This window comes from Erinaceus europaeus, chromosome 11 (genome assembly GCF_950295315.1).
Source record: "Erinaceus europaeus chromosome 11, mEriEur2.1, whole genome shotgun sequence".
NCBI lineage: Eukaryota > Metazoa > Chordata > Mammalia > Eulipotyphla > Erinaceidae > Erinaceus > Erinaceus europaeus.
In genome coordinates this window covers 45,829,043-45,971,651 of record NC_080172.1, presented here as the reverse complement: position 1 = coordinate 45,971,651, position 142,609 = coordinate 45,829,043, and the positions used below count along the sequence as shown (strand labels likewise).

General features: G+C 38.5%; 1 protein-coding gene and 1 pseudogene across 2 annotated transcripts; both read right to left on the bottom strand.

The window, feature by feature from the left end:
- Window positions 1-23,996: 23,996 nt before the first annotated feature.
- Window positions 23,997-39,545, bottom strand: LOC132541451 (Fc receptor-like protein 2; annotated as a pseudogene).
- A 2,552-nt stretch (window positions 39,546-42,097) lies between these two features.
- Window positions 42,098-115,077, bottom strand: LOC103128140 (Fc receptor-like protein 1). Of its 2 annotated transcripts, XR_009552504.1 has the most exons (13): window positions 114,971-115,077; window positions 110,007-110,027; window positions 107,750-108,007; window positions 105,819-106,106; window positions 105,395-105,673; window positions 104,889-105,002; window positions 63,763-63,790; window positions 62,311-62,393; window positions 62,068-62,139; window positions 61,089-61,117; window positions 57,169-58,357; window positions 48,404-48,511; window positions 42,098-42,972 (listed from the first exon to the last, which is right to left on the bottom strand). XR_009552504.1 is itself a non-coding variant. In XM_060201436.1 (11 exons), the coding sequence occupies exons 1-11, from the start codon at window positions 114,999-115,001 to the stop codon at window positions 58,286-58,288; spliced, it is 1,275 nt and encodes a 424-aa protein (XP_060057419.1). In that variant the 5' UTR covers window positions 115,002-115,077; the 3' UTR covers window positions 56,829-58,285. The 2 variants fall into 2 exon arrangements, 1 of the variants encoding a protein (XP_060057419.1); XM_060201436.1 differs by lacking the exons at window positions 42,098-42,972; window positions 48,404-48,511 and having other exon boundaries at window positions 56,829-58,357.
- Between the last annotated feature and the right edge of the window lie 27,532 nt (window positions 115,078-142,609).

Below are 142,609 nucleotides of genomic sequence, written 5' to 3'. Positions count from 1 at the left end.
CAGTCCCCATCAAGATACAACATAATTTTTTAGGAGAATAGAACAAAGTCTACAAATTGTTATCTAGAACCAGAAAAGACCTAAGAATTGCCAAAACAATCTTAACAAGAAATAATAGAACTGGGGTAGGGTAGATAGCATAATGCTTATTCAAACAGATTCTCAAGTCTGAGCCTCAGAAGTCCCATGTTCAATCTCCCGCACCACAATAAGCCAGAGCTGATCAGTGCTCTGGTGAAAAAAAAGAAAAAGAACAGAACAGCCCCAGATCTCAAATCATACTATAGGGCCATAGGACCATTGTAATCAAAACTTCTTGGTATTGGAACATAAATAGATACGCTAACCAGTGGAAGAGACTTCATAGCTCAGAAATAAGACCCCACATCTATAGATATCTAATCTTTGACAAAGGAGCTCAGATTATTAAATGGGGAAAGGACTCTCTTCAACAAATGGTTTTAGAAAAAAATGGATTGAAATGTGCAGAAGGATGAAATTGAACTACTCTATTTCACCAAACACAAAACTTATTACTAAGTGGGTCAAGGATATGAATATTAAGCCAGAAACTATCAAATAATTAGCTGAAAATATTGGTAGAACTCTTTTCCATATATATTTTAAAGGCATCTTCAATGATATGAATCAAATTACAAAGAAGACTAAAACAAATATAAACCAACAAGACCACACCAAATTAAAAATCTCTAAAAATCAAAAGAAACCACCACTCAATCACAGAAAACTTCCACAGAATGGAAGATCTTTACATGCCCTATATCAGAAAAGAGGCTAATAACCAAAATATATAACGAGCTCACCAAACTCAACAAGAAAACAAATTACCTCATATAAAAATGTGGAGAGGATATGAACAGAATATTCATCATAGAGATCCAAAGAGATCCAAAGAGATCCAAATGGCCAACAAATGCTCCAAGTCATTGATGGTCAGAAAAATGCAAATAAAGACAACAATGAGATAGCACTTCGCTGCTGTGAGAATGGCATACATCAGAAAAGGTAGAATCAACAAATGCTGGAGTGATTGTGCAAAGGAACCCTCCTGCACTGCTGTTTGGGATGTAAATTGGTCCAAGCCCTGTAGAGAACAGTCTGAAGAACTTGCAGAAGTCTAAAAGTGGACTTTCCCTGTGGACCTGAAATTCCTATCCTGGGGCTATATCCTAAGGAACCAAACATACCCATTCAAAAAAAATTGTGTATACCTATGATCATAGCCACACAATTTATAATACATAAAACCTGGAATCAATGCTGGTATCTAACAACAGATGAGTGGCTGATTTAAGTTGTGGTATATATACATAGTGGAATACTACTCAGCTGTTAAAAATAGTTATTTTACCTTTTTTCGGCCCATCTTGGATAAAGCTTGAAGGAGTCATGTTAAGTGAGGTAAGTCAGAATCAGAAGGATGGATATGGGATGATTTCACTCATAGAAAGAAACTGAAAAACAAAATCAGAAAAGAAAACACTAAGCAGAACCTGGACTGGAGTTGGTGTATTGTACCAAAGTAAAAGGCTGGGATGGGTTGGTTCAGATCCTGAAATAGGATGTCAGAGAACCTAGTGGGGGTTGTATTGTTATAAGGAAAATTGGCTAATTTTATGCATGTATAAAATATTGTATTTATTGTCAACTATAAAACTTTAATCTCCTAATAAAAAAATAGATAAATAAATGTACTGTCAAATGCACATAATCTTACATGTTACTACCATAAGTATATTTGGAGTATCTCAAGCCAATTTGTCTAGGAAGAAAACAGGTATAGATTTGGATAAACATACATAGAAAAGGGAGTTAGGCGGTAGTGCAGCAGGATAAACACACTTAGCATAAAGTGCAAGGACCCACCTAAGGATCCTGGTTTGAGACCCTGGCTCCCCACCTGCAGGGGTACCCCTTCTGAAGCAGGTCTGCAGGTGTCTATCTTTCCCCTTCTCTGTCTTCCCTCTACATTTCTCTCTGTCCTATCCAACAGTGATGACATCAATAACAACAACAATAATAAATACAATAACAAGGGTAACATATTGGAAAATAAGTAAGTAAAACTTTAAAAAATACATAGAAAAATGATTCATTATATTTGCATAAGATGATTCTCTATTTTAATATATATATTCAATCAAATAGTAAAAGCTGTAAAACAAAAGCCTTCTTGTTTGCATTTTTAATTTATTTTCTCTTTTGTTGCCATTGTTTTTTTAATTGTTGTTGTAGTTATTATTATTGTTGTTATTGATATCATCATTGTTAGATATGACAGAGAGAAATGGAGAGAGGAAAGGAAGACAGAGAGGGGGAGAGATAGTCACCTGCAGACCTGCTTCACTGCCCATGAAGTGACTCCTGCTGGTGGGGAGCCCCGGGCTTTAATCGGGATCATTAAGCCAGTCCTTGAGCTTCTCTCTTAACCTGCTGCACTATCACCCGACTCCCCTTATTTGCATTTTAGTCTCAGCCCTATTCCCCAGAAGTAACCTCTATTATTAGTTTATTTTATAAACTTCACGAACAAATTTGTGGATATAAACAAATATGTAATTTTTAGTTTTTAAATAAATGGTACTACTATTTATACTGCTCAAGGACCCAGGTTCAATTCCCTAACCCTACCTGGCAAGGCAAGCTTTGAAAATAGCAAAGCAGTGCTTCAGGTGTATCAGTCTCCTTTTTATTTCCTATCTTCTCCCTCCCTTATTGATTTCTCTCTATCTTTATCCAATAAATAGTTAAATTTGCTATTAAAAACATTCAATAGATAGAACTGTACCTTTATATTTTGCTTGATTTGTCACAGATAGATAAGGAAAATTACAATTCTCTATGAGTGAAAAATTCTTTTATTTTTTAATTTATATTATTTTTATTTTTTTATGTATGAAAAGGAAGCATTGAGAAGGCCATAGGATAAAAGGGGTACAACTCCACACAATTCCCACCACCAGATCTCCGTATCCCATCCACTCCCCTGATAGCTTTCCTATTGTTTAACCCTCTGGAAATATGGTCCCAGAGTCATTGTGGGATGCAGAAGGTGGAAGGTCTGCCTTCTGTAATTGCTTCCCCACTGAACATGGAATTTGACAGGTCTATCCATACTCCCAGCCCGAGAGTGAAAAGTTCTAAACAATACTAACTGATTCAGAGACTCACAGGACATAGCTCCATGATCTTCTCACAAGAAAGCAGCTGAGATGGCAACAGCTGCCACTGTAGAAGCAAACAGAAGCAAACTAAAGGGCAGGTTTAAGGTTGCCTCTTTAAGGGCACTGATGTAGAAGACTGAGGGTCATGCTCCATAATGTTAACCACCATCATTCCAGTCTTCTCATCCTTCCATCTCCAACATGATTCCCAAGGGCTCATTTATTAATTGAGACTGAAACTTGGGGGTTCAGGAAGTTTGACCACCTCATTATCTTTTCTTCTCTTTCTTCCTTCTTCCTCAGTCCTAAATTACCTTCCAACGGGAACACTCACCATTCACATACACTGGCTGCAGTTCTTCAACATCTGAGTGAGGACTGGATTGTGTGGTCTCTTGCAGGTTTGAGTTGAAACCCCCTCTGTCAGACAGGAAGTTGGAGATAGAGTGAGTGAAAGCCAGGCAATCATAGTAGTCTTGTGAGGGTGATTTTACTGCCCCTGAGTGCCAGGAGCCATTTCTCTGCTTCATAGATGATAAGCTTTGAGACAACGGAACCCCTCAAGACAAGTGTTAATTCCCCCCTGGGCAGGCCATTTCCCCTTAGGTAAACCATTTATCAGTTATCAAGTGAGTCAACACACAGTTTGGTTCCTGCCATTTGTTGCAAGGAACATTCCGCTTTGAAGTTTGTTCCCCCTTCCCCCTCCTCCAGCATTCCCTCTCCTTCCCCCAAAGCCTTATAATGCCTGTGTTCTCAATAAAAATTTACAGCTTGATCAGAAATTTGACTTGCTGTCATTCTTCATGTCTCATGTTCCTTAATTTCAGGTCTCATTGGGTTCCTAGCCCCTGTTCACCGCCCTGCTGGTCAGGGCATTCTGGCGCCCGGAACGTGGGGCGAAGAAGCCTTCTGGACCTAGAAACTCCGCTGATCGAGAGGGTAGGCCTACCCGAATTCACTGAGTCACCGCGGCCCGAGGGGGGTAACGCAAAGACTCGCATAGATCGCCACGGAGATACCCGACCATGAGTCGCATCTGAAGGAGAGTGTCACAGCGGCTGAGGTAAGCAATACCATGGGACATGAATTCAGCAAACTATTTATTCATTAAAGAACTCAAGGAGTCACTCAAGACACAAGGAACTAGGGTTAAAAAGAAAGAATTAAAGACGTTTTTAGATTATATTGGAAATATTTGCCCCTGGTTCCCCCAGGAAGGCACTATAGATGAGAAGCGTTGGAGGAGAATTGGTGACTGTCTTAACGATCACTATCAGTCTTTTGGTCCTGAACGTGTACCTGTTTCTGCCTTTTGTTACTGGAATTTAATTAATGATATCTTAAAAATTTATAATAACCACCCTGATATTAAAAACCTTATTACAGAGGGTGAAAAGATCCTCCGGCAACTTTCTAGTCCGCCGTCCAGGACAAAGTCCCCATCCCCATGCCCTTCTGTGATTATTGATCTTGATCCCCCAGTACCCAGTCAAAATAAAAGCCTCCCAGCACCTGATGAAAGTAAAAGCCCTGTTCCCCTCCCTACAGGTCCCACTGCACTTACTAAAGTTCCCTCCATTGACTCTCCTATTGCTAATTCACATGAGAATGAAACCCAGCATTCTTTCCCCCGCCTCTATCCAGTTTTACAAAACCCTCCCTCTCCTGAAGCACTTACCGTGGAGAATGAGGCTTTGCTAGAAAAAGAGGCTGCCAGATACTACAATCCTGATTGGTGTCCTCCTCCCTTTAATTCCCCTCCCTATATCCATGCCCCTGCTCTCCAGCCTGACCCTCTCCTTGACAATCCTTCTGTCAGGTGGGCACGCTCAGGAGCCCTTACAGGAATTTCCACTCTCCGCAAGGTCCTTGCTGACCGGAGAGAGCAGCTTCAATTAATGAAAGAAATAGCTGCAGTTATAGAAGAGCTTACATTTTTAGCCTCACCAAAAAACCCAATCCCTAAAACTAAAACTAAGACTAAACCATTCAAATCAAACCCAGTTTTGGCTTTCCCTGTTACTCGGAGCCAGGCTCAAACTGGCTAGCCCTAACCCTTACGCTCTTCCTTGTCCATACTGCCTCCCTACACCACCACCCCTCCATTTTGTGCTCCGCTCCTTGACTTGGCCAATAATACTGATTAGACCACTTTCTTTAAAACTGTAAAATGTACCTTAGCCCAGAAAAAAAATTTTCAAAGATTTTTCTCTGTGCGGTGGTGCAGCGGTAAACTAAGCCCACCTGTTCTGCCCTCACAGCCAATCACGGCACAGAGATACTGCTCCACAGATTGGCAAAGACTGCAGTCAATCATTCCCTAGCCACTAACGCCCCTCCTGGGTAGATAGGCTGTGAGGAATCCAAAAACCAAAGCGGTTTTTCAAAGGGAAAATTTTTGTCTTCACCAAGAATGTATGTTTTAAGTCTGTGCTAACCTTGTTTTCATTAATGTGTGTTAACCCCTAAGTAACTAAAGTTTAAGTTTTAAATAAGATTTAGTTAAGCTAAATGTGGTTTTAAAGATCTCGACTCATAAGAGTTGGCACACATTTACCAGAGTAAAATATAGGACAGTTTCGTCCTTCTGATAGCTAATATCAGCATCAATTCATTAGTTAAAAAGATTTTCTGAGATATCTAGGCATGGTAAAATGCCTCTACAGTCTCTCTCACTCTTGTAAAAATTGTAAATCTTACCAGCACTTCAATGTCAACTGCCACTGTTTGTTAATTTGTTAATTCCATCCTTGAACTGACTTTCTAATAACCCAGTCAGTGTAGAGCAGTGGCCTTGCCAGGAAAAAAAAGGGTTAAACGTGCTATTCCTGGCCTGATAAAAAAATTTTCATTCAACAGATGTGATTCAACAAAATTATTTAGTGTAAAATGTTAACAGTAAAAATTTATTTTAACATTTCAGCTATAAGGTTTATCTTAGCTTTTTAAGTTACCTATCCAAATCAAAGTGAAAGATCAATTAAGTTGTGTACCCACCCTTGTTCATAGCTGCCCTAAGGGTGTGATAGCTTTGTGATAAACAAAGGTCCTAGCAAACAAAGTTTAACATTTTACTTAAAATTGTTTTTAAGACTGGCTTGGGTTAGTAAAAGATAACACAATAGTTATGTTAATTATTTACATGCCAGAGGCTCTTGCGCTAGTTTTTCTCTTTATATCTTTCTGCTTTTAAAAATTATCTGGTTTGTTTTAAGACACTGCCAGAGGTTTATTCTTGATAAATTAAGGTAATAATTGTGTTTTTGGTCTGATAGAAGATTTTTTTTGGCAAATCCTGATTTAACAAAATTAATATTTTGAACATTTAAACTATGAGGTTTTATTTTAGCCTTTTAAGTTGCCATATTAGAGTTCTAAAGAGTATCTATTTATATCTATGCTTACTCATGATAGCCTTGTGATGAGTAAAGATCTTAATAAACTAAAGGTATAATAGTGTGCTTAAACTGTCTAATCAGTTTAAAATAATGCCAAAAAAAAAAGGTAAACATTTCATCATGTCAACACATTAGGTATTGACTTTCTATAACATATTGGTATATTCTAATAAAGAGCCTTCTAAAATCATAGAAAAAAACCTCAAGTCAATTCTAACCATTAGATCATCAATTAACTTGGTACAAGTTCTCTCCCTAAGTAAATAATTATAGGTACATCTGCACATGAAGAACTGACTGCTCATATGGTAAGATTTAAAACTAAACATTTTTAATTATTTATGGGTGTGTGATGACTCCTAAAGTCACTCATATCCTAAAATTTTTCTCATTTTTTTTACAAGCCTCTTAAAATTTTAACACTTGACCTGCTATAGTGAGAGCACTTTACTGGCTCCTGCATTATTTAATTAAGATCTTGCTATTCAGACTTTTAAGATTAATCTCCATTGATAAAAGCCAATGCTCTCTGACAGATTGATGTAATTCACCTGCCCATGTTTAGTAAACAAAAACTTTTTTTCTCTCAGTTGATATTTTTTCTAAATTTATGTGGGCTAAAGCTCAAACAAGAAAAACTAAAACCCTTAAGCTTAATTAATAAAAAAAAAAAAGGAGAATGCACCCCCCAGTATTCAGTTTTCAGTTGGCTAAAGTGTCAATGAAGTAACATACTAAATCTTTTTAATATTTACAAAAATTCAAATTGTCCATTTATTATATCTCATTGACAAAGCCACCCACTTTTCCAGTCACAGAGACATATCCTTTTTCTCTTTTTTCAACACTGGATGTCCATGTTTGTTTTCCTTTTATTATGGTGGATGACATTGCTCTTGCAAAATCCACAGAGTCCCTGTTGGTAAGTCCTTACCACAAAGGACGCCATGGCAGTATATAGTCCAGCTAACCTCACCAGCTTATCCAAGTCTTTTCTTTCTGACTTCATCTTTGCATGTTTATTGACTGCTCACTTTTCTCAAAATATTCCTCGATTTCAAGGAACCTCACCTTGACTTCTAATGTGTATGTACCTCCTCTGTGTTTTGGTACAACACCATCCTATATTTTCATGTCAATTTTTCTCTACCTGGTCCTTGCCTCCTAGTTTTGCTTGTTCCACAGCTGACCCTCTATGAAGAAGAAAAATTTCATCAGTTGGCGCTGACCAGACCAGACGTGCTGTTTCTTCCCCTGGACATCACATCCACTGACTGCTTCCCTTAGACTTGCTGGTGGCACGCTAGGACACTCTATATATTCCTCCCATAAATTTTTTGACAGATTACAACAGGTTATAGACTCCACCACAAATAGTATTGAGTCACTACAGAGCCCCTTATGAGACCATTATTAGTCTTTTGTTAATGATTACCTTAAGACCCTTTATTTTTAATAAGATTACTGATTTTATAAAATGGCAGATTGACTCCTTGGCATCAAAACCTTTGCAAATACATTATCACAGACTTGATTTGGCTGACAGAGGCCTGGCTGAACCTGAGGATGACAGACCCCCTTTTCGGATGGCATAAAACTAAGAATTATGCATTGAGACATCCAACCGTGGCAGGGCAAGGACACCAGTAAGGGGTGCAAGGCAAAGCACTGCAGGGGGAGGACCCTATCATCCGCCTCTGAGTCCCCCGTGAAGCAAACCTGATTTGCATGGAGGTTGCTGTCAGCAACAAAAATTGTTTTCCTAGAAACTGTGGCTCTGCCTCCCCTCCCCAAAAAGACACCAAGAGCCTTATAAGATGCGGGAAGGTTGGTTTTGCACCCACCCTGTGGGAGGAATCAGGTCAATACTTCCCTCCTCTGGTTATGCCCACCAAACCTGCTGTTAGGGTCTCTGCTCCTCACCCCCATTGCCAGCCTCAATTTTAAATTATAACAAAGGGAGGATATGCCAGGATCCATTTTTCTGCTTCATAGATGATAAGCTTTGAGACAACGGAACCCCTCAAGACAAGTGTTAATTCCCCCCTGGGCAGGCCATTTCCCCTTAGGTAAACCATTTATCAGTAATCAAGTGAGTCAGCACAAGTGAGTCAACACACAGTTTGGTTCCTGCCATTTGTTGCAAGGAACATTCCGCTTTGAAGTTTGCTCCCCCTTCCCCCTCCTCCAGCATTCCCTCTCCTTCCCCAAAGCCTTATAATGCCTGTGTTCTCAATAAAAATTTACAGCTTGATCAGAAACTTGACTTACTGTCATTCTTCATGTCTCATGTTCCCTTATTTCAGGTCTCATTGGGTTCCTAGCCCCTGTTCACCACCCTGCTGGTCGGGGCACCTGAGCTATCTGGATGTGATCCTTCAGCTTGTTACTACAGGTGGGCAGCCTGTCACAGACCATACAGCCCAAAAGTGTTTCCTTCATAGGGTAGCACTCTTATTTGGCAAGAATGTTCTTTTCATCAGTTCTGCCTTTTCTAGAAGGAATAGGAAGGAAATAACTTTATTCTATTTTAAATGTTTTTTTTTCTCTTATAAACTCTAGTTTTACTTCACATTATCTTACATTTTTCATATGTTCTGTGCATGTCTTACAATTCTTTAAGATAATATTACCCTTGAGGAAATAAAAATTCCACATATATTTCACATCTATAAATACTTAACAAAAATTTACTCATGTGTTATAGATACTCAATAAGAAATCAGGAAAGCATGAATTAGCATATCCATAAACTGACATTGAGTCATGTAAATCACCCCAACGCAGCATTTAATAGTGTAAATTTAGTGCAGTGGAGACAAGAATGTTATAAAAAGACAGCATGCAATCAAATAGCCCTGGTTCCCATGACAAACAGAGTAGTAGTAAGTTTTTAAAACTGTTAGAAGAGTCGGGTGGTAGCAGCAGCAGGCTAAGCACACATGTGGCGAGAAGTGCAAGGACCAACATAAGGATCCCTGTTTGAGGCCCCTGCTCACCACTTGCAGGGGAGTCTCTTCACAAGCATTGAAGCAAGTCTGCAAGTGTCTATCTTTCTCTCCCCGCTCTGTCTTCCCCTCCTCTCTCCACTTCTCTGTTCTATCCAACACGACAACATCAACAACAACAACAGTAACTACAACAATAAAAAGGGCAACAAAAGGGAATAAATATTTTTAAAAAACAGTCAACAATATTTATACCCCTTTCCAATATTTGGGAGCTACTCTCTATCCTGATCCAGCTTTCTGGTCCTTTTTCCAGCCATGACATCATCACCCCAGACAATAACTTGGATCCACTGGCATATCAGATTTCAGACTCAGGGGCAAAAAGAAAAAGGAAAAAAAAAACACACAAAAACTAGTATCCACAGGCCCTCTGGAATTTGACTTAAATATGCTTACTAGATATCTACAAAATGGAAGACCCCCCCACCTCAAATCTTCATCTGCATTATTCCATCCCTTAGGTACATGACTGGTCAACAATTTGTTTGGCTTTGTATAACTCTGTTGTCAACCACCGGGTTCCAGATGCTAGCATGATGACAACCAGACTTCCCTGGACAGACAACCCCACCAATATGTCCTAGAGCTCCGATTCCCCAGAACCCTTCCCTTCTTTTAAGGAAAGAGAGAGACATGCTGCAAAGATAGATCGACTTGTCAATGCCCATGTTCAGTGGGGACACAATTACAGAAGCCAGACCTTCAACCTTCTGCATACCACAATGACCTTGGGTCCATACTCCCAGAGGGTTAAAGAAAAAGCTATCAGGGGACGGGATTGGATACGGAGTTCTGGTGGTGGGAGTTGTGTGGAGTTGTAACCCTCTTATACCTAGGGTTTCATCAATGTTTCTTTTTTAATATTTATTTATTTATTTATTCCCTTTTGTTGCCCTTGTTGTTTTATTGTAGTCGTTGTTGGATAGGACAGAGAGACATGGAGAAAGGAAGGGAAGACAGAGAGGAGAGAACTGGGAAGGCAGCTAGAATTTCAATATTGGGTAAAAGGAATTCTCACCTGACTGTATTATTGACAGAATGTCCTCCTGAAAACAGAATTAAAAATATTGATTCCATGGGAAAGAGTTTTCTCTCTTTAAGACTTCATAGAATTCAACCATAAGAATAAATTACATTCTGCCTACACCAATAGTTGAATTTTGATACTAATTTGAAATATAGTTCAAATGTCAAGTCTTGCATTCATTGATCATATGCCTATCCATGCAATTATGTTCATGCAACACTGCGTTATTTCACTGTCCTCTTGGTTATATTTATAGATCAGTTTTCACATTTTTTTTTCAGAGCACTGGTTTATTGTGGCACAGGGGATTGAACCTGGGACCCTGGGAGTCTCATGCATGAGAATCTGTCTCTATAACCATTATGCTCTTGCCCTGCCATAATTTTTTTTTTCAAACACAAACTCTTCAGCAGTATTCTAGAGGCTTGGTAGATAGTCATCTGTAAAACCCAAATGTTTTTTTTTTTCACCAATTAGCTTTACAGAGTAAGACATAAGAAACACTGCATGTCAGCATGTCATTATTCTTTATCATAGTTAAGATGCTTCCTAGTATCACAACTATGAGCTCAGGAAAGCATGGTTAGTGCAAGGATAGAATGACGATCTTGGTAAAGGGAATGCTCATTTTCAAGAAACAGAAAAAATAGTGTTCTGCTTCCCACCAATAGCTCACATACTTGATCAGACTGACCAGTTTACATGTAGCCTACAAAATGTAAAGAATATTCATCCTGGAACTATTCCAATTGTATCAGGTTTCCCATAAAACTTTATTAGATCAATCTATGTTTAGTTTGCTAAAGAAAATGACAAATGTTAGTCTTTGTAATCTTCAAGGAAGACAAAAATCAAATCAGTATTTTCTACTAAGTCAAACTGTCATTCAAGTGTGATTTTCTACTAAGTCAAACTGTCATTCAAGCTGCAGGGGTTCAGCCCAAGAGCAGCTCCTGAAATGCACCCCCGTGCTGCCCCTTTCCACTGCAGTGCCTCTTCGCTTGACGCCTTCTGTGGAAGGCGGGGGCCACTCCCGCTCCCCCAGGGTGGGAGACCTAAGCGGGCTGTCAGGTGTCACCAAGGAGGCCCATGATGGACCAGTAGCCCCCAAGGAAATATAAAGTACAAGGAAATATAAAGTATAAAGGGATACACATTTTCAAACATCATGTATGTGATTCTATCAATCATTTCTTAATTCAGTTATTTTAAAATACTTAGGTCTTAATTTATAAGCACTGTGGAACAAGATAAACATAGCATTTTACCTATAAAAGATATCTCAAAAATACTATTAAAATTGAATAATAAGTGAGTAGTATTTTCTAATCATAGTACAATTGGTAGTTTATAATAAAACTATAAAAATATAGAAATACCTGTAAGTTATAAACTTATGAAAACTGAATATAAAACAATTAAATACAATAAAATATATTATAAAAGAAAACTAGAAAATTCTCAATGTATGGAAAAAAGCATGAGGTTAACAAAAATAGAAGGCATAAATTAACAGATAAAGGCATAAATTCTAGAATTAGAAAGTAAAACTGACCAGAAGATTGAAGACACTGGAATACTCCCTGCAAGCTTCTATGAAGCCAACATCACCCTGATACCAAAAGCAGACAGGGACACAACCAAAAAAGAAAACTACAGACCAATATCTCTGATGAACATAGATGCGAAAATATTGAACAAAATTCTAGCCAACCGGATACAGCAGTATATCAAAAAGATTGTTCATCATGACCAAGTGGGGTTTATCCCAGGCATGCAAGGTTGGTTTAATATACGTAAATCAATCAATGTGATCCACCACATCAACAAAAGTAAGACCAAAAACCACATGGTCATATCAATAGATGCAGAGAAAGCCTTTGACAAAATACAACATCCCATTATGATCAAAACACTACAAAAAATAGGAATAGATGGAAAATTCCTGAAGATAGTGGAGTCTATATATAGCAAACCTACAGCCAACATCATACTCAATGGTGAAAAACTGGAAGCATTTCCCCTCAGATCAGGTACTAGACAGGGCTGCCCACTATCACCATTACTATTCAACATAGTGTTGGAAGTTCTTGCCATAGCAATCAGGCAGGAGCAAGGAATTAAAGGAATACAGATTGGAAGAGAAGAAGTCAAACTCTCCTTATTTGCAGATGACATGATAGTATACATGGAAAAACCTAAGGAATCTAGCAAGAAGCTTTTGGAAATCATCAGGCAATACAGTAATGTGTCAGGCTATAAAATTAACATTCAAAAGTCAGTGGCATTCCTCTATGCAAACACTAAGTTAGAAGAAATTGAAATCCAGAAATCAGTTCCTTTTTCTATAGCAACAAAAACAATAAAATATCTAGGAATAAACCTAACCAAAGAAGTGAAAGACTTGTATACTGAAAATTATGAGTCACTACTCAAAGAAATTGAAAAAGACACAAAGAAGTGGAAAGATATTCCATGCTCATGGGTTGGAGGAATTAACATCATCAAAATGAATATTTTGATGATCTACAAATTTAATGCTATCATCTACAAATTTAATGCTATCCCCATCAAGATCCCAAGCACATTTTTTAGGAGAATAGAACAAATGCTACAAATGTTTATCTGGAACCAGAAAAGACCTAGAATTGCCAAAACAATCTTGAGAAAAAAGAACAGAACCGGAGGCATCACACTGCCAGATCTCAAACTGTATTATAGGGCCATTGTCATCAAAACTGCTTGGTACTGGAACATGAACAGACACACTGACCAGTGGAATAAAATTGAGAGCCCAGAAATGAGGCCCCACACCTATGGACATCTAATCTTTGACAAAGGGGCCCAGACTATTACATGGGGAAAGCAGAGTCTCTTCAACAAATGGTGTTGGAAACAATGGGTTGAAACATGCAGAAGAATGAAGCTGAATCACTGTATTTCACCAAATACAAAAGTAAATTCCAAGTGGATCAAGGACTTGGATGTTAGACCAGAAACTATCAGATACTTAGAGGAAAATATTGGAAGAACTTTTTTCCGCATAAATTTTAAAGACATTTTCAATGAAACGAATCCAATTACAAGGAAGACTAAGGCAAGTATAAACCTATGGGACTACATCAAATTAAAAAGCTTCTTCACAGCAAAAGAAACCACTACTCAAATCAAGAGACCCCTCACAGAATGGGAGATCTTTACATGCCATACATCAGATAAGAGTTTAATAACTAACATATATAAGGAGCTTACCAGACTCAACAACAAGACAACAAATAACCCCATCCAAAAATGGGGGGAGGAATTGGACAGAATATTCACCACAGAAGAGATCCAAAAGGCCGAGAAACACATGAAAAAATGCTCCAAGTCTCTGATTGTCAGAGAAATGCAAATCAAGACAACAATGAGATATCACTTCACTCCTGTGAGAATGTCACACATCAGAAAAGGTAACAGCAGCAAATGCTGGAGAGGATGTGGGGTTAAAGGAACCCTCCTGCACTGCTGGTGGGAATGTCAGTTGGTCCAACCTCTGTGGAGAACAGTCTGGAGAACTCTCAGAAGGCTAGAAATGGACCTACCCTATGACCCTGCAATTCCCCTCCTGGGGATATATCCTAAGGAACCCAACACATCCATCCAAAAAGATCTGTGTACACATATGTTCTTGGCAGCACAATTTGTAATAGCCAAAACCTGGAAGCAACCCAGGTGTCCAACAACAGATGAGTGGCTGACCAAGTTGTGGTATATATACACAATGGAATACTACTCAGCTGTAAAAAATGGTGACTTCACCGTTTTCAGCCAATCTTGGATGGACCTTGAAAAAATCATGTTGAGTGAAATAAGTCAGAAACAGAAGGATGAATATGGGATGATCTCACTCTCAGGCCGAAGTTGAAAAACAAGATTAGAAAAGAAAACACAAGTCGAACCTGAAATGGAATTGGAGTATTACACCAAAGTAAAAGACTCTGGGGTGGGTGGGTGGGTGGGGAGAATACAGGTCCATGAAAAATGATGAATTAAATAGTGGGGGTTGTATTGCTAAATGGGAATCTGGGGAATGTTATGCATGTAAAAAAAAAAAAAAAAGAAGTAGAAACGCAAAGCAGAAATTGACTGAGTTTGGAGTATGGCACCAAAGTAAGAAAGCAGAAGTATACTAGAGTTTGCAGTGAGTACCTCCCTAATACTACCTTTCCACTTTTCCAAGCTTTGGGTCCATGATTGCTCAACAATTTGTTTGGCTTTGTATGTTAACTCTCTTTTCAGTCACCAGGTTCCAGGTGTCATCAGGATGCCGGCCAGACTTCCCTGGATTGAAGACACCACCAATGTGTCCTGGAGCTCAGCTTCCCCAGAGACCCATCCTACTAGGGAAAGAGAGAGGCAGACTGGGAGTATGGACCGACCAGTCAACGCCCATGTTCAGCGAGGAAGCAATTACAGAAGCCAGACCTTCTACCTTCTGCAACCCTCAATGACCCTGGGTCCATGCTCCAAGAGGGATAGAGAATGGGAAAGCTGTCGGGGGAGGGGGTGGGATATGGAGATTGGGCGGTGGGAAAATAAATAAATAAATAAATAAATAAATAAATAAATAAATAAATAAATAAAATAAAATAAATAAAAATATTAAAAAAAGAAAGTAAAACTGATAAATATAATAAACTTCAATAACTTTGTTTTAGTAAAAAATGGATAAATCATTTTATTTACTTTTTCAATAATTAAGTAGGGGAAAGTACACAGGGGAAATGAGAAAGTTTTATGCTCGATTTTAAGTGTTTGGTAGTCTTAGATAAAACACACATGTTCTAAGAAATATAAGGAGATAAATAACTTACAATAATCAGTATATTGTGCTGCATTTATATCAATAAAATAAGCTCTCAAATCATCATGTTTAAAAATCAAAGATTTGAGGTTGTATAGTAGAATGCAGATGTGGTGTCAGGCATGGTGGAGGAATGCTGCAGGTGTGTTTCTCTCTCTCTCTTTCACCTTCTATAAGAAAAGGCTACTAGGAACAGTGGTGTAAGCATTAAGCTCAGTGATAACCCTAGTGGTATGTACACACACACACACACACACGATTTACTTCACAAGAATAAAGGTTAATTATTTATCCGTTATATGACTCTGTACACTTTTCAGGAACCTGCACCACCCTAAAATATCATCAATCTTATATGCATTTCCTTGATAAAGACAAGAGAAGAGGGAATGAAAAATTGATGTGTCAATCTACAGTAGTGCCACCAAGAAATGATGCACACAACTTTTTTTTTAACATTTATTATTCCCTTTTGTTGCCCTTGTTGTTTTATTGTTGTTGTTATTAATGTTGTTGTTTTTGAACAGGGCAGAGAGAAATGGAGAGAGGAGGGGAAGACAGAGATGGGGAGAGAAAGACAGACACCTGCAGACCTGCTTCACCGCCTGTGAAGCGACTTCCCTGCAGGTGGGGACACAACTTCTATGAACATTTTTCAGACCGAATCAAATTTCAAAGAACCAAAGAAATGAAAATCCTGTGCTCCCAGAAGTTAATAACTGATTATTGGCAAACATTAGCAATGTTGCTCACAAATGTAAGTACAAGAGTAAAAACAGCAAGTTGTCAAAGAACTGTCCTTCCAAATACACAGGCACAGTTAGTTTCATACACAGAGTAATCCCTTGAAATTTTTAAAAAGAAAAAATAAGCAAGCTACCTAAAACTTTTAAAAATAAAGAAAATGTTGAATTTTCTTTTGTAAAGAGAATAGTGTTGAGTATAAACTTATTTTATTATATATTTATTTTTTTTTTAAATTTTTTATTTAAGAAAGGATTAGTGAACAAAGGCATAAGGTAGGAGGGGTACAACTCCACACAATTCCCACCACCCAATCCCCATAACCCACCCTCTCCCATGATAGCCTTCCCATTCTCTAGCCCTCTGGGAGCATGGACCCAGGGTCGTTGAGGGTTGCAGAAGGTAGAGGGTCTGGCTTCTGTAATTGCTTCCCCGCTGAACATGGGCGTTGACTGGTCGGTCCATACTCCCAGTCTGCCTCTCTCTTTCCCTAGTAAGGTGTGTCTCTGGGGAATCTGAGCTCCAGGACACATTGGTGGGGTCTTCAATCCAGGGAAGCCTAGCCAGCATCCTGGTGGCATCTGGAACCTGGTGATTGAAAAGAGAGTTAACATACAAAGCCAAACAATTTGTTGAGCAATCATGGATCCCAAGTTTGGAATAGTGGAGAGGAAGTGTTAGGGAGGTACTCACTGCAAACTCTAGTGTAATCCTGCTTTCAGGTATATATTTTGCAGTAGTTTATGGATACGTGTGAACATAAGCTCTCTCTCACAGAAACTGTTGTATGTCTAGGTTATGGGACTTTGTTAGAAAGTGAACTACCTGAGATGAAATTAGAGTGTACTATTAAAGGAAAGGTCTCACCCAAGTAATGAAGCTGAAGGGTTGTCATTCCACACGTGAAGTCTCTGGATACATTCTGAGGTGAAGCATGTTGAGATGGCAATCGTTGCTTTGGTTAGGTTGTGATCGGCGGATGCAATATTATTTGGTATGGATTGGGAGATGCATACGGGAAAGTGAGCCCTATCCAAGGGTGCCAGGACTGGGGGAAGTAGGGGCTCTATAGTGAAGATGTGAGGTTCCTGCTGTCTTAGGGTTCAAAAAGACAATCAATAGTTAATATTATCATCACATTATTTGTTAATTGGGCTAACTTTGAAAAGTCCCTTTGTTATGGTTTGCTGTACAGTACCCAGTATCTTGTATATAGCTGTGCTATTGGAACCTTCTAATCTACTTGGTCTAGGCTTTTGAGAGAGTCCACATATCAAATACGTAGCCTATCTATTAAAAAGATTCAGTTTGTCTTTTGAGAACCTTTGAGACATACAATTGATTTCCCCCTCTCATATTAATTAACTACTGATTTATATGTCTACATTTTGCTAGGAGTGTACATAAACACCATTCCCATCACCAAAGGACCGTGACCCATCCCTCCCACCCACTCCCACCCCCCACTGGCCCAGGAAGCTACATGTCTACCCCTCACCACAGGGTTTTTACTTTGGTGCCCTACTTACAATTTGATCAGGTCCTGCTTTTAGTTTCCCTTTCAGATCTTCTAAGTCAGCTTCTGTTGATGAGTGGGATCATCCCATACTCATCTTTAACTTTCTGACTTAGTTCACTTAACATAATTCCTTCTAGCTCTGTCCAAGATGGGTCAGAGAAGGTGGGTTCATTGTTCTTGATAGCTGCATAGTATTCCATTGTGTATATATACCACAGCTTTCTCAGCCATTCATCTGTTGTTGGGCACCTGGGTTGCTTCCAGGTTTTTGCTATTATGAATTGTGCTGCTATGAACATAGGAGTACACACCTCTTTTTGGTTGGGTGTTATGGAGTCCTTGGGGTATAACCCCAGGAGAGGAATTATTGGGTCATATGGAAGGTCCATGTCTAGCCTTCTGAGAGTTTTCCAGACTGCTCTCCACAGAGGCTGTACCAATTTACATTCCCACCAGCAATGTAAAAGGGTTCCTCTGTCCCCACATCCTCTCCAGCATTTGTTGCTGCTGTCCTTTTTGATGTATGCCATTCTTGCAGGAGTGAGGTGGTATCTTAGTGTTGTCTTAATTTGCATTTCTCTGACAATCAGTGACCTAGAGCAGTTTTTCATATGTTTGTTAGCCTTTTGGATCTCCTCTGTGGTGAATGTTTTGTTCATTTCCTCTGCCTATTTTTGGATGGGGTCATTTGCTTTTTTGCGGCTAAGTTTGCTGAGCTCTTTATATATTTTGGTGATTAGTTTCTTGTCTGATGTATGGCATGTGAAGATCTTCTCCCATTCTGTGAGGGGTCTCTCTGTTTGTTTAATAGTTTCTTTGGATGTGCAGAAGCTTTTCAATTTGATGTAGTCCCATTGGTTTGTTTCTGCTTTGGTCTTCCTTGCAATTGGGTTTGATTCATCAAAGATGTCCTTGAGGTGTAGATGGGAAAGTGTTTTACCAATGTTTTCCTCTAAGTATTTGATTGTTTCTGGTCTGACATCTAGGTCTTTGATCCATTTGGAGTTGATTTTTGTTTCTGGTGAGATAAAGTGGTTCAATTTCATTCTTCTGCATGTTTCAACCCAGTTTTCACAGCACCATTTATTGAAGAGAGCCTCCTTCTTCCATTTAATCCTTTGGGCCCCCTTATCAAAGATTAGATGTCCATAGGTGTTGGGATTTACTTCTGGGCTTTCAATTCTGTTCCACTGGTCTGTGTGCCTATTTTTGTTCCAGTACCATGCTGTTTTGATGCTGATGGCTTTATAATATAGTTTAAGGTCTGGGAGTGTGATGCCTCCATTTCTGTTTCTTTTCCTTAGGATGTTTTTGGCAATTCTAGGTGTTTTCAGGTTCCAGATAAATGATTGTAGTGTTTGTTCTATTCTCTTAAAGAAGCTTGGTGGAACTTTGATGGGTATTGCATTAAATTTGTATATGGCTCTGGGGAGAATGTTCATTTTGATGATATTTATTCTTCCAATCCATGAGCATGGGATATCTTTCCATTTCTTGGTATCAGTTTCTATCTCCTTGAGTAGCGACTCATAGTTTTCAGCATACAAGTCTTTCACTTCTTTGGTCAACTTTATTCCTAGGTATTTGATTGATTTTGCTGAAACAGTAAATGGGAGTGATTTCTGGATGTCTTCTTCTTCAGATTTAGTGTTTGCATAAAGAAATGCCACTGATTTTTGTACATTGATTTTGTAGCCTGATACCTTGCTATATTGCCTAACAACTTCCAGTAATTTTCTACTGGATTCTTTAGGTCTTTCTATGTATACTATCATATCATCTGCAAATAGTGAGAGCTTGACTTCTTCCCTTCCAATCTGTATCCCTTTGATTTCTTTCTCTTGCCTGATTGCTATGGCAAGAACTTCCAATACTATGTTGAAGAGTAACGGTGACAGTGGGCAGCCCTGTCTAGTCCCTGATCTGAGGGGGAATGCTTTCAGCTTCTCTCCATTGAGTATGATGTTGGCTGTAGGTTTGCTATATATAGACTCCACTATCTTGAGGAATTTCCCATCTATTCCCATTTTTTGTAGAGTTTTGAGCATGAATGGGTGTTGGATTTTGTGAAAGGCTTTCTCTGCATCTATTGAGATAATCATGTGGTTTTTGGCTTTGCTTTTATTGATGTGATGAATGACATTGATTGATTTACGGATGTTGAACCAGCCTTGCATTCCTGGGATGAATCCCACTTGGTCATGATGAACAATCTTTTTGATGTGTTGCTGTATCCGGTTAGCCAAGATCTTGTTTAATATTTTGGCATCTATGTTCATCAGAGATATTGGTCTGTAGTTTTCCTTTTTTGTTCTGTCCCTATCAGCTTTTGGTATCAGGGTGATGTTGGCTTCATAAAAGGTGGAAGGGAGTATTCCTGTTTCTTCAATCTTATGAAATAGCTTAAGAAGTATGTGTATTAACTGTTTCCTGAAAGTTTTGTAGAATTCGTTTGTGAAGCCATCTGGTCCAGGACTTTTGTTGTTGGGGAGATTCTTAATAACGGTTTCAATTTCTTTGTCTGTGATTGGTGCATTTAGATTTTGTAGTTCTTCTTGGTTCAGTTTTGGAAGTGCATAGGTTTCTAGGAATTGTTCCATTTCTTCCAGATTCTCTAGCTTGGTGGCAAATAGTTCTTTATAGAAGTTTCGCAGAATTCTCTGGATTTCTGTGGTGTCAGTTGTGATATCTCCTGTATCGTTTACAATTCTATTAATTTGAGTCTTCTCTCTTTTTTGTTTGGTGAGTCTGGCTAGGGGTTTGTCAATTTTGTTTAATCTTTCAAAGAACCAACATTTGGCTTCATTGATCTTTTGTATGGTTCTTTTATTTTCGATGTTGTTTATTTCTGCTCTAACTTTAGTGATTTCTGTCCTTCTGGTTGCTTTAGGGTTCCTTTGTTCCTCTTCCTCTAAGTCCTTGAGGTGTGTAGTAAGTTCGTTCATTTGGGCTTCTTCTTGGTGTTTAATATGTGATTGTATAGCTATAAGTTTCCCTCTCAGTACTGCTTTAGCTGTGTCCCAAATATTTTGATAGGTTGTGTCTTCATTTTCATTAGTTTCCAGGAACATTTGAATTTCCTGTTTGAGTGAGTGTCTGACCCAGTGGTTCTTAAGGAGCATGTTGTTTAGTTTCCAAATTCTATGTCTTTTAATAATTTTCCGTTTGTTGTTAAAAGTTAGTTTTACTCCACTGTGGTCTGAGAAGATACTTGGGATGATTTCAATGCTCTTGAATTTATTGATGCTGTCTTTGTGGCCTAACATGTGGTCTATCCTTGAGTATGTGCTGTGTGGATTTGAAAAGAAGGTGTATTCCAGTTTTTTGGGGTGGAGGAGTCTGAAAATGTCCAAGAGGTCTAGTCTGTCAATCTCTTCATTCAATTCTCTTGTATCTTTATTGGTTCTCTGCTTTGTTGATCTGTCTAAGTGTGAGAGTGGGGTATTGAAGTCTCCCAGTATTATTGTATTACTATTGATGTATTTTTGAAATTCTTTCAATAGGTGTTTAATGTATTTAGATGGTCCCTCGTTGGGTGCATAGATGTTAATAATTGTTAAGTCTTCTTGGCTGATTGATCCTCTAATCATTATGTAATGTCCTTGCCTATCTTTTATTACTTTATTTAATTTAAAATCTATCGTGTCTGAGATGAGAATGGCTGTTCCTGCCCTTTTTTGTGGACCGTTAGCCTGTATGATAGTTTTCCATCCTTTCACTTTAAGTCTGTGTTTATCTTGTTGTGACAGATGGGATTCTTGCAAGCAGCATATGGTTGGGTTATGTTTTCTGATCCATCCCCCCACCCTGTGCCTTTTGATGGGTGAGTTTAAGCCATTGACATTTATTGATATTATGGATTTAATGTATTGTAGTGCCATTGTTCTAAAAAACAATTTGTTTACTCTGATATATTACAAGTATTATAGTGATGTTCTTGTTTATAAGAGGTCTTTTAGTACCTCTTTCAGGGCCGGCTTGGTGATAGTTGCCTCCTTTAACTGTTGTTTGTCTAAGAAGGTTTTGATCCCTCCATCTAGCTTGAATGAAAGTCTAGCAGGATATATAATCCTTGGTTGAAACCCTTTTTCACTCAGGGCTCGATAGATATCTTGTCACTCCCTTATGGCTTTTAGAGTTTGAGTGGAGAAATCTGCAGAAAGTCTTATGGGTTTTCCCCTGTATGTGACTTTTTGTTTCTCTCTTGCAGCCTTTAGGATCCTTTCTTTATCCTTACTTCTTCTCATTGTGACTATGATGTGTCTTGGTGTTTTCAGGTCTGGGTTGATTCTGTTTGGTACTCTCTGGGCCTCTTGCACCTTGATATCCTTTCTGTTATTCAGGTCTGGGAAATTTTCTTGTATTATTTCCTCTAGAATGTTTGCTTCCCCTTCCTCTCTTTCTTCCTCTGGCAGGCCAATTATACGAATGTTACTTCTTTTGAGATCATCCCATATGTCTCTGTTGTTGTTTTAAGTGTCTCTCAATCTCTTTTTAAGCTCTTTCACCTCTTTCTTAGTTTTCTCTAACTCATCCTCTGTCTGACTAATTCTGTTTTCTGCTTCTGTTAGTCTGCTTTCCCTTGCCTCAGCTTCTTTCTTCATTACAGCTATTTCAGCTTTCAGTTCTCTGTCTCAAGATAATCAGTATTTTCCTTGGGGGTCTCAACTGTTGTTTCCCTAATACTGCCATTTCTTTCCTCCAATGTTGTTTTCATTTCTGTGATTAATAAGTTTATTATTGCTTGCATACTTTTCTTATCTATGGTTACTTCTGACTGATTTGTGGTTTCTTCTGGGCTCTTGTCTTCATTCATTGGGGTAGCAGTTTTATTTGTTTTTAATCTACCCATTTTTTTTTATTTATGTGTTTCTCTCTCTTTTTTTTTTTAATGCTCTGTTGTTCCTCAGTTGTTGTGTTTTGAGCACAAGTAACACTGTACTAAATACCTTTATGACAATTGCACTCACCAACCTCCGGAATAACAGTAGCAACTGAAGTAAGTATTGAAGGAGTTTAATCGTTACCAGTTAGCCAAACAATTTCTCCAGTCCGTGAAAAAATAGTAACCAAATCCCAGTGAAGAAAGAGAAAAGGAAGAGAGGATAGCAAGAATAGACAGTTATGCAAATCTACTATCCAGTGTATATTCTAGGGGTAACAAGAGTGTAAAGGGAACTAGAGCAGAGATAGACACATAGAGAGTCCACTCTGGGTCAGATTTCTTCCCCAAAGTAATTCACAAATTCAGAAAGGCAAAGAAGAAAGAAGTGTATGACAAGATTAAAAAAAAAAAAAGAGAGAGAGAGAGATAGAGAGAGATAAGAGAAAGAAAAGGGAGAAGATAAGAAGAAGAGTTGTAATTAAAGAGCAGTGTGAGGAACTTCCCAAATGTGTATCAGTGAATAAAAAAAAAACAAAAAAAAAAACCCTGTTTGGTGGTATGGGGTATCCTGCTAGTAGCTGGTCCCAGGCACTGCTTACGGGGGGGTGGGGGGGCGGCGGGAAGGATGTATGCTTGAAAATTAAAAGGAAGAAAAAAGAATTTTTTCCCCTACTCTAATTCTTAACCCAAATTAAGTTATAGACACATCCTTGGTATGACCGTTGTGGCCCCTTATTGGCTGGCCTGCTAGAGGCAGAAAATCCTATTGTTTACACGAGTTGTGTCCAGAGCTCAAAGGCTAGCCGCTTCTCAATCGCCATCTTCCGGGAAACCCTGCCCTCCAGACTTTTTTAAAGGATTTCTCAAAAATGAAATCTAGCTCCAAGTCCTTTGATCCAATGAGAGCTATACTCAAGAAGTCTTTGGATCCACCCTCAGGGTCGCGGTGGACCCTGGCGACTCCCAAGAGAAAGCCCCCGAGCTAAAGTGCTCTCTCCAGGTCCTCTGCCCGCCACGCTCTGCAACCGTCGGAGGAGCCGCCTTCCCGGGCGGGCGGAGGACAATGCCCGGCGCACTCGCCTTGCCTGGCGCCGCCTGGGAATTCTGGCGCCCCGCTAGTCCGTGTCACCTTTGTTCTAATTGTTAACCCAAATTGAACTGTAATCACTTCTTTGGTGCCCCCCCCTTATTGACTGGCCTGCTAAAGGCAGAAAATCCTACCGTTGCCGACGATGCTATCAGAGCACTCGCTGTTAGCGATTTCTCAGGGCGCCATCTTCCCCAGGACCCTTTTATTATATATTTTTATTTAAGAAAGGAGACATTAACAAAACCGTAGGATAGGAGGGATACAACTCCACACAATTCCCACCACCCAATCTCCATATCCCATCCCCTCCCCTGATAGCTTTCCCATTCTCTATCCCTATCTGGGAGTATGGACCCAGGGTTGTTGTGGGTTGCAGAAGGTGGAAGGTCTGGCTTCTGTAATTGCTTCCCCACTGAACATGGGCGTTCACTGGCCAATCCATACTCCCAGTCTGCCTCTCTCTTTCCCTAGTAAGGTGCGTCTCTGAGGAAGCAAAGCTCTAGGACACATTGGTGGGGTCTTCAGTCCAGGGAAGTCTGGTCGGCATCATGCTGGCATCTGGAACCTGGTGGCTGAAAAGAGAGTTAACATACAAAGCCAAACAAATTGTTGAACAATCATGAACCTAAAGGCTGGAATAGTGCAGATTAAGTGTTGGGGGGTACTCTCTGCAGACTCTTGTGTACTTCTGCTTTCAGGTATATATTTTCCCTGGTTTATGGACATGTGTGAACATATCCTCTATCTCAGGGGACCTGGTCTATATCTAGGTTTGGGGACTTTATTGGGAGTGGAACACCTGGAATGGAATTAGAGAATACTATGAAAGGAAAGGTCTCACCCGAGTGATGAAGCTGAAGGGTTGTCATTCCACTCCTGAAGTCTGAAGTGAAGCATGCTGGGGTGGCACTCATTGCATTGATTAGGTTGTGATCCTCGGATGCAATATTATTTGGTATGAATTGGGAGAAGCATGCAGGAAAGTGGGCTCCACCCTAAGGTTCCAGGACTGGGGGAAATATAGGCTATAGTGGAAATTTGAGGCTCCTGCTGTCTTAGGGTTCAGGAAGACAATGGATAGTTATTGTTATTATCACATTATTTGGTAATTGGGTTAACTTTGAAAAGTCCCTTTGTTAGGGTTTACTGTATAATATCCAGCATCTTGTATATAGCGGTGCCACCAGTTACTTCTGTTATCCCTCATCTAGGCTTTTGAGAGAGTCAACATATCAAAGATTCAGCCTATGTATTAAAAAGACTCAGTCTGTGTTTTAAAGAGTTTTAGACATATGATCAATTTTTCCCCTCTCATATTAATTTAATAGCAGTTTATATGACTACACGTTAATAGGAAAGCACATAAACACCATTCCCACCACCAAAAGACTGTGTCCCATCCCACCCACCCCCCTCTCTGGCCGCCCCAGGAAGCTGAATGTCTTTAAAAGCATATTAACAAATCCTGTATATGTCACACATAAATGCCAATGAAAACTTCTTCATTAGTGTGCTATTGTACATTAACAATAATATATAACTAGATTTTATCAGGATTGGAAATATTTGTTAATATTACATATGCTGATAATATATTTTCAAAGCATTCTATTACTACCTCCACAGGTGTTAACAAGACACTAGCAAAAAGCAAAAGTTGTTCCTGAAAAAATAATCTTACTAAAATTAGAGATTCTGAAACTTCACTGAAAGGACTTAAATAAATCATATAGTAATGACACACTAGAAAAATTTCCCTTAAAAATAGGAACTAGATACTGTAACCACAATTATTTAGCAATGAACCAGTGGTCCTTGAACTAAATGTAAAAAATAATAATACTCTGGGACCAGTTGGTGGCATCTGGTCGAGTGCACATGTTACAGTATGCAAGAACCTAGGTTGAGCCTCCTGTCCCCACTCACATGGAGAAAGCTTCATGAGTGTTGAAGTAGGGCTGCAGGTATCTCTCTTTCTCTCTTCCTATCTCCCCCTTTCCTCTCAATTTCTGAATGTTTCTAACCAATAAATACAGATAGTAAATAATCTTTAAAAATTATAAAATTAATCTTCTTAAAAAGTGGAAATGAGAAAGAAAATATTCATTTAAAAAATTATTTATTTAGTCCTTTTTGTTGCCCTTCTTGTTCTATTGTTGTAGTTAATGATGTTGTCGTTGTTACATAGGACAGAGAGAAATGGAGGGAGGAGGGGAAGACAGAGAGGGGGAGAGAAAGACACTTGCAGACCTACTTCACCACCTGTGAAGCGACTCTCTTGCAGGTGGGAAGCTGAAGGCTGCAACCAGGATCCCTATGCAGTCCTTACACTTTGCGCCACCTGCATTTAACCCGCTGTGCTACTACTCGACTCCCAAGAAAGAAAATATTCTATTGTCCTATAGATTGCCTTCCTATACTCAAAATATTATCAGAATATATATTACTTCAAAAACTGAAAAAGTCATCAAAGAGAATGAACTGGAAGTTACTTTATACATATACATAACATAACTCTACATACATACACACATTATATACATATATACATAACTTTACATATATATGCACATGATATATATACAATTACAAGTTGTCTTGAGAATTTTGTCATGAAAATGACAGGATATGAGTCTAGCATCATTCTTCCTCTCTCAGCTACAACCACAAAAATATTTACAAATCAAATACAGTATCTCTAGTTATCATGTCAGGATGACAAGAATAGCCATGTATCTGTGCATCTAAGATGAGTGGATAGGGGTTTATGGTGGTAGTGGAACCAGGACAGGGAGATGTGGATATATTTCTACAAACCATGTGACAGAAGGGGAAGTACAGTGTGGACAAATCACTCTAGTCCCTGGTTAATCCACAGAATATTTTATTCTACTTGAGACTGAGAAAAGTTGCCTAGTAGAAGTGCAGGATAACTATAGCACCATTACCCTACCCTCCTTTCATAATGAAGTCTATAATCTGAAAAAAAATAGTAGCCTATTACACAGACCTACCTGAGATGAGGATTAATAAATTTTGTTATTAATCTCATTCTTTTTAATAACTTTTGTTATTAATCCCATTTGGCACTACGTACAGAATGAGATACAAGGGCCAAACCATAAACAAAACAAACCATAAATATAGTTACAACTATAGTTAAAACAAACCATAAATATAGTTACAACTTCACAACACAGACAATAATTATATAAAACAACAAAAAATAGGGAATAGCACCAGCTGTATTTTGCTCTCCCAATATCATAATGTTTATGCAAAACCTTTTGTGTCTGAAGCTTGGAAGTCTCAGTTTATTACCAAGCACCACCATAAACCAGGGTTTAGCAGTGCATTGGTGTCTACACCCACCCCTCTGCTTTTCTCTCATTATAATAAATAACATATTTTTAAAAAACATAGTAAAACAGTAATTAGTGAACTATCCCTTTTCCATAAAACGACTATGTAAGAAAGACTATACCACAAAATTCACTGGACCACATCTGAGTTTAGAAAGTACACCAGCTACAAAAGGTGAATGCACACATGAATAGAAGATAGTGGAGGGGAGATATATCAGAACTAGTGTTGTAATGCTTTTCAATCACCATAGCTACAGTGTTGAGCAGCTCAAGGACAAATTAGAACTTGTAGGAAACTATTTAAAGAGATCAAGTAGGGGAGTCATTTTGGGGGCAAAGGAGAAAGTCATCTATAAAGTAGCCTCATTCCTGAGGCTTCAATGGCCCAGATTCCCAGATTCAGTGCCCTGCACCACCAGAAGCCAGGATTGAGCAGTGTTCTAGTAACATAATAACTTTATAAAAAGTAGCAACCAAGGCCAGTGGAGTCAGTCTGAAAAAAGCCCACCTCCAAAAATGGAGAACAATTTGGGTAAAAATAATTACAGACAGAAACTGAGAATGTACTATTGAGTATACAGGGAAGATAACTGTGATCCATTAGCTGCATTGGTGATCTGTGAGAAAGATAATACAATCTACAGCTAAGTTGTCCACCTCACAGACCTCTTCACCACACCTTAAACCACTAATTCTCCAAATAATAATTATAAAAGGCAATCTCATCACTGTAGCCACAGTACCACCTGCTGGTGATAACAGAAGCTGTGCTAGTTTGCAAACAAAGTCAATAGGAATAACTAGGGAAATGCCATCAGACTTTTATCCCTGACATTACTATTTCAATCATAAGCACTGCAAATACCAGAGTGGTGTCTTCTCCCCTCTTTCCCTCATAGCTACATCTCTAGATGCATCTTTAGAGTGAAATACTCTCTATTTTATTTTTTTATTTTAATTTTTATTTTTCCTCCAGGGTCCTTGCTGGGGCTTGGTGCCTGCACTATGAATCCACTGCTCCTGCAGCCAACTTTTTTTTTTGATAGGACAGAGAGAAATTGAGAGAGGAGGGGAAGCTAGAGAGGGAGAAAGAAACCTACAGACCTGCTTCATATATCAGACAATGGGAAAGTAAATAGAAGAGTGTAGGAACTCCGAGAAAGAGAAAAATAGAGGAAGAAGCAGAAAACCATTTCCAAGGAAATAATAGCTGAGATTTTTTGGAAACTTTCAAATCTGTATGATGTTCAAAGTAGACATAACACCCAAGCTCCAGAATCCAAACAATAAGACGCATCATCATACCATTATCAAAAGTCAAGAACAAATTTAAAAAATGCAAATTTCTAGAAAAAAAGAATAAATTGACATATAGATGCAACTGGAGGCTCTCAACAAATTTATCAACAGAAATTCTACAGGCTAGGAGAGAGTGGAATATATTCAAAGTGGTAAAAAATAATGAATGTGATCCATGAATATTTACCATATGAAATTGTCATTAATATATGAAAGTAAAATAAAGGCCTTCTCAGACGTACAGTAATTAACTAAATATGTACTATAGCAAATGTTAAAATAAGCTCCAAAAGAAAAGAACAAAGTAACACATGAACAAGAAAAAAGAACAGAAAGGAAAAAATAATTGTATGTGATAACAGCAAAATTTATGAAGAGGAGAAGTACTGTATAGATGCAATGCAATCAGAAGAAATGTTGAGACAAATATAAAAAAGATTATTATTTTTTTTACAGATAGAGAAAGTGAAAGAGGCCACAACACTGAAGCTTCCCTGAGTAGAGTGGGAATTCAAACTTGGGTTACATAAATAGCAAAGAAGTACACTACCCAAGTGAAATATCTCCTATGCCCAAAAATATTTTTTTAGCTGTAGGAAGCTCAATACAGTTTCAGGGTAAACACAAAATAAAATATGAATCATAGTCATATTTAAAATGTCAGTTTATGTCTTTGTGGTAAATAAAGTCTGACTTTGTTGTTATCTTATTGTATGTATTTCTTTACAACATGACTTTGTCATTCCTTCATAAGACTGTCAGCTTAAGGGTCAGGTGGACTTGGTTAAGCACACATAGTACTAAACTCAAGGACCCACACAAGGAATTGGGTTTGAACCCCTGCCTTCCCAACTGCAAGAGGGGGTGCTTTATAAGCTGTGAAACAAGTCTGCAGGTGTCTATCTTTCTCTCTTTGTCTTTCTCCCAGCTCTTTCAATTTCTCTATGTCTCTATCCAATAAACTGAAAAAAAAATTTGCCACCAGAAGCAGTATATTAAAAATGGCAGCACTGAGCCCCAGAGGTAACCCTGGGCCTGGACACAAAGAAAGAAAGAAGAAAGACAAGGGGGGGGGGGGCAGAGGGTGGGAGAGAGAGAGAAAGAGGAGAAGGAAAAAAAAGAAGAAAGGGAGGAAGGAAGTTTGAAACAAGTATCAATTTAAACAAAGAAAGAAAGAACACCATTTCATGAGTAAAAGGAAGGAGCTTTTCTGCACAGCAAAAAAGAATCATCACCAAAACAGAGAGACTCTCCACAGTGTAGGAACTGTATCATAAACCATTATTCCCTCAATAACATGTGGGCAAGGGTGGGGGAGAAGATTGGAGATGGATTTGACAGAATTAGCACAAGAACCTTGGCTATTTTTCCTCAACCACAATCTTGGTCAGAGATGTATTTACATGTTACATGCCTTGTCTATGAGAGCAGATGTTAACATTCTAATGAGATAACACAGGAATGTCTTCTGATGGGTACCTGTTATCTTACATACTATTGCTTAGGATAGAAGGTCCATTCTGGGTTATAGGAAATAGACCTGGTATATTTAGGGGAAGGAACTCTGGGTTCCACATCTTCTGGTTGAGGGAGATGGCTGAAATCCAGTTAGGGAAAGTAGGTTATGTTTGGTAAAAATAAAAGAAATGTTCTATTCCTCAAGCTAATCCCATACTTTTGCATATCATCATCATCCTTTAACCAATATTATCTCACAAGAGGAAAAGACTATTTATCTACCACTTTAATGGAACAGAGAAGAATGAAAAAATATTAGGAAGAAAGATTTTAATTTGCATCTCTACATTTTAAGGAAAAAGAAGGTATCAGGGAAAAGATTATAACTGAACTATCTATAATACAGGAAATCAGACATTCACAAAACCAATTTAAACCAATCTCTGCATCTGCATATTGAAAATGTAGGCTGAATGATATAGAAAACATCTGGATTGTCACATCTTGGCTTGACAGGGCAAGCCTGACCACATGGCTGGATGCATGGATCAGTACAATGGAGAGAGAAAGATCAGAAAGGCTGGATTTGGGCAGGGCCTCATCTTCACCAGGTGCCATAATGTTCTTTGGTTTTACATTTTTCTTTATTACTAAATTTCTCTTTTTTTTTAAAAGATTTTCTTTTTTAAATATTTTATTTTATTTATTTATTCCCTTTTGTTGCCCTTGTTGTTTTATTGTTGTAGTTATTATTGTTGTTGTCATTGTTGTTGGATAGGACAGAGAGAAACGGAGAGAGGAGGGGAATATAGGGGGAGAGAAAGATAGACACCTGCAGACCTGCTTCACCGCCTGTGAAGCGACTCCCCTGCAGGTGGGGAGCCGGGGTTCGAACCGGGATCCTTATGCCGGTCCTTGTGCTTTGCGCCACCTGCGCTTAACCCGCTGCGCTACAGCCCGACTCCCCAAATTTCTCTTTCTTAACACTGATACTGAGAATTAGTTTGTGATTGATTGTAGCCTGATGAACTAAGATACATGTAAAGGATTTTATATTTTCTAGTTGCAATTTCATCACTCACATCTGGGCAAAGCCATATTATTTACTTTAATGAATAGGAAAATAACAAAAATACCTAAATCAAGGTATTAAAAGTCATGTTCACATGAGATTTACTTTCCTTTGGACTCTTTGTGGTAAAATAAAAATTTAAAAAACTACTCTTTTGGAACTATAGATAAACCATGAGAAATGGCTGAGGTACCCTTATTTTCTTATTTTGTGAATAAGAAAACAGAGAATAACTGGACACTCATGTAGGATGTTCTAGAGAACCATTTGCACTCTCAACAAAGCAAATCAGTGATGAGACAAGAGATTCTAGATAGAAATGAAGTATAAGAAAAGTTGCCATGGGAATAGAATAAAAAATGAATGCAGCTGGAAGAAAAGGGGGGCAATTATGTAAAAGATGTAGAGATGATGTCTGCAACCTTACGAGAACTGCAGTGGTTTGCAATGGAGGGATTTGGGATTAAGAACTTGTGGTGGGGATGGTGTTGAATTATACTCCTGTTGACATGTAATTTTGTAAATCAAGATTGAAGTACTAATAAAAATAATAAAAAACATGAACATATAAACATATTATAATAAGTTATTTTTATTCCTTTAAATCTAGCTTATCACACTTCATTCTACTGCAAATGAATTATGCCTATTAAAATTATTAATTATGATATTTAATAATTTAAATTTTTTAATTAAAATAAATCCACGTAGGAATGTTTTTATGGTTTTATTTTCAACTTAATTTCAAATGACTACCCAAGGGAAAATGACTTACTGTGAAATTAATAACTTGCCAACATTGCTATCAGTGGTGACAAGTATGGAATCTTGTAGAATCATGACACTAAAATCTGTTGAAGTTTGCAAATCTAATTTATATCAGTAGTATATGAGGGCATACTAGTAAATGGTAAAGAAAACCAACAGAAAAATACCAACATGGTAACTTGTGGGACCAGCAATAAAACGACAGAGCAACAGCAATGCAACCAAAGACACCAGACATTCCCCCAAGCATTCTGTGTTGATGTCTCCTTTATAGGCACCAGTTCCTAAGGGAATACACCAGTTCTCCAGAGCACAAAGGTTTGACACTAGAATCCCTATCAATACTGTGCAGGAATATCAAATACAAACTCATAATAGTTATTTAAATACTGTGTGTACTTTTCAGGATATTGTGAAAAAGGCAGAAGAAGCCTGGCACTGAAATCACCATCTTCAAGCTCCTTCATATAGCACATGTCCCCTAGAAAACCACAATATTCTGAAAGCCCAATAAGGCACAAGTAAAGTCAGATATTTCAGAGTCATTGATTCTAACATGACTTGCATCCAAGAATCATTCACTCACCCGAGATACAGAGTGGAACAACCTCACTGCGCTGAACCTCCAGGCCATTGTCAGTTTCCCAGAAGTAGTTTCCAGAATGTTCTGCAGTCAGAGAGATGTTGAAGGACACTCCTTCTCCAGAGGGGGCTGAGCTGCTCCTGAGAGTGACATCCTCATGATGAAACCATTACTAGATGGGAGGAGAGCCTCTCTGGGACTCATAATGAAGCTCCACCACACCTTCCACCACAGTCTAGACCCCAGGACCCCTGAGGGTGGGGACAGGTGGGGACACTGGAAGTGACATGAAAGGGAGCTATTAGCATCTATGCTATAGTAGACTCATATACTTCCATACTAGAACCTCAGCAAAGACCAAATATTTTTCTATGTCTTCCAGTCTCATACTTCCAAAAGAACAATGAAAGGGGATTTTTCTCAACAATGTCTTTAGGAATTTGGGTAAATAATAATTCTGGTGTGCTGACTGGAGATGTATTTCTTTGCCACTTTCATCTTAATATTTTTTTCTAATATCAATCTAACCCTCTTCTTATTTCTTTCCATTACAAACAGCAATAACAAAGATGACATCAAGTCTAACTTGAAAGGCTAAACCTTCCTGAAGCTGCAGTTGTTTTTTCACACCACTGAACTTCCTGGACTTTCTTCATAAAAAATGGTAGGTGCTATTCTTTTGATTCTGGGGATTCTGTCTGATATGAATGAGAGTGTAACTCACTTTGCACAGAAATATTCAACACTATGCTCTGAGTGGGGTCATGGCCATTGTCTGCTCTGCAATAGTATTCACTGGTATCAGATTGCTTCACAGAGAGAATCTCTAGCTCAGCTAACAGGGAATGCTAGGTCTTATCTCCTAGATTGGTTCCAGTGGCCTTTCTGTGCCAGGAAAATGTGATGTTTCCTGTGCCCTCAGACACTGAGCAGAGCAAGACCATATTTTCTCCTTCAATCACTTGTAAACCAAGGCCTTGAATCTGTAAATTTACATTAGAGACAGGGACACCTGGATGGAAAGAAGATAAATATATAAGAACTTTAACTCTGAGAAGCTATGGGACCAGTGGTCAACCTGGATTCATGCAAATGCACGCTGTGAAAATTCAGAGGTTGCATATATAACCCATAATAAATATACAAAAGTAAGGAACCCATTGAATAACCCTGGAAGAACATGGATACATACAGATGCCTTAATCCTAATCCTGATTAATTGTGGGAATAGAACAGTGACCATTAAAGAATTTATGATGGGTTGCACATTCCATGAGTGAGGAAACAACTGGAGAACAGTAGTCATTATGTAAACAGATAGCTTTTGCACAGAATGAATAGGGTCAGTGATAATAAAATTACCTCCAACATTATCTCTTTTTTATTGCATAGACATAGAGAAATTTAGATGTGAGGGGAAGATAGGGAGTGAAAGATACAGAGAGAGACACCTACAGCTCTGCTTACCACTTGTGAAGCTTTCTTCTTGCAAGTGAGGACAAGGGGCTTAAACTTGTATTTTTGTGCATTATAATGTATGCACTTAAGTGAGTGCACTACTACCTGCCCACCTCTAATATTCTCAGTTTTAAAAAATGAACAAAATATATTGACCCTTCCTTTGACCACTCTAGCTAACTTTGATTTCTGGTTTTTCTGTTGCTTAATTTAGTGCTGTGTGCTACAGAACCATGCTGCCTTCTTTAAAAGCAACTATTTGTTAAGTAGAGAGAGGGAACAAGCATCATTATGGCACATATGGTACCAAGAAATAGCTCTTTTGCAATCCAGTATGCACAGCGATTTGGAGAACTACTAGAAAACAGATATACTGCCTTTTAAGTGTCTATTCTATCGGCCCCAGAAGTGACATAGTGAATTAAGATCTGAACTCTCAAGCACAAGGTCTAGAGTTCAATTCCTCACATTACATGTGCCAGAGATTCTCTCTGTGTGTCTATCATAAATGAATAAATCTTAAAATATATGTTAATGTGGCCAGTCTACTGCTAATTGCCAAAGTACATAATAATCACTCATTTGATAGATGAACATTAATAAGGGGATTACAATGAGGCTAGTCCAGTTACTTACTTTTTGCCAAGAGCAATCTGTACTTTCTCTAGATCAATTCCTACTTTCCACAAGGATAAAAGCTGCCACACACACACACACACACACACACACACACACACACATATACACACGTAACGCAAGCTAATATTATAGCATTTCTTTTTTTTTTTTTTTTCTTTTACCATGCTCAGTCACATCAACACTTACTTTGGACATGAATCTGTAAGTGAAGGCTCTGCTTTCTGACACTGTGAGTTGCTGTCTGTGCCTGACACCACTAAGACCCAGAGTCTTGCCTTCACAATGTGGGAATCTGAAACTCTGGGGAGCTGAGCCAGCCTGACTCCAGGACGCTACTGTCTCTGAAGAAGCAGAACTAGAGCTGGACATGTGACTTCTGTGAAGACAGCCAAGTCTCACAAGATCACTGGTTCCCCTCAATGGGATGAGAGGGGTTGACTGTCAACAGTGGACATGGAAACAGCTCTACGGAAAAGATCACAATGGTGAGATTAGAGTGACTGCTGAAAAAAAAAAAAAAAACCTGGTGAAAAGCAAACAGCAAATAGTACATTCAGAACCAGACATCTACCCCTATTCCCTTGCATAAACAGACCACAAGCACCCCAGTTCTTAGCTGCTGTGAGGAAAGTTCTACTCCCAGTCTCCCGTCCAGTCCTGTTTACCAGAGTGAAAGTTTTACCTTGGATTTCCAGTTTTAGTGTGGCTGAAGTTTCTTTCTTTGAAACCAAGCCTTTATATCAGCCAGACAGTAATACTGGCCACTGTCACTGAGAGTTGCACTTTGGATTAGGAAGACTGAAACTTCATTTGAAGAAAGTAGCATTTTGCCATCCTTGTAATAATTCATCATCTTTATGTTCTGGCCCTTTCTTTTCTGGCATGTCAGATATACACTGTCACCTTCATGGGGATGGGAGAAGGATCCAGGAGTGTCAGCTTTCCTGAGAAAGAGAAAGAATTCATGGGATGGGGAGAAACTGGATTTGCTGCCTTTGAACTCAGATATCTAGCCTGTTCCCTTGAGACAGTAATATGGTATAGGTGTAGCCTCACCTTCCATCATAGATGAATATTGGATTCCATGAGAATTCAGTCATGAGACATACAACCAAGTAAATTTTAAAGCCATTTTATAGTTCCCATGCTAAAACTAGAAAAATTCCCAGGTGAAATGTTATCAGGAGTAGGAAGGAAGTATCTGAAGTCATGACTACAGATGCTATTGAATTGGGAATTGAAGAGCAAACTCACAGACATGAAGTCAATCTTAGGGCTTTAGTCAATCTCAGGGCTTATTTGTGGGATGGGGTGAAAGTTAGAGGTGGGTCATACTCCTGGCCAGGCCCAGGCCCAGGCCCAGGCCTCCTATTTTGATTTTGATTGCTGTCCCACTAATAAAGCTACTCTGTTTCCACAGTACACCTACTCAGAGTCCAAAAAACATCCTTCCCTTGATGGGTAGGTGCTTGACTCTCTCTCTCTGCAGTGTATTTTACATGACACTGCATCTCTTCCATTTCTTTATATTTTATCTTGGTTCATGTGGAGATTATGTATAGAATTTTTAAAATTTTCCTTATTAAATTTTTCATTTCCTTTCTTTTATCATATATTTTTAGAGCCATTTCTGGGGATAACAATCAAAAGAACACACCACCTGTTGACCTGGTAACTGGCCTGGGCAATTAGAAGCTCCTCAATATCTCTGAACCCATAATTTTCCAATCCCAGAAACTGTCCAACAACATATCTCATATTAGAAAAGTCATGATGTATTTTTGCATAGAAATACATAAGAAAAATGCACCATGAATTTTCCAACAACCCAATAAAATGTGCTATAAAGATTATTCTAAACAGTACATGTCACTAAGCTTATATAAAATCTATATAAATCTTTAATATTTGAGGACAAGGAAGGCTAAATCACTTGTCTTGCAGTTATCAAGAAAATAATTCTCTGTGAAAATTCCCTTGATTATTAAAATTGCTACCTCCCATTGAAGAGTGGTCTGCTCTGTCTTTTCTTTTAGTCCCTTACTATTTTTATGGGTCACTTTCAAATTATGCCCATGTTGTTGACCCAGTATCCAGAAGAGCAATTCTCTCCAGATGGACTATCTTTCTTTGTCTGCAGCTCTTTCTGCACCTGAAGTTTATACAAGGACCCAATGATTGAGGCTTGAGAAGTCTGATCACACTGAGTACTAGAAGCAATCTGTGTAATCTCAGAACATTTAAGATAGTGTTATTCAGATATCTCTGCAATTTTTCTGCATGTATTGAATATATCTCTGATCTCCTAGTAGCCAGAGATCAAGAACAATAAAAACAAAAATGGGGATTAGCTCACCTGATAATTCATCAAAAGCATCAAGATCAGAGATTAGCTGAGAATATTTGTCCTCACAATGTAGAAATAGATGTTACTCTGCTAGGCTGCTCAAAATCATCTTTCTTCCATTCTCTTCTTCCTATGCCTTATTTCCTTATCACCAACAGTTCAAATGTCAACTATCCCTTATTCACTGTACAGTCATAATTCAAACTGCTAATGTCAGGAGCAAGTTCTAAGAGTATCCAATCTCTAGCTATTCTCACCTTCATTTCTTTATCTGATCTCCCTTCCCAACTGCCCTTACACCCATGTTTTTCATTCAGTGTATTCCTGGCTATATGGTAACATCTCAAGTCACAAAGAATACATCAGAAATTACACTCAGTGAGAGAACTAAGAGCTGATTCCACCTGAACTGGTTCTTCTGTTCATATTTTATTTTAATGCTACAATAAATGCAAACACTGATTTATTATCTGCTGGATATGGAGAAAGAAAACTGTTTCTCAACAATCCTTTATCTCCTTAAAAGTCCATGATTAAATGCAGGAACATTGTCAAGGGCCTCAGTGTCTCTTCTGAACCCATCTTATAGATAACTGCATAAATAATGTACACAGAGAAATACTGAGAAGCACCATTGTGAAAAAAATATTAATGAGAATATATAGTTCCATGAGATCTAAATTATCAAAACAGAAGTTTATGATCAGCAAATAATGAAGTGACCTTCCTTGAACATTAAAATTCAAGATGCACTGAGTTTGATTTTCTAGGTGCACAGTTATTCATCTGTCTTTGAAAGATGCTAAAAGATGACATTTCAATAAGATAAAGTATTATTACCTGAAATCTGATTAACATTAAGACCTTTCAGTAGCTGAGGACCTTTTCTAGCCTCCACCGCAGTTATAACTTAAATTACTGAACTCACCAAAGATGATCAGCAAAGACCACAACAACATGAGGAGCAAGTTTAGTTATTTGAAAACAAGATGTTTCCTCAGTTACCAGATGTGAACTGTGAGCAAAGAATAGAAACTTATTTTCAAAATCTGTTTTGTAACGCTACCAGAAAAGGAAGTAGAACACATCTCCATTGCTTGGACACTCTCTTTTCTGTAAATATTAAACAAATCAAAGATATCCAAAGATGACTAAGAGTGTAGTTTAGTGTAGTTTAGTGTTCTTTCTCAACTTCTGTTTATGAGTGGGATCATCCCATACTCATCTTTGTCTTTGTGACTTATCTCAATGTAATTCCTTCTAGCTCCATTCAAGATGGGTCAGAGAAGGTGCATTACTCTTAACAGCTGTGTAGTAATATATATATATATATATATATATATATATATATATATATATATATATATATATATATATGTAGTAATATATATATACCTGTAAACAACCCATGTGTCCAATAACAGATGAGTGACTCAGAAAGTTGTTACAACTTTCTGAGTATAACAACTTTCTGAGTATAACAACTTTCTGAGTCACTCATCTGTTATTGGACACATGGGTTGTTTACAGGTTTTGGCTATTACAAGTTGTGCTGCTATGAATATAGGTGTACACATATCTTTTAGGATGGGTGTGATACCTATCAAGGTCTCACCAATTTTCTTTAAGAAAATAGAACAAACGTTTATCTAGAATCAGAAAACATCTAGAATTGACAAAATAATCTTGAGAAAAATAAATATAACTGGAAGCAACATGGTCCCAGGTCTGAAGCTATATTATAAGGCCACTATAATCAAAACTGCCTGCTACTGGAACAAAAATAGATACAAAAATAGATCAGTGGAGCAGAATTTAAAACAAATAAATAAACCCCCCACATCTATGGACATCTCATTTTGATAAAAGGGGCCAAACTATTAAATGGAAAATAGAGGGTTTCTTAAATAAATGGTGCTGGGAAAATTAGATTGAAACATGCAGAGGAATGAAACTGAACACCACATATCACCAAAAACAAAAGTAAATTCCAAATTGATCAAGGATGTAGACGGTATATCAGAAACTATCAAATACTTAGAGGAAAATATTGGTGGATCACTTTCCCATATAAATTACATGAGCATCTTTGATGATACAGACTCAGTTGCAAGAAAGACTAAACAAAAATAAACCAATGGGACTATATCAAACTGTCCACTCTTTTAAAGACTTATTTATACATTACTTTGACAAGAATGCAATAGAAAGAAAATAACAGCACCACTCTGATATGGGGTCAGGTATCAAACTCAGGACCTCACACGTGAAAGTCCTATATTGTATCACTGAGCATCTCCAGGACTCACTTTTAAGTTATTATTATTTATTCCAATGTGACTTCAGTGATAATATAAAGTTAATTGTTTTTAGTTGAGAATGAATACTTCGTAAGGCATTACCATGTGATATGGGACAAAACTTGTTTCTGTGAAAGTGAATGTTGCAGGTGAAGCAGCAAAATAATTAGTTGTTACACACAAATGTAGTGAGGTGGGAGGGAAGGCTGCACTGAATTGCTATATTCCATCTGGGTTCTGCTCTGCATTTGACAGTTGATAACTCATTTACATGTGGACAGGCATGGTCTAGAAACCTACTTCTACTGGGAAACAAAACTGAGGAACACAGAGATTTAGAGACTAAAGCATTCAGGTATGTGAGGGTAGACAATCTAAGTGAGGTTATAGCAGCAGAAGTGAAGTTGGAAGGAAGGGATGGCAAAGTCCCTGTGTAAGAATATTTAGTCACTAGGAAGATGGAGTCTCAGTTACCAGAGAACAGCAAAGTTGTACAATGATAAAGAAGTCTTAGGGTGTTCAATGATAAAGAAGTCTGGAGTGTCCATTGCTGGTAGCATATAGAAGAACACTATGTCAGATGCAAAACAGCAGATGTCTCTGTGAAGGCCAAGATAGTATCTGCCAGGTTTTTGTCTTTTTTTTTTTGTCTCCAGGAGCTTGGTGCCTACACTAAAAATCCACTGTTCCTGGTAGCCATTTTTTTCCATTTTATTGATTAGGACAGAGAGAAATCGAGAGGGGAGGGGGGAAATAGGGAGAAAGAAAGACACCTGAGGACCTGCTTTGCTGCTTGTGACCTACAGATGAGGAGTGGGGGCTTAATTCAGATCCTTTTGCTTTTTACTATGTGAGCTTAACCAAGTGCAGCAGGTTTTAGTCTTAAGCAAAAAGAATCTTCATGAAATAATATTCAGAACAAAATTAATTATGTCTTACTTAGAGAAACTTAATCACAAGGGCATTTAAATTAGAAAAACAAAGCTAAGAACACAAAACTCTATAGGTCTTTAGATTTATTTGACTCAACTTGGGATCCCGAGGATCTTATGAGGGGATTGTTAATATATATATATACATATATATATATATAATATATCTTATCATAGTATCACTGCTACTCACAAAACAAATGTATATATATATCTTATCATAGTATCACTGCTACTCACAAAACAAATGTATATATATATATATATCTTATCATAGTATCACTGCTACTCACAAAACATGAGAAGTTATCATCACAGTCAGCACCACTGTGTGATAGTATTTGTAGCAGTTTTTTAATTGCTACCATAATTGTCTTAAACAAAATGATACATCCTTGTTAAATAAAGGTTGATTGAAAATGTTATGTCCAGGGTAATAAATGCATTGTTTCAGAGGTCATAATATTTGGTGGAGACATTCTAGAACGAATGGGTTCGTGAAAATCTACATTTCGTCTTCAGATACCTCCTAGGTATTATTTAGGCAGACTCAAGCCCTCCTTCCCAGGAGATTCTCTACAATATAATTAATTAATTTCAAAACTTTATACAAGGCCTTAAATAACCAAAGATAACTAGTTCTGATTGAGTAAAATTGACTAGCAGCTATTGTCTACTACCTCCATGTCAGCTATGGAGATGAAGATGCTCCAAAAACTTAGCTTCTAAAAGAATTACTTATACATTTTCTCCAAGCAGAGGACAAGTAGCAAAAAGTTTTATTTTTACACTAAAATTTCTAGTTTCTGAAGTAAAATTGAGCTTTGAGCTTTTTCTGTTTTATAGAGCTTGGATATTTTTTACAAGGAGTTCTTATTTCTTAGTATCAGTAGAAGTTACTATAAAGACTTCTAAAGAACATATTGCTATTCCTATAGTGAGTGTGGAGGGGAAAGTCAGGCTTGGTGTTTGACAGAGGCACAGAAAGACTTAGTGAGACTTTAAGTGGTCAGAAGTCCTCTATGCATGTGTGAACATATCTCTGGTGCTTGGGCTCCCTAGGGATGGTTGATGAAGATGGGTCCAGCAGTTAAAGACAATTCAATCTGAATATTTCTATTTCCTTTTCAAATTGTATGTGTCTGAATTTTTCAGAAGGCATATAGATTATGACTTTCCAAATAAGAAGGTCAAATACCAAATTAAACAGTGGGTTATGGGACAGTGATCATACCAACACTTAGAGTCACTCATAGTCATTTCCTGTGGACACCTTCCTTGCAGCTGAAGATTATTTGTTAGTGGCAGAAGAAAAATCAATGACCAAAGATAGATTGTATTTCTGGCTTTCAATTTTCATTTCCATTCAAGGGTGTTTTCTCACCATTATGTCATATTCAACTAGCAAATACTCTCCAGTTCACAAAGGTATGGTCTCTGGTCAGAGGGAACACTCATTCTATTATCCATTCTATCAGAGACAAATATTAGATAATGTTTTAAATGAATAACCAAACAGGTAAAAAAAGGAAAGGAAATACCCCTATGACAGTTTTAAGGAAGTGAAAACAAAGTCAAATATGTAAATTGGCATCACTGCTGCCCTGGGGAGCAGTAGGGATGGAAATATTGCACTATGTAATTTTTACTAGCTTTGCATTGAACATTTATGTGAATTAAGAGGCAAACTCTAGGATATGCAAAAGACAGAAACTTGAAACTAAAGTGTCTGCTTAAAATATGGAGTATGAGGGCTGGTGAAATAGCTTACTTGGATAGTACACTGTTTTGCCATGTACATGACCAGGTTTGAGTCCAGCCACTACTGCACTGATGGAAGTTTCAGTGCTGTGGTCTCTTTCTTCCTCCTTCTGCCTTTCTGTGTCTATCTAAATAGTATATTTGGTATATGGAAACCAGAAGTTTAGTTTAAGGGAAAAGTTGCTCGCCAGTACATGGGGACACAGAACTTTGGTGGTGAGTGTGGTGTGAAACTACACACTGTAATCTTACAATCTTGTAGCCTACTATTGGTCACATTTTTTTAATCACCAACCAGCATAGAGAGATAATTGATACACTTATTTTTATGTGTGATTTGGGGAAATAGAAAATGCCCCCTGAACTAACAAAACCTTAATGTATATTAATTATTATTAATATTCTTTATTTATTTAAGAAAGGAGACATTAACAAAACCGTAGGATAGGAGGGGTACAACTCCACACAATTCCCACCACCCAATCTCCATATCCCATCCCCTCCCCTGATAGCTTTCCCATTATCTATCTCTCTGGGAGTATGGACCCAGGGTCATTGTGGGTTTCAGAAGGTGGAAGGTCTGGCTTCTGTAATTGCTTCCTCACTGAACATGGATGTTGACTGGTCAGTCCATACTCCCAGTCTGCTTCTCTCTTTCCCTAGTAGGGTGGATCTCTGGGGAAGCGGAGCTCCAGGACACATTGATAGGGACTTCAGTCCAGGGAAGTCTGGTCGGCATCATGCTGGCATCCGGGACCTGGTGGCTGAAAAGAAAGAAACCACTACCCAAACCAAGAGACCCCTCACATAATGGGAGAAGATCTTTACATTCCATACATCAGAAAAGAGTTTGGTCAGTGTTTCCTTTTTATAAATAAAATTTCCTTTTTATAAATAAAATTGAAGAAAAGAAAAGAATATGGCTACCAGGTGCTGTAGATTAGTAGTGTAACAAAGGATGGAAAACTATTCTTCTTCTAGCGTTTGCCCTTCTTCCGTAGCCAGTCAACAGCATCAGGTTGAGCCTGATGTAAAGTTTCGAGACCTCCGTTGAATCTGGAGAGGTGGCAGTTGTTGACTATGTGGGTCATAGTCTGTCTGTAGCTGCAGGGGCAGTTCGGGTCGTCTCTGGCTCCCCAGCGATGGAACATTGCGGCGCACTGGCCATGGCCTGTTCGATAGCGATTGAGGAGGGCCCAATCATAACGTGCTAGGTCAAAGCCGGGTGGATGCTTGCAGGGGTCTGTGATGAGGTGCTTGTTCATACATACTATCATACAGGCTAATGGACCACAAAAAAAAGCAGGAACAGAAATTCTCATCACAGACATAATAGATTTTAAATTAAATAAAGTAATAAAAGATAGGCAAGGTTATTACATAATGATTAGAGGATCAATCAGTCAAGAAGACTTAACAATTATTAACATCTATGAGGGACAATCTAAATACATCAAGCACCTACTGAAAGAACTTCAAAAATACATCAATAGTAATACAATAATAATGGGAGACTTTAACACCCCACTCTCACGCTTAGACAAATCAACAAAACAGAGAATCAACAAAGATACAAGAGAATTAAATGAAGAGATTGACAGACTAGACCTCTTGGACATTTTCAGAGTCCTTCACCCCCAAAACTGGAATACACCTTCTTTTCAAATCCACATAACACATACTCAACGATAGACCACAAAGACAGCATCATAAATTCAAGAACATTGAAATCATCCCAAGTATCTTCTCAGACCACAGTGGAGTAAAACTAACATTTAACAGCAAACAGAAAATTATTAAAAGTCACAGAATTTGGAAACTAAACAACATACTCCTTAATAACCACTGTTTTAGAGAGTCACTCAAGCAAGAAATTCAAATGTTCCTGGAAACAAATGAAAATGAAGACACAACCTATCAAAATATTTGGGACACAGCTAAAACAGTATTGAGAGGGAAACGTATAGCCATACAATCACATATTAAACAACAAGAAGAAGCTCAAATAAAAGACCTTATTGCACACCTCAAGGACTTAGAGGAAGAGGAACAAAGGAACCCTAAAGCAACCAGAAGGACAGAAATCAATAAAATTAGAGCAGAAATAAACAACATCGAAAATAAGAGAACCATACAGAAGATCAATGAAGCCAAATGTTGGTTCTATGAAAGATTAAACAAAATTGACAAAACCCTAGTCAGACTCACCAAACAAAAAAAGAGAGAAGACTCAAATTAATAGAATTGTAAATGATGGAGGAGTTATCACAACTGACACCACAGAAATCCAGAAAATCATGTGAAACTTCTATGAAGAACTATATGCCACCAAGCTAGAGAATCTGGTAGAAATGGAAGAATCCCTAGAAACACATGCCCTTACAAAAATCAACCAAGAATAACTAAAAAATCTAAAGGCACCAGTCACAGACAAAGAAATTGAAACCATTATTAAGTATCTCCCCAACAACAAAAGTTCTGAACCAGATGGCTTCACAAAAGAATTCTACAAAACCTTCAGGAAACTAGTACCCATACTTCTTAAGCTTCTCCATAAGATTGAAGAAACAGGAACATACCCTTCCACCTTTTATGAAGCCAACATCACCAGGATACCAAAAGCAGATAGGGACATGAGAAAAAAGGAAAACTACAGACCAATATCTCTGATGAACACAGATGACAAAATATTAAACAAGATCTTGGCCAACCAGATACAGCAGCACATCAAAAATATTGTTCATCACGACCAAATGGAATTCATCCCAGGAATGCAAGGCTGGTTAATATCCATAAGAAAATCAATGTCATTAACCACATCAATAAAAGCAAAGCCAAAAACCACATGATTATCTCAATTAATGCCGAGAAAGCCATTAACAAAATTCAACAACCATTCATGCTCAAACCTTACAAAAAATGGGAATAGATGGGAAATTCCTCAAGATAAGGGAATCCATATATAGCAAAACTACAGCCAACATCATACTCAATGGACAGAAGTTGAAAGCATTCCCCCTCAGATGACTAGACAGGGCTGTCCACTATCACCATTACTTTTCAACATAGTATTGGAATTTCTTGCCATAGCAATCAGAAAAGAGAAAGAAATCAAAGGATTACAGATTGGAAGGGAAGAAGTCAAACTCTCACTATCTGCTCTAGGTCACTGATTGTCAGAGAAATGCAAATTAAGACAACACTAAGATACCACCTCACTCCTGTAAAAATGGCATACATCAAAAAGGACAGCAGCAACAAATGCTAGAGAGGTTGTCGGGACAGAGGAACCCTTTTACATTGCTGGTGGGAATGTAAATTGGTCCAGCCTCTGTGAAGAGCAGTCTGGAAAACTCTCAGAAGGCTAGACATGGACCTTCCATATGATCCAGTAATTCCTCTCCTGGGGTTATACCCCAAGGACTCCATAACACCCAACCAAAAAGAGGTGGGCACTCCTATGTTCATAGCAGCACAATTCATAATAGCTAAAACCTGGAAGCAACCCAGGTGCCCAACAGCATATGAGTGGCTGAGAAAGCTGTGGTATATATACACAATGGAATACTATGTAGCTATCAAGAACAATGAACACACCTTCTCTGACCCATCTTGGACAGAGCTAGAAGGAATTATGTTAAGTGAGCTAAGTCAGAAAGATAAAGATGAGTATGGGATGATCCCACTCATCAACAGAAGTTGAGGAAGAAGATCTGAAAGGGAAACTAAAAGCAGGACCTGACTAAATTGTAAGTAGGGCACCAAAGTAAAAACCCTGTGGTGAGGGGTAGACATGCAGCTTCCTGGTCCAGTGGGGGGTGCGAGTGGGTGGGAGGGATGGGTCACAGTCTTTTGGTGGTGGGAATGGTGTTTATGTACACTCCTAGTAAAATGTAGTCATATAAATCACTAGTTAATTATGAGAGGGGGAAATTAATTGTATGTCTCGAAGTTTTTTAAAATGCAGACTGAATCTTTTTAATATATAGGCTGTGTATTTGATATGCGGACTCTCTCAAAAGCCTAGACAAAGTAGATCAGAAGCAACCAATAGCACAGCTACATACAAGATACTGGGTACTGTACAGCAAACCCTAACAAAAGGACTTTTCAAAGTTAACCCAATTACCAAATAATGTGATGATAACATTAACTATCTGTTGTCTTTTGGAACCCTAATACAGCAGGAACCTCACATCTCCACTAAAGAGCCTCTACTTCCCCCAGTCCTGGAACCCTTGGATAGGGCCCACTTTCCCGTATGCCTCTCCCAATCCATATCAGATAATATTGCATCTGCTGATCACAACCTAACGAATGCAAAGATTGCCACCTCAACATGCTTCACTTCAGACTGTGTCCAGAGACTTCACATGTGGAATGACAACCCTTCAGCTTCATTACTCCGGTGAGACCTTTCCTTTCATAGTATACTCTAATTCCATCTCAGGTGGTTCACTTTCTAACAAAGTCCCAAAACCTAGATATACACCAGTTTCTGTGAGAGAGAGCATATGTTCATACGTATCCATAAACTACTGCAAAATATATACCTGAAAGCAGAAGTACACTAGAGTTTGCAGTGAGTATCCCCCTAACACTTCCTCTCCACTATTCCAAGCTTTGGGTCCATGATTGCTCAACAATTTGTTTGGCTTTGTATGTTAACTCTCTTTTCAGTCACCAGGTTCCAGATGTCATCAGGATGCAGGCCAGGCTTCCCTGGTTGAAGACCCCACCAATGTGTCCTGGAGCTCTGCTTCCCCAGAGACCCACCCTACTAGGGAAAGAGAGAAGCAGACTGGGAGTATGGACTGACCAGTCAATGCCCATGTTCAGTGGGGAATCAATTACAGAAGCCAGACCTTCCACCTTCTACAACCCACAATGACCTTGGGTCCATGCTCCCAGAGGGATAGAGAGTAGGAAAGCTATCAGGGGAGGGGGTGGGATATGGAGATTGCGTGGTGGGAATTGTGTGGAATTGTACCCCTCCTACCCTATGATTTTGTTAATTTATCCTTTCTTAAATAAAAAAAATTAATAAAAATAAAATAAAACCACACACAGGCTGGACAGTGGCAGTGGTTAAGTGCACAAATTACAATATGGAAGGACCAAGGTTCGAGTTCCTGCTCCCACCTGCATAGAGGTCCTTGAGGAGCAGTGAAGCAGGTCTTCTGGTGTCTCTCTTTCTCTCTCCCTCTCTGTCCCCCCATATTGTTGTAGCGGGCCGCGGAGAAGAGATTGAGGGGGTCCGGAGCGAAGAGGAAACACAAATCTTTATTTGCACTGGCACCTCAGAGTTGGGTGCTAGAGAGGCAGGTTGGGCCACGTGGAGGTAGCGAAAATGGCCGCCTCAGGCAGTAACCTTTCCTGTGTCTGAACACTGGAGTGAAGCGCTGGCAAGAGAACGATGTGAGGAAGAATAAGGGCTTTTATAGGAGTAGCTTTCAGGAGAATGGGAAGGGGGAGGAGTAACCATAGCACTCCAGGATAGGATAATAACTCCCGTGAGAATGGGAGGGGGAAGGAGTAACCAAAGCACTCCAGATATCGCGGGGATATAGACAATGCCCTGAGGGCACAACATGGCTGAACAGGCACTCCAAGAATGTCCCAACTCTCTCGGGAACTAGCAGTAGCCTGAGGGGACAACATGGCAGATGTGACTTCATCGGCACAATTTCCCAGCACCCCCAGTGAGAGACAGCATTGACAACAGAGAGTGCTTTCCTTTTTGAACACAAATTAGTGCCAGGTACAGTTCTTCTAAGTATGTTAACGTATTTAGCATAATTAATAAAACATTATATATTCAAAATAAATGTAACTCTAATTTTAACCATAAATAAACACATGAAAGTTTATCAATTTTATATTAAAACTGCTGAGATGATAGAAAAATTCTTTTGTACTATAAAGTTAATTGGTGGTTACCAGAAAGGCCAAGGAGTTCAGGGTGGTATAAACCAAAAGGTGGGGGTGGCACATGTTGATTTCCAATAAGGCAAACTTGAAACTCACATAATGCTACAATACAATGGCCCTTCAAGAAAACTGTTAAAAGCAAAACTGTGTTCTTAAACTCTGCATTTAGATTTTTTTTTTTTTTTGGACAACTGGACTAACAAACCCTAGCAAGAAGAAATACAAAGTTGTAATTAATGAGGAAATTGGATCAGAGTGGTATCAGTTTAGACACACAGCTGAAACTACCCATTTCCTTAATAGCAAAAAGCTTTTGTGGAAGCTCAGGAATATAGAAATTACAACACACTGTTTAGAATGGTGGTGGTAGGAGTGGATTCAGATACAGGAAACAAGGAAAAGAATTTCACAGCTTATTGTGAAACCAAAGTCAAGCAGAAACCTAATGAAAAAATTGTAGAAAAAATATTACAGATGATTTAGATGCAAACAACAGAAAGTCAAAATTAATGTATTGATAAGATACGATCAAACAGTATTACTACCTGTGATATAAGGCTACTTAGGTTAATAATATGCAAATCAATAAATGCAGCATATACAAATCAATATACTTCCATTTTTCAGCATATGAAAATTGGAAAGTAATAACTAAAACAATCTGTAGGTGAAAGGATCTTATATAAGGAAAATCCAACAGAACTCTTAGAAACAAGCAAATTCAGTTAAGTTTCAGAACATAAAATAAACATACAAAACAAAATTTTATTTCTACAGACTACCTGGAAAGAAATAATGTAAACAGGGCAGGAGTAGATAACATAATGGTTTTGCAAAGAGAATCTCATGCCCGAGGCTCCAAAGTCCCAGGTTCATAGTGCTCTGGTGCTCTGGAGAGGGGCGTGGGGGGGGGGGGAGAGAGAGAGAGAGAGAGAAATAATGAAAATAATGCATCGTATTATGGCAAAACTAAAGACACAAAATACATAGAGGAAAGCATAGCTAGTACATTCCAGAAGCTTGCATAAAAGATTTATCTGGAGATTCAGTATGATCGTCAAGGAAAACTAATGCAAGAATGAACAAATGGGACATAATTAGATCATTAGTATTTTCCTTTATTTAAAGTCCCTTTAGTATTTCTTATAGAACTGACTTGCTTTTGATGTATTTCTTTTATGTTTATCTGAAAGTTTCCTCATCACTTCTTCAAATATGACTGACATTATAGCAAGACATAGTATTCTTCTGTAGAGATCCTTTCCATTAAAAACTTTGAATATGTCTTGTCATTATTTTCTAACTTTTAGTTTCTATTGAGAGATCAGTTGATAGTTTTATGACAATTTCCTTATATGTTACTTTTCTTTTCTATAGATATGTTTAATATTCTCTGTCTTTGATATTTAATATTTTTGTTTTTTAATAATTCATTATTAATAATTTGTAACAAGATTGTAAGATTACAACATATAGTTCCACACCATGCCCATCACCAAAGTTCTGTATCCTGACCTTCCCATCTCCCAAGGTAAACACCACCTTTCTCAAAAGTCTTTTTATATTTACTATTTTTAGGATTTAATTTATTTATAATATTTATTAATGAGAAAGATAGGAAGAGAGAGAGAAATATCCAGACATCACTTTGGTACATGTACTACTAGGAATTGATATCAGGGTGTCCAGCTTGAGAGTCCTAATGCTTCTTTTTTAAGGGCTAATTTTTAAAAAATTTTATTTATAAAAAGGAAGCACTGACAAAAACATAGGATAAGAGGGGTATAATTCCACACAATTCCCAACACCAGAACTCCATATCCCATCCCATCCCCTGATAGCTCTCCTATTCTTTATTCCTCTGGTCATTGTGGGATGCAGAAGCTGGAAGGTCTGGTTTCTGTAATTGCTTCCCCACTAACCATGGGCATTGGCAGGTCGATCCATACTCCCAGCCTGTCTCTCTCTATCCCTAGTGGGGCAGGAGTCTGGGGAAGTGGGGCTCCAGGACACATTGGTGGGATTGTCAGCCCAGGGAAGTCTTTTTGACATCATGTTAGCATCTGGAACCTGGTGGCTGAAAAGAGAGTTCACATATGAAACCAAACAAATTGTTGACTAATCATGAACCTAAAGGCTGGAATAGTGCAGATGAAAAGTTGGGTGGTCTCCGTTTTGTAGACAGCTAGTAGGCGTATTTTAGTTATATTCCAAAGAGCCTGTGATTATACTAGCTTTTTAAAATTTTTCTCTGATCTTGAAACCTGATATGTAGGTGGACCCAAGTTATTGTCCAGGGAGATGATGTCATGGCTAGAAAAAGGACCAGAAACTTGGATCAGGGAAGAGAATACCTCCCAAATATGGGAAAGGTGTATAAATATTGTTGACTGTAAACCCCATTGATTTGATCTGATCTGGGGCCCATATTCAGTTTAGGAGCCTATGGTGACCTCTGCATCCCTGTATATTTGAGCTAATATTCTGTGATCATGAGTAGGAACATTCTAAGCTGCCCCAATTTCAGGACCCATCTTCCTCAGGTGGAACATAGAGTATGTTGCCTGTCCTCCCTTCAGAGGATGAAACATTTTCTACCGTTGTTGATCCATGTTGAGGGCAAGGTCCTATGGGTGCCCACAAAGGGATATTGTGTTGTTCCTGATATATATGACCAATAACAATGGAGAGAGGGATATATTCGAGGCCTAGGCTCATCATGTCTTTTTGGGACTCTCAGTACTCCCTGACTAGTGCCCAGATGATGGGGTGGCCTGATAGTGACTAAAAAGTCATTGTTAATGTATGCCACTTTCTTGCCCTTATTCAGCTTTTGCAGTCCTTACTTTGATCAGGTTAGCTTTGGAGTGAGTGAGGGAAGTGTCATAGGCGAGGAGGGTATCAAAGTCTAAGTAGACACTATTTTACTATGAACTTTATGGTATCTTTTTAGGTCTTTCTACTTGCTTGCTGCATATACTGACTCACTGCAGGCTATTCTTTATGCATTGTGCCATCTTTTGGACCACAGTTTTCACAAGTCTTACAAGCAGTTTGCTTCCTTCTGTGTGTGTGTGTTTTTTTTTTTTTTTTTGCGTGTGTGTGCGTGTATTTTGGGGGGAGGGGGTGGGGAGGAACAAGTTTATGTAAATCTTATCTCTAGACTCCACATATGAGTGAAACCATCTGCTGTTAGTTGTCTTTCATCTCTACTTATTTTGCTAAGCATAATCACCTCCAGTTCCATCCACTTTGTCCCAAAGGATACACTATCATCTGTTTTACTGCAGAATAGTATTCCATGGAATATATATATATACCATAACTTATTTAGCCAGTCATCTGATGATGAACATTTAGGCTGCTTCTTATCTTTGGCTACTGTAAACAATGTATCTATGAACATAGCTTCTATTGTGTTCCTGGTTCTATACTCAGCATCTCATTAAAAGTTGAAATTCCTTTGCTTCTTTTCATGTGGGATTCAGTAATTCTTGCAAGGAAGGATTGGCAAATTCCTTCAGTTTCTGAATGTTTAAAAATATCTTTATTTATTTAAATATAAAATAAAAATAATACTTGAAGAATAATTTATCAAGCTATAGAAATCATGGCTGACAACCTTTAATACTTTGAATATGTCATCCTACTCCTTCCTTTATTCTAGGATTTGTGATGAGAAATATGATAAAAGCTGCATGGTCCTGTATTTGTATGTGACTTTCTTCCTTTCTCCTGAACCCTGCAATATTTGTTTCTTTGTCCTTGGTTTTGGATAATTCCACAATGCTTTATCTTGGTGTGTGTCATTTTGGTTTCAAAAATTTACCTTCTTGGTTCACCTTCTTGGATGTCTATATCATGAACATTTTCTAAGGTATGGAAATTTTTCTGCTAAAATTTCTTTGAATAAGTTATCTGCTACTTTCTCTGTCTCTTCTTCAGGAATCCCAATAACTCGGATATTCACTTTTCTAGTGTAGTCTTCTATTTCATAGAGAAGTGCTTGATTATTTTATTAAAACTTTCCTGTCCAAGAGTTTTAAATCAACAGAGTATAATGGTTTATATTCTCTCCTCCTACTTCTGAGGCCTCTTACCTCAACATGAACTGTATTTGAAAAGTTCTTCAGGCCTTGCTATTCTGTTTATATATTTTTTCTGTACTTCATAATTATTTGTTGAAATTATCACTCAGTTCTCAAATATTGACTTCAGTTTCTTGAATTGATTTCATTAATGTTTTGAACTCCATCTTTATACTTTCCTCTCCCTCACCATTTCAATATTCAGTTTATGTCTTTCTTTTTCAAACAACAGTTTATTTTTTATTTTCATTTAATCATTGAATAGACAGAGAGAAATTGAGAGGGAATAGATAGAGAGGAGAGAGACAGAGAGACAGATACCTGCAGCCCAGCTTCACTACTTGTCAGGCTTTCCCTTTACAGGGGGACCAGGGGCTTGAACCTGGTTCCTTGTGCACTTAGTGTGTGTACTTAACCAGGTACACCACGACCTAGCCCCCAGCTCCTGTCTTTCTGTGGGTGAATCCTTCCAGTAAATTTTGTAGGTCTGTTACTACATTCTTTTTTTAATCAAGTTTTTTTTCTTTTTTATTTTCTTTAATCTTTTTATTTATTGGATAGAGACAGCCAGAACTCAAGAGGGAAGGAGAAGATAGGGACAGAGACAGAGAGACACATGCAGCACTGCTTCACCACTTGCAAAGCTTTCCCCTTGCAGGTGGGGACGAGGGCTTAAACCTGGGTCCTTGTACATTGTAACACACATGTTCAGCCAGGTGTGCTACCATCCATCCTCCATCTTTTGTTTTAAGCTTATTTATTTATTTTGATAGAGCAAAAAGAAATAGAGGGGGAGATAGAAAGGGAAAGAGACAGAGAGGTACCTGCAACACTGTTTCACATTCATGAAGCTTTCCCTCTGCAGGTGGGAACCAGGAGATGAACCTGGGTCCTTATGCATGGTTATATGTGTACTTAACCAGTTGTGTAACCACCTAGCCCCTGTTATTACATTCTTTGTCCCTCTTACTTCTGTTATGGTTGTATGATTTTCTGTCATGCTTTTATGCTTTCTTTAAGTTTGTTGAATTTTTCTTCAATTGAACTTTTCATTTTAGTAAGCATTATTAAGAATTAGCTTTCAGGGCTGGGATGTTGTAGACCTGGTTCAATGCACATGTTACAAAGCAAAATGACCCAGGTTCAACCCCCTGCCCTCACCTGCAGGGGTAAATCTTTTTGAGCAGTGAAGAAGTGCTGCAGGTGTCTGCTTCTAGCTGTGACCACAGAATGTGAGCTGAGACCTACAGGGAGCACAGGTTGCACATGCTCCTGTGATGAATATGAGACCCAGACAAATCAATGAGGTTTTCAGTTAACAATATTTATATAGTTTCCCCATATTTGGAAACTACTCTCTTCCCTGATGCAGCTTTCTAGCCCTTTCCCAACTATGACACCATCTCCCCAGGCAAGAACATAGGGTCCACCTGCATATTAGATGTCAGGCTCAGGCAGAAACTAGTGAAGTTATGGGGCCCATGGAATATAACTAAAATAGATCTACTAGCTTTTTCCTAAAATGGAGACCCTAAATTTTTATTTGCAATATTCTTGCCTTTAGTTTCATGATTGGTCAACAATTTGTTCTGCTTTGTATCTTAACTCTTTTTCATCCACTGGGTTACAGATGCTACCATAATGTCAGCCTGACTTCCTTGGGCAGATGACCTCACCAATGGGTCCTGGAGCTCCGCCTTCCCAGTTACCTTCCCCACTAGGGAAAGAGAGACAGGCTGGGAGTATGGATCAATCTGTCAGTGCCCATGTTCAGCAGGAAAGCAAATACAGAAGCCAGACCTTCCACCTTCTGTACCCCCATAATGACCTTGGGTCCATACTCCCAGAGGAGTAAAGAATAGGAAAGATATCAGGGGAGGGGATGGGATATGGAGGTCTGGTAGTGGGAAATGTGTGGAATCGTATCCCTCTAATAGTATGATCTTGTCAATATTTCCATTTTATAAATAATAATAATAATAATAATAATATACCCCTCACAGAGTCTGGGATGTGCAAGATGGGCCTGAGGATAAACACAATATTTCATTTGGCATCAGAGCAAAAAGAAAAGAAGAGGAAAGAAAAGAAAAAAAATATCTGAAGATCTGTAACACTAAAGCAAAAATTTCACAAAATAAAAATATTTTATCTGAATAAAATAAAATAGCATTAAGATAAAAAGTAAATTCCACCAGAAAGCCTCTTTGTCTGTAGCTATTTCCCTTTACCAGAGTAAGCCACCTCTGGCACGGAGGGGTGGTTTTGGAGAGGAGGTTGTAGAGGAAGAAAAAAAAAAAAACCTCAGCTAGTTCCAGCAAGGCCACTTCCAGATCTCCTTTGTCCTATTTAGCAGCCCATTGCCAGCTTATAGATAGGTTATACTATTTTGTGGAAATGTGACCATGTACCAATGTGGCAAAAAAAAAATCTTGTAAATCAACTTCTTCTCAATAAAGTGATATTGAGTTGGAAAAATATAAATGCATGAAAAAAAACTAAATAAAAGAAAATATCTTAAAAATAAAAAGTAAAATCAGACTATTAAATTAATAGCTAATGATTTATTTCTGCATGAAAATAAACTTATTGTACTACTTTTAAATTAAAAATAAAGAAGAAAGAAATACACATTCCAAAATATAAAAGGTCATGTTCTTACTGTAAATTAAATACATATGTGACAAATTGTGTGGATATGAAATAAAATTATGAAAGTAATAGGAATATAGAATAATTGCTTATAGTATAAAACAGAATCTAATAGAACAGGCCAGAAAAGTAATTCAGAAGCTAAAAAAAGAAAACTGAAACATTTATTTGCACATACTTAAATTCACTGTCTTTAAATTTTACTTCTTTTTAAAAATTGGAGTGAGAGAGCAGACAAAAGTTCCCATCACCAAAAAATGCAGAAAGCATTAAAAGGCAGAGAAATAGCACAGTGGGTTAAGCAACAGACTTCTATGCCTGAGGCACTAGTTGTTCTAAGTTCAGGCTCTGGTACCACCATAAGCCACAAATTAAGTGTTCTGGTTAAAGGAGAAAGAGAAAGAAAAGGAAGAAAAGGAAGAGGAGGGGGTCGGGCGGTAGCACAGCGGGTTGGGCGCACATGGTGCAAAGCGCAAGGACAGGCGTGAAGATCCCGGTTCAAACCCCTGGCTCCCCACTTGCAGGGGAGTCACTTCATAGGTGGTGAAGCAGGTTTACAGGTGTCTATCTTTCTCTCCCCTTCTCTCTATTCCCCTCCTCTTTCCATTTCTCTCTGTCCTATCTAACAATGACGACATCAATAACAACAACAGTAATAACAACAACAATAAAACAACAAGGGCAACAAAAGGAGGATAAAGTGGCCTCCAGGAGCAGTGGATTCATGGTGCAGTCACTGAACCCCAGCAATAAGTCTGGAGGCAAAAAAAAGAAAAGAAAAGAAAAGGAAGGGGAGGAGGAGAGAAAGGGAGGAAGAAGAGGAGAGAGAGGAAGGGGATGCATTGAGAGGGGGAGGGGGAAGAGGAGAGAAGAGGAATGGCAAAAGGAGAAGAGGAAAAAAGGGTTAGGGATAGGCTTTTACCAACTATGATACCATCTCCCCAGACAATAATGTGGGTCCACCTGCATATTAGATATCAGTTGAAGGTAAAACCTAGTAAAGTCATGGCCCTTTGGAATATACCTAAATTAGACGTACTAGTTTTTTTCAAAACGGAGACCCCAAATCTTCATCAGCAATATTCTTGTCTTTAGGTTCAAGATTAGTCAACAATTTGTTGTGCTTTATATCCTAACTCTTTTTCAGCCACCAGATTCCAGATGATACCATGATGCCAACCCGACTTCCTTGGACAGATGATCCTACCATGTGTCTTGGAACCCCACCTCCCCAGATCCCTGCCCCACTAGGGAAAGATAGAGACAGGCTGGGAGTATGGATCAACCTGCCAATGCCCATGTTCAGCAGAGAAGCAATTACAGAGGCCAGACCTTCTACATACTACACCCCACAATGATCCTGGGTCCATACTCACAGCAGGTTAAAGAATAGGGAAGCTATCAAGAGAGGGGACTGGACATGGATTTCTGGTGGTGGGCATTGTGTGGAAATGTACCCCTTTAATCCTATAGTATTATCAGTATTTCTATTTTATAAATAAATAAAAAGGAAAAAAAGGTGGGGTTCAGTTACATATCCAGTTGAGTGTGGATGTGAAAGACTAGGATTCAAATCTTTTGTGGTTGAAAGTTTCACAAGTGGTGGAGCAATGCTGCAGGTGTCTCTCCTGTCTATTTCCCTTTTGATGTCTTTCTCTATCAAATAAGTAGTGAGTTCCAGTGATAACCCTGATGGCAAAAAAGGAAATAAAAGAAGAGAAAGGAGAGAAAGGAAACATAATATCCAATAGTTTAGAGGAACATAAATGTAATGGGAGAAGAAATATATGAAGGAAAGTTCTGGGTAATGTAAATTTGTTATATCATAATAGCAGTTTGGCTTTCTTATTTACATGTGTATTTATCAAACTGATGGGATTTCATATGAATGACGGAACTTGTGCATTTCATTTATTGTAAATTATAGCTTAATAAATACACAAATGAAGTCATCAAATGGACAAAAGCAAGATGTAGAAAACTTACAGAGAACTACATATCCTAAGTACCTAAACATTTTCATGTGTACTTGTACAAAATTACACGGAGCTGAGGTTTAAAAAATACTGAATATTTTTGTAGTATCACTTATGGTATTAAGACTATAGGAAAGATTCTTTATATAAAACTCTTCTAATTTATAACAGCATATTATTGTTTTAAAATTAAAATAAATACTTCAACCCATATTGTAAAAAAGTTTGTGAATAAAAGAATAATTATTTTTAATTGTTTATTTATAAAAAGGAAATACTGACAAAACCATAGGATAAGAGTGGTACAACTCCACACAATTCCCACCACCAGAACTCCGTATCCCAACTCCTCCTTTGATAGCTTTCCTATTTTTTAACCCTCTGGGAGTATGGACCCAAGGTCATTGTGGGATGCAGAAGGTGGAAGAACTGGCTTCTGTAATTGCTTCCCTGCTGAACATGGGTATTGACAGGTTGATCCATACTCCCAGTCTGCCTCTCTCTTTTTCTAGTGGGGTGGATGGGGTTCTCAGGGAGCAGAGCTCCAGGACACATTGGTGGGGTTGTCTGTCCAGGGAAGTTTGGTTGGCATCATGCTAGCATCTGAAAGCTGGTGGCTGAAAAGAGAGTTAGCATATAAAGCCAAAGAAGGTATTGAGTAATCATGAACCTACTTTTGCATTCAGGTATATATTTTGCCCTGATTTATGGATACATGTAAATATATACCCTATCTCATGGGATCGGGTCTATATCTAGGTTTCGGGACTTTTTGGAGAAATGAACCACCTGGAATGGAATTAGAGAATCCTATGAAAGGAAAGGTCTCACCTGAGTAATGAGGAGGAAGGGATGACATTCCATGCCTGACTTCTCTGGATACAGTCTGAAGTGAAGCATACAGAGTGGTACTTGTTGTGTTGATTAGGTTGGGATCAGCAGATGCAATATCACTTGGCATGAATTGAGAGAGGCATGCAGGAAAATGAGCCCCACTCTAGAGGTTCCAGGACTGGGAAAATATAGGTTATATAGAGGAAGCATGATGTTCCTGCTGTCTTGGGGTTTAAGAAGGCAATAGATAGTTATTGCTATAATCATATTATTTGGCAATTGGGTTAACTTTGAAAAATACCTTTGTTAGGATTTGCTGTATCATACACAACATCACCATAATTTATGTCCTCTATTATTTGTATATGGCTGTGCCACCAGTTGCATCTGTTCTCCCTGGTCTAAGCTATAAAGCAACAATTATATCTATAGGTCTTCCAGAGGCTGCATTCAGAACTCTCAGTATAAAGAAGCCTAGGAAGATTACATTTCCCTAAAACTTCAGGGGCATCTAAATCCACCAAAGTATACAAAATACCACTAGAATTGAGTGTAGCTTTGTAGATTTGGTTTTAATTCCAATTTGATGACAATGACCCATCCACACCAATTGCATTCAGTTACATGTTTTATGTATAAAGAGAATGATTTACATATATAAATTGTACCACTGGAGTTCTATATTGCCTGAGCAATGACAACACTTGAGCAAAAACAATAAATACAGCCCTCTGTGAAGCAATCTTGTAAAATCACTGGCCTTGTCTTTGTGCACCCTTAAGCTTCTTTGCATCAAAACATGAAAATCCCTAGTTTTGATGTCATCTTGTGAAAAGAAGTTAGAATAAAACTCATCTGTGCACAAAAGAACTATCAGAAGCATGGTTCTAGAAACAAAGTCCTTCCCACTACTTTCTCCATGTTAGTTCTCCTGAACTATCTCTGCTGGACTTGTGCTAAATTCATCTCTTTAGTAGATTCAAGAATAATCTCAAGGAGAAAGCAATTGAATTAAATGGACTGGACAGCTAACTCCCTAGTACCTTTGAAGAACATATTGATTTTGCAGTATGGAGAAATGGATGGTTTCCAAAGAACGGAATCAGTCATAACTTCACATAGCATCTTCATAGTCTACATCTATACCATTTGCCTTCTTCAACCTTGCATAGATGGCTGCAGGGTCCTAAAGAAATTGACACAATTGAGACCACAGAAAGAAGATACACAGAACAGTTATCCTATAACTCCTCCTTCCCCAGAAAGCCTGGAGACATCCTGTTATGGCATATTACATGACACACAGAATGAAGTTTCTTGAAGCTATTAAGTGGACCCAACTATCTACTTCTGGATATTTAGCCAAATCATATGAAATTACTAATTTGATGATAATACTCTGAGCCTGGGAGAATAGCTCAACTAAGAGCATTAACTAAATAACTGAGCCCCCAGGTTCAACCCTGGACACTACCATATGCCATAGTTGATCAGTGTTCTGGTTTCTCCTCCCTTTCTCATATATAAAAAAATAAATAAATTTTGAAAATAAAAGAGTGAAAAGAAGGGAGTCAGGCAGTAGTGCAGCAGGTTAAGCACACATGGCAAGTGCAAGGACCAGCAAAGGATCCTGTTGACCCCCAGCTCCCCACCTGCAGGGGAGTCGCTTCACAGGCAGTGAAGCAGGTCTGCAGGTGTCTATCTTTCTCTCCCTCTGTCTTCCCACTCCTCTCTCCATTTCTCTCTGTCCTATCCAACAACAACAACAATAGTAACTACAACAATAAAACAAAAAGGGCAATGAAAGGGAATAAATAAAAAGGGAAAAATTTATTGAAGGGAGTCGGGCAGTAGCACAGCGGGTTAAGCGCAAGTGGTGCAAAGTGCAAGGACAAGTGTAAATCGGATCCTGGTTTGAGCCACCCCCCCCCCACCTGCAGGAGAGTCACTTCACAAGTGGTGAAGCAAGTCTGCAGGTGTCTATCTTTCTCTCCCCATCTCCATCTTCCCCTCGTCTCCATTTCTCTCTGTCCTATCCAACAATGATGACAACAATAATAATAACTACAACAATAAAACAAGGGCAACAAAAGGGAATAAATAAATATTTTTTTACAAAAGTGAAAAGAAATAAGACTGTTATGCTCACCACAGCACTATTAACAGTAATGAAGGTATAGGGACAGTCTATATGCTCATCAACATATACTCTGTGGAATATTGTAAAAAAGTGGTTGAAATCTTGCCTTTTGTGACAGCATGAATGAAACTTGAGGCAGAAAATGTGTGTGTGTGTGTGTGTATAATTATATTCCTGAAGTACATATATTTATATATTTTAAGACAATTATAATCAAGTATAAAGATAGAAACTGTAGTGTCTTGAAGACTGACTAAGCATTTTCAAAAAGTTTGTTGATGGGATGTTAGCTTGGCCCAAACCCACAAAGGCTTCTCTAATTCTTCGGAGCAGTTAAGTAATACTATGGGCTATCTATTATTAATTTTGAGCACATCAGAATTTGTGCTCAGGGCTGGTAAAAAAAAATAATTCATTTGAATAGTGTGGTGCTTTGCCATGCATACAACCTGGGTTAGATTCCCAACCCCCACTGAACTCTCTAACGGTCTCCCTCTGCCTCTCATTCTACCTTTCTGTCTCTATTTAAAAAACAAGAATCAGTATTCATAAACTAAATTTAATGACACTGAAGTTCACCAAGCATGTGAAATCTATCCTGAGAATCTAGCTGCATATCAGAGTTATCAAAATTGCAAATCACCTCCTGACCTGACACAAAGGCAGAGTTGGCATTTCTGTAACTTCTAAACATGTTTTCACCAGTAATGTTTTCAATTGTTCATGATTTATAAGTTCAGTCACTTTTAATGCTATAGATAGTCACTAACTAACTTCACTGGGTATTAACTTGGTTTCATTTAATTTTTTAATCTTTATTGGGTAGAGACAGCCAGATATTGAGAGAGAAGGGGCAGATAGAGAGGGAGAGAGACAGAGACACCTGCAGCCCTGCTTCACCACCCGTGAAACTTTTGCCCTGCAGGTGGAGTCCAGGGGCTCGAACCTAGGTCCTTATGATTTTTAACATGTGCGCTCAACCAGGTGTACCATCACCCAGCCCATTAACTTGGTTTTCTACAGGTTATTTGATGAGATTTACAGAACAAAGTAAGGTATGCATGGTTTGATGGTATGGTATTTTGAGACAAAAATGTTCAATAATTTAACTACTATCATCCATTGTGTAAGTAGACATACATCTGAGGCCATAGTACATGTGAGTACTAGACCTATGAGGTCACTTGGTAGAGGATATGTTTAAGCGCCTATGTTTAAGCACTGGCACCTTGTGGGAGAACCACACTGGGAAAGCCCCATGAATGGTAAAGCATTGTGTGACTGATGCTTCTCTTCTCTCTGTACCCTTCTTTTAATAAGTTAAAAATAAAAATATGTGTTGGGTAGTATCACATATGTATGAAGCCCAAGGCCTATTTACGTGGGGCACAGGAAAGAAGAAAATGGAAAAAAATATATGTAATTTTCTAAAAGTTCTCTGTACAGTGACACTGTAGCTATAATCAGTTTTTTAAAATCTTTGTGTGGCATAATAATGGAGAAAAAAGATAATTAACTCCTTTGTTTTCCCTAAGCAGTCATAATTTTCAAAGTTTGGCAACCAAAAGAGAGAAAGCAAATGAAAGAAAGAAAAACAGAGACACTAGTGGTCCAGGAGGTGGTGCTGTGGTTAAGGCACTAGACTTTCAAGCATGAGGTCCTGAGTTCAATCCCCGACAGCACATGTACCAGAGTGGTGTCTGGTTCTTTCTCTCCTCCTATCTTTCTTATTAATAGATAAGTAAAATCTTTAAAAAAAAAATAGACACTAACTCACCATATCTTCAATATGTGTCCTTGACGGTCCTTTTGTGGAGAAAAATATACATTACTGTAAATTTCTAATACTTAAGAGTTCACTAATTTCTCATCTGTTTATCATGGATTGAGCTCCATTAATAACTCTCTGTCTGCCTGATATAAATGTAACCCCTTTACAATAAAGATAAAAAATGGCAGCCTGGGTATTTGAGGATAAGCAAGTACTTCTTGAGATTAATTTCTCTATACATTTACAGGCCAACTGTGGATGGAATGGGACAACTGTACTCAAAGAGGGCAAGCAAAAACAAAACAAACAAAACAGAAGCAAGCAAACTGCTAAGACTTGTGAGAACTATGGTAGTTATCTTTGGGAGGTGTGATGATGAGACGACAGAATTTTGGTGGTGATATGGTGTGGAACTATACAATGAAATCTTATAGTCTTTTAACAAACTATTAATAATAAATAAAAAAAAATTAAAATAGGGGAAGCAAGAACCACAGCTCTAATGCTGCCAGTGATTGGGGAATAAGATCAATGGTAGGTTAGCTTCAACAAGTGGCTCTACTAAGGGCAGTTTCCAGACTAAAGGTCAGTCTCAATGGCCGTGATCACCAAGAGCAGGAGTGTTTAAAAAATAATAACATGCTGGCATATACAGCCCCTAAGTACCTTCTTTTTACTTTATTAATTTTAAATCTTTCTAAATTTTATTTATTCATTTATTTATTTATTTATTTATTTATTTTGATAGGATAGTGAGAAATTTGACAATGGAAGGGGAAAGGGAAAAAGAGACATACCATCAACACTACTTTGCTTTTTTGTGAAGCTACCCTCTTAGAGGAGAGGACTGGGAGATTGAACCCAGTTCCTTATACATGGCAATTTGTGAACTCAAATGCATGTGCCACCCCCAGACTCCAAAAATTACCCTTTTGATTACAGGAAAAGCAATAGTCAGAGGCAAATTCACTCTCTCAAGTCTCACCTGCTACTATTTGCCGTTCCTGGTGCATGTGGTACACCAAAGAATAAATCTTATCATCATTTGAAACATTCGCTGAAACAGAAAAAAGAGACATGAGGAAACAGTCTCTTCTACTTGCAATTATGGCAGCCAAGTACAAATTGGTTGAGGTGACTACAGCACAGCAGGGCAAAGTTATTGGTCATACCACTGTCCCTTCTCTACCTTACTCTACATTGGCCCAGGTCTTTGGGCAAGTCTCACCATTTTGATAGACAGGCTCTGGTTGCACTGGGACAGAAGAGTTGAGATAGGTGGAGTCTTGGGGTAGAAGTCTAGGAGGGTTCCTGCAAACACAAAACACAAGCTACTAATATTGTGTGGAATACTAGATACCCTTGGTATCACCACCTGGAATTATGAGAGTACACCAAGAGGAGAAGAGCCTTAGAAAGGATCCTAAGTGGAATATGAATGTATAGCACAACTGTGTAGTACAAAGCACAATCCTAGGGCACATCTGGTTGTGAACATGTATTACCATGTGCAAGGACCTGGGTTCAAGTTCCCTGGTTCTCTCTTGCAGAGAGTAAATATCATGAGTGATGAAGCAGTGTTATATAACTTTCTTTCTGTCTTTCTTTCTTTGGCTCTTTCTTTTTTCTTTTTCCCTTTCAACCTCCCCTTCCTCTCTCAATTTCTTTCTGTCATATCAAAATGAATAAATAAATAATTTTTAAATCATAGCCCTATAACTGGACTATGTAGAGCACTGCAGATAGATATCATTAGAGTGTACACTCCAGAGGGGCAAAGTCTTCATCTGAATGGCTTACTATACTATTGTCCATACCTTGAATGAAGCAATTCACATTATAGATACTGAGCAAGTATTGAATGAATGAAGAAGTATTTATTGCTTGAGAAAGGTACAGGAAAATATAGTCATGCATGTACTATTGAAAGGGCGTTACTTTAATCTGGTGGGGGTAAGGTTTTGTTGGCATAGCATACTAAAGATTTCTTAACTAGATATTTGTATGTCCAGATGGAAGTAGTTTAATAATATTCTTCTACTACAAGCTTCTAAAAAATCTTCATTTTTTTCAGTCATTTTTCTTTCTCCTGTCTGCAGTACAGAAATATGTCTCTTTGTAAATATTACATCTTATATCTTAAGATTTGAGATGTTTCCATATTTTCATGCCTTTTGGCACTCAGCACAATGACCTATCAACCCTCAGCTCTTGGATAGTCAATTAAGACATGCATGAAGCTTGTTAAAGTAATACCATCATATTATACAGACTTCAGTAAAGGAAGCAAATTAGAAATAATGCCGAAATATTAATTTAATGAATTAATATGTAAAAGAAGAAACACAAGTAAATGTTTAAAGCTGTCAGCAAGAAAACTCTGGATTGGTAGTTATAGATGCAATAAAAGATAAGGTTGGCTCATGAGAGAGGGTGATTCAAATTTTTTTATTTTTTTATTTTTTATTTTGCTTTACTCATCTATTTTGGGTATAGACAGAGGGAATTTGCAAGGGAAAGGGGATATATAAAGGGAGAAAGACACTTGCAACATTGCTTCACCACCTGTGAAACTTTTCTCCTGCAAGTGGGGACCAGGGGCTTGAACTAGGTGGACCCGCACCAAGCCCCATATATATATTCTATACTAATAGTATACATGGAGAAAGAAAATCCTCACCTGAGTATATTCCTGTCTGGAGGTCTTTCTGTAAATAAAACAAATAAGCCATGTCAATAGAGGACACCCATCACTAAACATCACTGTGTCCAGAGATCATATTGCCAAACATTTCAGCAGATCATTCATTTCACAGATTAAAGGACTCAGCTCAGGGAAAGTTAAGTGAGCTTTTCAAAGTTGGTTAATAATTGAGCTAGAACTTGAACCTTCTCACCTATTATCTATAGATAAAAGAAAGACTTCCAGGAGCAGTGGATTCATAGTGCAGGCACTAAGCCCCAGTGATAACCCTAGAGGCAAAAAAAAAAAAAAAAAAAAAATTGCTGTTGCCGCACTCTATACATAGCAAGGCTTTAGCAACTGAGCAAAAGTCTAAGTTTGTCACAGAAAGGACTATAGAAACAGAGGGGCAATAAACGGGCTCAATTAATGAAGGCCTTTGTTTTCCCCTCCCAATACCAAGCCACTTTATTATTGAGGGCCCTAGTCAGGGAATCCTTGGATACTACTCACCTAGATGGATAACAGATCCCTCCCTTTACCATCACTGGTCACTTCTTTCAGGAATGTCCTAATTAGCCATTTTGTTTTGTATTGTTTTTGTTTGTTTGTTGTTTTGTCTTTTATTGCCACCTGGGGCTTGGTGCTGGCAATATGAATCCATAAATTCCAACAGACATTTTTTTCCTTTCTATTTTATTGGATAGGACAGAGAGAAACTGAGAGAGGAGGGGAAGAAAGAGAGGGAAGGAGAAACACAGACACTTGCAGACCTGCTTAACTGCTTGTGAAGCATTCCCCCTAGAGGTGGGAAGTGGGGGGCTTGAACCCAGGTCCATGCATATACTGATATTTGTGCTGAACTGGGTATGCCACCACCTACCCCCACAACTAGCCCTTTTGTAGGTCTTTTCAGAACCTTACCCTCACTATAAACTAGCAATAGTAGGGACCACCCCACTCTCCAAAGGGAAGCTTGATCATTCTACTCTGCCTCTAGAGGAAGACCAGTACTACAATGTGTGCAACCTAGAATGTTTCTAGCCATGACCATGGATTATGGGTTCAGATTGATAGGAACCCAGAGGTTAAACAGACTTCTGTGTTGTCTGTGTTGACTAAAAATTTTCATCGTCCCAGGCTTAGATTGTTATGGTAGTTAATTATTTATTTTTTCAAGTTTGGGAGCCACTCTGTGTCTTAACCCACATTTCAATTTTTTCCTCACATTTCAAGTTTTATTCTCCACTGTAACATCATCCTCCCAAACAATATAGAAACACTTCCACTTTCATATTATTTATCAAGCTCAAGTCGTGGGCTTCTAGGAATATACCTAAAATAGACATCCTAACTTCTTTCCACCATAGGGTACCTGTTCTCATTGGCTATGTTACTTTTATATTTATTAAACATTTTGTCTAACTTACTGCCTTTCAGGCACTAAGTTTCAGATGCTGCTATGATTTCATCCTAACCTCCTAAATGACTTTGAAAACATATTCCAGAACCTCACTTCTCCAGCTCCTACCCTGCTAGAGAAAACTAGAGACAGGCTGGGGGAGTATAGTTTGACCTGCCAACACCTGTGTACAATTACAGAGCTAGAATTTCTTTCTTCTGCACCCCAATAAAAATGAATTGCTACATAGGTATGATGGGCCTGAACCTCTAACAAATCTGTCTGTCCACCATCATTGGTCATCTCCATCAATAACAACATCTTAAACCCTCTACAAGACCTTGTCCTCAATGTAGAATAATGTAGAATAATAACAATAGAAATTGCCCCACTCGCCAAAGGGAGGCAGGGTCAACATATGCTGCCATTTGAGGGGGACTGGTAGAAATGTGTAGCCTAGGGGGTTCCCGGAAGATGGCGGACTGAGAAGCTGCTAGTGGCTTGAGCTCTGACCACATCTTCTGGAAATGGTAGAATTTTCTGCCTTTAGTAGGCCAGTCAATAAGGGGTCCTAGCGGTAACACCAAGGAGGTGACTATAACTTAATTTAGGTTAAAAAATAGAGTAGAAAAAAGGGAAAAATTTTTCTTTTAAATTATTAAGCACACCTCCTACCCTTTGCCCCCCTCCCATAACCAGTCCTAGGGAACCAGCTCCTTGCAGGCTCCCCTGCTGAGCTTCTTTCTTTACCAAGATTCCTGTCCCACCAAGGAGTATCATTCATTCTAAGTCTATAACCTTCTGAAACCTCTGGCCTTTTTTCTTTCTAAGTAGCCAACACCACCCACCTCACCCAGCATAGCTAATTAAATAATAAAAAATAAATAAACTCTTTCCTTTCACCGCTCTTTTATGACTATTCTTATTCTTAGTCTTATCTTTTTCTTTTTTCTCTGTCTCATTCTTTTTTTTTCTTTTTCTCATTCTTGTCAACCTTTCTTCCGTAACCCTACATCTTCCAAAGCCACAGGCCCCATCCCCACACCACCAAACAGTGGGCTTTTTTGAATTCACTGATACACATTTGGGAATTATTTTGGGGAAGAATTCTGACTCAGAGTGGACTCTCACTGCGAGTATCTCTGCTCAAATTCCCTTCCTCCTTTAGCTACCCCTAGAATATACAGTGGATAGTAGATTTGCATAACTGTCTATTTCAGCTGTCCTTGTCTAGTCCTGAGGTTTTTTGTTTTTTTTTCTCATCAGTCAGCTGCCTCTGATCATGAGGTTTGAGGTAATCTGGGACAGGGTTTTATTTTTACCCTGCTCTATTTTATTATTAATATTATATAAAGGCATATATCTTCCCCTCCTTTAGGTTGATCAGAATTAACTCTTAGGGTATCTTTAATTGCTAGGGTAGTGGGCATCTTATCTATTGTTGGAGGAACTTGTCTCGTTACTCCTACCTCCTCTACACTCTCCCCTCCCTCCTCCTCCTAGATAATTAAAAAAATAAATTAAATTAAATTAAAAATAAAGTAATCAAAAAAATAAACTTTCCTTTCACTGATCTTTAATTACAGATCTTTTTCTTATCTTTTCCTTTTTCTCTCTCTTGTCTCTTTTTTCTTTTTTTTCTTTTATCTTGTCATACACTTCCTCCTTCCTTCTTCTTTGCCTTTCTGAATCTGTGAATTATTTTGGGGAAGAAATCTGACTCAGAGTGGACTCTCTATGTGTGTATCTCTGTTCTACTTCCCTTTCACCTCTTGTTACCCCTAGAATATACAGTGGATAGTAGATTTGCATAACTTTCTATTCTTGCTATCCTTTCTTTCTTTTCTCTTTCTTCTTCACTGGGATTTGGTTACTATTTATTCATGGACTGGAGAAATTGTTTAGCTAACTGGTAACGATTAAACTGCTTCAATACTTGCTTCAGTTGCTACTGTAATTCCTGAGGTTGGTGAGTGCAATTGTCATAAAGGTATTTAGTACAGTGTTACTTGTACTCAAGACACAACAACTTAGGAACAACAGAGCATAAAAAAAGAAACACATAAATAAAAAAAATGGGTAGATCAAAAACAAATAAAACTGCTACTCCAATGAATGAAGACAGGATCCCAGAAGAAACTACAAATCAGCCAGAAGAACCATAGATAAGAAAATAATGCAAGCAATAATAAACACATTAATCACAGAAATGAAAACAACATTGGAGGAAAGGAATGGCAGTATTAGCGAAATAACAGATGAGATCCTCAAGGAAAATACAGATTATCTTGAGGCAACAGGAGAACTGAAAGCTGACAAAGCTGTAATAAAGAAAGAAGCTGAGGCAAGGGAAAGCAGAATAACATAATCAGGAAACAGAATTAGTCAGACAGAGAATGAGTTAGGGAAAACTAAGAAAGAGGGGAAAGAGCTTAAAAAGAGATTGAGAGACACTGAAAACAACAACAGAGACATATGGGATGATCTCAAAATAAGTAACATTCGTATAATTGCCCTGCCAGAGGAAGAAAGAGAGGAAAGGGGAAGCAAATATTCTAGAGGAAATAATAGAAGAAAACTTCCCAGACCTGAATAACAGAAAGGACATCAAGACTCAAGAGGCCCAGAGAGTTCCAAACAGAATCAACCCAGACCTGAAGACACCAAGACACATCATAGTCACAATGAGAAGAAGTAAGGATGAAGAAAGGATCCTAAAGGCTGCAACAGAGAAACAAAAAGTCACATACAGGGGAAAACCCATAAGATAATCAGCAGACTTCTCCACTCAAACTCTAAAAGCCAGAAGACAATGGCAAGATATCTATCAAGCCCAGAATGAAAAAGGGTTTCAACCAAGGATAATATATCCTGCTAGACTTTCATTCAAACTAGAGAGAGGGATCAAAACCTTCTTAGACAAAAAACAGTTAAAGGAGGCAACCATCACCAAACTGGCCCAGAAAGAGGTTCTAAAAGACCTCTTATAAACAAGAACATCACTATAATACTTTCAATATATCAGAGCAAACAAAAAAAATTTTTTTGAACAATGGCACTACAATATATCAAATCGATAATATCAATGAATGTCAATGGCTTAAACTCACCCATCAAAAGGCGCAAAGTGGGGGGATGGATCAGAAAATATAACCCAACCATATGCTGCTTGCAAGAATCCCATCTGTCTCAACAAGATAAACACAGACTTAAAGTGAAACAATAGAAAGGTATCATACAGGGTAATGGACCACAAAAAAGGGCAGGAACAGCCATTCTCATATCAGATACAATAGATTTTAAATTAAATACAGTAATAAAAGATAGGCAAGGACATTACATAATGATTAGAGGATCAATCAGCCAAGAATACTTAACAATTATGAACATCTATGCACCCAATGAGGGACCATCTAAATACGTCAAGCACTTACTGAATGAATTTCAAAAATACATCAATAATAACACAATAATAGTAGGAGACTTCAATACCCCACTCTCATACTTAGACAGATCAACAAAGCAGAGAACCAACAAAGATACAGGAGAATTGAATGAAGAGATTGACAGACTAGACCTCTTGGAAATTTTCAGAGACCTTCACCCAAAAAAACTGGAATACACCTTCTTTTCAAATCCTCATAACACATACTCAAGGATAGACCACATGTTAGGTCACAAAGACAGCATCAATAAATTCAAGAGCATTGAAATCATCCCATGTATCTTCTCAGACCACAGTGGAGTACAACTAACATTTAACAGCAAACAGAAAATTATTAAAAGTCACAGAAATTGGAAACTAAGCAACATACTCCTTAATAAAAACTGGGTCAGACATTCCCTCAAGCAGAAAATTCAAATGTTCCTGGAAACAAATGAAAATGAAGACACAACCTATCAAAATATTTGGGACACAGCTAAGGCAGTACTGAGAGGGAAACTTATAGCCATACAATCAGATATTAAACAACAAGAAAATCTCAAATGAACGACCTTATTGCATACCTCAAGGACTTAGAGGAAGAGGAACAAAGGAACCCTAAAGCAACCAGAAGGACAGAAATCACTAAAGTTAGAGCAGAAATAAACAACATCTAAAATAAAAGAACCATACAAAAGATCAACGAAGCCAAATGTTGGTTCTTTGAAAGATTAAAACAAAATTGACAAACCCCTAGCCAGACTCACCAAACAAAAAAGAGAGAAGACTCATATTAATAGAATTGTAAACGATGGAGGAGATATCACAACTGACACCACAGAAATCCAGAGAATCCTGCAAAACTTCTATAAAGAACTATACGCCACCAAGCTAGAGAATCTGGAAGAAATGGAACAATTCCTAGAAGCATATGCCGTTCCAAAACTGAAACAAGAAGAACTACAAAATCTAAATGCACCAATCACAGACAAAGAAATTGAAACCATTATTAAGAATCTCGCCAACAACAAAAGTCCTGGACCAGATGGCTTCACAAACGAATTCTACAAAACTTTCAGGAAACAGTTAGTACCCATACTTCTTAAGCTATTCCATAAGATTGAAGAAACAGGAATACTCCCTTCCACCTTCTATGAAGCCAGCATCACCCTGATACCAAAAGCTGATAGGGACGGAACAAAAAAGGAAAACTACAGACCAATATCTCTGATGAACATAGATGCCAAAATATTAAACAAGATTGCGGCCAACCTGATACAGCAATATATCAAAAAGATTGTTAGTCATGACCAAGTGGGATTCATCCCAGGAATGCAAGTCTGATTCAACATCCGTAAATCAAACAATGTCATTCACCACATCAATAAAAGCAAAGCAAAAAACCACATGATTATCTCAATAGATGCAGAGAAAGCCTTGGACAAAATCCAACACCCATTCATGCTCAAAACTCTACAAAAATATGGGAAGAGATGGAAAATTTCTCAAGATAGTGGAGTCTATATATAGCAAAAATACAGCCAACATCATACTCAATGGACAGAAGCTGAAAGCATTCCCCCTCAGATCGGGGACTAGACAGGGTTGTCCACTGTCACCATTATTCTTCAACATAGTATTAGAAGTTCTTGCCATAGCAATCAGTCAAGAGAAAGAAATCAAAGGAATACAGATTTTAAGGGAAGAAGTCAAGCTTTCACTATTTGCAGATGATATGATAGTATACATAGAAAAACCTAAAGAATCCAGCAGAAAACTACTGGAAGTTATTAGGCAATATATCAAGGTATCAGGCTACAAAATCAATGTATAAAAATCAGTGGCATTTCTTTATGCAAACACTAAATCTGAAGAAGAAGACATCCAGAAATCACTCCCATTTACTGTTTCAGCAAAGTCAATCAAATATATGTAGGAATAAAATTGACCAAAGAAGTGAAAGACTTGTATACTGAAAACTATGAGTTGCTACTCAAGGAAATAGAAACTGATACCAAGAAATGGAAAGATATCCCATGCTCGTGGATTGGAAGAATAAATATCATCAAAATGAATATTCTCCCCAGAGCCATATACAAATTTAATGCAATACCCATCAAAGTTCCACCAAGCTTCTTTAAGAGAATAGAACAAACACTATAATCATTTATCTGGAACCTGAAAACACCTAGAATTGCCAAAACCATCTTGAGGAAAAGAAACAGAAATGGAGGCATCACACTCCCTTTTCTTAAACTATATTATAAAGCCATCATCATCAAAACAGCATGGTACTGGAACAAATAGGTACACAGACCAGTGGAACAGAATTAAAAGCCCAGAAATAAATCCCAACACCTATGGACGTCTAATCTTTGATAATGGGGCCCAAAGGATTAAATGGAAAATGGAGGCTCTCTTCAATAGATGCTGCTGGGAAAACTGGGTTGAAACATGCAGAAGAATGAAATTGAATCACTTTATCTCACCAGAAACAAAAATCAACTCCAAATAGATCAAAGACCTAGATGTCAGACCAGAAACAATTAAATACTTAGAGGAAAACATTGGTAAAACAGTTTCCCACCTACACCTCAAGGACATCTTTGATGAATCAAACCCAGTTGCAAGGAAGACTAAAGCAGAAACAAACCAATGGGACTACATCAAATTGAAAAGCTTCTGCACAGCCAAAGAAACTATTAAACAAACAAAGAGACCCCTCACAGAATGGGAGAAGATCTTCACATGCCATACATCAGAAGATCTTCACATGCCATACATCATGCCATACAAGAAACTAATCACCAAAATATATAAAGAGCTCAGCAAACTTAGCACCAAAAAAGCAAATGACCCCATCCAAAAATGGGCAGAGGATATGAACAAAACATTCACTACAGAGGAGATCCAAAAGGCTAACAAACATGAAAAACTGCTCTAGGTCACTGATTGTCAGAGAAATGCAAATTAAGACAACACTAAGATACCACCTCACTCCTGTAAGAATGGCATACATCAAAACGGATGGCAGCAACAAATGCTAGAGAGATTATAGGGACAGAGGAACCCTTTTACATTGCTGGTGGGAATGTAAATTGGTCCAGTATCTGTGGAGAGCAGTCAGGAAAACTCTCAGAAGGCTAGACATGGACCTTCCATATGATCCAGTAATTCCTCTCCTGAGGTTATACCCCAAGGACTCCAGAATACCCAACCAAAAAGAGGTGTGTACTCCTATGTTCATAGCAGCACAATTCATAATAGCTAAAACCTGGTAGCAACCTAGGTGCCCAACAACAGATGAGTGGCTGAGAAAGCTGTGGTATATATACACAATGGAATACTATGCAGCTATCAAGAACAATGAACCCACCTTCTCTGACCCATCTTGGACAGAGCTAGAAGGAATTATGTTAAGTGAGTTAAGTCAGAAAGATAAAGATGAGTATGGGATGATCCCACTCATCAACAGAAGTTGAGTAAGAAGATCTGAAAGGGAAACTAAAAGCAGGACCTGACCAAATTGTAGGTAGGGCACCAAAGTAAAAACCCTGTGGTGAGGGGTACACATGCAGCTTCCTGAGCCAGTGGGGGTTGGGAGTGGGTGGGAGGGATGGGTCACAGTCTTTTGGGATGGGTCACAGTCTTTTATGTACACTCCTAGTAAAATGTAATCATATAAATCACTAGTTAATTAATATGAGAGGGTGAAAATTAATTGTATGTCTCAAAGTTTTTTAAAACACAGACTGAATCTTTTTAATATATAGGCTGTGTATTTGATATGCGGACTCTCTCAAAAGCCTAGACCAAGTAGATCAGAAGCAACCGATAGCACAGCTATATACAAGATACTGGGTACTTGTATATAGCTGTGCTATTCTGTTAGCAAACCCTAACAAAAGGACTTTTCAAAGTTAACCCAATTACCAAATAACGTGATGATAACATTAACTATCGATTGTCTTTTGGAACCCTAAGACAGCAGGAACCTCACATATCCACTATAGAGCTTCTACTTCCCCCAGTCCTGGAGCCCTTGGATAGGGCCCACTTTCCCATATGCCTCTCCCAATCCATATCAAATAATATTGCATCTGCTGATCACAACCTAACCAACGCAATGATTGCCACCTCAACATGCTTCACTTCACACTGTGTCTAGAGACTTCACGTGTGGAATGACAACCCTTCAGCTTCATTACTCGGGTGAGACCTTTCCTTTCATAGTATACTCTAATTCCATCTCAGGTGGTTCACTTTCTAACAAAGTCCCAAAACCTAGATATACACCAGTTTCTGTGAGAGAGAGAGAGAGAGAGAGAGAGAGAGAGCATATGTTCACACGTATCCATAAACTACTGCAAAATATATACCTGAAAGCAGAAGTACACTAGAGTTTGCAGTGAGTATCCCCCTAACACTTCCTCTCCACTATTCCAAGCTTTGGGTCCATGATTGCTCAAAAATTTGTTTGGCTTTGTATGTTAACTCTCTTTTCAGTCACCAGGTTCCAGATGTCATCAGGATGCCGGCCAGGCTTACCTGGACTGAAGACCCCACCAATGTGTCCTGGAGCTCTGCTTCCCCAGAGACCTACCCTACTAGGGAAATATAGAGGCAGACTGGGAGTATGGACCTACCAGTCAATGTCCATGTTCAGCGGGGAAGCAATTACAGAAGCCAGACCTTCCACCTTCTACAACTCACAATGACCCTGGTTCCATGCTCCCAGAGGGTTAGAGAATGGCAAAGCTATCAGGGGAGGGGGTGGGATATGGAGACTGGGTGGTGGGAATTGTGTGGAGTTGTACCCCTCCTATCCTATGGTTTTGTTAACTAATCCTTTCTTAAATAAAAAATAAAAAATAAAAGAAATGTGTAGCCTAGAATGTTCCTAGATATGATGATAGAATGTGAGTCCAGACTGACATAGAAGCAGGAGTTTAACGGGATCCTGTCCTAAAATATCAATATGTATTGGCCCTAGGTCAGATCAATTGGGATTAAAGTTAACAGTATTTATATATTTTCCCCATATTTTGGGGCTACTCTGTGCCCTGATCCAGCTTTCTAGTCCTAGTTTCAACTCTGACACCATCTTCCCTTACTATACTCTTAGCTCACCTGCATGTTAGCTGTCAGACCCTGGATAAAATTAATTAAGTCATGGGCCCCTTGGAATGTACCTAAAATGGACTTCCTAGTTTCATCCATAATGAAGACCACAAATTCACCTGTTATACTCTTACCTTTAGGTTCCTGATTATTAAACAATTTGTCCTGCTTTACATTGTAATGCTTTTCAGCCTCCAAGTTGAAGTAGCTATAATAATGCTAACTTGACATCCCAGGGCAGACAACTTCAATAATGTGTCCTAGAGCCCCACCTCTGCAGAGCCCTACACCACTAGGGAAAGATAGAGATAGACTGAGGGTATGGTTTGACCTGTCAATGCCCATGTCCAGTGGAGAAGCAGTTATAGAAGCCAGGCCTTCTGCACCCCTTAAAGATCTTTGGTACATACTCCCAGAGGGATGGAGAATAGAAAAACGTCTAAGGGGAAAGAAAATATGGAACTCTGGTGACAGCAAATGAATTGCATGGAATTGTATCCATCTTATCCCACGACCTTGTCAATCATCACTAAATCACTAATAAAGAAAAAAAAAACAATTGAAACAAACAAAATTATTTATTTGGTCTTTACACCCAGATGGAAACATGTGGAAGATGACTAGAAGGCTCTCCATCCCAGTTCCACTAGGACCCAGAACTTTTGTGATCAGGAACCTTTATTTTTATACCACCAAGAAAGAAGAGGATCTCAGAACACTCAAGGAATAAAGGTGCTGCTGCCCTTCTCTGAGAGGGAAGATGAAAAGGGAAGGGCACTCAAAACTTTTAATAGGTGTGGGTGTGGCTTAGAAAGGAAGTTAAGGGCTGGGGAAATGGCATAATATTCTACAAAGGCTTACATGCCTGAGGCTTCAAGGTACAGGTTCAACTACCTCCACAAGCCAGAGTTGTGCAGTGCTCTGACCTCTCTCTGTCTCTCACACTGAAAATATAATAAATAATATATTAAAAAATGAAACAAAGGATGGAAATTAGAATTGAATATAAATGGGTATCAGCTTCCACTTTGGGTCAGCCATCTTTTCCCATATGTCTCATGTACTTCTGTGGTACATGACTTTTCACTTTCCTGACTGAAACCCAGATTTGTGCTCCTAGTTCCCACCTACAGAGGGAAATTTTTACAGAATGGTAAATCAGGGCTGCAAGTCTCTTCCTTTCTCTAGCTCCCTTTTTATCTAAATTTCCCATCTTTACATAAAATAAATAGCATTTAAAAATATTATTTATGGGGGGAGTCAGGCAGTAGCACAGCGGGTTAAGCGCAGGTGGTGCAAAGTGCAAGGACAAGTGTAAATCGGATCCTGGTTTGAGCCACCATTACACCCCACCACCTGCAGAAGAGTCACTTCACAAGTGGTGAAGCAGGTCTGCAGATGTCTATCTTTCTCTCCCCTTCTCTATCTTCCCCTCCTCTCTCCATTTCTCTCTGTCCTATCCAACAACAACAACATCAATAACAACAATAATAACTGCAACAATAAAACAAGGCCAACAAAAGGGAATAAATAAATAAATAAATAAACATTAAAAAATATTCTTGGGGGAGTCGGGCTGTAGTGCAGTGGGCTAAGCGCAGGTGGTGCAAAGCACAAAGACCGGCATAAGGATTCCGGCTGGAACCCTGGCTCCCCACCTGCAGGGGAGTCGCTTCACAGGTGGTGAAGCAGGTCTGCAGGTGTCTATCTTTCTCACCTCCTCTCTGTCTTCCCCTCCCTCTCTCCATTTCTCTCTGTCCTATCCAACAACAACAACAACAATAATAACTACAACAAGAAAACAACAAGGGCAACAAAAGGGAATAAACAAATAAAATAAATATAAAAAAAAATTCTTGGGCAGTAGCACAGCAGGTTAAGTGCAAGTGGCACAAAGCACAAGGACCAGAGTAAGGATCAGGGTTGGAGAACCTGGCTCCCCACCTGCAGGGGAGTTGCTTCACAGGCGGTGAAGCAGGTTTGCAGGTGTCTATCTTTCTCTCTCTTTCTCTGTCTTCCCCTCCTCTCTCCATTTCTTGCTGTCCTATCCAACAATCACATAAATAACAACAACAATAATAACTACAACAACAATAAAAAACAAGGGCAACAAAAGAGAAAATAAAAAAATATATAAAAATATTCTTTATGGGAGTTGGGCAGTAGCACAGCAGGTTAAGCACAGGGTAGTGCAAAATGCAAGGACCTGCATAAGGATCCGGTTCGACACCCCCCCCCACCTGCAAGGGGAGTCACCTCACAGGCGAAGAAGTAGGTCTGTAGGTGTCTATCTTTCTCTCCCCCTCTCTGTCCTCACCTCCTCTCTCCATTTCTCTCTGTCCTATGTAATAATAACAGCATCAATAACAACAATAATAACTACAACAATAATAAAAAACAGCAAGGGCAACAAAAAGGAAAATAAATAAATATGTATATACAAAATGTTCTTTTTAAGTTATGACTGTGAAAGAAAAGAACCTATGAGCTTTAATATATGACCAAAGGGAGGAATTCTGGAAGTGGGGCTACAGAGTAGTAGCAGCTATGTTTCACTCTCCCTGGTCAATTAGGAATAGCAAAGAGGATCAGTTGAGAACATAACAAGACAAGACTAGGATTACTTTGGGAACTCACCAAGTCATTGGTGAGTGCAAACACGTATGGTTCATGGATAGAGAGATTAAAGATAGATTCCTGGGGCTAAACACCCATATCTACTTGAAAGCAGCTGGTAACAGTCCAGCAGTTTGCCAGTTGAGGCAACACCTCTGGTCTGAGTTTTATCAACAAAAATACTGCTGAAAAGAGGAGAGGATTTCCTAAGGCTCACTGATTGCAACTGTGAGTCTCCACTGTTGCTGTCTCTTGGAGGCTGCAAAGGCAGCAGGGAGGCCCTGTGTTGACATGGAGGGAAGGGCAGAGAACTGACTAAGATACTCAGGAGAAGATCTACAGTCCCAGTGGTCTGTAGGTGGGTCTGTATAATGGGAGCCTTTACAAATGGTTTTCCTGATGAATTGAGAGACACAGTGAATAATTGTCCCAGAACGTACAGAGCACAAATACGATTTGTTTAGAGACTGACATGGCCAAGGACAGCTGCCCAGCTCTAATTGCTGGCAGAATGGCTGAATAGAGACCGGGGATTTTGACACTCGGGTTATGGAATTCTCTTTGCAAAACCACTGTGCTTTCTCTACCCCACTTTTTTTTATCTCTTGGTCACAAGTAAATGATTAAGCTAAAAAAATCTACTCATAATTAAAAAGGCTTCAGGCTCCCTAAGTTTGCAGAGAAGATAATGAACAAGAGAGGGTTTAACAGCAACTGTTCTTCACCTCAGGCACTGAGAAAATATCAAGACAAATGTTAATTTCCAAAACTGTAAAATCTTTATGTACCTTAGTTAGACACAAGTCAATCGAGGAAAGTGTGATTTGTGTATTGAAAAGTACTGAGAGAGGTACCTCTTAACATACCATATACAATGGTTAAACTAAGAAGAAACACTGAAAAAATTAACTAGAACAAAAGATCAGATAAAAGCCCCCAAAGAATGAAGAAAACATCAAAAAACTATTTGAAGCATTAGTCACAGGAGTGAGGAAAGTTTTGAAAGTAGTATAATTGGAAATGGGGGAACATCAAACTCTTAAAGAAAATGCTAATCATCTTCAGGTACTTATAGAGCTGAAGCCTGAAGTACCTGATTTAAGAGTATAACTAGCTGAAAAAAGATAATACAGTACCAGAACAGGGTAACAAAAGAGCTGATCTACAGAAAACAACAGAGAGGAGAGAGAGCAGAATAAGTGAGGCAGAAAACAGAATTAGCAATATCAAGGTTGTATTAGAGAAAACTAAGAAAGAAGTAAGAGATCTAAAAAAGAGATTAAGGGGTAGTGAGAAAAACAACAGATATACATGAGATGGCTTCAAAAGAAGTAATATATGCATTATCGGCTTGCCAGAGGAAGAAAGAGAGTGAGGAGAAGAAAGCATTCTACAGGACATAGTAGCTGAGAATTTTCCTATTCCAGACAACATAAAAGACATAAAGGTTCAAAAAGACCAGAGGGTCTCAAACAGAATTAACCCAGACTTAAAGACACCAAAACATAGAATATTTAGAATGAAAAGGAATAAGGACAAAGAAAAGATACTGTAGGCAATAGTTGAAGGAATCAAATATTACAAAGCCTACTCTGCAAGAAGTTCTGAAAGGTGTCCTATAAGGAATCACATCACCATAAACATGTCATATACCAGAACACTCTAAATGTTTATAATAATAGCATTAAAATATCTTCAATCTACAGTATCGATAAATGTCAATGGCCTGAATTCACCTATTAAAAGGCACAGAGCAGGAAGATGGATGAGAAGGAATCCCATCTCACTCAGAAATACAAACACAGACTCAAAGTGAAAGGATGGAAACTATCCTGCAAGATAATAGACCACAAAAAGGGCAGGAACAACTATTCTCATATCTGAGATAATAGACCTTAAAATAAAATAAAATAAAATAAGGATTGATATTACTTAGTGCTCAGATGATCAGTCAATCAAGAGAACTTAATGATTATTAACACATTCACCCAATGACAGGCCATCAAACACCTACTGGAAGAACTACAGCAATATATTAACCACAACTCTTTCAACTTGACAGAACATATAGGCAGAAAGAGATATGAATAGATAAATAAACTACAACTATTGACATTTTCAGAGTCATTCACCCCAAGAAACTGGAATACACATTCTATTCAAGTCCAAATGGTCATTCTAGAGGATAGACCATATGTTAGGACACAAAGACAGTGTCAACAAATGCAAGAGCATTGAAATCATCCCAAGCATCTTCTCAGACCACAGTGGAATTAAATTAACATTTAACAAAAAAAAATTAGTAAAAGTCCCAAAATACTTAAACTCAATAGTACACTACTGAACAATTACTGGGTCAAAGAGAAAATTAAGGAAGAAATCAAAATGCTTCAAGAAGTCACTGAGAATGAAGATACAAGCTATCAAAATATCTGGGACAAAGCTAAGGCACTACTTAGAGAGAAGTTCATAGCCATACGAGCATAGATTAGGAAATGAGAAAAAGTTCAAATAAACAACCTGATTGCACATCTTAAAAACTTAGAAGAACAACAAAGGAACCCTAAAGCAACCAGAAGGACTGAAAAAACTATAGTTAGGACAGAAATAAAGAAATAACAGAAAATAAGAAAATCATACAAAAGATCAATGAAGCTAAATGCTGGTCCTTTGAAAGGGTAAACAAAATTGAAAAACCCTTTGCCAGACTTACAAAAAAATGGGGCGGGGTTCAGATAAATATGATTGTAAATGAAAGAGGAGATATCACAAAAGACATCACAGAAATTACATACCATGCAGGGCTTATATGTCATGAAGCAAGGGAACCTGAAAGAAATGGACAAGCTCAGTGCAGCCTGGAACATTCCTAGCCATGACCACAGAATGCCAGCTCATATCTACAGGGATGCACAGGTTTGATAGGCTCTTGTGCTGAATATGGGCCCCAGAACAAACTTGTGGAGTTTACAGTTAACAGTATTTATATCCATTCCCCACATTTGGGAGCTACTTTCTTCCCTGATCCAGCTATATAGTCCTTTTTCCAACTATAACACAATCTTCCCAGACAATAATAATCTGGGTCCACCCGCATATTAGATGTTAGGTGCAGGCAAAAACTAGTAAAGTCATGGCCTTCTGAAATATCCCTAAAACAGACCTATTACTAGGTTCCAGGTTTCATTCAATGATGCAAACCTGACTTCCTTGGGCAGAAGGACCCTGCTATATGTCTTGGAGCCCCACCTCCCCAATGTCCTGCAACACTAGGGAAAGAGAAAGACAGGCTGGGATATGGATTGACCTGTCAGTGACCATGTTCAGTAGATTGCAGAAGCAAGACCTTCCACTTTCTGCACCCCATAATGGTCCTAAGTCCATACTCCCAGAGGGATAAATAATAGGTAAGCTAAAATTAGAGGCCTAGATGGCAACTAGGAGACAATACCTGGTGTGAGCTCTGGAATAAAGCAGCTTTTAACCTGAGATTCTCAGGGGAGGGAAGGATTTCTGTCCCATCATTGGTAAGGGAGCGCAAGGGGTGGTCAGAGTGACACCAAGAAAAAGTCCTAAACCCACTCACTCATGGGCAGGCAAACAGACCAAAAGGACAGAGGAAAAAAAAATATTTGGCTTGACTATTTCTGAACTAACTCTTCCTCCCAACCCAAAACCAGCCCCCACAGGCTAGCCAGCTATTCCTAGCAGGCTTCCTGTGGAACTACTTTCTTTACCATGATTCCTGGCCCAGAAGCCTTTTTTTTTTTTTTTCTTGAAGGGGGCTGGAGCTCTATTTGAGTGACAGAATACAGAATCAGGGTCTCCACTCCTGCCTGGAAAAGAGTAGTTGGAGTTTTTGTTTGTTTGTTTGTTTTTTGATACTTCTTATAAGTGCTTGCTTTGCTTTGTTTAGGAAAAGGACTAGTCAATCTGGAGCAGTCCAAACTGCAGGCTGACTTTTAGGGTTTTTATTCTATTTTAATATATGTGTGTTCCTTTTCCCTCCTCTTCAGGTTGACCAAAATTAACTGTTGTTGCTTTTTCCATTAATAGGTGACTAGTGTGCTATTCATTGTAGGAGGAACATGTTTCTCTCTCTCGCTTCCCTCCACCCTCCTTTTTATCTACTCCTAACTAATTAAAAAAGAAATAAAGAAAAAAACTCTTTCCTTTCACTGCTCTTTTTTTCCCCTTCTTCCTTCTTAATTCACTAACACTTGTTTGTGAGTTATTTTATGGAAGAAATCTGACTTGGAGTGGACTCTATGTGTGTCTCTCTTTTATTATTTTCTTTCTACTTTTGCTATCTCTAGACATTATACTGGACAGTAGATTTACATAACTGTCTATTATTGCTTTGTCTTTTCCCTTTCTCTTCTTTTTCCTTTGGATTTTTTTTTTGGGGGGGGACTGGAGGTGTTGTTTGGCTAATGGTATTGGTTGAACTGCATCAATCTTTGCTTCAGTAGCTATTGTTGTAATTTCTGAGGTTTCTGACTGCATTTGTAAAAAGACACTAGTTAGCATGGTTTGTACTCAAAACAAAACAACTGAAGGACAACCGAACACAAAAATAAAAACAACATTTAAAAATGGTTAAATCAAGAGCAAATAAAACTGCTACCATTATGAATCGGGAAAGGAGCCCAGAAGAAACTCCAAGTCACTCAGAAGTAACTATAGATAAAAAAAGTATGTAAGCAATAATAGTCCTAATAATCACAGAAATGAAGACAACTATGGAGGCAAGGGCTATCAGAAGCAGGGAAACAAAAGATGAGATCCTCAAGGAAAATACTACCTACTTCAAAGTACTTAGCGAACTGAAAGCTATAAAAGGCCAATTAGCAGTACAAGCTAACACTATAACTGAACTGAAGGAAGTTGAGGGAAGGGAAAGAAGATTAACAGAAGCAGAAAACAGAATTAGCCAGACAGAGGATGAGCTAGAGAAAACCAAGAAAAAGGTAAAAAAAAAAAAAATTAAAAAAGCTTAAAAAAATTGAGAGAAACTGAAAACAACAACAGAGGCATATGGGATGATCAAAAAAAGAGAGGAAGGGGAAGTAAACATCCTAGAGGAAATAATAGAAAAAAACTTCCCAGCTTTAAACAACAGAAAGGACATTAAAATTCAAGAGGCACAGAGAATCCCAAACAGAATCAACTCAGACCTGAAGACACAAAGACACATCATAGTTACAATGAAAAGCAGTAAGGATAAAGAAAGGCTCCTAAAGACTGAAAGAGAAAAACAAAAAGTCACATACAGGGGAAAGCCCGTAAAACTATCAGCAGACTTCTCCACTCGAATTCTAAAATCCATGGTCCTGGTCCGGGAGGTGGTGCAGTGAATAAAGCACTGGACTCTCAAGCATGAGGCCTTGAGTTCTGGCAGCACATGTACCAGAGTGATGTCTGGTTCTTTCTCTTTTTCCTTCTATCATTTTAATAAATAAAGTTAAAAAAAAACTCTGAAAGCCAGAAGAGAATGGCAAGATATCTATGGAGCCCTTAATGAAAATGGGTTTCAATCATGGAAACTATATCCAGCTATACTTTCATTCAGACTAGATGGAGGGATCAAAATCTTCTCAGACAGACAACAGTTAAGAGGCAACAATCACCAAGCCTGCCCTGAAAGAGGTACTAAAAGACCTCTTATAAACAAGAACATCACCAAAATACTTGCCATACATTAGAGCAAATTAGAAAACTGTTGAATAATGACACTTAAGTACCTTAAATCCATAATATAAATAAATGTGAATGGCTTAAACTCACCCATTAAAAGTCACAGAATGGGAGGATGGATCGGAAAATACAACTCAACCAAATGCTCCTTGTAAGAATCCCACCTGACCCAACAAGACAAACACAGACTTAAAGTGAAAGCATGGAAAACTATCATAGAGGCTACTGAACCACAAAAAAAGGCAGGGACAGCCATTCTCACCTCTGACACAATAGACTTTAAATTTTAAAAAAGGAATAAAATATATTCAAGGCCATTACATCAATCAACCAAGAATATTTAACACTTATTAACATTTATGCACCCAATGAGGGTCCATCTAAATATATCAAACACTTACTGAAAGAACTACAAAAACACATCAATAGTAATACAATAATAGAATATAGATAGGAAGGGAAGAAGTCAAACTCTTACTATTTGCAGATGATGTGATAATATACATAGCAAAACCTAAAGCATCAAGCAGAAAGCTTTAAGGAAATGCTAAGGTTGAAGAAGAGTATAACCAGATATCAGTCCCATTCACTGTTGCAGCAAAATCAATAAAATACGTAGAATAAACCAGACCAAAGAAGTGAAACACTTGTATACTAAAAGCTATGAGCCAGTATTCAAAGAAATAGAAAGTGACACCAAGAAATGGAAAGATATCCCATGCTCATGGATTAGAGGAATTAATATCATCAAAAAGAATTTACTCGCCATAGCCATATACAAATTTTTTTTATTTTTTTTAATTTATTTTACTTTTTCCCTTTTGTTGCCCTTGTTGTTTTCTTGTTGTAGTTATTATTGTTGTTGTTGTTGTTGGATAGGACAGAGAGAAATGGAGAGAGGGAGGGGAAGACAGAGAGGAGAAGAGAAAGATAGACACCTGCAGACCTGCTTCACCACCTGTGAAGCGACTCCCCTGCAGGTGGGGAGCCAGGGTTCGAACCGGGATCCTTATGCCGGTCTTTGTGCTTTGAGTCACCTGCACTTAGCCCGCTGTACTACAGCCTGACTCCCGCCATATACAAATTTAATGCTATACCCATCAAAGTTCCACCAAGCTTCTTTAAGAGAATAGAACAAAAACTACAATCATTGATCTGGAACCAGAAAATACCTAGAATCGCCAACACCATCTTGAGGAATAAAACAGAAATGGAGGCATCACACTCCCAGATTGCAAACTATATTATAATGCCATCATCATCAAAACAGCTTGTTACTGGAACAAAAATAGGCACACAGACCAGTGGACAAAATTGAAAGCTCAGAACTAAACTCCCACATCTATGGACATCTAATTTTTGATAAATTAGCCCAAATATTCAATGGGGAAAGGAGGTTCTCTTCAATAAATGGTGCCTGCGAAAACTGGGTTGAACCATTCAGAAGAATGAAACTGAACCACTTTATCTCACCAGAAACAAAAATCAACTCCAAATGAATCAAGGACCTGGATGTTAGGCCAGAAACTATCAAATACTTAGAGGAAAACGTTGTTGGAACACTTTCTTACCTAAACCTCAAGGACATCTTTGATGATACAAATCCAATTACAAGGAAGACTAAAGCAGTAACAAACCAATGGGACTACATCAAATTGAAAAGCTTATGCACAGCCAAGATACTATCACACAAACAAAGAGACCCCTCACAAAACAGGACAAGAGGCTAATAACCAAAATATACAAACAGCTCAGCAAACTTAGCAACAAAAAAGCAAATGGCCCCATCCAAAATTGGGCAGAGAATATGAACAGAATATTTACTACAAAAGAGATCCAAAAGGCTACCAAACACATGAAGAATTGCTCCAGGTCACTGATTGTCAGAGAAATGCAAATAAAGACAAGATTGAGATATCATCTCACCCCTGTGATAATGACATATATCAAAAAGGACAGCAGCACCAAATACTGTAAAGGCTATGGGGACAGAGGAACCCTTCTGCATTGCTGGTGGAAATGTAAATTGGTCCAACCTCTGTGGAGAGCAATTTGGAGAAGTGTCACAAGGCTAGACATGAACCTTCCATATGACCCAGTAATATGGATATACCCTAGGGATATACCCCAAGGACTCCATAACACCCAACCAGAAAGAAATGTGTATACCTATGTTCATAGCAGCACAGTTCATAATAGCTAAACACTGGAAGCAACCCAGGTTCCCAACAACAGATGAGTGGCTGAGAAATCTTTGATATATATACACAATCTTTGATACATATACACAATGGAATACTATACAGATATTAAGTACAATGAACCCACCTTTTCTGACCCATCTTGGATGGAGCTAAAAGAAATTATGTTAACTGAGCTAAGTCAGAGAGACAAAGACGAGTATGGGATGATCCCACTCATAAAAAGAAATTGAGAAAGAAGAACAGAAAGGGAAACCCAAAGCAGGATCTGACTGAGTTTGGAGTAGGGCACCAAAGTAAAAATCTCTGGGTGGATGCTCAGCATTACTGGGGATTGGGGGAGGGGAGGGAAGGGGGAGGATGGGGCGGGACACAGTCTTTTGGTGGTGGGAATGTTTTTTTTGTACACTCCTATTAACTTGTAGTCATATAGATCACTATTTAGTTAATATGAGAGGAGAAAAAGTAATTGATTGTCTCAAAGTTTTTAATGCACAGACCATAGTCTAAGTCTTTGTAGTATTGACTCTCCTAAAAGCTTAGACCAGGGGAACAGAAACAACCAGTGGTGTTACTCTGTAAGACACAGGTATATATAAATAATGTCAAAGCACATAAATTATGGTGATGTTCTGTATGACACAGCAAATCCTAACAACAGGATTTTCAACATTTGCCCAATTGCCAAATAATCTGATTATAGCAATAACTATCTATTGCTTTCTTAAACACTAAGACAGAAGGAACCTCCTTCTTCCTCTATAGAGTCTATATCCCCCCCAGTCCTGGAAGCTCTAGGGTGGGGCTCACTTTCCTACATACTTCTCTCAATTCATTGCATCTGCTGACCCCAACCTAATCAACACAAGGAGTACCACCTTGGCATGATTCACTTTAGACTGTGTCCAGAGACGTCAGGCATGGAATGTCAACCCTTCAGCCTCATTGCTTGAATGAGACCTCTCCTTTCTCATAGGATTCTCTAATTCCATTCCAGGTGGTTCAGTTCCTAACAAAGTCCCAAATCCTAGATATAGACCAGGTCCCATGAGATGGGGGACATGTGCACATATATCCTTAAATTAGGGCAAAATATATACCTTAAAGCAAAAGTGCACACTAGTTTGCAGTGAGTTCATAAATTCAGCAAGCAAGTAGAAAGACCTAAAAAGACATCATAAAGTACCTAATGAAACCATTTCTCCTTAGACCTACCTACTTCCTATTACACTTCCCTTAATCACTCCAAAGCTAACCTTGTCATAGCAATATAAGCCTACATTAATAAAGAAAGAGAAATTACAAGTAAATGATCTTACAAACAAATGGAGCAAGAAAGAAATCCACCAGTCAGCAGGAGACAGAAAATTGTTAAAATCAGAGTTGAAATCAATGAAATTGAAAATGAAAAGACCATTAGGAAAATTACTGACACTAATAGCTGGTTTTCTGAAAGGATAAATAAGATAGATGAAGCACTAGATGCACTAAATAAGGGAAAAAGAAAGCTTTGGTACAATCACTCAGAAACAAGAAAGGAGATATATCAGATCAGGAAAAAATTGAAAGAATCATGCAAGACTATTATGGATAGTTATATGCAAATTAATTTGATATCTTAGAAGAAACTGATATATTCTTAGAGTCATATCAACAGCCAACAGGAGGAAATAAATAAGATTAACAAACTAATTCTGACTAATGCATAAATTTAAATAGTAATCATAAGAGTCCCCAAGAACAAAAGTCCAGGTTCAGATGGCTATACTAATCAATTCTATAAAACATTCAAAGAACCAGCATACATTCTCTTTAAATTCTTTTAGAAAATAGAAGTATAGGGAACACTTCCAATCACATTCAATGAAGCTAACATCGCTATGAACCCCACTGTAAGAAAGTACTTCATCCAAAAAGAAAACTATAAGCCTATATCCCTGGTGAACAGTGATGCAAGGATCTTCAACAAAATTTTATCTAATATAATCCAACAACACATTAAGACCATAATCCAACAAGACCAAGTGGGATTCATCCCTGGGAAACAGAGACTGACAACATAAGCAAGTCAATCAATGTAATATACCACATCAGCAAAAGGAAAGATAAAAATTGCATGTCATTTTTATCAGTTGATGCAGGAAAACATTTGATAAGATCCTACACCCATTTATGATAAATGCTGTCAAAAAATTGGGAGTGGAAGGAAAATTCCTCAACATAATAAAGGCTATATATGACCATCTCACAGCTAACTCAATGGGGAAGTTGGGAGCTTTCAATCTTTCCTTCCAAAAGCAGGAACTAGGCAAGGATGTCCACTCTTAGCACTTCCATTCAACATAGTCCTAGAAATCCTCACCATCTCAGTCAGGCAAGAAAGATATTGTGGATTAAATTCAAATTGGAAAGGATAAAGTTTAATTATCATTATTTGCAGATGATATGCTATTATATCTAGAAGGCCAAAACTCTGCCAAAAAGGTGCTGGAAATTATTAATAAATTCAGTAAATTACCAGGTTACAAAATCAATACCCACAAATATATGGCACTTCTATAAATGAAAGATGGGCCAGAGGAAAGAAAACTAAAAGATAAAATACCTATGTACAAATCTAACAAAGTATGTGAAGGACCTTTTCAAGGAAAACTAAAAGAAATTGTTAAAAAAAAAAAAAAAAGTAGAGGATGAAACAAAGAAATGGAAGAACACCTCTGTTGATGGATTTGAAGAATAAATATCATTAAAATGACAATTCTGCCAAAAACAATGTATAGATTCAATGCAAACTCTATTAAAATCCCAATGACATAGTTCAAGGAAACTAAACAACTTATCCAAATATTTGTGTAGAACTACAGAAATAAGAAAGACAAAAGCTCTCCTAAGGGAAAAAAAAGAAGAAGAAGAATGGAGGCATCAGAATTCCTAATTTCAGAGGGGAGTTAGGAAGATGGCGGACTGAGAAGTCGCTAACAGCGAGTGCTCTGATCGCATCATCGGCAACGGTAGGATTTTCTGCCTTTAGCAGGCCAGTCAATAAGGGGTGACACCAAAGAAGTGATTACAATGTAATTTGGGTTAAGAATTAGAGTAAAGGTGACACGGACTAGCGGGGCTCCAGAATTCCCAGGCGGCGCCGGGCAAGGCGAGTGTGCCGGGCATTGTCCTCTGCCAGCCCAGGAAGGCGGCTCCTTCATCGGTTGCAGAGCACGGCGGGCAGAGGACCTGGAGAGAGCACTTTAGCTCGGGGGCTTCCTCTTGGGAGTCTCCAGGGTCCACCGCAACCCTGAGGGCGGATCCAAAGACTTCTTGAGTATAGCTCTCATTGGTTCAAAGGACTTGGAGCTAGTTTTCATTTTTGAGAAATCCTTTAAAAAAGTCTGGAGGAGGGGGTTTCCCAGAAGATGGCGGACTGAGAAGCGGCTAGCCTTTGAGCTCCGGAAACATCTCGTGTAAACAATAGGATTTTCTGCCTTTAGCAGGCCAGCCAATAAGGGGCCATAGCGGTGACAACAAGGAGGTGTCTATAACTTAATTTGGGTTAAGAATTAGAGTAGGGGAAAAAATTCTTTTTTCTTCCTTTTAATTTTCAAGCATACATCCATCCAGCCCCCCCCCCCCCATAAGCAGTGCCTGGGACCAGCTACTAGCAGGATACCCCATACCACCAAACAGGGTGTTTTTTTTTTTTTTTTTAATTCACTGATACACATTTGGGAACTTCCTCGCACTACTCTTTAATTACAACTCTTCTTCTTATCTTCTCCCTTTTCTCTTATCTCTCTCTATCTCTTTTTTTTCTTTAATCTTGTCATACACTTCTTTCTTCTTTGCCTTTCTGAATTTGTGAATTACTTTGGGGAAGAAATCTGACCCAAAGTGGACTCTCTATGTGTGTATCTCTGCTCTAGATCCCTTTACACTCTTGTTACCCCTAGAATATACACTGGATAGTAGATTTGCATAACTGCCTATTCTTGCTATCCTCTCTTTCTTTTCTCTTTCTTCACTGGGATTTGGTTACTATTTTTTCACGGACTGGAGAAATTGTTTGCCTAACTGGTAATGATTAAACTCCTTCAATACTTACTTCAGTTGCTACTGTAATTCCGGAGGTTGGTGAGTGCAATTGTCATAAAGGTATTTAGTACAGTGTTACTTGTGCTCAAAACACAACAACTGAGGAACAACAGAGCATAAAAAAAAGAGAGAAACACATAAATAAAAAAAATGGGTAGATTAAAAACAAATAAAACTGCTACCCCAATGAATGAAGACAAGAGCCCAGAAGAAACCACAAATCAGTCAGAAGTAACCATAGATAAGAAAAGTATGCAAGCAATAATAAACTTATTAATCACAGAAATGAAAACAACATTGGAGGAAAGGAATGGCAGTATTAGGGACACAACAGTTGAGACCCCCAAGGAAAATACTGATTATCTTGAGACAATTAGAGAACTGAAAGCTGAAATAGCTGTAATGAAGAAAGAAGCTGAGGCAAGGGAAAGCAGACTAACAGAAGCAGAAAACAGAATTAGTCAGACAGAGGATGAGTTAGAGAAAACTAAGAAAGAGGTGAAAGAGCTTAAAAAGAGATTGAGAGACACTGAAAACAACAACAGAGACATATGGGATGATCTCAAAAGAAGTAACATTCATATAATTGGCCTGCCAGAGGAAGAAAGAGGGGAAGGGGAAGAAAACATTCTAGAGGAAATAATACAAGAAAACTTCCCAGACCTGAATAACAGAAAGGATATCAAGGTTCAAGAGGCCCAGAGAGTACCAAACAGAATCAACCCAGACCTGAAGACACCAAGACACATCATAGTCACAATGAGAAGAAGTAAGGATAAAGAAAGGATCCTAAAGGCTGCAAGAGAGAAACAAGAAGTCACATACAGGGGAAAACCCATAAAACTATCTGCAGATTTCTCAACTCAAACTCTAAAAGCCAGAAGGGAGTGGCAAGATATCTATCGAGCCCTGAATGAAAAAGGGTTTCAACCAAGGATAATATAACCTGCTAGACTTTCATTCAAGCTAGATGGAGGGATCAAAACCTTCTTACACAAACAACAGTTAAAGGAGGCAACTATCACCAAGCCGGCCCTGAAAGAGGTACTAAAAGACCTCTTATAAACAAGAACATCACTATAATACTTGCAATATATCAGAGTAAACAAATTGTTTTTTTGAACAATGGCACTACAATACATTAAATCCATAATATCAATAAATGTCAATGGCTTAAACTCACCCATCAAAAGGCACAGGGTGGGGGGATGGATCAGAAAACATAACCCAACCATATGCTGCTTGCAAGAATCCCATCTGTCACAACAAGATAAACACAGACTTAAAGTGAAAGGATGGAAAACTATCATACAGGCTAACGGTCCACAAAAAAGGGCAGGAACAGCCATTCTCACCTCAGACACGATAGATTTTAAATTAAATAAAGTAATAAAAGATAGGCAAGGACATTACATAATGATTAGAGTATCAATCAGCCAAGAAGACTTAACAATTATTAACATCTATGCACCCAACGAGGGACCATCTAAATACATTAAGCATCTACTGAAAGAATTTCAAAAATACATCAATAGTAATACAATAATAGTGGGAGACTTCAATACCCCACTCTCACACTTAGACAGATCAACAAAGCAGAGAACCAATAAAGATACAAGAGAATTGAATGAAGAGATTGACAGACTAGACCTCTTGGACATTTTCAGACTCCTATACCCCAAAAAACTGGAATACACCTTCTTTTCAAATCCACATAAAACATACTCAAGGATAGACCACATGTTAGGCCACAAAGACAGCATCAATAAATTCAAGAGCATTGAAATCATCCCAAGTATCTTCTCAGACCACAGTGGAGTAAAACTAACTTTTAACAACAAATGGAAAATTATTAAAAGACATACAATTTGGAAACTAAACAACATACTGCTTAAGAACCACTGGGTCAGAGACTCACTCTAACAGGAAATTCAAATGTTCCTGGAAACTAATGAAGATGAAGACACAACCTATCAAAAAATTTGGGACACAGCGAAAGCAGTACTGAGAGGGAAACTTATATCCATACAATCACATATTAAACACCAAGAAGAAGCCCAAATGAACGACCTTACTACACACCTCAAGGACTTAGAAGAAGAGGAACAAAGGAACCCTAAAGCAACCAGAAGGACAGAAATCACTAAAGTTAGAGCAGAAATAAACAACATCTAAAATAAAAGAACCATACAAAAGATCAATGAAGCCAAATGTTGGTTCTTTGAAAGATTAAACAAAATTGACAAACCCCTAGCCAGACTCACCAAACAAAAAAGAGAGAAGACTCAAATTAATAGAATTGTAAACGATGCAGGAGATATCACAATTGACACCACAAAAATCCAGAGAATTCTGCGAAACTTCTATAAAGAACTATATGCCACCAACCTAGAGAATCTGGAAGAAATGGAACAATTCCTAGAAACCTATGCACTTCCAAAACTGAACCAAGAAGAACTACAAAATCTAAATGCGCCAATCACAGACAAAGAAATTGAAACCGTTATTAAGAATCTCCCCAACAACAGAAGTCCTGGACCAGATGGCTTCACAAATGAATTCTACAACACTTTCTGGAAACAGTTAATACCCATACTTCTTAAGCTATTCCATAAGATTGAAGAAACAGGAATACTCCCTCCCACCTTTTATGAAGCCAACATCACCCTGATACCAAAAGCTGATAGGGACAGAATAAAAAAGGAAAACTACAGACCAATATCTCTGATGAACATAGATGCCAAAATATTAAACAAGATCTTGGCCAACCGGATACAGCAACACATCAAAAAGATTGTTCATCATGACCAAATGGGATTCATCCCAGGAATGCAATGCTGGTTCAACATCCGTAAATCAATCAATGTCATTCATCACATCAATAAAAGCAAAGCCAAAAACCACATGATTATCTCAATAGATGCAGAGAAAGCCTTTGACAAAATCCAACACCCATTCATGCTCAAAACTCTACAAAAAATGGGAATAGATGGGAAATTCCTCAAGATAGTGGAGTCTATATATAGCAAACCTATAGCCAACATCATACTCAATGGACAGAAGCTGAAAGCATTCCCCCTCAGATCAGGGACTAGACAGGGCTGTCCACTGTCACCGTTACTCTTCAACATAGTATTGGAAGTTCTTGCCATAGCAATCAGGCAAGAGAAAGAAATCAAAGGGATACAGATTGGAAAGGAAGAAGTCAAGCTCTCACTATTTGCAGATGATATGATAGTATACATAGAAAGACCTAAAGAATCCAGTAGAAAATTACTGGAAGTTGTTAGGCAATATAGCAAGGTATCAGGCTATAAAATCAATGTACAAAAATCAGTGGCATTTCTTTATGCAAACACTAAATCTGAAGAAGAAGACATCCAGAAATCACTCCCATTTACTGTTTCAGCAAAATCAATCAAATACCTAGGAATAAAGTTGACCAAAGAAGTGAAAGACTTGTATACTGAAAACTATGAGTCGCTACTCAAGGAGATAGAAACTGATACCAAGAAATGGAAAGATATCCCATGCTCATGGATTGGAAGAATAAATATCATCAAAATGAACATTCTCCCCAGAGCCATATACAAATTTAATGCAATACCCATCAAAGTTCCATCAGGCTTCTTTAAGAGAATAGAACAAACACTACAATCATTTATCTGGAACCTGAAAACACCTAGAATTGCCAAAACCATCTTAAGGAAAAGAAACAGAAATGGAGGCATCACACTCTAAGACCTTAAACTATATTATAAAGCCATCATCATCAAAACAGCATGGTACTGGAACAAAAATAGGCACACAGACCAGTGGAACAGAATTGAAAGTCCAGAAGTAAATCCCAACACCTATGGGCATCTAATCTTTGATAAGGGGGCCCAAAGGATTAAATGGAAAATGGAGGCTCTCTTCAATAAATGGTGCTGGGAAAACTGGGTTGAAACATGCAGAAGAATGAAATTGAACCACTTTATCTCACCAGAAACAAAAATCAACTCCAAATGGATCAAAGACCTAGATGTCAGACCAGAAACAATCAAACACTTAGAGGGAAACATTGGTAAAACACTTTCCCACATACACCTCAAGGACATCTTTGATGAATCAAAACCAATTGCAAGGAAGACCAAAGCAGAAACAAACCAATGGGACTACATCAAATTGAAAAGCTTCTGCACAGCCAAAGAAACTATTAAACAAACAGAGAGACCCCTCACAGAATGGGAGAAGATCTTCACATGCCATACATCAGACAAGAAACTAATCACCAAAATATATAAAGAGCTCAGCAAACTTAGCACCAAAAAAGCAAATGACCCCATCCAAAAATGGGCAGAGGAAATGAACAAAACATTCACCACAGAGGAGATCCAAAAGGCTAACAAACATATGAAAAACTGCTCTAGGTCACTGATTGTCGGAGAAATGCAAATTAAGACAACACTAAGATAACACCTCACTCCTGTAAGAATGGCATACATCAAAAAGGACAGCAGCAACAAATGCTGGAGAGGATGTGGGGACAGAGGAACCCTTTTACATTGCTGGTGGGAATGTAAATTGGTCCAGCCTCTGTGGAGAGCAGTCTGGAAAACTCTCAGAAGGCTAGACATGGACCTTCCATATGACCCAATAATTCCTCTCCTGGGGTTATACCCCAAGGACTCCATAACACCCAACCAAAAAGAGGTGGGTACTCCTATGTTCATAGCAGCACAATTCATAATAGCTAAAACCTGGAAGCAACCCAGGTGCCCAACAACAGATGCGTGGCTGAGAAAGCTGTGGTATATATATACACAATGGAATACTATGCAGCTATCAAGAACAATGAACCCACCTTCTCTGACCCATCTTGGACAGAGCTAGAAGGAATTATGTTAAGTGAACTAAGTCAGAAAGATAAAGATGAGTATGGGATGATCCCACTCATCAACAGAAGCTGACTTAGAAGATCTGAAAGGGAAACTAAAAGCAGGACCTGATCAAATTGTAAGTAGGGCACCAAAGTAAAAACCCTGTGGTGAGGGGTAGACATGTAGCTTCCTGGGCCAGTGGGGGGTGGGAGTGGGCGGGAGGGATGGGTCACAGTCCTTTGGTGGTGGGAATGGTGTTTATGTACACTCCTAGCAAAATGTAGACATATAAATCAGTAGTTAATTAATATGAGAGGGGGAAATCAATTGTATGTCTCAAAGTTTCTCAAAAGACAAACTGAATCTTTTTAATATATAGGCTATGTATTTGATATGCGGACTCTCTCAAAAGCCTAGACCAAGTAGATTAGAAGCTTCCAATAGCACAGCTATATACAAGGTACTGGATACTGTACAGCGAACCATAACAAAGGGACTTTTCAAAGTTAACCCAATTAACAAATAATGTGATGATAATATTAACTATTGAGTGTCTTTTTGAACCCTAAGACAGCAGGAACCTCACATCTTCACTACAGAGCCCCTACTTCCCCCAGTCCTGGAACCCTTGGATAGGGCCCACTCTCCGTATGCATCTCCCAATCCAAACCAAATAATATTGCATCCGCCGATCACAACCTAACCAAAGCAACGATTGCCATCTCAACATGCTTCACCTCAGACTGTATCCAGAGACTTCACGTGTGGAATGACATCCCTTCAGCTTCATTACTTGGGTGAGACCTTTCCTTTAATAGTACACTCTAATTTCATCTCAGGTAGTTCACTTTCTAACAAAGTCCCATAACCTAGATATACACCAGTTTCTGTGAGAGAGAGCTATGTGCACACGTATCCATAAACTACTGCAAAATATATACCTGAAAGCAGGATTACACTAGAGTTTGCAGTGAGTACCTCCCTAACACTTCCTCTCCACTATTCCAAGCTTGGGATCCATGATTGCTCAACAAATTGTTTGGCTTCATATGTTAACTCTCTTTTCAACCACCAGGTTCCAGATGCCACCAGGATGCTGGCTAGGCTTCCCTGGATTGAAGACCCCACCAACGTGTCCTGGAGCTCAGCTTCCCCAGAGACACACCCTACTAGGGAAAGAGAGAGGCAGAATGGGGGTATGGACCGACCAGTCAATGCCCATGTTCAGCGGGGAAGCAATTACAGAGGCCAGACCTTCTACCTTCTTCAACCCTCAAGGACCCTGGGTCCATGCTCCCAGAGGGATAGAGAATGGGAAAGCTACCATGGGAGGGGGTGGGTTATGGGGATTGGGTGGTGGGAATTGTGTGGAGTTGTACCCCTCCTACCTTATGCTTTTGTTCACTAATCCTTTCTTAAATAAAAAATAAAACAAACAAACAAAAAAAAACAAGGGCAAAAGGGAATAAATATTTTAAAAAATTATAAAAAAAAAAAGAATTCCTAATTTCAGTTTATACTACAAAGCAATAGTAGTTAAAGCAGTGTAGTACAGGAACACAAATGAACATATGAACCAAGGGAACAGACCAGAGATCCTAGAACTAAACCCACACATGTGCACCTTATATAAGACAAGGGCCTAAACTGCCCAAAGGGGGAGGGGTCACTTTAATGAATATTTCTGGAGGAACCAGACAGCTACAGATAGAAATAAATGAATCAAAAAAAATGAAAAAATGAAACTATGCCATCAATTAACACCATACATCAAAATTAGCTCAAAATGGATGAAAGACCTACATATTAGACCTGAAAGTATAAAATACAAAGAAGATCATATCAGTGAAATGTTTTATGACACTAACAGTAAAGATGTATTTGGAGACTTCACCTCATGGGCAAGTAAAATAAAAAGTAAGATTGAATAAATAGGACTATATAAAAAAATACAAACAGAAACCTTGCAACTGGGAGAAGGATTACATACCACACTTCAGACAAGCATCTATCAAGAACTCATGCAGCTCAACAACAACAAAATAAATAAATAAATAAATAGAACAACCCAATAAAAAAGTGGATCAAATATATGAATAGACAGAATAGAAAAGATACACAAGGCCCACAGACATATGTTGCAATACTCCAACTCATTCATCAAAGAAATGCAAATTAAAGTCACACTGAAATATCACTTCACACCTCTGAAAATAAATAGCTTTCATCAACAAAACAGGAGAGGACTAAGTGTTGGAGAGGATGTGAGGAGAGAGGATGACTATTACACTGCTTGTGGTGATGCAAACTGGCACAACCACTATGGAGAACTATATGAAGAATCCTCAAGCAAATATAAGCAGAAATACCTTACCATCCAGCAGTTCCACTTCTAGGCATTTATCCAAAAGAGATAATAATACTATTTCAAAGGGATATATGCACCTCCCTGTTCATAGCTGCATTATTCACAATAGCCAGATTATGAAAACAACCAAAAATTCCCTCCAACAGATGACTGAATAAAATTGTCATGGGGGAGGTGGGGCTACAGAGCAGTAACAGTTTGTGTTTCCTCTCCTCCCCCAGGTCAACTAGGACTACTAAAGGATATCATCTGGGACTGCAACAAGGCAGGACTAGAAGGACTTCAGGAACCTACCAAATCACTGGTGAGTGAAAATATATGTGGCTCATGTACAGAGAGGAGCCTAGAGAGATTAAGTGGCTGGTAACAGTTTGGCACCTTACTGGTTGAGGCACTACCTCCAGTCTGTTTTACCAACAAAAAGACTGCTGAAGGGAGGAGAGGACTTCCCTAAGACTCACCAAAATGCAACTGTGAGTCTCCAATACTACTGCCCTCAGAGGGCAGAGCAGCAGTGGGGAGGCCCTGTGCTGACACCGGGGTACAGAGAACTGACCAGGAAACTCAGGAGAAGATCTATACCTTAGAGGCCTAGCAGTGGGGCTGTGTGGTGGGAGTCTTTCCTTGTTGTTCTCCTGATGAGAGCATAGTGAATAGTTGCCTCAGAACCTAGAGACTGTAAATGGGACTTGTTTAGAAACTCACAGGGCTCAGCAGTGCTACCCAGCTTGGCAGAGAAGCTGAATTGAGCCTGGAGCTTTAGATCCTTGGGGTGTGAGAGTCGCTTTACATAACCATTGTATTATCTCTCCCCCACCCTGTTTTATCTCTTGGTCAGGAGTGAGGGATTAAGCTAAGAAGCCTATTTATAGTTTAAAAGCCCTAGAACTCCCAGGGACTACAGGGAAGAAAAAGAACAAAAGAGGTTTTTAAACCACTGTGCTCCAACTCAGGGATTAAAATAATATTAAACAACTGTCAATTTCCACAGCTGTAAACCCTTTAATTACCTTATTTAGACACAAGTCAATCCAGGTAAGAGTGATCAGTACTTTGAAAGTTCTGAGAAAGGAACCTCAGAACATACTATGTAGAATGGTTAAATCAACAAGAAGAAATATTGGAGAAATGAACCAGAACAAGAGTCCAGCTAAAAGCCCCCCCAAAGATTGAAACACAAAATAGTGAGGTCAAAATCCAAACACTAGTTAAGGAAATAGTCAGAGGAGTGAGTAAAGCCTTTGAAAGTACTAACATTAGAAATGCAGAAACAACAAGTGAGACTCTGGAAGAAAACACTAATTTTCTCTAGATTATTAGAGAACTGAAAGCTGAAATTGCTGAGCTGAGAACAAAACTAGCTGAACAAGCTAAAACAATATCAGAAAAGGATAACAAAATATATGAACTCCAGAAAACAGTAGAGGGGAGAGAGAATAAAATAAATGAAGCTGAAGACAGAATTAGCAAGATTGAGAATGAATTAGAGATAATTAAAAAAGAATAGATCTCAAAAAGAGATTAAGACATACTGAAAACAAAAACAGAGATCTATGGGATGACTTGAAAAGAAATAATATACACATTATTGGCTTTCCAGAGAAAGAAAGAGAGTGAGGGTAAGAAAGCATTCTTCAGACATAATAGCTGAGAATTTCACTAGTCTAGACAACATAAAAGACAAAAAGGTTCAAGAAGCCCAGAGGGTCCCAAACAGAATTAAACCAGACTTAAAGACCTGAAGACACATCATATTTAGAATAGAAAGGGATAAGGACAAAAAAAAGGATCCTGAAGACTGCAAGAGAAAAACAAAGAATCACCTACAGAAGAAAATCCGTAAGATTAGCAACAGACTTCTACACACAAACACTACACGTCAGAAGAGAATGGCAAGATATCTATTGAGTGATCAATGAAAAAGGCTTTCAACCAAGACTACTGTATTCTGCTAGACTGTCATTCAAACTAGATGGAGGCATAAACACCTCAGACAAGCAACCATTGAAAGAATCAACTGTCAACAAGCCTTCCCTGAAAGGAGTTCTGAAAGGTCTCCTAAAAGCAGTCAGACCACCATAAATATGCCATATATCAGAACACTCTAAAAATCTATAAGAGTGACATTAACATTTCTTCAGTCTTTAATGTCAATAAATGTTGATGGCTGAATCCACTTATTAAAAGGCACAGAGTAGGACAATGGATCAGAAAACACAACCCAACAATATGCTGTCTACAGGAAACCCACCTAACTCAACAAGACAAACACAGACTCAAAGTGAAAGGATAGAAAACTATACAAGTCAATGCAACCCCCAAAATAAAGAGCAGGAACAGCTATTCTCATATCTGAAACAATATACTTTAAAATAAATAAAATTTAAAAAATAGGGATGGATACTACTTAATGCTCAGAGGATCAGTCAATCAAGAGGACCTAACAATTATTAACATCTATGTACCCAATGAGAAACCATCTAAATACATCAAACATCTACTGAAAGAGCTACAGCAATATATTAACTGCATCACAGTCATATTAAGGTGATACAGCACAACACTTTCCCAGCTTGACAGATCATTAAGGCAGCAAATCAATAAATAAATGTGGAAGCTAAATGAGGAGATAGATAAACTAGAATTATTGGACATTTTCAGAGTCATTCATCCCAAGAAACTAGAATACACATTCTACTCAAGTCCACATAGGTCATTCTCAAGGATAGAACATATGTTAGGAAACAAAGACAGCATCAGCAAATTCAAGAGCATTGAAATCATCCCAAGCATCTACTCACACCACAGTGGAATTAAACTAACACTTAACAATCAACAAGAGATTAGTAATAGTCCCAAAATATGAAAGCTCAACAGTATACTTCTTAACAACTTCTGGGTCAAAGAGGAAATAAAGGAAGAAATCAAAATGTTTCAAGAGTTCAATGAAAATGAAAACACAGGTTATCAAAATATTTGGGACACAGCCAAGGCAGTACTGAGAGGGAAGTACATAGCCATACAAGCACACATTAGGAAACAAAAAAAGCACAAATAAACAACCTGATTGCACATCTTAAAGACCTAGACGATGGAGAACTAAAGCAACCAGAAGGACAGAAATCACTAATGTTACAGCAGAAATAAATAACATTGAAAATAAGGAAACCATATAAAAGATCAACAAAAGTAAATGTTGGTTTTTCAAAAGAGTGAACAAAATCAACAAATCTTTAGCCATACTTACAAAACAAAAAAAGGAGACAGCCCAAATAAATCGGATCGTAAATTAAAAAGGAGATATCACAACAGACACCACAGAAATTCAACATGTCATGCAAGATTTCTATGAACTATATGCCACCAAGCTAGAGAACCTGGAAGAAATTAATGATTACCTAGATACCTACAAACTTCCAAAATTAAATAAAGAGTAACTAGATAATATGAACAGGCCTATCATAGCTAATGAAATTGAAAGTTATCAAAAACCTTCCAAAGAAATAAGTCCAGGAACCAGACGATTTTACAAATAAATTCTGCAAAATTGCCAGAGAAGAACTAGTACCTCTACTTTTAAATGTTTTCCAGAGGGAGTCAGGTGGTAGTGCAGCAGGTTAAGCACAGGTAGTGTGAAGCTCAAGGACCAGAGTAAGGATCCCAGTTTGAGCCCCCGGCTCCCCACCTGCAGGGGGGTCACTTCACAGGCGGTTAAGCAGGTCTGCAGGTGTTTATCTTTCTTTCCCCCTCTGTCTTCCCCTCCTCTCTCTATTTCTCTCTGTGCTATCCAACAATGATGACATCAGTAACAATAACAATTAATAACCTCAACAATAACAAAAAGGACAATAAAAGCCTTCCAGAAGAATGAAGACACTGGAATAATCCCTTACAGTTTCTATAAAGCTAACATCACTCTGATACCAAAAGCAGATAGGAACACAACCAAAAAATAAAACTACAGACCAATATCTCTGATGAACATAGATGCTAAAATACCGAACAAAATTCTAGCCAACCAGATACAGCAGTATATTAAAAAGATTGTTCATCATGACCAAGTGGGGTTTATCTCAGGGATGCAAGGTCAGTTTAATATCCATAAATCAATCAATGTGATCACCACATCAATAAAAGCAAGACCAAAACCCAAATGACCATATCAATAGATGCAGAGAAAGACTGACAAAATACAACATCCCTTTATGATCAAAACACTACAAAAAGTGGGAATAGATGGAAAATTCCTGAAGATAGTGGAGTTTATATATAGCAAACCTACAGCCAATATCATACTCAATGGTGAAAAATTGGAAGCATTTCCCCTCAGATCAGGCACTAACAGGGCTGCCCATTATCACCATTACTATTCAACATAGTATTGGAAGTTCTTGTCATAGCAATCAGGCAGGAGCAAGGAATTAAAAGGATACAGATTGGAACAGAAGATGTCACACTCTCCCTATTTGCAGATTACATGTTATATACACATAGAAAAAGCTGAGGAATCCAGCAAGAAGCTTTTGGATATCATCAGGCAATACAATAATGTGTTAGGCTACAAAGTTAACATTCACAATTCAGTGGAATTCCTCTATGCAAATACTAATTTAGAAATGAATCCTTTTACTATAGCAACAAAAACAATAAAATAGTGTTGGTATGCTTCTAAATTCTGCTTCTAAGACCACTTCTGTTTCATTGGTTTAATCTTAATTCCCCCAGTGCTTAACACTGTATTCTATTTACATAACCACTGTTAACTAAGCACCACCCTGCCTCCAGGGCATTGGTTTAATCCTCATTGTTTTGCATGCTTTTTCCTTCTCCCCACCCCCTATCCTACGTATATCCTCTTAGGACCTGACTATTCCGCCTCAGGATATATAAGAACAAGACTGTGATTAGAGATAGCTTAGATTGTTCTGCGTTCCACATGAATAAAGATTGAACTGCGTACCACTCAGCTATGAGTCCCTGGTCATCTCTCTCTCCTGCCCACAAAGCTAGCTCGACAAAATAGGAATAAGCCTAACTAAAGAAGTAAAAGACTTGGATACTGAAAATAATGAGTTACTACTCAAGGAAATTGAAAAAGACTTAAAATAATGGAAAGATATTGGTTGGAAGAATTAACATCATCAAAATGAATATCCTACCCAGAGCCATATACAAATTTAATCCTATCCCCATTAAGATCCCAACCACAGTTTTTAGGAGAGTAGAACAAATGCTACAGATGTTTATCCAGAACCAAAAAAGACCTAGAATTGCCAAAAAATATTGAGAAGAAAGAACAGAACTGGAGGTATCACACTCCCAGACCTCAAATTGTATTATAGGGCCATTGTCATCAAAACTGCTTGGTAATGGAACAAGAATAGACACATTGACCAGTGGAAGATAATTGAGAGTCCTGAAGTAAGCCCCCACACCTATAGACATCTAATCTTTGACAAAGGTGCCCAGACTATAAAATGGGGAAAGCAGAGTCTCTTCAACACATGGTGTTGGAAAAAAATGGGTTGAAACATGCAGAAGAATGAAACTGAACCACTATATTTCACCAAATACCAAAGTAAATTCCAAGTGGATCAAGGACTTGGATGTTAGACCAGAAACTATCAGATACTTAGAGGAAAATATTGCCAGAACTCTTTTCCACATAAATTTTAAAGACATCTTCAATGAAACAAATCCAATTACAAAGAAGACTAAGGCAAGTATAACCCTATGGGACTACATCAAATTAAAAAGCTTCTGCACAAAAAAAGAAACCACTACCCAAACCAAGAGACCCTCACAGAATGGGAAAAGATCCAAAAATGGGGAGTGGACATGGACAGAATATACTCCACAAAATAATCCAAACGCCAAGAAACACATGAAAAAATGCTCTAAGCCTTAGATTGTCAGAGAAATGCAAATAAAAACTACAATGAGATACCACTTCACTCCTATCAGAAAAGGTCATCCATCAGAAAAGGTAGCAGCAGCAAATACTGGAGAGTTTGTGGGGTCAAAGGAACCCTGAACTGCTGGTGGGAATGTCAATTGGTCTAACCTCTGTGGAAAACAGTCTAGAGAACTCTCAAAAGGCTAGAAATGGACCTAGCCTATGATCCTGCAATTCCTCTCCTGGGGATATATCCTAAGGAACCCAACACACCCATCCAAAAAGATCTGTGTACACATATGTTCTTAGCAGCACAATTTGTAATAGCCAAAACCTGGAAGCAACCCCAGTGTCCAACAACAGATGAGTGGCTGAGTAAGTTGTGGTATATATACACAATGGAATATTTCTCAGCTATTAAAAACAGTGACTTCACAGTTTTCACCCAATCTTGGATGGAACTTGAAAAAATCATGTTAAGTGAAATAAGTCAGAAACAGAATGATGAATATGGGATGATCTCACTCTCAGGCAGAAGTTGAAAAACAAGTTCAGAAGAGAAAACACAAGTAGAACCTGAAATGGAATTGGTGTATTGCATATAAGTAAAAGACTCTGGGGTGTGTGGGTGGGGGAGAGTACAGGTCCAAAATGGATGACAGGGTACCTAGTGGGGGTTGTATTATTATATGGAAAACTGGGAAATGTTACGCATATACAAACTATTCTATTTACTGTCAAGTGTAAAGCATTAATTCTCCAATAAAGAAATTTTAAAAATCCTCAAATATTAAAAGTAATTAATTAATTAATTAATTAAAATATTGCTATGGTACATATACTCAGCAATAAAAAAGATGATATTGTTTCCTTCAGGGTTAAATGTATGGAATTGGGGATTATGCTTAGTGAAGTAAGTAAGGAGGTAAAGGACAACTATAGAATGGTTTCATTCATATTTTTAACATAAAAAATTGAACACACATACATGATAACAAACAAACAATAACAAAAAAGTCAACCCAGAGACAAACTATAGCAATTATCTGGTGGGGAGTGAGAATGGTGTGAAGTTATACCCTTATCAATTTATGATCTTAATAAATAACTATTAACTCAAAATGTCAGGGAAAATAGATTTAATACTTCAAGTTCCCTGCCTAGTATACATATTTTCTTTAGCATATATATTTAGTGTTTCTGATTTGTAAGATGATCAAATTCTGACATTGGACTTAAATTGTTTAAGCAGTTCTAATATGCGTGTGTGTGTAAATTTTTAAATACCTATTACTTACAAATTTAGGCCATACAGATAAAAAACACCTAACCCGGGAGTCGGGCTGTAGCGCAGTGGGTTAAGCGCAAAGCACAAGGACCCGCATAAGGATCCCGGTTCGAACCCCGGCTCCCCACCTGCAGGGGAGTCGCTTCACAGGCGGTGAAGCAGATCTGCAGGTGTCTATCTTTCTCTCCTCCTCTCTGTCTTCCCCTCCTCTCTCCATTTCTCTCTGTCCTATCCAACAATGACAACAACAATAATAACTACAACAATAAAACAACAAGGGCAACAAAAGGGAATAAATAAATAATTATAAAAAAAAATTTAAAAAAAATTATCTCTAAAAAAACAAAAAACACCTAACCCTTTTAGTTTCTAATATACTGTTATAGTAGATATCCTTAAATGGCATAATGATGTCAAGTATATTTAGGTAAATCCTAACCATTATATTTTCAAAGAAAAACAAGCTTCCAGTTAACTTAGTTATAATAACAATTAACTATTACTATTTTAAACTTTTTCTAAGTCCACAACAACTTCTCATTCTCTTCACCTAGTCTTGGAACCTCTAGGACTTTGCTCATATTTTCTTAATGTGTGTTCTCTCTGATTCCTTGCCCTGTTATATTTCCTTTGTTGATCTCAACTAAATCAACTCTACCAGTGCCATCATGCCACTTTATTCTGCAGTAGCTACTTGCTACTGCAGGTTGTCTCCAGAGACATCAAGCTTGAGTTGTCAACCTCCCAACCTCCTCTAATCTGCCATAAAGTTGCAAGAAGTACTATGACTCCATTCAGACTTCCCTGGGAAGATTATCCCACCTATGCTTACAGGACCTCTCTATAGCCTTACTCCACTAAGGAAAGATAGAAACAGGCTAGGGGTATAGATCTATCTACCAACACCCATGTCCAGTGAAGAAGCATTTACAGAAGTAAGAACTCCCAACTTCTGCACTCCAAAAAAGAATTGTGGTTCATACTCACAGAGGGGTAGACAATAGGGAAGTTTTCAGTAGAGAGGATGGGACATCGAACTCTAGTGGAGGGAACTATATGGAATTATACCCCTACTATTTTATAATTTTGTAAATCAACATTAAATGACTAATACTTTTTAAAAGTATTCTTTACAAACTAATCTAAAAAGACATACGCAGTTCGATGTTCATGGATGCATTATTCACAATAGTCAAAGAGTAGAAGCAGCCTAAGTGTCCATAACAGATGAGTGGCTAAAGAAGTTATGTGGGGCAGACAGTAGAGAACTTGCTTAAGTGCACACACTAAGTGTGCAGGGACCCAGGTTCAAGCACCTGGGCCCCACCTGCTGGAGGAAAGCTTCATGAATACTGAAGCAAGGCTTCTCTTTTCCCTATCACCCCCTCCCATCTCAATTTCTCTCCATTTCTATCCATTAATTAGTTAATTAAAATATACAGAAGATATAAAAAAGAAGTTGTATGATATATATTTCATGGAATACTACTCTGCAATCAAAAATATTATATTGTGTCCTTTGGGACAAAATGGATGGAACTGGAGGTGATAATGCTTAGCAAAATAAGTAAAGAGATGAAAGAAAACAACCGGATAGTCTCACTCATATATGGAATCTCGAGATCAAATACACATGAACTTGAGGAGAGGGGGAGCAGAAGCAAACAAATTATTTATAAGATTTGTGAGAATTATGGTGACTATCTTTTGGAGGTGGTAGGAAGAGTATACAGAATCCTAATGGTGGGTGTAGAACTATACACTGTAATCTTATAATCTTGTAACCCACTATTAATAACAAATAAAAATGGAAAATATAATTGGTGCATTGACTTTAATTGGAGATTCAAAGTAGAGCCAATACTGCCAATAAGTCCTTTACACTTAAAGCACTTTTTTGAAAAAGAAAAAAGAAAGAAAAAAAAAGAAACATCATATATCAGCTCAACCTCTACTGATAACACATGTGGGGGCAGAGGACATTGCTAAAAATATCACCCTACTTCAGTGGGTGTTATTTCTGCATTGGGGCTTCTGAGCAGATCTGTAGAGAGTGTTGTTAGCAGGGTATACTTATCTTTTTCAGTATATATCTCATGAATCTAGTCTATATCAATTGAAGAAATGTTAAAATAACAAAATATCAATCTATATATACTAACCTATTTTCTTCTTGAACCAGCAGCATAATGATAAGATGACAATGATGATACCAATTACACCAAACAGACCTTCAATGACTCCTGAAGGAAGCAGGTCTCTGTTCTCTGTGGGTACTGTGGGGAGAGATCTGTTTATAAGTTGACAAGGAGCACTTGGGTTTGAAAAGCAAACATCTTGAGTGTGAGGAAAGGTTAAGAGCTGCTTTTCCTGGGGGGACGTAGAGTGGGACTTATTTGAGTGTAAGGACTTTGAGATTATCCCTTCTGGAAAGGATAACATCATCCATCCCTCATGTCTTCTGTACCCCTTCAGATGCATCTCTAAGACAATATCACCAATAGATTTCTCATTTTCGATAACACAGACCAGAAACATGGTCAACATAATTTCTCTAGGCTACAGGAAAAGAGGGAGAGAGAGAGAGAGAGAGAGAGAGAGAGAGAGAGAGAGAGAGAGAGAGAGAGATTGAGATTCACCATGACAATTCCAGGGCCTGGAGTTATACCTGTGACATTGAGTGATAGCATCTCACTGCGCTGACTTCCTAGGCCATTGTCAGCCTTACAGGAAAAGGTTCCAGAATGTTCTGCAGTCAGAGAGAAGTTGAATGATGCTCGTCCTCCAGAGGGGGCTGAAGTGCTCCCCAGGGTGACATCCTCATGGCAAAACCAGTACAAGATTGGAGGAGAACCTTTCTGGACCTCACAGTGAAGTTCTACCATGTCCCCCACCACAGCCTGTGTACTGGAAGCTCCAAGTGTAAAGGTAGGTTGGGACACTGGAACTGACACAGAGAGAGAATTATCAGAGAGGTTCCATGGTGATATGACAGACTTAAAACATTTTCCCACAGAGACTCAACTCCATTTAACTTCCTCAAGTGCTTCAGAGGAATGTGGAGCTTTAATTTATAGCCTGCTGGGACTTACTTCTTACAGTGACGTTCACTAGTTCACTCAGACTGAGTCCATAGCCATTGTCAGCTGCACAGTAGTATTGGTCAGAATCATTCATCTTCACCACAGGGATCTCAAACTTTGCTGTCAGTGACTGCTGGGTCTTTGTTTCCAGGTTTAGACCCAGTGTCCCTTTGTACCAGAAGAAGGTGATGTCACCAGTACCCCCTGAAACCAGGCAAACAAAAACCAGCTTCTCTCCCTCCATCACATGTCCCCCTTGAGGCTGAGTCTCCAATCTCACGTTACTGACAGGAACTCCTATACAAACACAAGATGACACAGGAGGTCTCATTAGGGAGAGTCTCAGAGACAGAGTTTAGGTGTGACAGTGATGGAAAGCAAAGGTCTCTGGTAAAGTCAGTAATTTATCCAGTCGAATACTGATTTTAAATTGTCATTGTTTGGGTTTATGGTACTAGAGTAAGACAGATACCATAATAGCACCATGAAAGATGCATTGCCACCTCTCTACCTGAGACCATGTGCTTTCCAGAACTCTGACAACTCAAATGCTCATTCATTAAGGTGCAACAGTACAGTACAGGTTGCAAACCAAACTATGTGGATCTGCATGTTGGTTTTAATTTTATTGCATATGCTTGATGAAATTTATTAATTCTCTGGGACTCAACCACTATAAAGCAGAGATGGTAACTATAGTTACCTTCTGCCGTATAAGATTAGACATTATGTGGGATGCTAGAACAGAATGTGTGAGCTGTTCAGTGCATTTTTTGTTGTGGCCCAGCCTTTCCTGTGTTGAATTTTTGAGCATGTGTAGGAAACTCCAGTGTTCTGGAAGCACTAGACATTTGCTTTTTGGCACAATGGACACATCATTCTGAGAATATGAGAGGATCACAGAAGTGTTACTCTGATATGAACAACATGTTTCAAACTCACAAAATACCCCCTTTCCTTTTAACTTTCAAAACCAAATCTCAACCTTTACTCCTTATAACTTTCACCAATGAACTCTTCCACAGTGCCTTCTGTTACCATCTCAGTAAACTGAACCTTTCTTAGGGGTCAAAATATGACTCACTGCATAGTTTACAATACATGTGGATTTAGGTATGAGCTTTAAGCACCTACATAAAGAAAACTTTGCTAGTAGTAGATCAGTGCTACAATATCTCTTCTCTTTCTGTATCCCTTCTTTCTATGTATCTCTCCTTCTCTATATCTCTCTCACCCTCTAAAAAATGTCTCCTGGGGGGCGGGTCGTGGCGCACCTGGTTGAGCAAACATATTACAATGCACAAGGACCCAGGTTTGAGTCCCTGGTCCCCACATGCAGAAAGAAAGCTTCACAAGTGGTGAAGCAGTACTGAAGATGTCTGTCTCTCTTCCTCTCTATCCCCTTTTCCCCTCTTGATTTCTGGCTATATCTATCCAATAAATAAATTAAGATAATAAAAAATTAAAGAGTAGGGTTTGTAATTAAAAGCTGAAAATAAGAGCCTCTACTCTGCCATTTAAAAGAAAATGTCCACTAGGAGCAAAAATATCATGTAGATACAGAGCCCCAGAAATCATCCTGATTAAAAAGAAATTCTCATTTGTCTTCATTTCCTACTAATATTCAAGCTGACATAGTGACATCATATATGTCACCCACCTTGCATAGGCTGCCAGCTGAGCATCTTGTAATTAGGAACCATGGATTATGAATTATGCAGTTATACCCCCCCACATGTATTCTTTGTCCCTCCACCCTCCAACAGAGCAACACACAGTAAGGGCCTCCTAAATGATGTTACTCTTTTATAAAGAAAAGTTCAGATTCATCTTTTAGTCAGCTCTTATTCCTGCAGAAGTAGGATACAGTTTTTCAGAAAAATAATGCTGGTACCACTGCCTTCCCCAACCACCACAGCACGGGGTCCTCTGGCACTCACCTTGCACATGTATCTGGATGCTCTTGCTCTGGGGGAATTTTAACTGTGCTGTTTTTGCCATACACCAGTAGTATCCTGTGTCTCTCTTCCTCACAGCAGCAATGTGGAGCTTTGAGGAATTGCTCCAACCAAGGCCCAGGGTTTGGCCATCTTTGAGGAAGCAAAACTGGAGCATCTGTGATGGAGTCTGGACTTCACAGGTCAGAGTCGCTGAGTTCCCCTCAATGGGCTGAGGGGGTCTGACCTTCAGAGATAACACTAGAGAAAAGGATTAAATAAGCAATCTAGGGAATGGGACTAGAGTTACTCAAGAGATGATTTTTGTTCAATATTAGAAATAAGACTGGAAGAAGCTGCTATTGGATATTCACCTTGACCCCACACACATGATCCATAGACTTTTCTTTGCCCAGCACATTGTGCAGTATAACCTTCTCTCAGAAAATAAGCCTTATGTTTGACTTGTTTCTTACACACACTAAGAACATCTCTTTTAAAGACAAAGTAGTGATATTAACACCTATCACTGATACCAGTATTGAGGATGGTGTAACTTGGAAGTTTTAGAAAAAGTGAATGCTTCCATCCTCATTGGTTACTTTTTCTGCTGCATTTATCTGTGGCTTTTCATAGTCATGCTGTTTCTTTCAGTCAGAACTTGAGACCTGGAGAATTATCCAGTCCAGTTATGTCTTAGAGGAATTCACTTCATTCTAATTCTCTTTTTGGCTCTGTTACTGCTATTTATAATGTAGATACAAATGCATTTACCAAGAAATCTCTTGCACCCTCTGCATCCTCACAGCCAGGCTCCCTGTTCTGGGACTTCTATGTACCTTTGTGGAAGCCATGATTACACAGAGTAAATCTGATCTGTATCTTCATCTTTGGAATGTGGCCCTTTTTGACCACAGGGCCTCTTCCCTAGATGCATGAAATTGGATTAAATTTGTGCTCTGTTTTCACTTTATATTCTTTTCTCCCCAGGGTACTATTAGTTCATGACACATTAAAATTCCTGATAGTACTGACTCTTTGTGTCTTTGTCCAATCATCCAAACCTCTGCTCTTTGGGAAATTTTAAGAATATTCCTAAAACAAACTACTTTTCTCTGCTCATCAGATTAAAGTATCCTATATCACTGAGGAGTTGATCTCTGGTCTAAAAGAGTCAGTCCCAACCATGCAATCTGATTCTTGAGCCGTATCAGGATATGGAATGCCCTATACATAAGAGTAATTTTTTCTTCTTGCAAAGTTGTCTCAGAGGACATAGAAGCAAAATGTTAGGGAATGCACATATAAATAAAAAAACATCTGGGCACTTGTATCTCACTCTTCTGAACGAGCTGGGAGTGGAGCAGGACATAGCAAGCGACTTGCAAGAACTGGGTTTGTAATTCTCAGTGATTCCCAGACACAGAGACTACCTAGCAAACTCCTGGTGTTAGAAGTTTTATTTATCCAGCTTGGATGTGATTTTGGATTTCTTCTTCATCTGACATGAGGCAAGGATTAGATTTTTACAGGTATCAGGTAAGGGTCTGAAAAGTTTGGGTTGGTTCTAAAGATTTCTGGTCACAGGAATTCCCAATTCTTTGTTTCCTAAATTGTACATACAACCTTTGTTCTTGAGATGGCAGGATAACCTCTCTTAGAAGTACAGTTATTATTTTCCACACACAAAAACAGTTTTTGACTTAAGGAATTTAAAGTCACTTTAGTGAAAGATTCCTTGTGGGAGGACATTTCCTCCTCTTTTCATCTTGTAAGACTTTGAAACAGAATCCTAATTATGAACCAAGCATATAAATTTCAGAGCCTGAGAAAGAAGGTGTTCTGGGGTGACAGTTGTGACTACAAAGAAGAGCTAGAGATAGGAAAGGGACAACAAACAGTATGGCTTCATTTCACAAATGGCCTGAGTATTCTTTTCCCTTGATAGAGCATTTCCTATTATTTCCTGAGCATGGAAGAGCATATTCTTCTATCATCACTCACTCTTCAGTTCCATTTTATTTCCTCTTGCAAACATGATTTCCCTCCATAAGCTGGGACCTCCCAAATAGGCCACTGTATTAAGAATAAGACCTGCTCCCCATCTGAGCAGACAAATATCAGGTGTGAGCATGGGGGGGGGGAGGAATGCTGACAGTGTGCTTTAGCAGTTGGCCCCTGATGTCAGCCAGCTTTCCACAGGCCTCCCAAGTGAGAAGTATTTCAAACACAGTGAAGAAGAAAGAGAAGTGTGACTCACCATTTGCTTCAGAGAGTGGAGCTGGGAAAAAAATCAGGAGAGGTCAGTACCTGGCAGATAATCTCAAACATGAGTAAAACCTGAAAGCTTTCCCAATAGCACCCCTTCCTTCCTTCCTTCCCTCCTTCCTTCCTTCCTTCCTTCCTTCCTTCCTTCCTTCCTTCTTTCCTTCCTTCCTTCCTTCTTTCCTTCCTTCCTTCCTTCCTTCCTTCCTGTGTCTCTCCCTTCCTTTTTCTTTTCTTCTTTTCATTTTCTTCTTCCCTCTTTAGTTCTTGTCATTGCTTCCATACTTTGTGGTTTTCTACTATTTACTTTTCCACATTCCACACTGTCCACAAAATAGCCATTTTTATTATCATAAAGTCATTTTTCGTAACATCTCATTGATCACTAGCAGCTAGGGCCTTTGTTCTCTTCTTTGTAGACTCATGCCTCATGTCCCATGTCCCATTCTCATCCCCTCCTCTCAAAAAGCTTAATGATCCAGTTGCCCTCTGACTGGCTCTTTGTTACAACTGTCTAGCCAGGAGAGGAAAGGGGAAGGCTCATATTCAAGCCTGATGCCTCTTTATTTGCCAACTTCAGAGACCAGGGAACTGAAGTCCAGAGAAAGAATTCAGATAGTTTCAAAGATTCTTTCACAGGGGCTGGGTGATGGCACTCCCAATTTAGCATATAGTGCACTAAGCACAAGGACATAAGTCCCCAGCTCCCCACCTGTAGGAGGAGATGCTTCACAAATGGTGAAGCAGGTCTGCAGGTGTCAGATATTCTTTCTCCCTATCTTCCCCATCTGTCTCAATTTATTTCTGTTCTACCCAGTAAGATAGAAAAAAAATGGCCACCAGGAGCAGTGGACTCTTAGTGCTGGCACTTCTCTGCATTTTCATCATACTTTCTGTAAGAAAATAAATCATTTTATAATAAAACAGATAAATTATATGGAGATAAAAATAACCTACACTGCAAAGCTGTTTTTCTAAAACTTTTATTATCTCCATTTTACATAAAAAATAAATGAAAGCACGGAGGTTAACAGGGTCACACAGCTTATAAGAGGAAAAAGCCAGGGTTCAAATATGCAAATTCATACCCATAAAATGCTTAGGATAGTGCCTGGAATATATTGTACATAAAATAAATATTATCTCACTATGATTATTATCTATTTTATCTCATGTTTACTCTGAATAAAAATACTTATTTGAACAACTACTTCCTCTTTGGGTAGAAGGTTGGAATGAAAGGGAATATGCATTTAAAATCACTTGTTTATTCATCCTACTTCAGATTATTTTGAGTGCCTGGGATTGTTCATAACACTGGAGTTATGGGGTAAACATAAAGGATATCCAAGGAATTGATATTAAAAAGTATTTAATTTAAAATTAAATATACAAAAATATTTCAGAGAATGAGCAGTACTGTAAGTAAAACAAGACAAATAACTTATAGAATACTTTAAGATAGTCTTGACAGAAAAGTGTCAAGTTAGTAAAATTTGCGAGTAAGCTTTCTAATATTTGGGCAAAACATTCAAGCATGGAAACAGAAACTGAAAATTCCATGAGAATGAATGAGCCTGTTCAAGGAAGCATGAAAAGGCAAGTACACCTGGAATGGATAAGGTGGTGGGGTAGTGAGAAATATTTGCCTATAAAAAGCAGAGAGGGGAGCTGGGTGGTGGTGCAGCGGGTTAAGCACACATGGCATGAAGCACAAGGACCGGCTAAGGATCCCGGTTAGAGTCCCTGGCTCCCCACCTGCAGGGGGTTCCCTTCACAGATGGTGATGCAGGTCTGCAGGTGTCTATCTTTCTCCCCCTTCTCTGTTTTCCCCTCCTCTCTCGATTTCTCTCTGTCCTACCCAACAACAATGACAGCAATAACAACAATGATGGTGATAAACAACAAGGGCAATAAGAGGTAAAAAAATTAAAAACTTAAAAAAGAAAAAAAAAGCAGAGAGGAGCTGGCCATGGGCAGCGAGGCAGTGAAGTGTTTTGAGGCCTTGAGGCCTTGGTAGCAGTTGTGAGTTTTGTTTTTTGTGCTGTGGGAATCTTGCACAGTTATTACCTAATTTACATGTGTAAAATTACTGTTGTGTTGTGACCAGAACATGCTAGAGAAGCAGAAAGAGCACTAGTGTTTTGGTGTGAAAGATTGAGGAAGGTGACCCAGATTAAGCTACAGTGGTCCCTAAGTTTATATCTCAGTTTATATTTAGAAAGTAGAGTCAATCTGGGATTATTTATGGATTGCATATAAAGTATAAAAGAGAGAGAGAAGTTAAACATGACTCCTAGATCTTTTGCCACAGTAACTGAAGAGTGATGGTATTACTGTTATACAAATGGAGATGTCATGGGGGAAATGTTAATTTTAGTAGTGATGGTGTTTCTGGTACATGTGAAAGATCAGGTATGCTCGGATATGGTGAGTGTAAAATGCCTATAACAAAATAGAATGGTGGTTAAATATATGAAAAATGCTCAAATCAGATTAAAACTGGAGAAATAGTTACCACATAAGCAACTAAATCGCATAGTTTGAGAAAGTGGGTATAGATAAAGGAGTCTCAGTACCAACCTTGTGATAATCAAACATTGTGAGGTCAATAAAACAATATGGGATGAGTTATAAAGAAAGCCAGATGAATATAGTATCCCATAAGTCAATTGTAAAAGCATTTCTAGATGAGAAAGAGATCAACTGTGTCAAATACCCAATGAGAGGCTGAGTACAATAAGAAGTGAAAACTGAATGAGACGGGATATGGGAGAAGTTGACATTTGGTTTGCTTGATTACTATTACTATTATTATTATCATTATCAGTAGTAGTAGTAGTAGTAGTATATAGAAAGAAATTGAGAGGAGAGAAGAGATAGGGAGTTAGACAGAGAGACATCTGCAGCTCTGTTTCAACACTTGTGAAACTTACCCCCTACAGGTGGGAACCTGGGGCTTGAACCTGGGTCCTTATGCACTTAATGTGAGCTCTTAGCAGGTGTGCCACCGCCTGGCCCCAGAAGTTGATATTTGTAAGAGCAATTCCAGTGAAGTGTTGGGAACTAAAAACTGATTAAAATAGATTTGGAAAATAATGATAAAGAATATAAAGACATAGAGTAGGCTAACCAAGAATTATGAATGGGAGGAAATGTAACTATAGATGGTACTGAAGATGATAGAATTTTTTAAGTGATAGAATGGTTCTGCATTTGACTTTAAATCTTTATCAAAAATCAAAGACAATGGTCAAAGCAGTGAATTTTACTGTTAAATTCAAAATTAATTTTAAAATAAAAACATGATGGAGATGAAATACAGATAAAAACTCACTGAAATCTTTATAAAGGAAGATATAAAAGGCACAACAAGGGAGTCAGGTGGTATTGCACCGGGTTAAGTGTGCATGACCCAAAGCGCAAGGACCTGCGAAAGGATCCCAGTTGGAGCCCCGGCTCCCCACCTGTAGGGGGGGTCACTTCACAGGCAGTGAAGCAGGTCTGCAGGTATCTATCTTATTCTCCTCCTCACTGCCTTCCCCTCGTCTTTCCATTTCTCTCTGTCTTATCCAACAACGATGACATCAATAACAACAACAATAACAACTACAATAACAATAAAAAGGCACAACAAAAACAAGAGGACAAATTATGTATCTATGATTTCATGATAAAAAGGTATTTGTGTGGCAGAGGACCTAGTGGGGGTTGTATTGTGTGGAAAACTGAGAAATGTTATGCATGTATGGACTATTGTATTTACTGTCAACTGTAAAACATTAATCTCCCAATAAAAAATAAAATAAACAAATAAATGAAAAGGTATTTGTGTGTTTGTATGGAAAATGCTAAATGTCCAGTTTGGTGGTGGAACAATTTTTGATGTAGCAAGTGTTCTGGAATTCAATGTACATCTAAAGAGACTAATCTTAAAATATTCATGATACGGCATGAGAAGAAATGAGTGTGTACATAGAGGTAGGTGTATAAATATATATGGAAGTAGAAAATGAGGCTTTATATACTGTTTTTGATTTCTCAGTGAAGAAAAATTCAATCTTAAAAATGGAGTAAGGCATAAATTTGAGGAGAAAGAAGAAGGTATAACAATAGTCATCATCAAAAACAGGGACATGGGCTCAATGTGTTTAGAGAACAGGAATTGCATGCCTTAAGTTTTAGAGGTCCAAGGATTAATCCCCAGCACTATCATATGCCAAAGTAGAGTTCGAGCTGGTCCCCCACTATTCCTGCCTCTCTCTGTCTTGTTTTTGCATATCAATAAATTACAAAACCTCTATAAAAGAAAGAATGGGAGAGTATTTACTATGGAAGAGACTTCATGATCATGGGAATTATGTACTGCTATATGGAAAGGGAGCTAATTCATTAGGGTTGTGTCATCTTGAAAGTTATATTTAACTGCCTAAAGCAGGTGTGAATCTTGTGTGTAGGAGAGTGCTATGGAAGAAGAGAGATGGAGTGATGATATGAAGAGAAATGAAGACATGAAGTATAGTAGTTGATAAAAGAAAGATAATCCTAGGGAGATGGATATATGCTGTAGATGGAGTGTTAGATGTGTGAGGGAGGGATGCTAAAAACAAATATTCTGGAGTTCGGGCAGGTGTTGGTGACTAAGTTCTTGATTTTGATGATAGGAAGGGTCAGTTAAAGATAATTGAGTGATGATAATAAGAACAAGGAGCTAAAAAACTGTTATGTGAATAATCCTTGAGGCTATTAAAAACAACAAGAAAACAGAGAGTGAAAACTTTCTATGAGATGTAAACTGAAATAATAGTTTTTTTAAAAAACTTACTTCTGAGCCCTCATTTCTAAGCAGAGTCCTCCATATCCCTAAGCAACATAAAGCAAAAGCAGCCATAAATCATGCAGCCCTCCCAGTGCTGGGATCCAGACAATGGGTCACACACTGCTTAATAGCCTACTCACCACAGACCAGCAGCAAGAGCCTCAGCAGCATGGGTGTTGTAAGTGGAGATCCCTCTCATCTAAAAAAGTACTCACCTCAGGGTCAAGAGGCAGTGACTTTTTGAGGAAGTCCAGATAGGAAGTCACTCTTCAGCACAGGTTTACAGAAATAGAAAAAGGAACAAGAGACCCTGTTGACCAAGGTTATCAATCTCCATTTCCTCTTCTATAGCAAAACTAAAGGTGCTTCTTTTTATAGTTGGTTTAATTTCTACAATTTGACCAAAATATGAATTAATATATCAGGACCTTCTTCAAGAGCTTATCTATCTCAAAGGAAAAATCAGCAAGGTGAAAGTCTCATCAGGATGTGATCTTACAGTAATTTAAATAAGGTGTATTTCATATATGATAATGATGTATTCTTTACATTTCTTTAATTGTTATTTATAAAATAGAAATACTGATAAGACTAGGATAAGACAGGTACATTTCCACACAATTACAACCCCCAGAACTGCTTATCTAATCCTTCCCTTGTTAGTATCCCTATTCTTTATCCCTCTGAGAGTATGGACACAGGATCATTGTGGAGTGCAAAAGGTAGAAGGTCTGGATTCTGGCTTCTGTAATTGCTTCCAATTAACATGGGCATTGGCAGCTCACTTCATACTCCCAGCCTATCTCTATCTTTCCCTAGTGGGGTAAGGACCTGGGGAAAGGGGGGGGGGGTCCAAGACACATGGTGGGATACTCTGCCCAGGGAAGTCTGGTTGGCATTATGGTAGAAACTGGTATCTGGTGGCTGAAAAGAGTTAAGATATAAAGCAGAACAAATTGTTGACTAATCATGAACCTAAAAGCAAGAATATTGCATATGAAGTTTTGGGGTCTCTGTTTTGGAAAAAGGTAGTAGGTCGATTTTAGGTATATTCCAAAGGGCCCATGACTTTACTAGTTTTTACTTGAGCCTGACATCTAATTTGCAGGTAGACCCAGTATTGTTAAAATTCGGAGGCTCTTGCCGGGCGGGCTAGCTTCACAGCGAGTAACAGAGATGCGGAGACAACGGCTGGGCAGGGCAGCTGTATTTCTTTATTCAGGAACAACGATTCATAAACTAAGACAAACTAATCACCAAACAGAACTCCGCTGTCTCTTTGCGGCGGCACAAGCACTCCCTCTTACTCTGGAACTCTGGAACCCTCTCTCTCTTCCTCTGCAACTCTGGAACTCTGGCGGGTTTCCTTGGGGCGGGGCCAAGCGGGCCCGCGAAATTAGCAGGCCTGATGTAATTCTCTTGGCGGGGGAGAACTAGAACCCAATGTAAAGCATACAACAATTCCCCCTTTTCTTTTAACTAAATGGCTACAGTATCAAGGGTGTGGGGTGAACAGAAACATATATCATACAGGCATTTTTAAAAAAGAAACTGGCACAAACATGGAGAAACATGCAAGCAAATAACAAGAACCAGCGTGTTGCCAAGGGAAGGCCTGAGGGGGCCATATCTGCCTCTGTGGGCTAAACTTATCAGCTTAAAAAAAACATTTCTTGCCTCTGGGGGCCGTACTTTCTTTGACGGGCATTTGCATGGGGGCGGGAAATGGCCTAGAGTCCCAAAGGCAGCTGGCTGCAATTTACTTACTATGAAACAAAACTTGTTATTAGCATATCTACTGCACCATCCAACGTTTCTAATAGAGAAGGAATTTGAGACTTTTACATATCAACAACGTCTTTTAACCTTTTGTTACACCCATTCAAGATGGAGTCATGTTGTACTCAGGAAAGGAAACCTCAGGCATGAGAATAATTAGCATAGCCATTGTGCGATCTACCATTTCTAATAGAGAAGGTAATGGAGAATTTTACATATCAACAAGTCTATTTAACCTTTTGTTTAGACCAACTTAGTTAAAATATATTGCTTGTTAACTAATTTTTACCTTAGACTTTAAATGTAAGTTAATTTTATCTTTATGAGAATTAAGTTGAAAACCTTTTTCATTTAACTTTGACTAGTAAGAATTTAGCCTTAAAGTTACTGTTTACCAAACTTTAAACATATACATAAACATGGTCATTAATACACAAGGAGAGAAACCTTTGTTATGAAGACATGTCATTTTAAACACGAATTTAAATCTGTACTGTCTTAGTTGTTGGGGGGGGGGGTTTCACCATCCGGAGGTGGCTTCCTGCGCAGCTTCACTTCTCGGAATTGCAGGTTGCAATCTCTGCACAAATCTCTGCATACTCCAGCTTGTCTGCCTTTAGACTAGACCGGCGGCTGGAGATCTCGTGTGCCCAGTTTCGGCAGGGAGCCCGGGGGTCCAGGAGGCCTGGGATCATTCCAGAATTTATAGCAAGAGGGCAGGCGGGCCAGTTTTGTAAAAGGCGTGGGCCTAGGTGCCCAGGGGTGGCGGCCATGATAGGCCGCCGCGGCCCTGCCCCATAGCCCTGACATGTCTGCTGCCCTGTTCGCAGTGGCCGAGCAGCATGGAGGGATCACGCATCCAGTGCCCTGCGCCACACGGTGGAGAGCCGGCTTCTGTGGGCTGGCCTCGGGCTCTTGCATGTTGGCATCGGGCACCTGCATGGTGGCATCAGGGCTGCGGGGCTGTGGGCGCGGTGCGCGGGGTTGTCTGGGCGCAGACGACTGGCTGGCTGTTTAACCAGGTGGAAACAGCAGCTCTGCACCTCGCCTCCCGCCCGCTGGCTATTCCCACTGGCTGTTCTGAGTTCGCCCGAGCGAGTGGAAACCACAGAGTGGTCCAGAGATAAATGTTCCAGAAACAGCAAAACAGTCTCGTGAAGAAAGAGCAGAGGCCTTTGGAGATCTCTTCACAAGCAGAAGAGAAGGCCATAGTGTATAGGTAGCCAAATTGTCTTTATTTATCTGAGAGATGCGCAGGTCAGGTCCACATGGGCGCCATTTGTTGTTAAAATTCGGAAGGCTCTTGCCGGGCAGGCTAGCTTCACGGGCGGGTAACAGAGACGTGGAGACAACGGCTGGGCAGGGAAGCTGTATTTCTTTATTAACGATTCATAAACTAAGACAAACTAATCACCAAACAAAACTCTGCTGTCTCTTTGCAGCAGCACAAGCACTCTCTCTTACTCTCGAACTCAGGAACCCTCTCTCTCTTCCTCTTCAACTCTGGAACTCTGGCGGGTTTCCTTGGGGCGGGGCCAAGCGGGCCCACGAAATTAGCAGGCCTGATCTAATTCTCTTGGCGGGGGAGAACTAGAACCCAATGTAAAGCATACAACAACCCAGGTTATTGTCTGGGGAGATGGTGTGATAGTTGGAAAAAGGGGTAGGAAAGCTGGGTCAGGGAAGAGAGTAGCTCCCAAATACGGGGTAACCCTCCTACACAGATAGTGAGAATGTAACTTGGCCCAACCTCTGTGGAGAGAAGTCTGAAGAATCCTCACAGTGCTAGAAATAGACTTCCCATATGATCCAGTATTTTCTCTCCTAGGGATATATCCTAAGGACTCCATAACTACCAACCAAAAATATATGTGTACACCTATGTTGATAGCAGCACAATTAATAGTAGCTAAAACCTGGAAGTACATCATGTGCCCAACAAAAGATAAATGACTGAGAAAGCTGTGTTATATTTACACAATGGAATGCAGCTATTAAAAACAAGGGACCCACATTCTCTGACCCATCTGGGATGGAGCTAGAAGGAAATATGTTAAGTATCTTGCAGTCTCAGAAATAACTACTCAGTTAATATGAGGGGAATAAAGGATTGAATGTCTCAAACATTTTGATACATAGACCATAGCTCTGAGTATATGTTCCTTCAATCTAAAGACTTAAAACTTCAAATTCCTAATCAAATTGAATTTTAACAGTGGGTTCAAGTTGTTAATACATTTCTAATAATAATGTATTATTAGAACAAGTTCTAACAAGTGTTCTTTGAAATATTAAATCTCCTAAAAACTTAGACACAGAAGCAACTGGTGGTGTCACTTTATAAGATACAACTATATGTAAATAGCTTTAAAAAGAATAAATTATAGTGAGGTCTTGTATGATATAGCAAATACTAACAATGGAATTTTCAGAGTTAATCCAATAACAACTCATAGTCAGTATACAGGTCTTTCACTTCTTTGGTCAGGTTTATTCCTAGTTATTTTATTTATTGTGCTGCAACAGTGAATGGGAGTGATTTCTGGATATCCTCGTCTTTGGACTTAGTGTTTGCTTAAAGAACTGCCACTTATTTTTGCACATTGTTTTTGTAGCCTGACACCTTGCTGATTTCTAGTAGCTTTCTACTGTATTCTTTAGGTTTCTCTATATATACTATTATAACATCTTCAAATAGTGAGAGTTTGATTTCTTCCCTTCCAATCTGTATTCCTTTGATTTCTTTCTCTTGCCTGATTGCTATGGTGAGAACTACCAATACTATTTTGAAGAGTGATGGTGATAATGGACAACTGTGTTTAGCCCCTGATCTGAGGGATAAGACTTTCAGCTTCTGTACATTGAGTGTGATGTTGGCTGTATGTCTGTTGTATATGGATCCCACTCTCTTAAGGAATTTTCTGTCTATTCCCATTTTTGTACTGTTTTGAGAATGAATGGATGTTGGATTTTGTCAAAAGCTTTCTCTGCATCTATTGAGATAATCATGTGTTTTTTGGTATTGCTTTTATTGATGTGGTGAAAAGCACTCATCAATATAAGTATGTTGAAACAGCCTTGTTTTCCTGGAATACATTCCACTTCATTGTGATGAACAATCTTTTTAATATACTGTGTTATCTGGTTGGCTAAGATATTGTTCAGTATTTTAGCATCTACATACATCTGTAGTTTTCCCTTTTTGTTGTGTCTCTATCTGTTTTTGGTATCAGAGTAATGTTGGCTTCATAGACGGTGGAAAGAACTGTTTCTGTGTCTTTGATCTTTTTGTAAGACCTTTATATGTACTGTTTCCTGAAGATTTCGTAGAATTCATTTGTTAAGCCATCTGGTTCTGGATTTTTGGTGTTCAGAAGATTCTTAATAACTGTTTCAATTTCCTTATCTGTTATTGATACATTTAGGAGTTGTAGTTCTTCTTGGTTCACTTTTGGAGGGGTATATTTTTCTAGGAATTCTTCCATTTCTTCCAGATTCTCTAGTTTGGTAGCCTATACTTTTTCATAGAAGCTTTGCATGATTTTTTGGATTTCTGTGGTGTCTGTTGTGATATCTCCTCTATCATTTACAACTCTACTTATTTAGGTCATCTCCTTTTTTTCCTGCATCTGGCTAAGGGTTTGTCAATTTTCTTTAACTTTTCAAATAACCAACATTTGGCTTCATTGACCTTTTGTACTGTTCTCTTATTTTTTATGTTGCTTATTACTGCTCTAATTTTGGTGATTTCAGTCCATATGGTTGTGTTAGGGTTCCTTTGTTCCTCTCCTTCTGTATCCTTAAGGTATGCAATAAACCTGTTTATTATAGTTTTTTTTCTTGTTCTCTATTGTGTGCTTGACTGGTTATGAGTTTCCCTTTCAGTACTGATTCAGCTGTGTCCCAAATATTCTGAAAGCTCGTGTCTTCATTTTCATTTGTTTCTAGGAACATCTGAGTTTCTTACTTGAGGTCCTTTTTGACCAAGAATTATTAAGCAATAGGTTGCTGAGTTTCCAAGTTTTGTGACATTTAATGATTTTTTAGTTATTGTCATGCTACAACGCAGAGGAGAGAGAAAGGAGATCTGGAGCGGAGAGGGAACACAATTCTTTATTCTTGAGGACGCCTCAGAGTTGGGTGAGAGCACAGTGGTTCAGGCCACGTGGAGCTAGCCAAAATGGCCACCTCGCACAGTACCCTTTTCTGCATCTAACCACTGTGGTGAAAACCAGGCAAGAGAGAGGGGCAGAAGAAGGGATTTATAGGGCAAAAACTGGCAGTGACGAGCCAGGACAGGATTGGTTGGGAAGGGCACTTCAAGAATATCGTATTAACTCTTGTGGGAACTGGCACTAGCCTGAGGGGACAACATGGGGGAACAGGTGCTCCAAGAATGTCCCAACTTTCATGGGAACAGGCACTAGCCTGAGGGGATATCTGCACAGCAAGTTGTTGTTGACCATTAGCTTTACTCCACTGTGGTCTGAAAAGATAGTTGGGATGCTTTCAGAGCTCTTGCATTTGTTGACACTGCCTTTGTTCCCTAACATGTTGTCTGTCCTTGAGATTGTTTAGTGTGGATTTGAAAAGAATGTGTATTCCAATTTCTTGGGTTGAAGAACTCTGAAAATGTCCAGGAGGTATAATCTTTTCAATTAATTCTTTTGTTGATTCTCTGCTTAGCTGATCTGTCCAAAGTGTGATAGTAGGCTACTGAAGTCTCCTACTATTACTGTTTTACCATTGATGTATTTTTGTAGCTCTTTCCATTAGTATTTGATGTATTAAGATGGGTCCTCTCTGGGTGTATAGATGTTAATAATAGTTAAATATTCTTGGTTGATTGATCCTCTGATCACTATGTAACCTTGCTTATCTTTTATTACTTTATTTATTTTACAGTTTATTATTTCAGAGATGAGAATGACTATTCCTATTTTTTTGTGGTTCATTAGATTGTATATTAGTTTTCCATCCTTTCACTTTAAGTTTGTGTTTGTTTTGTTGGGTTAGGTTGTATTCTTGCAGACAGTATATGGTTAGGAATTGTTTTCTGATCCATCCTCCTACTCTGTGTTTTTTAATGGGTAAATTTAAGCCATTGACATTTACTGTTAATATAGATTTAAGGTATTACAGTGCCATTGTTCAATAATGTATTGATATTTTCCTCATTTTTACTTACTTGGAATACTTTCTGGGTTCCTGCCTTGATTCATTTCAATAGTATTAACTTCTTTATATTTGACTATTTTTAATTAATTAATTTTTTATTTATAAAAAGGAGACATTGACAAAACCACAGGATAAGAGGGGTACAATTTCACACAATTCCCACCACCAGACCTTCATATCCCATCCCCTCCCCTGATAGCTTTCCTATTCTTTAACACTCTTTTCCTATTCTTTAACCCAAGGTTATTGTGGGATGAAGAAGGTGGAAGGTCTGGCTTCTGTAATTGCTTCCTCGCTGAACATGGCCATTGACTGGTCAATCCCCACTCCCAGCCTGCCGCTCTCTTTCCCTAGTAGGGTGGGATTCTGGGGAAATGGAGCTCCAGGACATATTTATGGGGTTATCTTTCCAGGGAAGTCTGATTGGCATCATGCATGCATCTGGAACCTGGTGGTTGAAAAGAGAGTTAACATACAAAGCCAAACAAATTGTTGAACAATCATGACCCTAAAGGCTATAATAGTGCACATGAAGAGTTCGAGGGGTCTCCATTCTGTAGATAACTAATAGGCATATTTTAGTTATATTCCAAAGAGCCTGTGGCTATACTAGTTTGTTTTTTATTTTTTCCCCTAAGTCTGAAACCTGATATGCAGGTGGATTCAAGTTATTGTCTGGGGAGATGATATCATGGCTGGAAAAAGGACCAGAAAGCTGTATCAGGGAAGAAAATAGCTCCCTAATATGGGGAGGGGGTATAAATATTGTTGACTGTAAACCCCATTGATTTGATTTGGTCTGGGGCCCATATTCTGCTTAGGAGCTTATGTGACCACTTCATCCCTGTAGATGTGAGTTCACATTCTGTGAGTAGGAATATTCCAAGCTGCCTCAATATCTACCCATCTTCCTCAGGTGTAGCATAGAGTATGTTGTCCAGCCCCCCTACAGCGGATGGAACATTCTTTAATGTTGTTGATCTAAGTTGAGGGCAAGGTCCTATGGGGGCCCACAAAGGGATCTATTGTGTTGTTCCTGATAGAGATGACTGGTAACAATGGAGAGAGGAATGTATTTGAGGTCTAGGCCTATCATGTCTCTTTGGGAAATCTCAGGACTCCCGGAATAGGGCCTCACCTGATGAGGTGGCCTGATAGTGACTAAAGAGTCATCATTAAATTATTCCAGTCTCTTGTTCTTATTCAACTTTTGCAGTCCTTACTTTGATAAGTTTAACTTTGGAGTGAGTTAGAAAACTGTAATAATAGGAAGCAGGTGAGGAGGATACCTAAGTCTAATTAGATACTATTTCATTAGGAACTTTATACTGATTCACTGCAGACTACTGTGTACTTTTGCTTTCAGGTATATATTTTGCCCCAATTTATGGATACATGTTATCATATGCTCTGTCTCACAGGACCTAGTCTATATCTAGATTTGTGGACTTTGTTAGGAAGTGAACCACCTGGAATGGAATTAGAGAATACTATGAAATGAAAGGTGAAGGTTTGACATTCCATGCCTGATGTCTCTGGACACAGTCTGAAGTGAAGCATGCTGAGGTGGTACTCATTGCATTGATTAGATTGGGATCAGTGGATGCAATATCATTTGATATGAATTGATAGAAGCATGCAGGAAAGTGAGACCCACCCTAGAGGTTCTAGGACTGGGGGAAATATAGGCTCTATAGAGGAAGTGGGAGATTCCTGCTGCCTTAGGGTTAAGAATACAATAGATAGTTATTGCTATAATCACATTATTTGTCAATTGGGTTAACTTTGAAAAATACCTTTGTTAGGATATGTTGTGTCATACACAGTGTCACCATAATTTATGTCCTTTGACTTATTTGTATATAGCTGTGCCACCGGTTGCTTCTGTTCTCCTTGGTCTAGGCTTTTAAGAGAGTCAACATATCAAAGACTCAGCCTATGTATTAAAAATATTCAGTCTGTTCTTTCAAATTTTTGAGACATACAATCAATTCCCCCTTCATATTAATTAAATAGTGATTTATATGACTACAAATTAATAGGAGTGTACATAAACACCATTCCCACCACCAAAAGACTGTGTCCTATCCCATCCTCCCTTCAATGCCCCGGGAAGCCAAACCTCCACCCTCAACCTCACCCCAGGGTTTTTACTTTGGTGCCCTACTCCATATTCAGTGTATTTGGCTATTTTTTTCATGGTGTGTTTTGTAGTTTTATGCTTTGGATATTTACATTTAGCTGTTGTGTAAAGTGAGGAAAAGCCCCACTAAACCAAAGACTTCTTACAACTGGAGAAAGTTCACTATTATTACTGACTCTGGCTTTTGTAATACTGCTCTACCCATCACTCAAATCAAGACAAATCAATAATATCTTCCAATGTTTCTTTTATCAAATCAAATTTGTCAGTTTTTATTTCCCCCTTTTGCTTACTTGTTTTTAGTATTTTTTTAAATATTTATTTTATTTATTTATTCCCTTTTGTTGCCCTTGTTGTTTTATTGTTGTAGTTATTGTTGTTGTCATTGTTGGATAGGACAGAGAGAAATGGAGAGAGGAGGGGAAGACACAGAGGAGGAGAGAAAGATAGACACCTGCAGACCTGCTTCACCGCCTGTGAAGCTACTCCCCTGCAGGTGGGGAGCCGGGGTTCGAACCGGGATCCTTATGCCGGTCCTTGTGCTTTGCGCCACCTGCACTTAACCCACTGCGCTACAGCCCGACTCCTGCTTACTTGTTTTTATCAGAGCATTGCTCTTCTCTGGTTTATGGTGGTGCCTGAGATTGAATTTGGGACCTCAGAGCCTCAGGCATAAAAGTTATTTGCATAAATATTAAGCTCTCTTCCTGATCAAAATGCTTTTAATGTTTATTTTTAATTATTGCATATGAGATAGAAAGGTTCATGTGAAGCAAAGACAGAGAAGCCAAAGCCAAATACCAGGACATGTGGTATTGGGGATCAAACCAAAAATCTCAGGCATGAAAATCCAGTGTTATCACAGTTAAACCATTTCCTTAGCCTAATTCTATAGTTCTTGGCATTTGACATCTGCTTGCCATTCAGAGTTTGGATCAGAAAAGAATAAGCCACTGCAATTTTCTGTTTTCTGAATCTCCTTATTTGAGATTAACAAGAACTAAACAATGAGATGTAAAAGATACTGTGCAGTAGTTATATCCAAGTCCAGGCATAAAATATAGAGATAAAGACTCATAAAAAAAGTCAATGATGTACAAAACTGTAAAGGGGGGCTGGGTGGTGGTGCACCTAGTTGAGCACACATATTACAGTGCACAAGTACTCAGGTTCAAGCCCCTGGTTCCTACCTTCAGGGGGAAAGCTTTCCATGTGGTGAAGTAGTGTATCTTTCTGTATCTCTCCTTCTCTATCATCCCCTTTCCTCTTGAATTCTGGCTGTCTTTATCCAGTAAATATAAAAGATAATATATTTTTATATATTTATATATTTAATATATAAAGATAATATATTTTTAAAAATTTTAAAAATCAGTTCTGATGGGAACAAGACAAAAGGCCTCTAGGAAATTGCCAAAAAGGAGATAGAAATGCCAAAAAATTGTTTATGTTTGTTTATTTTATTTTTTGCCTTAGGAGAATGTGAATGAGAGCTTAATTAGCTTGAAGTTTCAGGTCTAGAGGTCAGAGAGTGGCACAACCAGTTGGGCATGCATGTTGCAGTGAACAAGGTCCTGAGTTCAAGACTCTGGTTCCCACCAGCAGGGGAAAGTCTCATGAGCAGCCAAGCAGTCCATCATATATGTTTCATACCTAAAGCTATCTTAGCTTAAGTTTCAGGAGTAAGATAGAATATTTGAGAAGACTGTAGAAATCTTTTGCCCCAGGATGTGGATTATGCTTTTGCACACAGCATATCTTTTTATGGTTAATACATGGGTGCCTTCACAAATTTCCCCAGATTGAAATACCTCTCTCCTACTCCTTATACCCAATAGATTTAACCATATTATAAGGCCTCACACACTTTTATTTTTGTAACATTATTATTGATATACACTAAGTAATATAATGGGCACATAAATTATGAAAATAACAACCATGAAACCATACACAATCCACAAATAGTTTAATTAGGCAAGTGAGGGTGAGAAGTGATGTAGGAGTTGGTATCCACAAATCAGAGTAAGATTTTTCACTACTATCATTTCATTCTTGAAGCAGTGATGAGAGCACCCAGATGATCTGAATTCAGATGCTGAAGTTTAGAGCATAAAATGCCATTGCACAAGGCAGTTGACACCAGGAATGCACCTGTTTTGTCATGCTTGTGACCTACATTTGAGGCTCTAAAAACTGCAGTGCTGGAGGAAGCCTCAGTGCTATAATGTTTCTTTGTCTCTCTCCATCTCTCTCTCTCTCATTCTCATCATTACCACCTGAAATAACCTAGAACACTGTCAGACCCTTCACTGTGACAGCAATGAAAAGATCCATTCAATAGCTCATCAGAGTGAATACATGCTTTGTCATGTCTAAGGCCCAGATCCAAGTCTGATCCAACATTCTGTGGAAAGTTTTGGTATATTTCCCTCTATCTCTCTGTTCCTCACTATCCCTACTGCTCTCTATGTCTCTTTTTATCTTAAAATCTATTCCATAGTGCTAAAGTCCCAACGATTACAAAAAAGAAAAAAGGAGAGAAAAGAAGAAAGAGCAACAGCACTTAATAGACATATCTAATGAGGCAGAGCTTGTCTTCTATAAGGGAAGCCATAGTAGCTAATTTGGGTAAGCTTTCTGGGCTACAGTGCCTTGCTATACTAGCAAAATGAGATCTGTATCTCCATGTATTATGAATGAAGAAAATACGGTTCACAGAAAAAGAAAACATATTTAATGTTACTGTATTAGATTGGAAAGCTGCTTCCAAGTATTGGCTTATTTAATATAAAATAACCACACTTGATTTATCATTATCAGATATTTATTTCATTATCTTTTGGTATGAGTGACTGTCCCTGACTCACTGCCTTTTGTCTTGGGTATGTGCCATGTTCTGATAGGGAAGGAAGGCTGTGCATTCATGGTGGCTAGAAATACATATTGAGTCTCTCTATTTTCCCTATTTTTCTATGAACCAACTGCACTTTAAAAAAAATGACCTCAAATCTTACCTGCTATATTCTTGCCTTTAATTTCCTGATTATTAACATTTGTTGTGCTATATATTTTTAATAATTTTCAGCCACCAAGTTGCACAAGGCACCGTGGCACCAACCTGACTTCCCTGGGCAGAACACCTCAACAATGAGTCCTAAAACCCCACCTTTAAAAATCTCTGCCCCAAGGGAAAGATAGGAACAAGCTGGAGGTATGTAATGACCTACCAGTGCCCATGTCCAGCAGAGAAACAATTACAAAATCCAGACCTCTCACCTTCTGCACTCCATAAAGATCTCTGGTCCATACATGTAGAGGGACAAAAACTAAGGGACTTCCCTTTGGAGGGGATGGGATGTGGAACTCTGGTGGTAGTAATTGTGTGGAATTGGACTCCTCTTATCCCATAATCTTGTTGATCATTATTAAATCAATAATAAAAATTATTTAAAATGTTCTTGATTTGCTTAAGATCAGCAAATGATATGGATCAAAAGAAGCATGAAGGGAAAGGAGCAAAGATCCAAAGTTTCCATACAAGGTCTTCCCATGATTGATGTCACTTAATGCTATTTACAAATAACTATATCTTATATACTGAGAATACTGGTTGCTTCTGGTCTCCCTGGTCTAAGATCATAGGTGATGTAATTAAAAAAAAAAAAAGCAAGAAAGAGAGAGAAAGAAATATGGAAATAAAGTTATTTAAAATATATTAAAGATATGAGAAGAGTGTTGAAATTTAATCACTTTAGTATTTTGAAACCTAAAGTGCGTAGATTGAAGGAACTGAAGTATATTAATTAAAAAGCTTGAGATAGGGTGGGCAAAGCCAAGATAGTCACTTGAAGACAACACATGGCATATGCTCTGCAAGGAGGCTGCTTTAAACCTGGGAATTTTGGGTGAGGGTAGGATTTCCAGGCAAGTGGTGGAGAAAGTGTGCAGGAGAGGTCAAAGTGTAACCAAGATAGAGCCAGATACCATACCTTTAGGCTGACAAGTGGAGGTTGAAAAGGGCAAATGGGGCATAGAGTTGTGAGTTTTACTCTTTCTCTCTGCAATGCCCATCCCCACAAGGACTATCCATTATCACCATTACTCTTAAAAATAGTATTGGCAGTTCTTGCCATAGCAATCAGGCAAGAAAGAAATCAAAAGAATACAGATCAGAAAGGAAGAAATCAAACTCTCACTCTTGCAGATAATATGATAGTATACATTGAAAACCCCAGAGAAACCTGAAGAAAGCTTCTGGAAATGATTAGGCAATATATCAAGGTATCAGACTTCAAAAATTAATCTACAAAAATCAGTGGTATTTATTTAAGCAAACACTAAATCCAAAGACAAGGATATCAAGAAATCACTCCCACTCGTTGTGGCAAAATCAATAAAATATCTAGGAATAAACTTGACCAAAGAAGTGAGAGACTTGAATACTGAAAACTATGAGTCACTATTCAAGGAAATAAAAAATGATATAAAGAAATTGAAAGATATTCTATGCTCATAGATAGGAAGAATTAGTATCATCAAAATGAATATTCTACCCAGATCCACATACGAATTTAATGCAATATCCATCAAAGTCCCACCACATTTCATTAAGAGAATAAAAAAAATTAATCATCTGAAACCAGAAATTATGTAGAATCACCAAAACAATCTTGAGGAAAAGAAACAGAAATGGAAGCATCTCACTCCACATCACAAACTATATTATAAGGCCATCATAATCAAAACAGACTAGTAGTAGAACAAAAATAGATACACAGAGCAATGAATAGAAATAGAAAGCCCAAATATAAAACCCCACACTTATGGACATCTAATTTTGATAAATTGACCCAAATTATTCAATGGAGGAAGGATGCTTTCTTCAATAAGTGGTGCTAGGTAAACTGGGTTGAAACTGCAGAAGGGTATTCCGGAAGATGGCAGAATGAGAAGCTACTAGTGGCTTGAGCTCCGACCATATCTACTGGAAACAGTAGGATTTTATGATTTTTTGCCTTTAGTAGGCCAGTCAATAAGGGGTCCTAGCGGTGACACCAAGGAGTGACTGTAACTCAATTTGGGGTAGAAAATAGAGTAAAGAGAAAAGGAAATTTTTTTCTTTTAAATTATTATTCCAGAAGTGCACACCCCCCACATAACCAGTCCCTGGGGACCAGAGATCTGCCCCCAGCAGGCTCCACTGCTGAGCTTCTTTCTTTATCAAGATTCCTGTCCCACAAAGAGGTGCTATTCATTCTAATTCTATTCCCTTCTGAAACCTTTGGCCTTTTTTCTTTCTAAGTAGCCAATCAGCTTCATCTGCACAGGGGGCCTGAGGCAATCTGGAGCCATCCAAGCTGAACAGGACAGATATTTTACTCTGTTCTATTTTATTATCAATAAAAGATAAATGCGTACCCCTTCCCCCCTCTCCTTCAGGTTGACCAGAATTAACTCTTAGTGTATTTTCCATTGCTAGGGTACTGGGTGTCTTATTCACTGCTAAAATAACTTGTTTCACTTTTCCTACCGCCCCTACACATTCTTTTCCTTCCCCACACATAGCTAATTAAATAATAAATAAATAAATAACACTTTCCTTCCACTGCTCTTTTATTACTGTTTTTTTCTTATCTTTTTCTTTTTTCTCTCTTTTATTTTCTTCTTTTTCTCATTCTTGTCATCCTTTCTTCCTTCCTCCTTCAGCTTTCTGACTTCACTGATACACATTTGGGAATTATTTGGGGGAAGAAATATGACTCAGAGTGGACTCTCTCTGCGTGTATCTCTGCTCTACTTCCCTTTCTCTTTTAGCTACCACTAGAATATACAGTGGATAGTAGATTTGCATAACTGTCTATTCCTGCTATTCTTATCTAGTCATGAGGGTTTTTTTTTCTTTCTTAACAATCAGCTGCCTGTGCTCAGGAGGCTTGAGGCAATCTGGGACAGGTTTTTTACCCTGCTCTATTTTATTATTAATATTACGTAAAGGTGTATATCTTCCCCACCATCTGTTAGGCTGACAGAATTCACTCTTAGGGTATCTTTCATTGCTAGGGGATGGGCATTTATCCATTGTGAGTGGAACTTGTCTCATTACTCCTACTTTCTCTACAGACTCTCCCCTTCTCTCTCCTCCTAGCTAATTAAAAAAATAAAATAAAATAAAAAGACATTAATCAATTAAAAAACTCTCCTTTCACTGCTTTTTTATTATAGCCCTTTTTCTTATCTTTTTTCTTTTCTCTCTCTTGTTTCTCTTTTTTATCTTGTCTTCCATTTCTTCCTTCTACTTTATCTTTCTGAATTCACTGATATTCATTTGTGAATTATTTTGGGGAATAAATCTGACTCAGAGTGGACTCTCTATGTGTATTTCTGCTCTACTTCCCTTTCTCCTCTCGCTACTCCTAGAATATACAGTGGATAGTAGATTTGCATAATGGTCTATTCTTGCTATCCCTTCTTTCCTTTCTCTTTCTTCTCCACTTGGACTTAGTTGCTATTTTTCACGGACTGGAGACATTGTTTGGCTAACTGGTTTTGATTAAACTGCTTCAATCCTTGCTTCAGTTGCTATTGTAATTCCTGAGGTTGGTAATTGCATTTGTCATAAAGGTATTTAGTACAGTGTTGCTTGTACTCAAAACACAACAACTGAGGAACAACAAAACATAAAAATAAGAAACACGAGGAGGGAGAGGAAGATGGCGGCCTGAGAAGTTGCTGACAGCGAGCGCTCTGACCGCATCGTCGGCAACGGTAGGATTTTCTGCCTTTAGCAGGCCAGTTAATAAGGGGTGACACCAAAGAGTGGGAACAATTTAATTTGGGTTAAGAATTAGAGTAAAGGTGACACGGACTAGCGGGGCTCCAGAATTCCCAGGGCGCCGGGCAAGGAGAGTGCGCAGAGCATTGTCCTCTGCCCGCCCAGGAAGACGGCTCTTCCGCCGGTTGCAGAGCGCGACGGGCAGAGGACCCGGAGAGAGCACTTTAGCTCGGGGGCTTCCTCTTGGGAGAATCCAGGGTCCACCGCGACCCTGAGAGCAGATCCAAAGACTTCTTGAGTATAGCTCTCATTGGATCAAAGGATTTGGAGCTAGTTTTCATTTTTGAGAAATCCTTTAAAAAAGTCTGGAGGGGGGGGTTTCCCGGAAGATGGCGGACTACGGAGAAGTGGCTAGCCTTTGAGCTCCGGACACATCTCGTGTAAACAATAGGATTTTCTGCCTTTAGCAGGCCAGCCAATAAGGGGCCACAGCGGTCATACCAAGGTGTCTATAACTTAATTTGGGTTAAGAATTAGAGTAGGGGAAAAAATTCTTTTTTATTCCTTTTAATTTTCAAGCATACATCCTTCCCGCCGCTCCCCCCGCCCCACCATAAACAGTGCCTGGGACCAGCTACTAGCAGGATACCCCATACCACCAAACAGGGTTTTTTTTGGTTTGTTTTTTTTTTTTTTAACTCACTGATACACATTTGGGAAGTTCCTCGCACTGCTCTTTAATTACAACCCTTCTTCTTATATTCTCCCTTTTCTCTCTCTTATTTCTCTCTATCTCTTTTTTTATTTTTTATTATTACTATTTTTTTTATCCTGTCATACACTTCTTTCTTCTTTGCCTTTCTGAATTTGTGAATTACTTTGGGGAAGAAATCTGACCCAGAGTGGACTTTCTATGTGTGTATCTCTGCTCTAGTTCCCTTTACACTCTTGTTACCACTAGAATATACACTGGATAGTAGATTTGCATAACTGTCTATTCTTGCTATCCTCTCTTTCTTTTCTCTTTCTTCACTGGGATTTGGTTACTATTTTTTCACGGACTGGAGAAATTTTTTGGCTAACTGGTAATGATTAAACTCCTTCAATACTTACTTCAGTTGCTACTGTAATTCCGGAGGTTGGTGAGTGCAATTGTCATAAAGGTATTTAGTACAGTGCTACTTGTGCTCACAACACAACAACTGAGGAACAACAGAGCATTAAAAATAAAGAGAGAGAGAGAAACACATAAATAAAAAAAAATATGGGTAGATTAAAAACAAATAAAACTGCTACCCCAATGAATGAAGACAAGAGCCCAGAAGAAACCATAAATCAATCAGAAGTAACCATAGATAAGAAAAGTATGCAAGCAATAATAAACTTATTAATCACAGAAATGAAAACAACATTGGAGGAAAGGAATGGCAATATTAGGGAAAAAACAGTTGAGACACCCAAGGAAAATACTGATTATCTTGAGACAATTAGAGAACTGAAAGCTGAAATAGCTGTAATGAAGAAAGAAGCTGAGGCAAGGGAAAGCAGACTAACAGAAGCAGAAAACAGAATTAGTCAGACAGAGGATGAGTTAGAGAAAACTAAGAAAGAGGTGAAAGAGCTTAAAAAGAGATTGAGAGACACTGAAAACAACACCAGAGACATATGGGATGATCTCAAGAGAAGTAACATTCGTATAATTGGCCTGCCAGAGGAAGAAAGAGAGGAAGGGGAAGCAAACATTCTAGAGGAAATAATACAAGAAAATTTCCCAGACCTGAATAACAGAAAGGATATCAAGGTGCAAGAGGCCCAGAGAGTACCAAACAGAATCAACCCAGACCTGAAAACACCAAGACACATCATAGTCACAATGAGAAGAAGTAAGGATAAAGAAAGGATCCTAAAGGCTGCAAGAGAGAAACAAAAAGTCACATACAGGGGAAAACCCATAAGACTTTCTGCAGATTTCTCCACTCAAACTCTAAAAGCCAGAAGGGAGTGGCAAGATATCTATCGAGCCCTGAATGAAAAAGGGTTTCAACCAAGGATAATATATCCTGCTAGACTTTCATTCAAGCTAGATGGAGGGATCAAAACCTTCTTAGACAAACAACAGTTAAAGGAGGCAACTATCACCAAGCCGGCCCTGAAAGAGGTACTAAAAGACCTCTTATAAACAAGAACATCACTATAATACTTGTAATATATCAGAGTAAACAAATCGTTTTTTAGAACAATGGCACTACAATACATTAAATCCATAATATCAATAAATGTCAATGGCTTAAACTCACCCATCAAAAGGCACAGGGTGGGGGGATGGATCAGAAAACATAACCCAACCATATGCTACTTGCAAGAATCCCATCTGTCACAACAAGATAAACACAGACTTAAAGTGAAAGGATGGAAAACTATCATACAGGCTAACGGTCCACAAAAAAGGGCAGGAACAGCCATTCTCATCTCAGACACGATAGATTTTAAATTAAATAAAGTAATAAAAGATAGGCAAGGACATTACATAATGATTAGAGGATCAATCAGTCAAGAAGACTTAACAATTATTAACATCTATGCACCCAAAGAGGGACCATCTAAATACATTAAACACCTACTGAAAGAATTTCAAAAATACATCAATAGTAATACAATAATAGTGGGAGACTTCAATACCCCACTCTCAAGCTAGATGGAGGGATCAAAACCTTCTTAGACAAACAACAGTTAAAGGAGGCAACTATCACCAAGGCAACTATCACCAACTATCATCACTTAGACAGATCAACAAAGCAGAGAACCAATAAAGATACAAGAGAATTGAATGAAGAGATTGACAGACTAGACCTCTTGGACATTTTCAGACTCCTCCACCCCAAAAAACTGGAATACACCTTCTTTACAAATCCACATAACACATACTCAAGGATAGACCACATGTTAGGCCACAAAGACAACATCAATAAATTCAAGAGCATTGAAATCATCCCAAGTATCTTCTCAGACCACAGTGGAGTAAAACTAACTTTTAACAACAAACGGAAAATTATTAAAAGACATAGAATTTGGAAACTAAACAACATGCTCCTTAAGAACCACTGGGTCAGAGACTCACTCAAACAGGAAATTCAAATGTTCCTGGAAACTAATGAAAATGAAGACACAACCTATCAAAATATTTGGGACACAGCGAAAGCAGTACTGAGAGGGAAACTTATAGCCATAGAATCACATATTAAACACCAAGAAGAAGCCCAAATGAACGACCTTACTAGACACCTCAAGGACTTAGAGGAAGAGGAACAAAGGAACCCTAAAGCAACCAGAAGGACAGAAATCACTAAAGTTAGAGCAGAAATAAACAACATCGAAAATAAAAGAACCATACAAAAGATCAATGAAGCCAAATGTTGGTTCTTTGAAAGATTAAACAAAATTGACAAACCCCTAGCCAGACTCACCAAACAAAAAAGAGAGAAGACTCAAATTAATAGAATTGTAAACGATGCAGGAGATATCACAACTGACACCACAGAAATCCAGAGAATTCTGCGAAACTTCTATAAAGAACTATATGCCACCAAGCTAGAGAATCTGGGAGAAATGGAACAATTCCTAGAAACCTATGCACTTCCAAAACTGAACCAAGAAGAACTACAAAATCTAAATGCACCAATCACAGACAAAGAAATTGAAACCGTTATTAAGAATCTCCCCAACAACAAAAGTCCTGGACCAGATGGCTTCACAAATGAATTCACAAAACTTTCAGGAAACAGTTAATACCCATACTTCTTAAGCTATTCCATAAGATTGAAGAAACAGGAATACTCCCTTCCACCTTTTATGAAGCCAACATCACCCTGATACCAAAAGCTGATAGGGACAGAACAAAAAAGGAAAACTACAGACCAATATCTCTGATGAACATAGATGCCAAAATATTAAACAAGATCTTGGCCAACCGGATACAGCAACACATCAAAAAGATTGTTCATCATGACCAAGTGGGATTCATCCCAGGAATGCAAGGCTGGTTCAACATCCGTAAATCAATCAATGTCACTCATCACATCAATAAAAGCAAAGCCAAAAACCACATGATTATCTCAATAGATGCAGAGAAAGCCTTTGACAAAATCCAAAACCCATTCATGCTCAAAACTCTACAGAAAATGGGAATAGATAGGAAATTCCTCAAGATAGTGGAGTCTATATATAGCAAACCTACAGCCAACATCATACACAATGGAGAGAAGCTGAAAGCATTCCCCCTCAGATCGGGGACTAGACAGGGCTGTCCACTGTCACCGTTACTCTTCAACATAGTATTGTAAGTTCTTGCCATAGCAATCAGGCAAGAGAAAGAAATCAAAGGGATACAGATTGGAAGGGAAGAAGTCAAGCTCTCACTATTTGCAGATGATATGATAGTATACATAGAAAGACCTAAAGAATCCAGTAGAAAATTACTGGAAGTTGTTAGGCAATATAGCAAGGTATCAGGCTACAAAATCAATGTACAAAAATCAGTGGCATTTCTTTATGCAAACACTAAATCTGAAGAAGAAGACATCCAGAAATCACTCCCATTTACTGTTTCAGCAAAATCAATCAAATACCTAGGAATAAAGTTGACCAAAGAAGTGAAAGACTTGTATACTGAAAACTATGAGTCGCTACTCAAGGAGATAGAAACTGATACCAAGAAATGGAAAGATATCCCATGCTCATGGATTGGAAGAATAAATATCATCAAAATGAATATTCTCCCCAGAGCCATATACAAATTTAATGCAATACCCATCAAAGTTCCACCAGGCTTCTTTAAGAGAATAGAACAAACGCTACAATCATTTATCTGGAACCTGAAAACACCTAGAATTGCCAAAACCATCTTAAGGAAAAGAAACAGAAATGGAGGCATCACACTCCCAGACCTTAAACTATATTATAAAGCCATCAGCATCAAAACAGCATGGTACTGGAACAAAAATAGGCATACAGACCAGTGGAACAGAATTGAAAGCCCAGAAGTAAATCCCAACACCTATGGGCATCTAATCTTTGATAAGGGGGCCCAAAGGATTAAATGGAAAAAGGAGGCTCTCTTCAATAGATGCTGCTGGGAAAACTGGGTTGAAACATGCAGAAGAATGAAATTGAATCACTTTATCTCACCAGAAACAAAAATCAACTCCAAATGGATCAAAGACCTAGATGTCAGACCAGAAACAATAAAATACTTAGAGGAAAACATTGGTAAAACACTTTCCCACATACACCTCAAGGACATCTTTGATGAATCAAACTCAATTACAAGGAAGACCAAAGCAGAAACAAACCAATGGGACTACATCAAATTGAAAAGCTTCTGCACAGCCAAAGAAACTATTAAACAAACAGAGAGACCCCATACAGAATGGGAGAAGATCTTCACATGCCATACATCAGACAAGAAACTAATCACCAAAATATATAAAGAGCTCAGCAAACTTAGCACCAAAAAAGCAAATGACCCCATCCAAAAATGGGCAGAGGAAATGAACAAAACATTCACCACAGAGGAGATCCAAAAGGCTAACAAACATATGAAAAACTGCTCTAGGTCACTGATTATCAGAGAAATGCAAATCAAGACAACACTAAGATACCACCTCACTCCTGTAAGAATGGCATACATCAAAAAGGACAGCAGCAACAAATGCTGGAGAGGATGTGGGGACAGAGGAACCCTTTTACATTGCTGGTGGGAATGTAAATTGGTCCTGCCTCTGTGGAGAGCAGTCTGGAAAACTCTCAGAAGGCTAGACATGGACCTTCCATATGACCCAATAATTCCTCTCCTGGGGTTATACCCCAAGGACTCCATAACACCCAACCAAAAAGAGGTGTGTACTCCTATGTTCATAGCAGCACAATTCATAATAGCTAAAACCTGGAAGCAACCCAGGTGCCCAAAAACAGATGAGTGGCTGAGAAAGCTGTGGTATATATACACAATGGAATACTATGCAGCTATCAAGAACAATGAACCCACCTTCTCTGACCCATCTTGGACAGAGCTAGAAGGAATTATGTTAAGTGAACTAAGTCAGAAAGATAAAGATGAGTATGGGATGATCCCACTCATCAACAGAAGCTGACTAAGAAGATCTGAAAGGGAAACTAAAAGCAGGACCTGATCAAATTGTAAGTAGGGCACCAAAGTAAAAACCCAGTGGTGAGGGGTAGGCATGTAGCTTCCTGGGCCAGTGGAGGGTGGGAGTGGGTGGGAGGGATGGGTCACAGTCCTTTGTTGGTGGGAATGGTGTTTATGTACACTCCTAGCAAAATGTAGACATATAAATCAGTAGCTAATTAATATGAGAGGGGGGAAATCAATTGTATGTCTCAAAGTTTCTCAAAAGACAAACTGAATCTTTTTAATATATAGGCTATGTATTTGATATGCGGACTCTCTCAAAAGCCTAGACCAAGTAGATTAGAAGCTTCCAATAGCACAGCTATATACAAGATACTGTGTACTGTCCAGCAAACCATAACAAAGGGACTTTTCAAAGTTAACCCAATTAACAAATAATGTGATGATAATATTAACTATTGAGTGTCTTTTTGAACCCTAAGACAGCAGGAACCTCGCATCTTCACTATAGAGCCCCTACTTCCCCCAGTCCTGGAACCCTTGGATAGGGCCCACTTTCCCGTATGCATCTCCCAATCCAAACCAAATAACATTGCATCTGCCGATCACAACCTAACCAAAGCAACGATTGCTACCTCAACATGCTTCACCTCAGAATGTATCCAGAGACTTCACGTGTGGAATGACAACCCTTCAGCTTCATTACTCGGGTGAGACCTTTCCTTTAATAGTACACTCTAATTTCATCTCAGGTAGTTCACTTTCTAACAAAGTCCCATAACCTAGATATACACCAGTTTCTGTGAGAGAGAGCTTATGTGCACATGTATCCATAAACTACTGCAAAATATATACCTGAAAGCAGGACTACACTAGAGTTTGCAGTGAGTACCTCCCTAACACTTCCTCTCCACTATTCCAAGCTTGGGATCCATGATTGCTCAACAAATTGTTTGGCTTCATATGTTAACTCTGTTTTCAATCACCAGGTTCCAGATGCCACCAGGATGCTGGCTAGGCTTCCCTGGATTGAAGACCCCACCAATGTGTCCTGGAGCTCAGCTTCCCCAGAGTCACACCCTACTAGGGAAAGAGAGAGGCAGACTGGGGGTATGGACCGACCAGTCAACGCCCATGTTCAGCGGGGAAGAAATTACAGAAGCCAGACCTTCTACCTTCTGCAACCCTCAACGACCCTGGGTCCATGCTCCCAGAGGGATAGAGAATGGGAAAGCTATCAGGGGAGGGGGTGGGTTATGGGGATTGGGTGTTGGGAATTGTGTGGAGTTGTACCCCTCCTACCTTATGCTTTTGTTCACTAATCCTTTCTTAAATAAAAAATAAAAAAAAAAATAAAATAAGAAACACATAAAAAAAATGGGTAGGTAAAAAACAAATAACACTGCTACCCCAATGAATGAAGACAAGAGCCCAGAAGACACTACAAATCAGCCAGAAGTAACCATAGATAAGATAAGTATGCAAGCAATAATAAACTTATTAATCACAGAAATGAAAACATTGGAAGAAAGGAATAGCAATATTAGGTAAACCACAGTTGAGACCCCTAAGGAAAATACTGATTATCTCGACGCAATTAGAGAACTGAAAGTTGAAATAGCTGAACTGAGGAAAGAAGCTGAGGGAAGGGAAAGCAGAATAACAGAAGAAGAAAACAGAGTTAGTCAGACAAAGTATGAGTTAGAGAAAACTAAGAGGTGAAAGAGCTCAAAAAGAGATTGAGAGACACTAGAAACAACAATAGAGACATATGGGATGATCTCAAAAGAAGTAACATTCATATAATTGGCCTGACAGAGCAAGAAAGAGAGGAAAGGGGAAGCAAATATTCTAGAGGAAATAATAGAAGAAAACTTCCCAGACCTGAATAACAGAAAGGACATCAAGATTCAAGAGGCCCAGAGAGTTCCAAACAGAATCAACCCAGACCTGAAGACACCAAGACACATCATAGTCACAATGAGAAGAAGAAAGGATAAAGAAAGGATCCTAAAAGCTGCAAGAGAAAAACAAAAAGTCACATACAGAGGAAAACCCATAAGACTATCATCAGACTTCTCCACTCAAACTCTAAAAGCCAGAAGAGAATGGCAAGATATGTATTGAGCCCTGAATGAAAAAGGCTTTCAACCAAGGATAACGTATCCTGCTAGACTTTCATTCAAACTAGTTGGAGGGATCAAAAACTTCTTAGACAAACAACAGTTAAAGGAGGCAACCATCACCAAATCGGCCATGAAAGAGCTTTTAAAATACCTCTTATAAACAAAAACATCCCTAGAATACTTGCAATATATCAGAGCAAAGAAAAATTTGTTGAACAATGGCACTACAACACATTAAATACACAATATCAATAAATGTCAATGGCTTAAACTCTCCATCAAAAGGCACAGAGTGGGGGGATGGATCATAAATCATAAATCAACCATATGCAGCTTTAAAGAATCCCATCTGACACAACAAAATAAACATAGACTTAAAGTGAAAGGATGGGAAACTATCATACATGCTAACGGACCACAAAAAAAGGCAGGGACAGCCATGCTCATCTCAGACACAATAGATTTTAAATTAAATAAAGTAATAATAGATAGGCAAGGACATTACATAATGATTAGAGGATAAATCAGCCAAGAATACTTAACAATTATTAACATCTATGCACCCAATGAGGGACAATCTAAATACATCAAGGACCTACTGAAAGAACTTCAAAAATACATCAGTAGTAACACAGTAGTAGTGGGAGACTTTAACACCCCACTCTCACACTTAGATAGATCAACAAAGCAGAGAACCAACAAAGATACAAGAGAACTGAATGAAGAGATTGACAGACTAGACCTCTTGGACATTTTCAGAGTCCTTCACCCCAAAAAACTGGAATACACCTTCTTTTCAAATCCACATAAAACATACTCAAGGATAAACCACATGTTAGGCCACAAAGACAGCATCAATAAATTCAAGAGCATTGAAATCATCCCAAGTATCTTCACAGACCACACTGGGGTAAAACTAACATTTAACAACAAACAGAAAATTATTAAAAGTCACAGAATTTGGAAACCAAACAACATGCTCCTTAAGATCCACTGGGTCAGAGAGTCCTCAAGCAGGAAATTCAAATGTTCCTGGAAACAAATGAAAATGAAGACACAACCTATCAAAATATTTGGGACACAGCTAAAGCAGTATTGAGAGGGAAACTTATAGACAATCACATATTAAACAACAAGGAAAAGCTCAAATAAACGACCTTACTGCACACCTCAAGAACTAAGAGGAAGAGGAACAAAGGAACCCTAAAGCAACCAGAAGGACATAAATCACTAAAATTAGAGCATAAATAAACAACATCGAAAATAAGGGAACCATACAGAAGATCAATGAAGCCAAATGTGGGTTCTTTGAAAGATTAAACAAAATTGACAAACCCCTAGCCAGACTCACCAAACAAAAAAGAGAGAAGACTCAAATTAATAGGATTGTAAACGATGGAGGATATATCAAAACTGACACCACAGAAATCCAGAGAATCCTGTGAAACTTCTATGAAGAACTATACGCCATCAAGCTAGAGAAACTGGAAGAAATGGAACAATTCCAAGAAACATATGCCCTTACAAAACTGAACCAAGAAGACCTTCAAAACCTAAATGCACCAATTACAGACAAAGAAATTAAAACCATTATTCAGAATCTCCTCAAAAACAAAAGTCCTGGACCAGATGGCTTCGCAAACAAATTCTACAAAACTTTCAGGAAAAAGTTAGTACCCATACTTCTTAAGCTTTTCCATAAGATTGAAGAAACAGGAATACTCCCTTCCATCTTCTATGAAGCCAACATCACCCTGATACCAAAAGCTGACAGGGACACAACAAAAAAAGAAAACTACAGACCAATATCTCTGATGAATATAGATACCAAAATACTGAACAAGATCTTGGCCAACCGGATACAGCAACATATCAAAAAATTGTTCATCACGACCAAGTGGGATTCATCCCAGGAATGCAAGGCTGGTTCAACATCCATAAGTCAATCAATGTCATTCACCACATCAATAAAAGCAAAGCCAAAACCACATGATTATCTCAATAGATGCAGAGAAAGCCTTTGACAAAATCCAACACCCATTCATGCTCAAAACTCTACAAAAAATAGGAATAGATGGGAAATTCCTCAAGATAGTGGAATCTATATATAGCAAACCTACAGCCAACATCATACTCAATGGACAGAAGCTGAAAGCATTCCCCTTCAGATCGGGAACTAGACAGGGCTGTCCACTGTCACCGTTACTCTTCAACATAGTATTGGAAGTTCTTGCCATAGCAGTCAGACAAGAGAAAGAAATCAAAGGAATACAGATTGGAAGGAAGAAGTCAAGCTCTCATTATTTGCAGATGATATTATAGTATACATAGAAAAACCTAAAGAATCCAGCAGAAAGCTTCTGGAAGTTATTAGGCAATATAGCAAGGTATCAGGCTACAAAATCAATGTGCAAAAATCAGTGGCATTTCTTTATGCAAACACTAAATTTGAAGAAGAAGACCTCCAGAAATCACTCCCATTTACTGTTTCAGCAAAATCAATAAAATACCTAGGAATAAAGCTGACCAAAGAAGTGAAAGACTTGTATACTGAAAACTATGAGTTGCTACTCAAGGAAATAGAAACTGATACCAAGAAATGGAAAGATATGCCATGTTCATAGATTGGAAGAATAAATATCATCAAAATGAATATTCTCCCCAGAGCCATATACAAATTTAGTGCAATACCCATCAATGTTCCACTAAGTTTCTTTAAGTGAATAGAGCAAACACTACAATCATTCATCTGGAACCTGAAAACACCTAGAATTGCCAAAACCATCTTGAGGAAAAGAAACAGAAATGGAGTCATCACAGTCCCAGATCTCAAACTATATTATAAAGTCATCATCATCAAAACAGCATGGTACAGGAACAAAAATAGGCACACAGACCATTGGAACAGAATTGAAAGCCCATAAATAAATCCCCACACCTATGGACATCTAATCTTTGATAAGGGGTCCCAAAGGATTAAATGGAAGAAGGAGGCTCTCTTCAATAAATGGTGCTGGGAAAACTGGGTTGTAACATGCAGAAGAATGAAATTGAACCACTTTATCTTACTAGAAACATAAATCAACTCCAAATGTATCAGAGACCTGGATGTTAGGCCAGAAACTATCAAATACTTAGAGAAAAACATTGGTAAAACAGTTTCCCACCTACACCTCAAGGACATCTTTGATGAAATAAACCCAATTGCAAGAAAGACTAAAGCAGAAACAAACCAATGGTACTACATCAAATTGAAAAGCTTCTGCACATCCAAAGAAACTATTAAACAAACAAAGAGACCCCTCACAGAATGGGAGAAGATCTTCACATGCCATACATCATACAAGAAACTAATCACCAAAATATACAAAGAGCTCAGCAAACTTAGCACCAAAAAAGCTAATGACCCCATCCAAAAATGGGCAGACGATATGAACAAAACATTTACCTCAGAGGAGATCCAAAAGGCTAAGAAACATATGAAAAACAGCTCTAGGTCACTGATTGTTAGAGAAGTGCAAATTAAGTCAATATTGAGATACCACCTCACTCCTGTAAGAATGGCATACATCAAAAAGGATGGCAGCAACAAATGCTGGAGAGGCTGTGGGGACAGAGTAAATCTTTTTC

What these genes read in the sequence shown, in the direction of transcription:
- LOC103128140 (XM_060201436.1), bottom strand. Translation starts at nt 115,001, where the DNA reads ATGCTGCTGAGGCTCTTGCTGCTGGTCTGTG. An exon ending in CCAGACAGGAATATACTCAG is followed by an intron (nt 62,394 to 63,762) that starts GTGAGGATTTTC and finishes TTGTGTTTGCAG; the next exon opens with GAACCCTCCTAGACTTCTAC. An exon ending in AGAGCCTGTCTATCAAAATG is followed by an intron (nt 62,140 to 62,310) that starts GTGAGACTTGCC and finishes TTTCTGTTTCAG; the next exon opens with CGAATGTTTCAAATGATGAT.